The following is a 144,179-nucleotide window of genomic DNA, read 5'->3' as shown; positions in this document are numbered from 1 at the left end:
TTCCGTGTTCCGTACATGTTACATGCATGACGGATTCGACAAACATGCATTCCTGAGTTGAGAGCATGTGGATTACTGATTTTTCATCCTCTATAAAAGGAATAATTTCATATACACTCGTGTACACATTTTCACAAGCTTTCCCTAACACAAGTTTCGAATTCGTTCATTTTTCACAGAAGAATACTTCTGGAGTGTATTCAACCTAATAGATATTTAATTTACATGAATTCCATCAACATGGCATTCCGGGTTCCGTACATGATACATGCATGAAGGATTCGAGAAGCATGCGTTTCTGAGTTGTGAGCATGTGGATTAGTGAACTTTCATCCACCAAAGAAGGCATATATTACACTTTGAAATATTTACTCTGACTTCATAAGTTTTCTGTATCACCAGGTTCTAAAATCGACATTTGGCAGTAGAAAACACTCTTTGAGCGAATTCTCACCAATACACATGTAATTTACATTGTTTACATAACCATGGCATTCCGTATTCCGAACATGTTTCATGCATCACGGATTCCTCAAACATGCATTTCTGAGCTGTGAACATGCGCATGCCAGATGTTTCAACCACCAAACAAGTTACTTAGGAGCTTTGAAATATTTCCTTGGACTTCGTTGCTTCTCCTATCACCAGTTTCAAGAATCACACTTTGATCACAGGAAAACCCTCCTGGACCGAATTCTACCCTAGAGATATGTAATTTGAATAGATACCTTCAACATGATATTCCGTGTTCCGTACATGTTACATGCATGACGGATTCGACAAACATGCATTCCTGAGTTGTGAGCATGTGGTTTACTGATTTTTCATCCTCTATAAAAGGAATAATTTCATATAGACTCGTGTACACATTTTCACAAGCTTTCCCTAACACAAGTTTCGAATTCGTTCATTTTTCACAGAAGAATATTTCTGGAGTGTATTCAACCTAATAGATATATAATTTACATGAATTCCATCAACATGGCATTCCGGGTTCCGTACATGATACATGCATGACGGATTCGAGAAACATGCGTTTCTGAGTTGTGAGCATGTGGATTAGTGAACTTTCATCCACCAAAGAAGGCACATATTACACTTTGAAATATTTACTCTGACTTCATAATTTTTTTGTATCACCAGGTTCTAAAATCGGACATTTGGCAGTAGAAAACACTCTTTGAGCGAATTCTCACCAATACACATGTAATTTACATTGTTTACATAACCATGGCATTCCGTATTCCGAACAAGTTTCATGAATCACGGATTCCTCAAACATGCATTTCTGAGCTGTGAACATGCGCATGACAGATGTTTCAACCACCAAACAAGTTACTTATGCACTTTGAAATAGTTCCTTGGACTTCATTGCTTCTCATGTCACCAGTTTCAAGAATCACACTTTGATCCCAGAAAAACCCTCTTGCAGCGAATTCTACCCTAGAGATATGTAATTTGAATAGATTCCTTCAACATGATATTTCGTGTTCCGTACATGTTACATGCATGACGGATTCGACAAACATGCATTCCTGAGTTGAGAGCATGTGGATTACTGATTTTTCATCCTGTATAAAAGAATAATTTCATATAGACTCGTGTACACATTTTCACAAGCTTTCCCTAACACAAGTTTCGAATTCGTTCATTTTTCACAGAAGAATACTTCTGGAGTGTATCCAACCTAATAGATATTTAATTTACATGAATTCCATCAACATGGCATTCCGGGTTCCGTACATGATACATGCATGAAGGATTCGAGAAACTTGCGTTTCTGAGTTGTGAGCATGTGGATTAGTGAACTTTCATCCACCAAAGAAGGCATATATTACACTTTGAAATATTTACTCTGACTTCATAAGTTTTTTGTATCACCAGGTTCTAAAATCGGACATTTGGCAGTAGAAAACACTCTTTGAGCGAATTCTCACCTATACACATGTAATTTACATTGTTTACATAACCATGGCATTCCGTATTCCGAACATGTTTCATGCATCACGGATTCCTCAAACATGCATTTCTGAGCTGTGAACATGCGCATGACAGATGTTTCAACCACCAAACAAGTTACTTATGCACTTTGAAATAGTTCCTTGGACTTCGTTGCTTCTCCTATCACCAGTTTCAAGAATCACACTTTGATCCCAGAAAAACCCTCTTGGAGCGAATTCTACCCTAGAGATATGTAATTTGAATAGATTCCTTCAACATGATATTCCGTGTTCCGTACATGTTACATGCATGACGGATTCGACAAACATGCATTCCTGAGTTGAGAGCATGTGGATTACTGATTTTTCATCCTCTATAAAAGGAATAATTTCATATAGACTCGTGTACACATTTTCACAAGCTTTCCCTAACACAAGTTTCGAATTCGTTCATTTTTCACAGAAGAATACTTCTGGAGTGTATTCAACCTAATAGATATTTAATTTACATGAATTCTATCAACATGGCATTCCGGGTTCCGTACATGATACATGCATGATGGATTCGAGAAACATGAGTTTCTGACTTGTGAGCATGTGGATTAGTGAACTTTCATCCACCAAAGAAGGCATATATTACACTTTGAAATATTTACTCTGACTTCATAAGTTTTTTGTATCACCAGGTTCTAAAATCGACATTTGGCAGTAGAAAACACTCTTTGAGCGAATTCTCACCAATACACATGTAATTTACATTGTTTACATAACCATGGCATTCCGTATTCCGAACATGTTTCATGCATCACGGATTCCTCAAACATGCATTTCTGAGCTGTGAACATGCGCATGCCAGATGTTTCAACCACCAAACAAGTTACTTAGGAGCTTTGAAATATTTCCTTGGACTTCGTTGCTTCTCCTATCACCAGTTTCAAGAATCACACTTTGATCACAGGAAAACCCTCCTGGACCGAATTCTACCCTAGAGATATGTAATTTGAATAGATACCTTCAACATGATATTCCGTGTTCCGTACATGTTACATGCATGACGGATTCAACAAACATGCATTCCTGAGTTGTGAGCATGTGGTTTACTGATTTTTCATCCTCTATAAAAGGAATAATTTCATATAGACTCGTGTACAGATTTTCACAAGCTTTCCCTAACACAAGTTTCGAATTCGTTCATTTTTCACAGAAGAATATTTCTGGAGTGTATTCAACCTAATAGATATATAATTTACATGAATTCCATCAACATGGCATTCCGGGTTCCGTACATGATACATGCATGACGGATTCGAGAAACATGCGTTTCTGAGTTGTGAGCATGTGGATTAGTGAACTTTCATCCACCAAATTAGGCACATATTACACTTTGAAATATTTACTCTGACTTCATAATTTTTTTGTATCACCAGGTTCTAAAATCGGACATTTGGCAGTAGAAAACACTCTTTGAGCGAATTCTCACCAATACACATGTAATTTACATTGTTTACATAACCATGGCATTCCGTATTCCGAACAAGTTTCATGAATCACGGATTCCTCAAACATGCATTTCTGAGCTGTGAACATGCGCATGACAGATGTTTCAACCACCAAACAAGTTACTTATGCACTTTGAAATAGTTCCTTGGACTTCGTTGCTTCTCCTATCACCAGTTTCAAGAATCACACTTTGATCCCAGAAAAACCCTCTTGGAGCGAATTCTACCCTAGAGATATGTAATTTGAATAGATTCCTTCAACATGATATTCCGTGTTCCGTACATGTTACATGCATGACGGATTCGACAAACATGCATTCCTGAGTTGAGAGCATGTGGATTACTGATTTTTCATCCTCTATAAAAGGAATAATTTCATATAGACTCGTGTACACATTTTCACAAGCTTTCCCTAACACAAGTTTCGAATTCGTTCATTTTTCACAGAAGAATACTTCTGGAGTGTATTCAACCTAATAGATATTTAATTTACATGAATTCCATCAACATGGCATTCCGGGTTCCGTACATGATACATGCATGAAGGATTCGAGAAGCATGCGTTTCTGAGTTGTGAGCATGTGGATTAGTGAACTTTCATCCACCAAAGAAGGCATATATTACACTTTGAAATATTTACTCTGACTTCATAAGTTTTTTGTATCACCAGGTTCTAAAATCGGACATTTGGCAGTAGAAAACACTCTTTGAGCGAATTCTCACCTATACACATGTAATTTACATTGTTTACATAACCATGGCATTCCGTATTCCGAACATGTTTCATGCATCACGGATTCCTCAAACATGCATTTCTGAGCTGTGAACATGCGCATGACAGATGTTTCAACCACCAAACATGTTACTTATGCACTTTGAAATAGTTCCTTGGACTTCGTTGCTTCTCCTATCACCAGTTTCAAGAATCACACCTTGATCCCAGAAAAACCCTCTTGGAGCGAATTCTACCCTAGAGATATGTAATTTGAATAGATTCCTTCAACATGATATTCCGTGTTCCGTACATGTTACATGCATGACGGATTCGACAAACATGCATTCCTGAGTTGAGAGCATGTGGATTACTGATTTTTCATCCTCTATAAAAGGAATAATTTCATATAGACTCGTGTACACATTTTCACAAGCTTTCCCTAACACAAGTTTCGAATTCGTTCATTTTTCACAGAAGAATACTTCTGGAGTGTATTCAACCTAATAGATATTTAATTTACATGAATTCTATCAACATGGCATTCCGGGTTCCGTACATGATACATGCATGATGGATTCGAGAAACATGAGTTTCTGACTTGTGAGCATGTGGATTAGTGAACTTTCATCCACCAAAGAAGGCATATATTACACTTTGAAATATTTACTCTGACTTCATAAGTTTTTTGTATCACCAGGTTCTAAAATCGACATTTGGCAGTAGAAAACACTCTTTGAGCGAATTCTCACCAATACACATGTAATTTACATTGTTTACATAACCATGGCATTCCGTATTCCGAACATGTTTCATGCATCACGGATTCCTCAAACATGCATTTCTGAGCTGTGAACATGCGCATGCCAGATGTTTCAACCACCAAACAAGTTACTTAGGAGCTTTGAAATATTTCCTTGGACTTCGTTGCTTCTCCTATCACCAGTTTCAAGAATCACACTTTGATCACAGGAAAACCCTCCTGGACCGAATTCTACCCTAGAGATATGTAATTTGAATAGATACCTTCAACATGATATTCCGTGTTCCGTACATGTTACATGCATGACGGATTCAACAAACATGCATTCCTGAGTTGTGAGCATGTGGTTTACTGATTTTTCATCCTCTATAAAAGGAATAATTTCATATAGACTCGTGTACAGATTTTCACAAGCTTTCCCTAACACAAGTTTCGAATTCGTTCATTTTTCACAGAAGAATATTTCTGGAGTGTATTCAACCTAATAGATATATAATTTACATGAATTCCATCAACATGGCATTCCGGGTTCCGTACATGATACATGCATGACGGATTCGAGAAACATGCGTTTCTGAGTTGTGAGCATGTGGATTAGTGAACTTTCATCCACCAAATTAGGCACATATTACACTTTGAAATATTTACTCTGACTTCATAATTTTTTTGTATCACCAGGTTCTAAAATCGGACATTTGGCAGTAGAAAACACTCTTTGAGCGAATTCTCACCAATACACATGTAATTTACATTGTTTACATAACCATGGCATTCCGTATTCCGAACAAGTTTCATGAATCACGGATTCCTCAAACATGCATTTCTGAGCTGTGAACATGCGCATGACAGATGTTTCAACCACCAAACAAGTTACTTATGCACTTTGAAATAGTTCCTTGGACTTCGTTGCTTCTCCTATCACCAGTTTCAAGAATCACACTTTGATCCCAGAAAAACCCTCTTGGAGCGAATTCTACCCTAGAGATATGTAATTTGAATAGATTCCTTCAACATGATATTCCGTGTTCCGTACATGTTACATGCATGACGGATTCGACAAACATGCATTCCTGAGTTGAGAGCATGTGGATTACTGATTTTTCATCCTCTATAAAAGGAATAATTTCATATAGACTCGTGTACACATTTTCACAAGCTTTCCCTAACACAAGTTTCGAATTCGTTCATTTTTCACAGAAGAATACTTCTGGAGTGTATTCAACCTAATAGATATTTAATTTACATGAATTCCATCAACATGGCATTCCGGGTTCCGTACATGATACATGCATGAAGGATTCGAGAAGCATGCGTTTCTGAGTTGTGAGCATGTGGATTAGTGAACTTTCATCCACCAAAGAAGGCATATATTACACTTTGAAATATTTACTCTGACTTCATAAGTTTTTTGTATCACCAGGTTCTAAAATCGGACATTTGGCAGTAGAAAACACTCTTTGAGCGAATTCTCACCTATACACATGTAATTTACATTGTTTACATAACCATGGCATTCCGTATTCCGAACATGTTTCATGCATCACGGATTCCTCAAACATGCATTTCTGAGCTGTGAACATGCGCATGACAGATGTTTCAACCACCAAACATGTTACTTATGCACTTTGAAATAGTTCCTTGGACTTTGTTGCTTCTCCTATCACCAGTTTCAAGAATCACACCTTGATCCCAGAAAAACCCTCTTGGAGCGAATTCTACCCTAGAGATATGTAATTTGAATAGATTCCTTCAACATGATATTCCGTGTTCCGTACATGTTACATGCATGACGGATTCGACAAACATGCATTCCTGAGTTGAGAGCATGTGGATTACTGATTTTTCATCCTCTATAAAAGGAATAATTTCATATAGACTCGTGTACACATTTTCACAAGCTTTCCCTAACACAAGTTTCGAATTCGTTCATTTTTCTCAGAAGAATACTTCTGGAGTGTATTCAACCTAATAGATATTTAATTTAAATGAATTCTATCAACATGGCATTCCGGGTTCCGTACATGATACATGCAAGAAGGATTGGAGAATCATGCGTTTCTGAGTTGTGAGCATGTGGATTAGTGAACTTTCATCCACCAAAGAAGGCATATATTACACTTTGAAATATTTACTCTGACTTCATAAGTTTTTTGTATCACCAGGTTCTAAAATCGGACATTTGGCAGTAGAAAACACTCTTTGAGCGAATTCTCACCAATACACATGTAATTTACATTGTTTACATAACCATGGCATTCCGAATTCCGAACATGTTTCATGAATCACGGATTCCTCGAACATGCATTTCTGAGCTGTGAACATGCGCATGACAGATGTTTCAACCACCAAACAAGTTACTTATGCACTTTGAAATAGTTCCTTGGACTTCGTTGCTTCTCCTATCACCAGTTTCAAGAATCACACTTTGATCCCAGAAAAATCCTCTTGGAGGGAATTCTTCCCTAGAGATATGTAATTTGAATAGATTCCTTCAACATGATATTCCGTGTTCCGTACATGTTACATGCATGACGGATTCGACAAACATGCATTCCTGAGTTGTGAGCATGTGGTTTACTGATTTTTCATCCTCTATAAAAGGAATAATTTCATATAGACTCGTGTACACATTTTCACAAGCTTTCCCTAACACAAGTTTCGAATTCGTTCATTTTTCACAGAAGAATACTTCTGGAGTGTATTCAACCTAATAGATATATAATTTACATGAATTCCATCAACATGGCATTCCGGGTTCCGTACATGATACATGCATGACGGATTCGAGAAACATGAGTTTCTGAGTTGTGAGCATGTGGATTAGTGAACTTTCATTCACCAAAGAAGGCATATATTACACTTTGAAATATTTACTCTGACTTCATACGTTTTTTGTATCACCAGGTTCTAAAATCGGACATTTGGCAGTAGAAAACACTCTTTGAGCGAATTCTCACCAATACACATGTAATTTACATTGTTTACATAACCATGGCATTCCGTATTCCGAACAAGTTTCATGAATCACGGATTCCTCAAACATGCATTTCTGAGCTGTGAACATGCGCATGACAGATGTTTCAACCACCAAACAAGTTACTTATGCACTTTGAAATAGTTCCTTGGACTTCGTTGCTTCTCATGTCACCAGTTTCAAGAATCACACTTTGATCCCAGAAAAACCCTCTTGCAGCGAATTCTACCCTAGAGATATGTAATTTGAATAGATTCCTTCAACATGATATTTCGTGTTCCGTACATGTTACATGCATGACGGATTCGACAAACATGCATTCCTGAGTTGAGAGCATGTGGATTACTGATTTTTCATCCTGTATAAAAGGAATAATTTCATATAGACTCGTGTACACATTTTCACAAGCTTTCCCTAACACAAGTTTCGAATTCGTTCATTTTTCACAGAAGAATACTTCTGGAGTGTATCCAACCTAATAGATATTTAATTTACATGAATTCCATCAACATGGCATTCCGGGTTCCGTACATGATACATGCATGAAGGATTCGAGAAACTTGCGTTTCTGAGTTGTGAGCATGTGGATTAGTGAACTTTCATCCACCAAAGAAGGCATATATTACACTTTGAAATATTTACTCTGACTTCATAAGTTTTTTGTATCACCAGGTTCTAAAATCGGACATTTGGCAGTAGAAAACACTCTTTGAGCGAATTCTCACCTATACACATGTAATTTACATTGTTTACATAACCATGGCATTCCGTATTCCGAACATGTTTCATGCATCACGGATTCCTCAAACATGCATTTCTGAGCTGTGAACATGCGCATGACAGATGTTTCAACCACCAAACAAGTTACTTATGCACTTTGAAATAGTTCCTTGGACTTCGTTGCTTCTCCTATCACCAGTTTCAAGAATCACACCTTGATCCCAGAAAAACCCTCTTGGAGCGAATTCTACCCTAGAGATATGTAATTTGAATAGATTCCTTCAACATGATATTCCGTGTTCCGTACATGTTACATGCATGACGGATTCGACAAACATGCATTCCTGAGTTGAGAGCATGTGGATTACTGATTTTTCATCCTCTATAAAAGGAATAATTTCATATAGACTCGTGTACACATTTTCACAAGCTTTCCCTAACACAAGTTTCGAATTCGTTCATTTTTCACAGAAGAATACTTCTGGAGTGTATTCAACCTAATAGATATTTAATTTACATGAATTCTATCAACATGGCATTCCGGGTTCCGTACATGATACATGCATGAAGGATTGGAGAAACATGCGTTTCTGAGTTGTGAGCATGTGGATTAGTGAACTTTCATCCACCAAAGAAGGCATATATTACACTTTGAAATATTTACTCTGACTTCATAAGTTTTTTGTATCACCAGGTTCTAAAATCGGAGATTTGGCAGTAGAAAACCCTCTTTGAGCGAATTCTCACCAATACACGTGTAATTTACATTGTTTACATAACCATGGCATTCCGTATTCCGAACATGTTTCATGCATCACGGATTCCTCAAACATGCATTTCTGAGCTGTGAACATGCGCATACCAGATGTTTCAACCTCCAAACAAGTTACTTAGGAGCTTTGAAATATTTCCTTGGACTTCGTTGCTTCTCCTATCACCAGTTTCAAGAATCACACTTTGATCACAGGAAAACCCTCCTGGACCGAATTCTACCCTAGAGATATGTAATTTGAATAGATTCCTTCAACATGATATTCCGTGTTCCGTACATGTTACATGCATGACGGATTCGACAAACATGCATTCCTGAGTTGTGAGCATGTGGTTTACTGATTTTTCATCCTCTATAAAAGGAATAATTTCATATAGACTCGTGTACACATTTTCACAAGCTTTCCCTAACACAAGTTTCGAATTCGTTCATTTTTCACAGAAGAATACTTCTGGAGTGTATTCAACCTAATAGATATATAATTTACATGAATTCTATCAACATGGCATTCCGGGTTCCGTACATGATACATGCATGAAGGATTCGAGAAACATGCGTTTCTGAGTTGTGAGCATGTGGATTAGTGAACTTTCATCCACCAAAGAAGGCATATATTACACTTTGAAATATTTACTCTGACTTCATAAGTTTTTTGTATCACCAGGTTCTAAAATCGGACATTTGGCAGTAGAAAACACTCTTTAAGCGAATTCTCACCAATACACATGTAATTTACATTGTTTACATAACCATGGCATTCCGTATTCCGAACATGTTTCATGCATGACGGATTCCTCAAACATGCATTTCTGAGCTGTGAACATGCGCATGACAGATGTTTCAACCACCAAACAATTTACTTATGCACTTTGAAATAGTTCCTTGGACTTCGTTGCTTCTCCTATCACCAGTTTCAAGAATCACACTTTGATCCCAGAAAAACCCTCTTGGAGGGAATTCTACCCTAGAGATATGTAATTTGAATAGATTCCTTCAACATGATATTCCGTGTTCCGTACATGTTACATGCATGACGGATTCGACAAACATGCATTCCTGAGTTGAGAGCATGTGGATTACTGATTTTTCATCCTCTATAAAAGGAATAATTTCATATAGACTCGTGTACACATTTTCACAAGCTTTCCCTAACACAAGTTTCGAATTCGTTCATTTTTCACAGAAGAATACTTCTGGAGTGTATTCAACCTAATAGATATTTAATTTACATGAATTCTATCAACATGGCATTCCGGGTTCCGTACATGATACATGCATGATGGATTCGAGAAACATGAGTTTCTGACTTGTGAGCATGTGGATTAGTGAACTTTCATCCACCAAAGAAGGCATATATTACACTTTGAAATATTTACTCTGACTTCATAAGTTTTTTGTATCACCAGGTTCTAAAATCGACATTTTTCAGTAGAAAACACTCTTTGAGCGAATTCTCACCAATACACATGTAATTTACATTGTTTACATAACCATGGCATTCCGTATTCCGAACATGTTTCATGCATCACGGATTCCTCAAACATGCATTTCTGAGCTGTGAACATGCGCATGCCAGATGTTTCAACCACCAAACAAGTTACTTAGGAGCTTTGAAATATTTCCTTGGACTTCGTTGCTTCTCCTATCACCAGTTTCAAGAATCACACTTTGATCACAGGAAAACCCTCCTGGACCGAATTCTACCCTAGAGATATGTAATTTGAATAGATACCTTCAACATGATATTCCGTGTTCCGTACATGTTACATGCATGACGGATTCGACAAACATGCATTCCTGAGTTGAGAGCATGTGGATTACTGATTTTTCATCCTCTATAAAAGGAATAATTTCATATAGACTCGTGTACACATTTTCACAAGCTTTCCCTAACACAAGTTTCGAATTCGTTCATTTTTCTCAGAAGAATACTTCTGGAGTGTATTCAACCTAATAGATATTTAATTTAAATGAATTCTATCAACATGGCATTCCGGGTTCCGTACATGATACATGCATGAAGGATTGGAGAATCATGCGTTTCTGAGTTGTGAGCATGTGGATTAGTGAACTTTCATCCACCAAAGAAGGCATATATTACACTTTGAAATATTTACTCTGACTTCATAAGTTTTTTGTATCACCAGGTTCTAAAATCGGACATTTGGCAGTAGAAAACACTCTTTGAGCGAATTCTCACCAATACACATGTAATTTACATTGTTTACATAACCATGGCATTCCGTATTCCGAACATGTTTCATGCATCACGGATTCCTCAAACATGCATTTCTGAGCTGTGAACATGCGCATACCAGATGTTTCAACCTCCAAACAAGTTGCTTAGGAGCTTTGAAATATTTCCTTGGACTTCGTTGCTTCTCCTATCACCAGTTTCAAGAATCACACTTTGATCACAGGAAAACCCTCCTGGACCGAATTCTACCCTAGAGATATGTAATTTGAATAGATTCCTTCAACATGATATTCCGTGTTCCGTACATGTTACATGCATGACGGATTCGACAAACATGCATTCCTGAGTTGTGAGCATGTGGTTTACTGATTTTTCATCCTCTATAAAAGGAATAATTTCATATAGACTCGTGTACACATTTTCACAAGCTTTCCCTAACACAAGTTTCGAATTCGTTCATTTTTCACAGAAGAATACTTCTGGAGTGTATTCAACCTAATAGATATATAATTTACATGAATTCTATCAACATGGCATTCCGGGTTCCGTACATGATACATGCATGAAGGATTCGAGAAACATGCGTTTCTGAGTTGTGAGCATGTGGATTAGTGAACTTTCATCCACCAAAGAAGGCATATATTACACTTTGAAATATTTACTCTGACTTCATAAGTTTTTTGTATCACCAGGTTCTAAAATCGGACATTTGGCAGTAGAAAACACTCTTTAAGCGAATTCTCACCAATACACATGTAATTTACATTGTTTACATAACCATGGCATTCCGTATTCCGAACATGTTTCATGCATCACGGATTCCTCAAACATGCATTTCTGAGCTGTGAACATGCGCATGACAGATGTTTCAACCACCAAACAAGTTACTTATGCACTTTGAAATAGTTCCTTGGACTTCGTTGCTTCTCCTATCACCAGTTTCAAGAATCACACTTTGATCCCAGAAAAACCCTCTTGGAGCGAATTCTACCCTAGAGATATGTAATTTGTATAGATTCCTTCAACATGATATTCCGTGTTCCGTACATGTTACATGCATGACGGATTCGACAAACATGCATTCCTGAGTTGAGAGCATGTGGATTACTGATTTTTCATCCTGTATAAAAGGAATAATTTCATATAGACTCGTGTACACATTTTCACAAACTTTCCCTAACACAAGTTTCGAATTCGTTCATTTTTCACAGAAGAATACTTCTGGAGTGTATTCAACCTAATAGATATATAATTTACATGAATTCCATCAACATGGCATTCCGGGTTCCGTACATGATACATGCATGACGGATTCGAGAAACATGCGTTTCTGAGTTGTGAGCATGTGGATTAGTGAACTTTCATCCACCAAAGAAGGCATATATTACACTTTGAAATATTTACTCTGACTTCATAAGTTTTTTGTATCACCAGGTTCTAAAATCGGACATTTGGCAGTAGAAAACACTCTTTGAGCGAATTCTCACCAATACACATGTAATTTACATTGTTTACATAACCATGGCATTCCGAATTCCGAACATGTTTCATGAATCATGGATTCCTCGAACATGCATTTCTGAGCTGTGAACATGCGCATGACAGATGTTTCAACCACCAAACAAGTTACTTATGCACTTTGAAATAGTTCCTTGGACTTCGTTGCTTCTCCTATCACCAGTTTCAAGAATCACACTTTGATCCCAGAAAAATCCTCTTGGAGGGAATTCTTCCCTAGAGATATGTAATTTGAATAGATTCCTTCAACATGATATTCCGTGTTCCGTACATGTTACATGCATGACGGATTCGACAAACATGCATTCCTGAGTTGTGAGCATGTGGTTTACTGATTTTTCATCCTCTATAAAAGGAATAATTTCATATAGACTCGTGTACACATTTTCACAAGCTTTCCCTAACACAAGTTTCGAATTCGTTCATTTTTCACAGAAGAATACTTCTGGAGTGTATTCAACCGAATAGATATATAATTTACATGAATTCCATCAACATGGCATTCCGGGTTCCGTACATGATACATGCATGACGGATTCGAGAAACATGAGTTTCTGAGTTGTGAGCATGTGGATTAGTGAACTTTCATTCACCAAAGAAGGCATATATTACACTTTGAAATATTTACTCTGACTTCATAAGTTTTTTGTATCACCAGGTTCTAAAATCGGACATTTGGCAGTAGAAAACAATCTTTGAGCGAATTCTCACCAATACACATGTAATTTACATTGTTTACATAACCATGGCATTCCGTATTCCGAACAAGTTTCATGAATCACGGATTCCTCAAACATGCATTTCTGAGCTGTGAACATGCGCATGACAGATGTTTCAACCACCAAACAAGTTACTTATGCACTTTGAAATAGTTCCTTGGACTTCGTTGCTTCTCCTATCACCAGTTTCAAGAATCACACTTTGATCCCAGAAAAACCCTCTTGGAGCGAATTCTACCCTAGAGATATGTAATTTGAATAGATTCCTTCAACATGATATTCCGTGTTCCGTACATGTTACATGCATGACGGATTCGACAAACATGCATTCCTGAGTTGTGAGCATGTGGTTTACTGATTTTTCATCCTCTATAAAAGGAATAATTTCATATAGACTCGTGTACACATTTTCACAAGCTTTCCCTAACACAAGTTTCGAATTCGTTCATTTTTCACAGAAGAATATTTCTGGAGTGTATTCAACCTAATAGATATATAATTTACATGAATTCCATCAACATGGCATTCCGGGTTCCGTACATGATACATGCATGACGGATTCGAGAAACATGCGTTTCTGAGTTGTGAGCATGTGGATTAGTGAACTTTCATCCACCAAAGAAGGCACATATTACACTTTGAAATATTTACTCTGACTTCATAAGTTTTTTGTATCACCAGGTTCTAAAATCGGACATTTGGCAGTAGAAAACACTCTTTGAGTGAATTCTCACCAATACACATGTAATTTACATTGTTTACATAACCATGGCATTCCGTATTCCGAACATGTTTCATGCATAACGGATTCCTCAAACATGCATTTCTGAGCTGTGAACATGCGCATGACAGATGTTTCAACCACCAAACAAGTTACTTATGCACTTTGAAATAGTTCCTTGGACTTCGTTGCTTCTCCTATCACCAGTTTCAAGAATCACACTTTGATCCCAGAAAAACCCTCTTGGAGCGAATTCTACCCTAGAGATATGTAATTTGAATAGATTCCTTCAACATGATATTCCGTGTTCCGTACATGTTACATGCATGACGGATTCGACAAACATGCATTCCTGAGTTGAGAGCATGTGGATTACTGATTTTTCATCCTCTATAAAAGGAATAATTTCATATAGACTCGTGTACACATTTTCACAAGCTTTCCCTAACACAAGTTTCGAATTCGTTCATTTTTCACAGAAGAATACTTCTGGAGTGTATTCAACCTAATAGATATTTAATTTACATGAATTCCTTCAACATGGCATTCCGGGTTCCGTACATGATACATGCATGAAGGATTCGAGAAACATGCGTTTCTGAGTTGTGAGCATGTGGATTAGTGAACTTTCATCCACCAAAGAAGGCATATATTACACTTTGAAATATTTACTCTGACTTCATAAGTTTTTTGTATCACCAGGTTCTAAAATCGGACATTTGGCAGTAGAAAACACTCTTTGAGCGAATTCTCACCTATACACATGTAATTTACATTGTTTACATAACCATGGCATTCCGTATTCCGAACATGTTTCATGCATCACGGATTCCTCAAACATGCATTTCTGAGCTGTGAACATGCGCATGACAGATGTTTCAACCACCAAACAAGTTACTTATGCACTTTGAAATAGTTCCTTGGACTTCGTTGCTTCTCCTATCACCAGTTTCAAGAATCACACTTTGATCCCAGGAAAACCCTCTTGGAGGGAATTCTACCCTAGAGATATGTAATTTGAATAGATTCCTTCAACATGATATTCCGTGTTCCGTACATGTTACATGCATGACGGATTCGACAAACATGCATTCCTGAGTTGAGAGCATGTGGATTACTGATTTTTCATCCTCTATAAAAGGAATAATTTCATATAGACTCGTGTACACATTTTCATAAGCTTTCCCTAACACAAGTTTCGAATTCGTTCATTTTTCACAGAAGAATACTTCTGGAGTGTATTCAACCTAATAGATATTTAATTTACATGAATTCTATCAACATGGCATTCCGGGTTCCGTACATGATACATGCATGAAGGATTGGAGAAACATGCGTTTCTGAGTTGTGAGCATGTGGATTAGTGAACTTTCATCCACCAAAGAAGGCATATATTACACTTTGAAATATTTACTCTGACTTCATAAGTTTTTTGTATCACCAGGTTCTAAAATCGGAGATTTGGCAGTAGAAAACACTCTTTGAGCGAATTCTCACCAATACACATGTAATTTACATTGTTTACATAACCATGGTATTCCGTATTCCGAACATGTTTCATGCATCATGGATTCCTCAAACATGCATTTCTGAGCTGTGAACATGCGCATACCAGATGTTTCAACCTCCAAACAGGTTACTTAGGAGCTTTGAAATATTTCCTTGGACTTCGTTGCTTCTCCTATCACCAGTTTCAAGAATCACACTTTGATCACAGGAAAACCCTCCTGGACCGAATTCTACCCTAGAGATATGTAATTTGAATAGATACCTTCAACATGATATTCCGTGTTCCGTACATGTTACATGCATGACGGATTCGACAAACATGCATTCCTGAGTTGTGAGCATGTGGTTTACTGATTTTTCATCCTCTATAAAAGGAATAATTTCATATAGACTCGTGTACACATTTTCACAAGCTTTCCCTAACACAAGTTTCGAATTCGTTCATTTTTCACAGAAGAATACTTCTGGAGTGTATTCAACCTAATAGATATATAATTTACATGAATTCTATCAACATGGCATTCCGGGTTCCGTACATGATACATGCATGAAGGATTCGAGAAACATGCGTTTCTGAGTTGTGAGCATGTGGATTAGTGAACTTTCATCCACCAAAGAAGGCATATATTACACTTTGAAATATTTACTCTGACTTCATAAGTTTTTTGTATCACCAGGTTCTAAAATCGGACATTTGGCAGTAGAAAACACTCTTTAAGCGAATTCTCACCAATACACATGTAATTTACATTGTTTACATAACCATGGCATTCCGTATTCCGAACATGTTTCATGCATCACGGATTCCTCAAACATGCATTTCTGAGCTGTGAACATGCGCATGACAGATGTTTCAACCACCAAACAAGTTACTTATGCACTTTGAAATAGTTCCTTGGACTTCGTTGCTTCTCCTATCACCAGTTTCAAGAATCACACTTTGATCCCAGAAAAACCCTCTTGGAGCGAATTCTACCCAAGAGATATGTAATTTGAATAGATTCCTTCAACATGATATTCCGTGTTCCGTACATGTTACATGCATGACGGATTCGACAAACATGCATTCCTGAGTTGTGAGCATGTGGATTACTGATTTTTCATCCTCTATAAAAGGAATAATTTCATATACACTCGTGTACACATTTTCACAAGCTTTCCCTAACACAAGTTTCGAATTCGTTCATTTTTCACAGAAGAATACTTCTGGAGTGTATTCAACCTAATAGATATATAATTTACATGAATTCCATCAACATGGCATTCCGGGTTCCGTACATGATACATGCATGACGGATTCGAGAAACATGCGTTTCTGAGTTGTGAGCATGTGGATTAGTGAACTTTCATCCACCAAAGAAGGCATATATTACACTTTGAAATATTTACTCTGACTTCATAAGTTTTTTGTATCACCAGGTTCTAAAATCGGACATTTGGCAGTAGAAAACACTCTTTGAGCGAATTCTCACCAATACACATGTAATTTACATTGTTTACATAACCATGGCATTCCGTATTCCGAACATGTTTCATGCATCACGGATTCCTCAAACATGCATTTCTGAGCTGTGAACATGCGCATGACAGATGTTTCAACCACCAAACCAGTTACTTATGCACTTTGAAATAGTTCCTTGGACTTCGTTGCTTCTCCTATCACCAGTTTCAAGAATCACACTTTGATCCCAGAAAAACACTCCTGGAGCGAATTCTACCCTAGAGATATGTAATTTGAATAGATTCCTTCAACATGATATTCCGTGTTCCGTACATGTTACATGCATGACGGATTCAACAAACATGCATTCCTGAGTTGAGAGCATGTGGATTACTGATTTTTCATCCTCTATAAAAGGAATAATTTCATATAGACTCGTGTACACATTTTCACAAGCTTTCCCTAACACAAGTTTCCAATTCGTTCATTTTTCACAGAAGAATACTTCTGGAGTGTATTCAACCTAATAGTTATGTAATTTACATGAATTCCATCAACATGGCATTCCGGGTTCCGTACATGATACATGCATGACGGATTCGAGAAACATGCGTTTCTGAGTTGTGAGCATGTGGATTAGTGAACTTTCATCCACCAAAGAAGGCATATATTACACTTTGAAATATTTACTCTGACTTCATAAGTTTTTTGTATCACCAGGTTCTAAAATCGGAGATTTGGCAGTAGAAAGCACTCTTTGAGCGAATTCTCACCAATACACATGTAATTTACATTGTTTACATAACCATGGCATTCCGTATTCCGAACATGTTTCATGCATAACGGATTCCTCAAACATGCATTTCTGAGCTGTGAACATGCGCATGCCAGATGTTTCAACCTCCAAACAAGTTACTTAGGAGCTTTGAAATATTTCCTTGGACTTCGTTGCTTCTCCTATCACCAGTTTCAAGAATCACACTTTGATCACAGGAAAACCCTCCTGGACCGAATCCTACCCTAGAGATATGTAATTTGAATAGATACCTTCAACATGATATTCCATGTTCCGTACATGTTACATGCATGACGGATTCGACAAACATGCATTCCTGAGTTGTGAGCATGTGGTTTACTGATTTTTCATCCTCTATAAAATGAATAATTTCATATAGACTCGTGTACACATTTTCACAAGCTTTTCCTAACACAAGTTTCGAATTCGTTCATTTTTCACAGAAGAATACTTCTGGAGTGTATTCAACCTAATAGATATATAATTTACATGAATTCCATCAACATGGCATTCCGGGTTCCGTACATGATACATGCATGACGGATTCGAGAAACATGCGTTTCTGAGTTGTGAGCATGTGGATTAGTGAACTTTCATCCACCAAAGAAGGCATATATTACACTTTGAAATATTTACTCTGACTTCATAAGTTTTTTGTATCACCAGGTTCTAAAATCGGACATTTGGCAGTAGAAAACACTCTTTGAGCGAATTCTCACCAATACACATGTAATTTACATTGTTTACATAACCATGGCATTCCGTATTCCGAACATGTTTCATGCATCACGGATTCCTCAAACATGCATTTCTGAGCTGTGAACATGCGCATGACAGATGTTTCAACCACCAAAACAGTTACTTATGCAATTTGAAATATTTCCTTGGACTTCGTTGCTTCTCCTATCACCAGTTTCAAGAATCACACTTTGATCCCAGAAAAACCCTCCTGGAGCGAATTCTACCATAGAGATATGTAATTTGAATAGATTACTTCAACATGATATTCCGTGTTCCGTACATGTTACATGCATGACGGATTCAACAAACATGCATTCCTGAGTTGAGAGCATGTGGATTACTGATTTTTCATCCTCTATAAAAGGAATAATTTCATATAGACTCGTGTACACATTTTCACAAGCTTTAGCTAACACAAGTTTCGAATTCGTTCATTTTTCACAGAAGAATACTTCTGGAGTGTATTCAACCTAATAGTTATGTAATTTACATGAATTCCATCAACATGGCATTCCAGGTTCCGTACATGATACATGCATGACGGATTCGAGAAACATGCGTTTCTGAGTTGTGAGCATGTGGATTAGTGAACTTTCATCCACCAAAGAAGGCATATATTACACTTTGAAATATTTACTCTGACTTCATAAGTTTTTTGTATCACCAGGTTCTAAAATCGGACATTTGGCAGTAGAAAACACTCTTTGAGCGAATTCTCACCAATACACATGTAATTTACATTGTTTACATAACCATGGCATTCCGTATTCCGAAGATGTTTCATGCATCACGGATTCCTCAATCATGCATTTCTGAGCTGTGAACATGCGCATGACAGATGTTTCAACCACCAAACAAGTTACTTAGGAGCTTTGAAATATTTCTTTGGACTTCGTTGCTTCTCCTATCACCAGTTTCAAGAATCACACTTTGATCACAGGAAAACCCTCCTGCAGCGAATTCTACCCTAGAGATATGTAATTTGAATAGATACCTTCAACATGATATTCCATGTTCCGTACATGTTACATGCATGACGGATTCGACAAACATGCATTCCTGAGTTGTGAGCATGTGGATTACTGATTTTTCATCCTCTATAGAGGAATAATTTCATATAGACTCGTGTACACATTTTCACAAGCTTTCCCTAACACAAGTTTCGAATTCGTTCATTTTTCACAGAAGAATTCTTCTGGAGTGTATTGAACTTAATAGATATATAATTTACATGAATTCCTTCAACATGGCATTCCGGGTTCCGTACATGATACATGCATGATGGATTCGAGAAACATGCTTTTCTGAGTTGTGAGCATGTGGATTAGTGAACTTTCATCCACCAAAGAAGGCATATATTACACTTTGAAATATTTACTCTGACTTCATAAGTTTTTTGTATCACCAGGTTCTAAAATCGGGCATTTGACAGTAGAAAACGCTCTTTGAGCGAATTCTCACCAATACACATGTAATTTACATTGTTTACATAACCATGGCATTCCGTATTCCGAACATGTTTCATGCATCACGGATTCCTCAAACATGCATTTCTGAGCTGTGAACATGCGCATGACAGATGTTTCAACCACCAAACAAGTTACTTATGCACTTCGAAATAGTTCCTTGGACTTCGTTGCTTCTCCTATCACCAGTTTCAAGAATCACAATTTGATCCCAGAAAAACCCTCTTGGAGCAAATTCTACCCTAGAGATATTTAATTTGAATAGATTCCTTCAACATGATATTCCGTTTTCCGTACATGTTACATGCAAGACGAATTTGACAAACATGCATTCCTGAGTTGAGAGCATGTGGATTACTGATTTTTCATCCTCTATAAAAGGAAAAATTTCACATAGACTCGTGTACACATTTTCACAAGCTTTCCCTAACACAAGTTTCGAATTCGTTCATTTTTCACAGAAGAATACTTCTGGAGTGTATTCAACCTAATAGATATTTAATTTACATGAATTCTATCAACATGGCATTCCGGGTTCCGTACATGATACATGCATGACGGATTCGAGAAACATGCGTTTCTGAGTTGTGAGCATGTGGATTAGTGAACTTTCATCCACCAAAGAAGGCATATATTACACTTTGAAATATTTACTCTGACTTCATAAGTTTTTTGTATCACCAGGTTCTAAAATCGGACATTTGGCAGTAGAAAACACTCTTTGAGCGAATTCTCACCAATACACATGTAATTTACATTGTTTACATAACCATGGCATTCCGTATTCCGAACATGTTTCATGCATCACGGATTCCTCAAACATGCATTTCTGAGCTGTGAACATGCGCATGACAGATGTTTCAACCACCAAAACAGTTACTTATGCAATTTGAAATATTTCCTTGGACTTCGTTGCTTCTCCTATCACCAGTTTCAAGAATCACACTTTGATCCCAGAAAAACCCTCCTGGAGCGAATTCTACCATAGAGATATGTAATTTGAATAGATTACTTCAACATGATATTCCGTGTTCCGTACACGTTACATGCATGACGGATTCGACAAACATGCATTCCTGAGTTGAGAGCATGTGGATTACTGATTTTTCATCCTCTATAAAAGGAATAATTTCATATAGACTCGTGTACACATTTTCACAAGCTTTCCCTTACACAAGTTTCGAATTCGTTCATTTTTCACAGAAGAATACTTCTGGAGTGTATTCAACCTAATAGATATTTAATTTACATGAATTCTATCAACATGGCATTCCGGGTTCCGTACATGATACATGCATGAAGGATTCGAGAAACATGCGTTTCTGAGTTGTGAGCATGTGGATTAGTGAACTTTCATCCACCAAAGAAGGCATATAATACACTTTGAAATATTTACTCTGACTTCATAAGTTTTTTGTATCACCAGGTTCTAAAATCGGACATTTGGCAGTAGAAAACACTCTTTGAGCGAATTCTCACCAATACACATGTAATTTACATTGTTTACATAACCATGGCATGCCGTATTCCGAACATGTTTCATGCATCACGGGTTCCTCAAACATGCATTTCTGAGCTGGGGACTTGCGCATGACAGATGTTTCAACCACCAAACAAGTTACTTATGCACTTTGAAATAGTTCCTTGGACTTCGTTTCTTCTCCTATCACCAGTTTCAAGAATCACACCTTGATCCCAGAAAAACCCTCTTGGAGCGAATACTACCCTAGAGATATGTAATTTGAATAGATTCCTTCAACATGATATTCCGTGTTCCGTACATGTTACATGCATGACGGATTCGACAAACATGCATTCCAGAGTTGTGAGCATGTGGATTACTGATTTTTCATCCTCTATAAAAGGAATAATTTCATATAGACTCGTGTACACATTTTCACAAGCTTACCCTAACACAAGTTTCGAATTCGTTCATTTTTCACAGAAGAATACTTCTGGAGTGTATTCAACCTAATAGATATATAATTTACATGAATTCCATCAACATGGCATTCCGGGTTCCGTACATGATACATGCATGATGGATTCGAGAAACATGCGTTTCTGAGTTGTGAGCATGTGGATTAGTGAACTTTCATCCACCAAAGAAGGCATATATTACACTTTGAAATATTTACTCTGACTTCATAAGTTTTTTGTATCACCAGGTTCTAAAATCGGACATTTGGCAGTAGAAAACACTCTTTGAGCGAATTCTCACCAATACACATGTAATTTTCATTGTTTACATAACCATGGCATTCCGTATTCCGAACATGTTTCATGCATCACGGATTCCTCAAACATGCATTTCTCAGCTGTGAACATGCGCATGACAGATGTTTCAACCACCAAACAAGTTACTTATGCACTTTGAAATTGTTCCTTGGACTTCGTTGCTTCTCCTATCACCAGTTTCAAGAATCACACTTTGATCCCAGAAAAACCCTCTTGGAGCGAATTCTACCCTAGAGATATGTAATTTGAATAGATTCCTTCAACATGATATTCCGTGTTCCGTACATGTTACATGCATGACGGATTCGACAAACATGCATTCCTGAGTTGAGAGCATGTGGATTACTGATTTTTCATCCTCTATAAAAGGAATAATTTCATATAGACTCGTGTACACATTTTCACAAGCTTTCCCTAACACAAGTTTCGAATTCGTTCATTTTTCACAGAAGAATACTTCTGGAGTGTATTCAACCTAATAGATATATAATTTACATGAATTCCATCAACATGGCATTCCGGGTTCCGTACATGATACATGCATGATGGATTCGAGAAACATGCGTTTCTGAGTTGTGAGCATGTGGATTAGTGAACTTTCATCCACCAAAGAAGGCATATATTACACTTTGAAATATTTACTCTGACTTCATAAGTTTTTTGTAACACCAGGTTCTAAAATCGGACATTTGGCAGTAGAAAACACTCTTTGAGCGAATTCTCACCAATACACATGTAATTTACATTGTTTACATAACCATGGCATTCCGTATTCCGAACATGTTTCATGCATCACGGATTCCTCAAACATGCATTTCTGAGCTGTGAACATGCGCATGACAGATGTTTCAACCACCAAACAAGTTACTTATGCACTTTGAAATAGTTCCTTGGACTTCGTTGCTTCTCCTATCACCAGTTTCAAGAATCACACTTTGATCCCAGAAAAACCCTCTTGGAGGGAATTCTACCCTAGAGATATGTAATTTGAATAGATTCCTTCAACATGATATTCCGTGTTCCGTACATGTTACATGCATGACGGATTCGACAAACATGCATTCCTGAGTTGAGAGCATGTGGATTACTGATTTTTCATCCTCTATAAAAGGAATAATTTCATATAGACTCGTGTACACATTTTCACAAGCTTTCCCTAACACAAGTTTCGAATTCGTTCATTTTTCACAGAAGAATACTTCTGGAGTGTATTCAACCTAATAGATATTTAATTTACATGAATTCTATCAACATGGCATTCCGGGTTCCGTACATGATACATGCATGAAGGATTCGAGAAACATGCGTTTCTGAGTTGTGAGCATGTGGATTAGTGAACTTTCATCCACCAAAGAAGGCATATATTACACTTTGAAATATTTACTCTGACTTCATAAGTTTTTGTATCACCAGGTTCTAAAATCGGACATTTGGCAGTAGAAAACACTCTTTGAGCGAATTCTCACCAATACACATGTAATTTACATTGTTTACATAACCATGGCATTCCGTATTCCGAACATGTTTCATGCATCACGGATTCCTCAAACATGCATTTCTGAGCTGTGAACATGCGCATGCCAGATGTTTCAACCAAAAAACAAGTTACTTAGGAGCTTTGAAATATTTCCTTGGACTTCGTTGCTTCTCCTATCACCAGTTTCAAGAATCACACTTTGATCACAGGAAAACCCTCCTGGACCGAATTCTATCCTAGAGATATGTAATTTGAATAGATACCTTCAACATGATATTCCGTGTTCCGTACATGTTACATGCATGACGGATTCGACAAACATGCATTCCTGAGTTGTGAGCATGTGGTTTACTGATTTTTCATCCTCTATAAAAGGAATAATTTCATATAGACTCGTGTACACATTTTCACAAGCTTTCCCTAACACAAGTTTCGAATTCGTTCATTTTTCACAGAAGAATACTTCTGGAGTGTATTCAACCTAATAGATATATAATTTACATGAATTCCATCAACATGGCATTCCGGGTTCCGTACATGATACATGCATGACGGATTCGAGAAACATGCGTTTCTGAGTTGTGAGCATGTGGATTAGTGAACTTTCATCCACCAAAGAAGGCATATATTACACTTTGAAATATTTACTCTGACTTCATAAGTTTTTTGTATCACCAGGTTCTAAAATCGGACATTTGGCAGTAGAAAACACTCTTTGAGCGAATTCTCACCAATACACATGTAATTTACATTGTTTACATAACCATGGCATTCCGTATTCCGAACATGTTTCATGAATCACTGATTCCTCAAACATGCATTTCTGCTGTGAACATGCGCATGACAGATGTTTCAACCACCAAACAAGTTACTTATGCACTTTGAAATAGTTCCTTGTACTTCGTTGCTTCTCCTATCACCAGTTTCAAGAATCACACTTTGATCCCAGAAAAACCCTCTTGGAGGGAATTCTACCCTAGAGATATGTAATTTGAATAGATTCCTTCAACATGATATTCCGTGTTCCGTACATGTTACATGCATGACGGATTCGACAAACATGCATTCCTGAGTTGAGAGCATGTGGATTACTGATTTTTCATCCTCTATAAAAGGAATAATTTCATATAGACTCGTGTACACATTTTCACAAGCTTTCCCTAACACAAGTTTCGAATTCGTTCATTTTTCACAGAAGAATACTTCTGGAGTGTATTCAACCTAATAGATATTTAATTTACATGAATTCTATCAACATGGCATTCCGGGTTCCGTACATGATACATGCATGAAGGATTCGAGAAACATGCGTTTCTGAGTTGTGAGCATGTGGATTAGTGAACTTTCATCCACCAAAGAAGGCATATATTACACTTTGAAATATTTACTCTGACTTCATAAGTTTTTTGTATCACCAGGTTCTAAAATCGGAGATTTGGCAGTAGAAAACACTCTTTGAGCGAATTCTCACCAATACACATGTAATTTACATTGTTTACATAACCATGGCATTCCGTATTCCGAACATGTTTCATGCATCACGGATTCCTCAAACATGCATTTCTGAGCTGTGAACATGCGCATGCCAGATGTTTCAACCACCAAACAAGTTACTTAGGAGCTTTGAAATATTTCCTTGGACTTCGTTGCTTCTCCTATCACCAGTTTCAAGAATCACACTTTGATCACAGGAAAACCCTCCTGGACCGAATTCTATCCTAGAGATATGTAATTTGAATAGATACCTTCAACATGATATTCCGTGTTCCGTACATGTTACATGCATGACGGATTCGACAAACATGCATTCCTGAGTTGTGAGCATGTGGTTTACTGATTTTTCATCCTCTATAAAAGGAATAATTTCATATAGACTCGTGTACACATTTTCACAAGCTTTCCCTAACACAAGTTTCGAATTCGTTCATTTTTCACAGAAGAATACTTCTGGAGTGTATTCAACCTAATAGATATATAATTTACATGAATTCCATCAACATGGCATTCCGGGTTCCGTACATGATACATGCATGACGGATTCGAGAAACATGTTTTCTGAGTTGTGAGCATGTGGATTAGTGAACTTTCATCCACCAAAGAAGGCATATATTACACTTTGAAATATTTACTCTGACTTCATAAGTTTTTTGTATCACCAGGTTCTAAAATCGGACATTTGGCAGTAGAAAACACTCTTTGAGCGAATTCTCACCTATACACATGTAATTTACTTTGTTTACATAACCATGGCATTCCGTATTCCGAACATGTTTCATGCATCACGGATTCCTCAAACATGCATTTCTGAGCTGTGAACATGCGCATGCCAGATGTTTCAACCTCCAAACAAGTTACTTAGGAGCTTTGAAATATTTCCTTGTACTTCGTTGCTTCTCCTATCACCAGTTTCAAGAATCACACTTTGATCACAGGAAAACCCTCCTGGACCGAATTCTACCCTAGAGATATGTAATTTGAATAGATACCTTCAACATGATATTCCGTGTTCCGTACATGTTGCATGCATGACGGATTCGACAAACATGCATTCCTGAGTTGTGAGCATGTGGTTTACTGATTTTTCATCCTCTATAAAAGGAATAATTTCATATAGACTCGTGTACACATTTTCACAAGCTTTCCCTAACACAAGTTTCGAATTCGTTCATTTTTCACAGAAGAATACTTCTGGAGTGTATTCAACCTAATAGATATATAATTTACATGAATTCCATCAACATGGCATTCCGGGTTCCGTACATGATACATGCATGACGGATTCGAGAAACATGCGTTTCTGAGTTGTGAGCATGTGGATTAGTGAACTTTCATCCACCAAAGAAGGCATATATTACACTTTGAAATATTTACTCTGACTTCATAAGTTTTTTGTATCACCAGGTTCTAAAATCGGACATTTGGCAGTAGAAAACACTCTTTGAGCGATTTCTCACCAATACACATGTAATTTACATTGTTTACATAACGATGGCATTCCGTATTCCGAACATGTTTCATGCATCACGGATTCCTCAAACATGCATTTCTGAGCTGTGAACATGCGCATGACAGATGTTTCAACCACCAAACAAGTTACTTATGCACTTTGAAATAGTTCCTTGGACTTCGTTGCTTCTCCTATCACCAGTTTCAAGAATCACACTTTGATCCCAGAAAAACCCTCTTGGAGGGAATTCTACCCTAGAGATATGTAATTTGAATAGATTCCTTCAACATGATATTCCGTGTTCCGTACATGTTACATGCATGACGGATTCGACAAACATGCATTCCTGAGTTGAGAGCATGTGGATTACTGATTTTTCATCCTCTATAAAAGGAATAATTTCATATAGACTCGTGTACACATTTTCACAAGCTTTCCCTTACACAAGTTTCGAATTCGTTCATTTTTCACAGAAGAATACTTCTGGAGTGTATTCAACCTAATAGATATTTAATTTACATGAATTCTATCAACATGGCATTCCGGGTTCCGTACATGATACATGCATGAAGGATTCGAGAAACATGCGTTTCTGAGTTGTGAGCATGTGGATTAGTGAACTTTCATCCACCAAAGAAGGCATATATTACACTTTGAAATATTTACTCTGACTTCATAAGTTTTTTGTATCACCAGGTTCTAAAATCGGACATTTGGCAGTAGAAAACACTCTTTGAGCGAATTCTCACCTATACACATGTAATTTACTTTGTTTACATAACCATGGCATTCCGTATTCCGAACATGTTTCATGCATCACGGATTCCTCAAACATGCATTTCTGAGCTGTGAACATGCGCATGCCAGATGTTTCAACCTCCAAACAAGTTACTTAGGAGCTTTGAAATATTTCCTTGTACTTCGTTGCTTCTCCTATCACCAGTTTCAAGAATCACACTTTGATCACAGGAAAACCCTCCTGGACCGAATTCTACCCTAGAGATATGTAATTTGAATAGATACCTTCAACATGATATTCCGTGTTCCGTACATGTTGCATGCATGACGGATTCGACAAACATGCATTCCTGAGTTGTGAGCATGTGGTTTACTGATTTTTCATCCTCTATAAAAGGAATAATTTCATATAGACTCGTGTACACATTTTCACAAGCTTTCCCTAACACAAGTTTCGAATTCGTTCATTTTTCACAGAAGAATACTTCTGGAGTGTATTCAACCTAATAGATATATAATTTACATGAATTCCATCAACATGGCATTCCGGGTTCCGTACATGATACATGCATGACGGATTCGAGAAACATGCGTTTCTGAGTTGTGAGCATGTGGATTAGTGAACTTTCATCCACCAAAGAAGGCATATATTACACTTTGAAATATTTACTCTGACTTCATAAGTTTTTTGTATCACCAGGTTCTAAAATCGGACATTTGGCAGTAGAAAACACTCTTTGAGCGAATTCTCACCAATACACATGTAATTTACATTGTTTACATAACGATGGCATTCCGTATTCCGAACATGTTTCATGCATCACGGATTCCTCAAACATGCATTTCTGAGCTGTGAACATGCGCATGACAGATGTTTCAACCACCAAACAAGTTACTTATGCACTTTGAAATAGTTCCTTGGACTTCGTTGCTTCTCCTATCACCAGTTTCAAGAATCACACTTTGATCCCAGAAAAACCCTCTTGGAGGGAATTCTACCCTAGAGATATGTAATTTGAATAGATTCCTTCAACATGATATTCCGTGTTCCGTACATGTTACATGCATGACGGATTCGACAAACATGCATTCCTGAGTTGAGAGCATGTGGATTACTGATTTTTCATCCTCTATAAAAGGAATAATTTCATATAGACTCGTGTACACATTTTCACAAGCTTTCCCTAACACAAGTTTCGAATTCGTTCATTTTTCACAGAAGAATACTTCTGGAGTGTATTCAACCTAATAGATATTTAATTTACATGAATTCTATCAACATGGCATTCCGGGTTCCGTACATGATACATGCATGAAGGATTCGAGAAACATGCGTTTCTGAGTTGTGAGCATGTGGATTAGTGAACTTTCATCCACCAAAGAAGGCATATATTACACTTTGAAATATTTACTCTGACTTCATAAGTTTTTTGTATCACCAGGTTCTAAAATCGGACATTTGGCAGTAGAAAACACTCTTTGAGCGAATTCTCACCAATACACATGTAATTTACATTGTTTACATAACCATGGCATTCCGTATTCCGAACATGTTTCATGCATCACGGATTCCTCAAACATGCATTTCTGAGCTGTGAACATGCGCATGCCAGATGTTTCAACCACCAAACAAGTTACTTAGGAGCTTTGAAATATTTCCTTGGACTTCGTTGCTTCTCCTATCACCAGTTTCAAGAATCACACTTTGATCACAGGAAAACCCTCCTGGACCGAATTCTATCCTAGAGATATGTAATTTGAATAGATACCTTCAACATGATATTCCGTGTTCCGTACATGTTACATGCATGACGGATTGGACAAACATGCATTCCTGAGTTGTGAGCATGTGGTTTACTGATTTTTCATCCTCTATAAAAGGAATAATTTCATATAGACTCGTGTACACATTTTCACAAGCTTTCCCTAACACAAGTTTCGAATTCGTTCATTTTTCACAGAAGAATACTTCTGCAGTGTATTCAACCTAATAGATATATAATTTACATGAATTCCATCAACATGGCATTCCGGGTTCCGTACATGATACATGCATGACGGATTCGAGAAACATGCGTTTCTGAGTTGTGAGCATGTGGATTAGTGAACTTTCATCCACCAAAGAAGGCATATATTACACTTTGAAATATTTACTCTGACTTCATAAGTTTTTTGTATCACCAGGTTCTAAAATCGGACATTTGGCAGTAGAAAACACTCTTTGAGCGAATTCTCACCAATACACATGTAATTTACATTGTTTACATAACCATGGCATTCCGTATACCGAACATGTTTCATGCATCACGGATTCCTCAAACATGCATTTCTGAGCTGTGAACATGCGCATGACAGATGTTTCAACCACCAAACAAGTTACTTATGCACTTTGAAATAGTTCCTTGGACTTCGTTGCTTCTCCTATCACCAGTTTCAAGAATCACACTTTGATCCCAGAAAAACCCTCTTGGAGCGAATTCTACCCTAGAGATATGTAATTTGAATAGATTCCTTCAACATGATATTCCGTGTTCCGTACATGTTACATGCATGACGGATTCGACAAACATGCATTCCTGAGTTGAGAGCATGTGGATTACTGATTTTTCATCCTCTATAAAAGGAATAATTTCATATAGACTCGTGTACACATTTTCACAAGCTTTCCCTAACACAAGTTTCGAATTCGTTCATTTTTCACAGAAGAATACTTCTGGAGTGTATTCAACCTAATAGATATATAATTTACATGAATTCCATCAACATGGCATTCCGGGTTCCGTACATGATACATGCATGACAGATTCGAGAAACATGCGTTTCTGAGTTGTGAGCATGTGGATTAGTGAACTTTCATCCACCAAAGAAGGCATATATTACACTTTGAAATATTTACTCTGACTTCATAAGTTTTTTGTATCACCAGGTTCTAAAATCGGACATTTGGCAGTAGAAAACACTCTTTGAGCGAATTCTCACCAATACACATGTAATTTACATTGTTTACATAACCAAGGCATTCCGTATTCCGAACATGTTTCATGAATCACGGATTCCTCAAACATGCATTTCTGAGCTGTGAACATGCACATGCCAGATGTTTCAACCACCAAACAAGTTACTTAGGAGCTTTGAAATATTTCCTTGGACTTCGTTGCTTCTCCTATCACCAGTTTCAAGAATCACACTTTGATCACAGGAAAACCCTCCTGGAACGAATTCTACCCTAGAGATATGTAATTTGAATAGATACCTTCAACATGATATTCCGTGTTCCGTACATGTTACATGCATGACGGATTCGACAAACATGCATTCCTGAGTTGTGAGCATGTGGTTTACTGATTTTTCATCCTCTATAAAAGGAATAATTTCATATAGAGTCGTGTACACATTTTCACAAGCTTTCCCTAACACAAGTTTCGAATTCGTTCATTTTTCACAGAAGAATACTTCTGGAGTGTATTCAACCTAATAGATATATAATTTACATGAATTCCATCAACATGGCATTCCGGGTTCCGTACATGATACATGCATGACAGATTCGAGAAACATGCGTTTCTGAGTTGTGAGCATGTGGATTAGTGAACTTTCATCCACCAAAGAAGGCATATATTACACTTTGAAATATTTACTCTGACTTCATAAGTTTTTTGTATCACCAGGTTTTAAAATCGGACATTTGGCAGTAGAAAACACTCTTTGAGCGAATTCTCACCAATACACATGTAATTTACATTGTTTACATAACCATGGCATTCCGTATTCCGAACATGTTTCATGAATCACGGATTCCTCAAACATGCATTTCTGAGCTGTGAACATGCACATGCCAGATGTTTCAACCACCAAACAAGTTACTTAGGAGCTTTGAAATATTTCCTTGGACTTCGTTGCTTCTCCTATCACCAGTTTCAAGAATCACACTTTGATCACAGGAAAACCCTCCTGGACCGAATTCTACCCTAGAGATATGTAATTTGAATAGATACCTTCAACATGATATTCCGTGTTCCGTACATGTTACATACATGACGGATTCGACAAACATGCATTCCTGAGTTGTGAGCATGTGGTTTACTGATTTTTCATCCTCTATAAAAGGAATAATTTCATATAGACTCGTGTACACATTTTCACAAGCTTTCCCTAACACAAGTTTCGAATTCGTTCATTTTTCACAGAAGAATACTTCTGGAGTGTATTCAACCTAATAGATATTTAATTTACATGAATTCCATCAACATGGCATTCCGGGTTCCGTACATGATACATGCATGAAGGATTCGAGAAACATGCGTTTCTGAGTTGTGAGCATGTGGATTAGTGAACTTTCATCCACCAAAGAAGGCATATATTACACTTTGAAATATTTACTCTGACTTCATAAGTTTTTTGTATCACCAGGTTCTAAAATCGGACATTTGGCAGTAGAAAACACTCTTTGAGCGAATTCTCACCAATACACATGTAATTTACATTGTTTACATAACCATGGCATTCCGTATTCCGAACATGTTTCATGCATCACGGATTCCTCAAACATGCATTTCTGAGCTGTGAACATGCGCATGCCAGATGTTTCAACCACCAAACAAGTTACTTAGGAGCTTTGAAATATTTCCTTGGACTTCGTTGCTTCTCCTATCACCAGTTTCAAGAATCACACTTTGATCCCAGAAAAATCCTCTTGGAGGGAATTCTTCCCTAGAGATATGTAATTTGAATAGATTCCTTCAACATGATATTCCGTGTTCCGTACATGTTACATGCATGACGGATTCGACAAACATGCATTCCTGAGTTGTGAGCATGTGGTTTACTGATTTTTCATCCTCTATAAAAGGAATAATTTCATATAGACTCGTGTACACATTTTCACAAGCTTTCCCTAACACAAGTTTCGAATTCGTTCATTTTTCACAGAAGAATACTTCTGGAGTGTATTCAACCTAATAGATATATAATTTACATGAATTCCATCAACATGGCATTCCGGGTTCCGTACATGATACATGCATGACGGATTCGAGAAACATGAGTTTCTGAGTTGTGAGCATGTGGATTAGTGAACTTTCATTCACCAAAGAAGGCATATATTACACTTTGAAATATTTACTCTGACTTCATAAGTTTTTTGTATCACCAGGTTCTAAAATCGGACATTTGGCAGTAGAAAACACACTTTGAGCGAATTCTCACCAATACACATGTAATTTACATTGTTTACATAACCATGGCATTCCGTATTCCGAACAAGTTTCATGAATCACGGATTCCTCAAACATGCATTTCTGAGCTGTGAACATGCGCATGACAGATGTTTCAACCACCAAACAAGTTACTTATGCACTTTGAAATAGTTCCTTGGACTTCGTTGCTTCTCATGTCACCAGTTTCAAGAATCACACTTTGATCCCAGAAAAACCCTCTTGCAGCGAATTCTACCCTAGAGATATGTAATTTGAATAGATTCCTTCAACATGATATTTCGTGTTCCGTACATGTTACATGCATGACGGATTCGACAAACATGCATTCCTGAGTTGAGAGCATGTGGATTACTGATTTTTCATCCTGTATAAAAGGAATAATTTCATATAGACTCGTGTACACATTTTCACAAGCTTTCCCTAACACAAGTTTCGAATTCGTTCATTTTTCACAGAAGAATACTTCTGGAGTGTATCCAACCTAATAGATATTTAATTTACATGAATTCCATCAACATGGCATTCCGGGTTCCGTACATGATACATGCATGAAGGATTCGAGAAACTTGCGTTTCTGAGTTGTGAGCATGTGGATTAGTGAACTTTCATCCACCAAAGAAGGCATATATTACACTTTGAAATATTTACTCTGACTTCATAAGTTTTTTGTATCACCAGGTTCTAAAATCGGACATTTGGCAGTAGAAAACACTCTTTGAGCGAATTCTCACCTATACACATGTAATTTACATTGTTTACATAACCATGGCATTCCGTATTCCGAACATGTTTCATGCATCACGGATTCCTCAAACATGCATTTCTGAGCTGTGAACATGCGCATGACAGATGTTTCAACCACCAAACAAGTTACTTATGCACTTTGAAATAGTTCCTTGGACTTCGTTGCTTCTCCTATCACCAGTTTCAAGAATCACACCTTGATCCCAGAAAAACCCTCTTGGAGCGAATTCTACCCTAGAGATATGTAATTTGAATAGATTCCTTCAACATGATATTCCGTGTTCCGTACATGTTACATGCATGACGGATTCGACAAACATGCATTCCTGAGTTGAGAGCATGTGGATTACTGATTTTTCATCCTCTATAAAAGGAATAATTTCATATAGACTCGTGTACACATTTTCACAAGCTTTCCCTAACACAAGTTTCGAATTCGTTCATTTTTCACAGAAGAATACTTCTGGAGTGTATTCAACCTAATAGATATTTAATTTACATGAATTCTATCAACATGGCATTCCGGGTTCCGTACATGATACATGCATGAAGGATTGGAGAAACATGCGTTTCTGAGTTGTGAGCATGTGGATTAGTGAACTTTCATCCACCAAAGAAGGCATATATTACACTTTGAAATATTTACTCTGACTTCATAAGTTTTTTGTATCACCAGGTTCTAAAATCGGAGATTTGGCAGTAGAAAACCCTCTTTGAGCGAATTCTCACCAATACACGTGTAAGTTACATTGTTTACATAACCATGGCATTCCGTATTCCGAACATGTTTCATGCATCACGGATTCCTCAAACATGCATTTCTGAGCTGTGAACATGCGCATACCAGATGTTTCAACCTCCAAACAAGTTACTTAGGAGCTTTGAAATATTTCCTTGGACTTCGTTGCTTCTCCTATCACCAGTTTCAAGAATCACACTTTGATCACAGGAAAACCCTCCTGGACCGAATTCTACCCTAGAGATATGTAATTTGAATAGATTCCTTCAACATGATATTCCGTGTTCCGTACATGTTACATGCATGACGGATTCGACAAACATGCATTCCTGAGTTGTGAGCATGTGGTTTACTGATTTTTCATCCTCTATAAAAGGAATAATTTCATATAGACTCGTGTACACATTTTCACAAGCTTTCCCTAACACAAGTTTCGAATTCGTTCATTTTTCACAGAAGAATACTTCTGGAGTGTATTCAACCTAATAGATATATAATTTACATGAATTCTATCAACATGGCATTCCGGGTTCCGTACATGATACATGCATGAAGGATTCGAGAAACATGCGTTTCTGAGTTGTGAGCATGTGGATTAGTGAACTTTCATCCACCAAAGAAGGCATATATTACACTTTGAAATATTTACTCTGACTTCATAAGTTTTTTGTATCACCAGGTTCTAAAATCGGACATTTGGCAGTAGAAAACACTCTTTGAGCGAATTCTCACCTATACACATGTAATTTACATTGTTTACATAACCATGGCATTCCGTATTCCGAACATGTTTCATGCATCACGGATTCCTCAAACATGCATTTCTGAGCTGTGAACATGCGCATGACAGATGTTTCAACCACCAAACAAGTTACTTATGCACTTTGAAATAGTTCCTTGGACTTCGTTGCTTCTCCTATCACCAGTTTCAAGAATCACACTTTGATCCCAGAAAAACCCTCTTGGAGGGAATTCTACCCTAGAGATATGTAATTTGAATAGATTCCTTCAACATGATATTCCGTGTTCCGTACATGTTACATGCATGACGGATTCGACAAACATGCATTCCTGAGTTGAGAGCATGTGGATTACTGATTTTTCATCCTCTATAAAAGGAATAATTTCATATAGACTCGTGTACACATTTTCATAAGCTTTCCCTAACACAAGTTTCGAATTCGTTCATTTTTCACAGAAGAATACTTCTGGAGTGTATTCAACCTAATAGATATTTAATTTACATGAATTCTATCAACATGGCATTCCGGGTTCCGTACATGATACATGCATGAAGGATTGGAGAAACATGCGTTTCTGAGTTGTGAGCATGTGGATTAGTGAACTTTCATCCACCAAAGAAGGCATATATTACACTTTGAAATATTTACTCTGACTTCATAAGTTTTTTGTATCACCAGGTTCTAAAATCGGAGATTTGGCAGTAGAAAACACTCTTTGAGCGAATTCTCACCAATACACATGTAATTTACATTGTTTACATAACCATGGTATTCCGTATTCCGAACATGTTTCATGCATCATGGATTCCTCAAACATGCATTTCTGAGCTGTGAACATGCGCATACCAGATGTTTCAACCTCCAAACAGGTTACTTAGGAGCTTTGAAATATTTCCTTGGACTTCGTTGCTTCTCCTATCACCAGTTTCAAGAATCACACTTTGATCACAGGAAAACCCTCCTGGACCGAATTCTACCCTAGAGATATGTAATTTGAATAGATACCTTCAACATGATATTCCGTGTTCCGTACATGTTACATGCATGACGGATTCGACAAACATGCATTCCTGAGTTGTGAGCATGTGGTTTACTGATTTTTCATCCTCTATAAAAGGAATAATTTCATATAGACTCGTGTACACATTTTCACAAGCTTTCCCTAACACAAGTTTCGAATTCGTTCATTTTTCACAGAAGAATACTTCTGGAGTGTATTCAACCTAATAGATATATAATTTACATGAATTCTATCAACATGGCATTCCGGGTTCCGTACATGATACATGCATGAAGGATTCGAGAAACATGCGTTTCTGAGTTGTGAGCATGTGGATTAGTGAACTTTCATCCACCAAAGAAGGCATATATTACACTTTGAAATATTTACTCTGACTTCATAAGTTTTTTGTATCACCAGGTTCTAAAATCGGACATTTGGCAGTAGAAAACACTCTTTAAGCGAATTCTCACCAATACACATGTAATTTACATTGTTTACATAACCATGGCATTCCGTATTCCGAACATGTTTCATGCATCACGGATTCCTCAAACATGCATTTCTGAGCTGTGAACATGCGCATGACAGATGTTTCAACCACCAAACAAGTTACTTATGCACTTTGAAATAGTTCCTTGGACTTCGTTGCTTCTCCTATCACCAGTTTCAAGAATCACACTTTGATCCCAGAAAAACCCTCTTGGAGCGAATTCTACCCAAGAGATATGTAATTTGAATAGATTCCTTCAACATGATATTCCGTGTTCCGTACATGTTACATGCATGACGGATTCGACAAACATGCATTCCTGAGTTGTGAGCATGTGGATTACTGATTTTTCATCCTCTATAAAAGGAATAATTTCATATACACTCGTGTACACATTTTCACAAGCTTTCCCTAACACAAGTTTCGAATTCGTTCATTTTTCACAGAAGAATACTTCTGGAGTGTATTCAACCTAATAGATATATAATTTACATGAATTCCATCAACATGGCATTCCGGGTTCCGTACATGATACATGCATGACGGATTCGAGAAACATGCGTTTCTGAGTTGTGAGCATGTGGATTAGTGAACTTTCATCCACCAAAGAAGGCATATATTACACTTTGAAATATTTACTCTGACTTCATAAGTTTTTTGTATCACCAGGTTCTAAAATCGGACATTTGGCAGTAGAAAACACTCTTTGAGCGAATTCTCACCAATACACATGTAATTTACATTGTTTACATAACCATGGCATTCCGTATTCCGAACATGTTTCATGCATCACGGATTCCTCAAACATGCATTTCTGAGCTGTGAACATGCGCATGACAGATGTTTCAACCACCAAACCAGTTACTTATGCACTTTGAAATAGTTCCTTGGACTTCGTTGCTTCTCCTATCACCAGTTTCAAGAATCACACTTTGATCCCAGAAAAACACTCCTGGAGCGAATTCTACCCTAGAGATATGTAATTTGAATAGATTCCTTCAACATGATATTCCGTGTTCCGTACATGTTACATGCATGACGGATTCAACAAACATGCATTCCTGAGTTGAGAGCATGTGGATTACTGATTTTTCATCCTCTATAAAAGGAATAATTTCATATAGACTCGTGTACACATTTTCACAAGCTTTCCCTAACACAAGTTTCCAATTCGTTCATTTTTCACAGAAGAATACTTCTGGAGTGTATTCAACCTAATAGTTATGTAATTTACATGAATTCCATCAACATGGCATTCCGGGTTCCGTACATGATACATGCATGACGGATTCGAGAAACATGCGTTTCTGAGTTGTGAGCATGTGGATTAGTGAACTTTCATCCACCAAAGAAGGCATATATTACACTTTGAAATATTTACTCTGACTTCATAAGTTTTTTGTATCACCAGGTTCTAAAATCGGAGATTTGGCAGTAGAAAGCACTCTTTGAGCGAATTCTCACCAATACACATGTAATTTACATTGTTTACATAACCATGGCATTCCGTATTCCGAACATGTTTCATGCATAACGGATTCCTCAAACATGCATTTCTGAGCTGTGAACATGCGCATGCCAGATGTTTCAACCTCCAAACAAGTTACTTAGGAGCTTTGAAATATTTCCTTGGACTTCGTTGCTTCTCCTATCACCAGTTTCAAGAATCACACTTTGATCACAGGAAAACCCTCCTGGACCGAATCCTACCCTAGAGATATGTAATTTGAATAGATACCTTCAACATGATATTCCATGTTCCGTACATGTTACATGCATGACGGATTCGACAAACATGCATTCCTGAGTTGTGAGCATGTGGTTTACTGATTTTTCATCCTCTATAAAAGGAATAATTTCATATAGACTCGTGTACACATTTTCACACGCTTTTCCTAACACAAGTTTCGAATTCGTTCATTTTTCACAGAAGAATACTTCTGGAGTGTATTCAACCTAATAGATATATAATTTACATGAATTCCATCAACATGGCATTCCGGGTTCCGTACATGATACATGCATGACGGATTCGAGAAACATGCGTTTCTGAGTTGTGAGCATGTGGATTAGTGAACTTTCATCCACCAAAGAAGGCATATATTACACTTTGAAATATTTACTCTGACTTCATAAGTTTTTTGTATCACCAGGTTCTAAAATCGGACATTTGGCAGTAGAAAACACTCTTTGAGCGAATTCTCACCAATACACATGTAATTTACATTGTTTACATAACCATGGCATTCTGTATTCCGAACATGTTTCATGCATCACGGATTCCTCAAACATGCATTTCTGAGCTGTGAACATGCGCATGACAGATGTTTCAACCACCAAACCAGTTACTTATGCAATTTGAAATATTTCCTTGGACTTCGTTGCTTCTCCTATCACCAGTTTCAAGAATCACACTTTGATCCCAGAAAAACCCTCCTGGAGCGAATTCTACCATAGAGATATGTAATTTGAATAGATTACTTCAACATGATATTCCGTGTTCCGTACATGTTACATGCATGACGGATTCAACAAACATGCATTCCTGAGTTGAGAGCATGTGGATTACTGATTTTTCATCCTCTATAAAAGGAATAATTTCATATAGACTCGTGTACACATTTTCACAAGCTTTAGCTAACACAAGTTTCGAATTCGTTCATTTTTCACAGAAGAATACTTCTGGAGTGTATTCAACCTAATAGTTATGTAATTTACATGAATTCCATCAACATGGCATTCCGGGTTCCGTACATGATACATGCATGACGGATTCGAGAAACATGCGTTTCTGAGTTGTGAGCATGTGGATTAGTGAACTTTCATCCACCAAAGAAGGCATATATTACACTTTGAAATATTTACTCTGACTTCATAAGTTTTTTGTATCACCAGGTTCTAAAATCGGACATTTGGCAGTAGAAAGCACTCTTTGAGCGAATTCTCACCAATACACATGTAATTTACATTGTTTACATAACCATGGCATTCCGTATTCCGAACATGTTTCATGCATCACGGATTCCTCAAACATGCATTTCTGAGCTGTGAACATGCGCATGACAGATGTTTCAACCACCAAACAAGTTACTTAGGAGCTTTGAAATATTTCTTTGGACTTCGTTGCTTCTCCTATCACCAGTTTCAAGAATCACACTTTGATCACAGGAAAACCCTCCTGCAGCGAATTCTACCCTAGAGATATGTAATTTGAATAGATACCTTCAACATGATATTCCATGTTCCGTACATGTTACATGCATGACGGATTCGACAAACATGCATTCCTGAGTTGTGAGCATGTGGATTACTGATTTTTCATCCTCTATAGAGGAATAATTTCATATAGACTCGTGTACACATTTTCACAAGCTTTCCCTAACACAAGTTTCGAATTCGTTCATTTTTCACAGAAGAATTCTTCTGGAGTGTATTGAACTTAATAGATATATAATTTACATGAATTCCTTCAACATGGCATTCCGGGTTCCGTACATGATACATGCATGATGGATTCGAGAAACATGCTTTTCTGAGTTGTGAGCATGTGGATTAGTGAACTTTCATCCACCAAAGAAGGCATATATTACACTTTGAAATATTTACTCTGACTTCATAAGTTTTTTGTATCACCAGGTTCTAAAATCGGGCATTTGACAGTAGAAAACGCTCTTTGAGCGAATTCTCACCAATACACATGTAATTTACATTGTTTACATAACCATGGCATTCCGTATTCCGAACATGTTTCATGCATCACGGATTACTCAAACATGCATTTCTGAGCTGTGAACATGCGCATGACAGATGTTTCAACCACCAAACCAGTTACTTATGCAATTTGAAATATTTCCTTGGACTTCGTTGCTTCTCCTATCACCAGTTTCAAGAATCACACTTTGATCCCAGAAAAACCCTCCTGGAGCGAATCCTACCATAGAGATATGTAATTTGAATAGATTACTTCAACATGATATTCCGATTTCCGTACATGTTACATGCATGACGGATTCAACAAACATGCATTCCTGAGTTGAGAGCATGTGGATTACTGATTTTTCATCCTCTATAAAAGGAATAATTTCATATAGACTCGTGTACACATTTTCACAAGCTTTAGCTAACACAAGTTTCGAATTCGTTCATTTTTCACAGAAGAATACTTCTGGAGTGTATTCAACCTAATAGTTATGTAATTTACATGAATTCCATCAACATGGCATTCCGGGTTCCGTACATGATACATGCATGACGGATTCGAGAAACATGCGTTTCTGAGTTGTGAGCATGTGGATTAGTGAACTTTCATCCACCAAAGAAGGCATATATTACACTTTGAAATATTTACTCTGACTTCATAAGTTTTTTGTATCACCAGGTTCTAAAATCGGACATTTGGCAGTAGAAAGCACTCTTTGAGCGAATTCTCACCAATACACATGTAATTTACATTGTTTACATAACCATGGCATTCCGTATTCCGAACATGTTTCATGCATCACGGATTCCTCAAACATGCATTTCTGAGCTGTGAACATGCGCATGACAGATGTTTCAACCACCAAACAAGTTACTTAGGAGCTTTGAAATATTTCTTTGGACTTCGTTGCTTCTCCTATCACCAGTTTCAAGAATCACACTTTGATCACAGGAAAACCCTCCTGCAGCGAATTCTACCCTAGAGATATGTAATTTGAATAGATACCTTCAACATGATATTCCATGTTCCGTACATGTTACATGCATGACGGATTCGACAAACATGCATTCCTGAGTTGTGAGCATGTGGATTACTGATTTTTCATCCTCTATAGAGGAATAATTTCATATAGACTCGTGTACACATTTTCACAAGCTTTCCCTAACACAAGTTTCGAATTCGTTCATTTTTCACAGAAGAATTCTTCTGGAGTGTATTGAACTTAATAGATATATAATTTACATGAATTCCTTCAACATGGCATTCCGGGTTCCGTACATGATACATGCACGATGGATTCGAGAAACATGCTTTTCTGAGTTGTGAGCATGTGGATTAGTGAACTTTCATCCACCAAAGAAGGCATATATTACACTTTGAAATATTTACTCTGACTTCATAAGTTTTTTGTATCACCAGGTTCTAAAATCGGGCATTTGACAGTAGAAAACGCTCTTTGAGCGAATTCTCACCAATACACATGTAATTTACATTGTTTACATAACCATGGCATTCCGTATTCCGAACATGTTTCATGCATCACGGATTCCTCAAACATGCATTTCTGAGCTGTGAACATGAGCATGACAGATGTTTCAACCACCAAACAAGTTACTTATGCACTTCGAAATAGTTCCTTGGACTTCGTTGCTTCTCCTATCACCAGTTTCAAGAATCAGAATTTGATCCCAGAAAAACCCTCTTGGAGCAAATTCTACCCTAGAGATATTTAATTTGAATAGATTCCTTCAACATGATATTCCGTGTTCCGTACATGTTACATGCAAGACGAATTTGACAAACATGCATTCCTGAGTTGAGAGCATGTGGATTACTGATTTTTCATCCTCTATAAAAGGAAAAATTTCACATAGACTCGTGTACACATTTTCACAAGCTTTCCCTAACACAAGTTTCGAATTCGTTCATTTTTCACAGAAGAATACTTCTGGAGTGTATTCAACCTAATAGATATTTAATTTACATGAATTCTATCAACATGGCATTCCGGGTTCCGTACATGATACATGCATGACGGATTCGAGAAACATGCGTTTCTGAGTTGTGAGCATGTGGATTAGTGAACTTTCATCCACCAAAGAAGGCATATATTACACTTTGAAATATTTACTCTGACTTCATAAGTTTTTTGTATCACCAGGTTCTAAAATCGGACATTTGGCAGTAGAAAACACTCTTTGAGCGAATTCTCACCAATACACATGTAATTTTCATTGTTTACATAACCATGGCATTCCGTATTCCGAACATGTTTCATGCATCACGGATTCCTCAAACATGCATTTCTGAGCTGTGAACATGCGCATGACAGATGTTTCAACCACCAAACAAGTTAATTATGCACTTTGAAATAGTCCCTTGGACTTTGTTGCTTCTCCTATCACCAGTTTCTAGAATCACACTTTGATTCCAGAAAACCCTCTTGGAGCGAATTCTACCCTAGAGATATGTAATTTGAATAGATTCCTTCAACATGATATTCCGTGTTCCGTACACGTTACATGCATGACGGATTCGACAAACATGCATTCCTGAGTTGAGAGCATGTGGATTACTGATTTTTCATCCTCTATAAAAGGAATAATTTCATATAGACTCGTGTACACATTTTCACAAGCTTTCCCTTACACAAGTTTCGAATTCGTTCATTTTCCACAGAAGAATACTTCTGGAGTGTATTCAACCTAATAGATATTTAATTTACATGAATTCTATCAACATGGCATTCCGGGTTCCGTACATGATACATGCATGAAGGATTCGAGAAACATGCGTTTCTGAGTTGTGAGCATGTGGATTAGTGAACTTTCATCCACCAAAGAAGGCATATAATACACTTTGAAATATTTACTCTGACTTCATAAGTTTTTTGTATCACCAGGTTCTAAAATCGGACATTTGGCAGTAGAAAACACTCTTTGAGCGAATTCTCACCAATACACATGTAATTTACATTGTATACATAACCATGGCATGCCGTATTCCGAACATGTTTCATGCATCACGGGTTCCTCAAACATGCATTTCTGAGCTGGGGACTTGCGCATGACAGATGTTTCAACCACCAAACAAGTTACTTATGCACTTTGAAATAGTTCCTTGGACTTCGTTTCTTCTCCTATCACCAGTTTCAAGAATCACACCTTGATCCCAGAAAAACCCTCTTGGAGCGAATACTACCCTAGAGATATGTAATTTGAATAGATTCCTTCAACATGATATTCCGTGTTCCGTACATGTTACATGCATGACGGATTCGACAAACATGCATTCCAGAGTTGTGAGCATGTGGATTACTGATTTTTCATCCTCTATAAAAGGAATAATTTCATATAGACTCGTGTACACATTTTCACAAGCTTACCCTAACACAAGTTTCGAATTCGTTCATTTTTCACAGAAGAATACTTCTGGAGTGTATTCAACCTAATAGATATATAATTTACATGAATTCCATCAACATGGCATTCCGGGTTCCGTACATGATACATGCATGATGGATTCGAGAAACATGCGTTTCTGAGTTGTGAGCATGTGGATTAGTGAACTTTCATCCACCAAAGAAGGCATATATTACACTTTGAAATATTTACTCTGACTTCATAAGTTTTTTGTATCACCAGGTTCTAAAATCGGACATTTGGCAGTAGAAAACACTCTTTGAGCGAATTCTCACCAATACACATGTAATTTTCATTGTTTACATAACCATGGCATTCCGTATTCCGAACATGTTTCATGCATCACGGATTCCTCAAACATGCATTTCTCAGCTGTGAACATGCGCATGACAGATGTTTCAACCACCAAACAAGTTACTTATGCACTTTGAAATTGTTCCTTGGACTTCGTTGCTTCTCCTATCACCAGTTTCAAGAATCACACTTTGATCCCAGAAAAACCCTCTTGGAGCGAATTCTACCCTAGAGATATGTAATTTGAATAGATTCCTTCAACATGATATTCCGTGTTCCGTACATGTTACATGCATGACGGATTCGACAAACATGCATTCCTGAGTTGAGAGCATGTGGATTACTGATTTTTCATCCTCTATAAAAGGAATAATTTCATATAGACTCGTGTACACATTTTCACAAGCTTTCCCTAACACAAGTTTCGAATTCGTTCATTTTTCACAGAAGAATACTTCTGGAGTGTATTCAACCTAATAGATATTTAATTTACATGAATTCTATCAACATGGCATTCTGCGTTCCGTACATGATACATGCATGAAGGATTCGAGAAACATGCGTTTCTGAGTTGTGAGCATGTGGATTAGTGAACTTTCATCCACCAAAGAAGGCATATATTACACTTTGAAATATTTACTCTGACTTCATAAGTTTTTTGTATCACCAGGTTCTAAAATCGGACATTTGGCAGTAGAAAACACTCTTTGAGCGAATTCTCACCAATACACATGTAATTTACATTGTTTACATAACCATGGCATGCCGTATTCCGAACATGTTTCATGCATCACGGGTTCCTCAAACATGCATTTCTGAGCTGTGGACTTGTGCATGACAGATGTTTCAACCACCAAAAAAGTTACTTATGCACTTTGAAATAGTTCCTTGGACTTCGTTGCTTCTCCTATCACCAGTTTCAAGAATCACACCTTGATCCCAGAAAAACCCTCTTGGAGCGAATTCTACCCTAGAGATATGTAATTTGAATAGATTCCTTCAACATGATATTCCGTGTTCCGTACATGTTACATGCATGACGGATTCGACAAACATGCATTCCAGAGTTGTGAGCTGTGGATTACTGATTTTTCATCCTCTATAAAAGGAATAATTTCATATAGACTCGTGTACACATTTTCACAAGCTTTCCCTAACACAAGTTTCGAATTCGTTCATTTTTCACAGAAGAATACTTCTGGAGTTTATTCAACCTAATAGATATATAATTTACATGAATTCCATCAACATGGCATTCCGGGTTCCGTACATGATACATGCATGATGGATTCGAGAAACATGCGTTTCTGAGTTGTGAGCATGTGGATTAGTGAACTTTCATCCACCAAAGAAGGCATATATTACACTTTGAAATATTTACTCTGACTTCATAAGTTTTTTGTAACACCAGGTTCTAAAATCGGACATTTGGCAGTAGAAAACACTCTTTGAGCGAATTCTCACCAATACACATGTAATTTTCATTGTTTACATAACCATGGCATTCCGTATTCCGAACATGTTTCATGCATCACGGATTCCTCAAACATGCATTTCTGAGCTGTGAACATGCGCATGACAGATGTTTCAACCACCAAACAAGTTACTTATGCACTTTGAAATAGTTCCTTGGACTTCGTTGCTTCTCCTATCACCAGTTTCAAGAATCACACTTTGATCCCAGAAAAACCCTCTTGGAGGGAATTCTACCCTAGAGATATGTAATTTGAATAGATTCCTTCAACATGATATTCCGTGTTCCGTACATGTTACATGCATGACGGATTCGACAAACATGCATTCCTGAGTTGAGAGCATGTGGATTACTGATTTTTCATCCTCTATAAAAGGAATAATTTCATATAGACTCGTGTACACATTTTCACAAGCTTTCCCTAACACAAGTTTCGAATTCGTTCATTTTTCACAGAAGAATACTTCTGGAGTGTATCCAACCTAATAGATATTTAATTTACATGAATTCTATCAACATGGCATTCCGGGTTCCGTACATGATACATGCATGAAGGATTCGAGAAACATGCGTTTCTGAGTTGTGAGCATGTGGATTAGTGAACTTTCATCCACCAAAGAAGGCATATATTACACTTTGAAATATTTACTCTGACTTCATAAGTTTTTGTATCACCAGGTTCTAAAATCGGACATTTGGCAGTAGAAAACACTCTTTGAGCGAATTCTCTCCAATACACATGTAATTTACATTGTTTACATAACCATGGCATTCCGTATTCCGAACATGTTTCATGCATCACGGATTCCTCAAACATGCATTTCTGAGCTGTGAACATGCGCATGCCAGATGTTTCAACCAAAAAACAAGTTACTTAGGAGCTTTGAAATATTTCCTTGGACTTCGTTGCTTCTCCTATCACCAGTTTCAAGAATCACACTTTGATCACAGGAAAACCCTCCTGGACCGAATTCTATCCTAGAGATATGTAATTTGAATAGATACCTTCAACATGATATTCCGTGTTCCGTACATGTTACATGCATGACGGATTCGACAAACATGCATTCCTGAGTTGTGAGCATGTGGTTTACTGATTTTTCATCCTCTATAAAAGGAATAATTTCATATAGACTCGTGTACACATTTTCACAAGCTTTCCCTAACACAAGTTTCGAATTCGTTCATTTTTCACAGAAGAATACTTCTGGAGTGTATTCAACCTAATAGATATATAATTTACATGAATTCCATCAACATGGCATTCCGGGTTCCGTACATGATACATGCATGAAGGATTCGAGAAACATGCGTTTCTGAGTTGTGAGCATGTGGATTAGTGAACTTTCATCCACCAAAGAAGGCATATATTACACTTTGAAATATTTACTCTGACTTCATAAGTTTTTTGTATCACCAGGTTCTAAAATCGGACATTTGGCAGTAGAAAACACTCTTTGAGCGAATTCTCACCAATACACATGTAATTTACATTGTTTACATAACCATGGCATTCCGTAATCCGAACATGTTTCATGAATCACTGATTCCTCAAACATGCATTTCTGCTGTGAACATGCGCATGCCAGATGTTTCAACCACCAAACAAGTTACTTATGCACTTTGAAATTGTTCCTTGGACTTCGTTGCTTCTCCTATCACCAGTTTCAAGAATCACACTTTGATCCCAGAAAAACCCTCTTGGAGCGAATTCTACCCTAGAGATATGTAATTTGAATAGATTCCTTCAACATGATATTCCGTGTTCCGTACATGTTACATGCATGACGGATTCGACAAACATGCATTCCTGAGTTGAGAGCATGTGGATTACTGATTTTTCATCCTCTATAAAAGGAATAATTTCATATAGACTCGTGTACACATTTTCACAAGCTTTCCCTAACACAAGTTTCGAATTCGTTCATTTTTCACAGAAGAATACTTCTGGAGTGTATTCAACCTAATAGATATTTAATTTACATGAATTCTATCAACATGGCATTCCGGGTTCCGTACATGATACATGCATGAAGGATTCGAGAAACATGCGTTTCTGAGTTGTGAGCATGTGGATTAGTGAACTTTCATCCACCAAAGAAGGCATATATTACACTTTGAAATATTTACTCTGAGTTCATAAGTTTTTTGTATCACCAGGTTCTAAAATCGGACATTTGGCAGTAGAAAACACTCTTTGAGCGAATTCTCACCAATACACATGTAATTTACATTGTTTACATAACCATGGCATGCCGTATTCCGAACATGTTTCATGCATCACGGGTTCCTCAAACATGCATTTCTGAGCTGTGGACTTGTGCATGACAGATGTTTCAACCACCAAAAAAGTTACTTATGCACTTTGAAATAGTTCCTTGGACTTCGTTGCTTCTCCTATCACCAGTTTCAAGAATCACACCTTGATCCCAGAAAAACCCTCTTGGAGCGAATTCTACCCTAGAGATATGTAATTTGAATAGATTCCTTCAACATGATATTCCGTGTTCCGTACATGTTACATGCATGACGGATTCGACAAACATGCATTCCAGAGTTGTGAGCTGTGGATTACTGATTTTTCATCCTCTATAAAAGGAATAATTTCATATAGACTCGTGTACACATTTTCACAAGCTTTCCCTAACACAAGTTTCGAATTCGTTCATTTTTCACAGAAGAATACTTCTGGAGTTTATTCAACCTAATAGATATATAATTTACATGAATTCCATCAACATGGCATTCCGGGTTCCGTACATGATACATGCATGATGGATTCGAGAAACATGCGTTTCTGAGTTGTGAGCATGTGGATTAGTGAACTTTCATCCACCAAAGAAGGCATATATTACACTTTGAAATATTTACTCTGACTTCATAAGTTTTTTGTAACACCAGGTTCTAAAATCGGACATTTGGCAGTAGAAAACACTCTTTGAGCGAATTCTCACCAATACACATGTAATTTTCATTGTTTACATAACCATGGCATTCCGTATTCCGAACATGTTTCATGCATCACGGATTCCTCAAACATGCATTTCTGAGCTGTGAACATGCGCATGACAGATGTTTCAACCACCAAACAAGTTACTTATGCACTTTGAAATAGTTCCTTGGACTTCGTTGCTTCTCCTATCACCAGTTTCAAGAATCACACTTTGATCCCAGAAAAACCCTCTTGGAGGGAATTCTACCCTAGAGATATGTAATTTGAATAGATTCCTTCAACATGATATTCCGTGTTCCGTACATGTTACATGCATGACGGATTCGACAAACATGCATTCCTGAGTTGAGAGCATGTGGATTACTGATTTTTCATCCTCTATAAAAGGAATAATTTCATATAGACTCGTGTACACATTTTCACAAGCTTTCCCTAACACAAGTTTCGAATTCGTTCATTTTTCACAGAAGAATACTTCTGGAGTGTATCCAACCTAATAGATATTTAATTTACATGAATTCTATCAACATGGCATTCCGGGTTCCGTACATGATACATGCATGAAGGATTCGAGAAACATGCGTTTCTGAGTTGTGAGCATGTGGATTAGTGAACTTTCATCCACCAAAGAAGGCATATATTACACTTTGAAATATTTACTCTGACTTCATAAGTTTTTGTATCACCAGGTTCTAAAATCGGACATTTGGCAGTAGAAAACACTCTTTGAGCGAATTCTCTCCAATACACATGTAATTTACATTGTTTACATAACCATGGCATTCCGTATTCCGAACATGTTTCATGCATCACGGATTCCTCAAACATGCATTTCTGAGCTGTGAACATGCGCATGCCAGATGTTTCAACCAAAAAACAAGTTACTTAGGAGCTTTGAAATATTTCCTTGGACTTCGTTGCTTCTCCTATCACCAGTTTCAAGAATCACACTTTGATCACAGGAAAACCCTCCTGGACCGAATTCTATCCTAGAGATATGTAATTTGAATAGATACCTTCAACATGATATTCCGTGTTCCGTACATGTTACATGCATGACGGATTCGACAAACATGCATTCCTGAGTTGTGAGCATGTGGTTTACTGATTTTTCATCCTCTATAAAAGGAATAATTTCATATAGACTCGTGTACACATTTTCACAAGCTTTCCCTAACACAAGTTTCGAATTCGTTCATTTTTCACAGAAGAATACTTCTGGAGTGTATTCAACCTAATAGATATATAATTTACATGAATTCCATCAACATGGCATTCCGGGTTCCGTACATGATACATGCATGAAGGATTCGAGAAACATGCGTTTCTGAGTTGTGAGCATGTGGATTAGTGAACTTTCATCCACCAAAGAAGGCATATATTACACTTTGAAATATTTACTCTGACTTCATAAGTTTTTTGTATCACCAGGTTCTAAAATCGGACATTTGGCAGTAGAAAACACTCTTTGAGCGAATTCTCACCAATACACATGTAATTTACATTGTTTACATAACCATGGCATTCCGTATTCCGAACATGTTTCATGAATCACTGATTCCTCAAACATGCATTTCTGCTGTGAACATGCGCATGCCAGATGTTTCAACCACCAAACAAGTTACTTATGCACTTTGAAATAGTTCCTTGTACTTCGTTGCTTCTCCTATCACCAGTTTCAAGAATCACACTTTGATCCCAGAAAAACCCTCTTGGAGGGAATTCTACCCTAGAGATATGTAATTTGAATAGATTCCTTCAACATGATATTCCGTGTTCCGTACATGTTACATGCATGACGGATTCGACAAACATGCATTCCTGAGTTGAGAGCATGTGGATTACTGATTTTTCATCCTCTATAAAAGGAATAATTTCATATAGACTCGTGTACACATTTTCACAAGCTTTCCCTAACACAAGTTTCGAATTCGTTCATTTTTCACAGAAGAATACTTCTGGAGTGTATTCAACCTAATAGATATTTAATTTACATGAATTCTATCAACATGGCATTCCGGGTTCCGTACATGATACATGCATGAAGGATTGGAGAAACATGCGTTTCTGAGTTGTGAGCATGTGGATTAGTGAACTTTCATCCACCAAAGAAGGCATATATTACACTTTGAAATATTTACTCTGACTTCATAAGTTTTTTGTATCACCAGGTTCTAAAATCGGAGATTTGGCAGTAGAAAACACTCTTTGAGCGAATTCTCACCAATACACATGTAATTTACATTGTTTACATAACCATGGCATTCCGTATTCCGAACATGTTTCATGAATCACTGATTCCTCAAACATGCATTTCTGCTGTGAACATGCGCATGCCAGATGTTTCAACCACCAAACAAGTTACTTATGCACTTTGAAATAGTTCCTTGTACTTCGTTGCTTCTCCTATCACCAGTTTCAAGAATCACACTTTGATCACAGGAAAACCCTCCTGGACCGAATTCTATCCTAGAGATATGTAATTTGAATAGATACCTTCAACATGATATTCCGTGTTCCGTACATGTTACATGCATGACGGATTCGACAAACATGCATTCCTGAGTTGTGAGCATGTGGTTTACTGATTTTTCATCCTCTATAAAAGGAATAATTTCATATAGACTCGTGTACACATTTTCACAAGCTTTCCCTAACACAAGTTTCGAATTCGTTCATTTTTCACAGAAGAATACTTCTGGAGTGTATTCAACCTAATAGATATATAATTTACATGAATTCCATCAACATGGCATTCCGGGTTCCGTACATGATACATCCATGACGGATTCGAGAAACATGCGTTTCTGAGTTGTGAGCATGTGGATTAGTGAACTTTCATCCACCAAAGAAGGCATATATTACACTTTGAAATATTTACTCTGACTTCATAAGTTTTTTGTATCACCAGGTTCTAAAATCGGACATTTGGCAGTAGAAAACACTCTTTGAGCGAATTCTCACCAATACACATGTAATTTACATTGTTTACATAACCATGGCATTCCGTATTCCGAACATGTTTCATGAATCACGGATTCCTCAAACATGCATTTCTGAGCTGTGAACATGCGCATGACAGATGTTTCAACCACCAAACAAGTTACTTATGCACTTTGAAATAGTTCCTTGTACTTCGTTGCTTCTCCTATCACCAGTTTCAAGAATCACACTTTGATCCCAGAAAAACCCTCTTGGAGCGAATTCTACCCTAGAGATATGTAATTTGAATAGATTCCTTCAACATGATATTCCGTGTTCCGTACATGTTACATGCATGACGGATTCGACAAACATGCATTCCTGAGTTGAGAGCATGTGGATTACTGATTTTTCATCCTCTATAAAAGGAATAATTTCATATAGACTCGTGTACACATTTTCACAAGCTTTCCCTTACACAAGTTTCGAATTCGTTCATTTTTCACAGAAGAATACTTCTGGAGTGTATTCAACCTAATAGATATTTAATTTACATGAATTCTATCAACATGGCATTCCGGGTTCCGTACATGATACATGCATGAAGGATTCGAGAAACATGCGTTTCTGAGTTGTGAGCATGTGGATTAGTGAACTTTCATCCACCAAAGAAGGCATATATTACACTTTGAAATATTTACTCTGACTTCATAAGTTTTTTGTATCACCAGGTTCTAAAATCGGACATTTGGCAGTAGAAAACACTCTTTGAGCGAATTCTCACCTATACACATGTAATTTACTTTGTTTACATAACCATGGCATTCCGTATTCCGAACATGTTTCATGCATCACGGATTCCTCAAACATGCATTTCTGAGCTGTGAACATGCGCATGCCAGATGTTTCAACCTCCAAACAAGTTACTTAGGAGCTTTGAAATATTTCCTTGTACTTCGTTGCTTCTCCTATCACCAGTTTCAAGAATCACACTTTGATCACAGGAAAACCCTCCTGGACCGAATTCTACCCTAGAGATATGTAATTTGAATAGATACCTTCAACATGATATTCCGTGTTCCGTACATGTTGCATGCATGACGGATTCGACAAACATGCATTCCTAAGTTGTGAGCATGTGGTTTACTGATTTTTCATCCTCTATAAAAGGAATAATTTCATATAGACTCGTGTACACATTTTCACAAGCTTTCCCTAACACAAGTTTCGAATTCGTTCATTTTTCACAGAAGAATACTTCTGGAGTGTATTCAACCTAATAGATATATAATTTACATGAATTCCATCAACATGGCATTCCGGGTTCCGTACATGATACATGCATGACGGATTCGAGAAACATGCGTTTCTGAGTTGTGAGCATGTGGATTAGTGAACTTTCATCCACCAAAGAAGGCATATATTACACTTTGAAATATTTACTCTGACTTCATAAGTTTTTTGTAACACCAGGTTCTAAAATCGGACATTTGGCAGTAGAAAACACTCTTTGAGCGAATTCTCACCAATACACATGTAATTTACATTGTTTACATAACCATGGCATTCCGTATTCCGAACATGTTTCATGCATCACGGATTCCTCAAACATGCATTTCTGAGCTGTGAACATGCGCATGACAGATGTTTCAACCACCAAACAAGTTACTTATGCACTTTGAAATAGTTCCTTGTACTTCGTTGCTTCTCCTATCACCAGTTTCAAGAATCACACTTTGATCCCAGAAAAACCCTCTTGGAGCGAATTCTACCCTAGAGATATGTAATTTGAATAGATTCCTTCAACATGATATTCCGTGTTCCGTACATGTTACATGCATGACGGATTCGACAAACATGCATTCCTGAGTTGAGAGCATGTGGATTACTGATTTTTCATCCTCTATAAAAGGAATAATTTCATATAGACTCGTGTACACATTTTCACAAGCTTTCCCTTACACAAGTTTCGAATTCGTTCATTTTTCACAGAAGAATACTTCTGGAGTGTATTCAACCTAATAGATATTTAATTTACATGAATTCTATCAACATGGCATTCCGGGTTCCGTACATGATACATGCATGAAGGATTCGAGAAACATGCGTTTCTGAGTTGTGAGCATGTGGATTAGTGAACTTTCATCCACCAAAGAAGGCATATATTACACTTTGAAATATTTACTCTGACTTCATAAGTTTTTTGTATCACCAGGTTCTAAAATCGGACATTTGGCAGTAGAAAACACTCTTTGAGCGAATTCTCACCTATACACATGTAATTTACTTTGTATACATAACCATGGCATTCCGTATTCCGAACATGTTTCATGCATCACGGATTCCTCAAACATGCATTTCTGAGCTGTGAACATGCGCATGCCAGATGTTTCAACCTCCAAACAAGTTACTTAGGAGCTTTGAAATATTTCCTTGTACTTCGTTGCTTCTCCTATCACCAGTTTCAAGAATCACACTTTGATCACAGGAAAACCCTCCTGGACCGAATTCTACCCTAGAGATATGTAATTTGAATAGATACCTTCAACATGATATTCCGTGTTCCGTACATGTTGCATGCATGACGGATTCGACAAACATGCATTCCTGAGTTGTGAGCATGTGGTTTACTGATTTTTCATCCTCTATAAAAGGAATAATTTCATATAGACTCGTGTACACATTTTCACAAGCTTTCCCTAACACAAGTTTCGAATTCGTTCATTTTTCACAGAAGAATACTTCTGGAGTGTATTCAACCTAATAGATATATAATTTACATGAATTCCATCAACATGGCATTCCGGGTTCCGTAAATGATACATGCATGACGGATTCGAGAAACATGCGTTTCTGAGTTGTGAGCATGTGGATTAGTGAACTTTCATCCACCAAAGAAGGCATATATTACACTTTGAAATATTTACTCTGACTTCATAAGTTTTTTGTATCACCAGGTTCTAAAATCGGACATTTGGCAGTAGAAAACACTCTTTGAGCGAATTCTCACCAATACACATGTAATTTACATTGTTTACATAACCATGGCATTCCGTATTCCGAACATGTTTCATGCATCACGGATTCCTCAAACATGCATTTCTGAGCTGTGAACATGCGCATGACAGATGTTTCAACCACCAAACAAGTTACTTATGCACTTTGAAATAGTTCCTTGGACTTCGTTGCTTCTCCTATCACCAGTTTCAAGAATCACACTTTGATCCCAGAAAAACCCTCTTGGAGGGAATTCTACCCTAGAGATATGTAATTTGAATAGATTCCTTCAACATGATATTCCGTGTTCCGTACATGTTAAATGCATGACGGATTCGACAAACATGCATTCCTGAGTTGAGAGCATGTGGATTACTGATTTTTCATCCTCTATAAAAGGAATAATTTCATATAGACTCGTGTACACATTTTCACAAGCTTTCCCTAACACAAGTTTCGAATTCATTCATTTTTCACAGAAGAATACTTCTGGAGTGTATTCAACCTAATAGATATTTAATTTACATGAATTCTATCAACATGGCATTCCGGGTTCCGTACATGATACATGCATGAAGGATTCAAGAAACATGCGTTTCTGAGTTGTGAGCATGTTGATTAGTGAACTTTCATCCACCAAAGAAGGCATATATTACACTTTGAAATATTTACTCTGACTTCATAAGTTTTTTGTATCACCAGGTTCTAAAATCGGACATTTGGCAGTAGAAAACACTCTTTGAGCGAATTCTCACCAATACACATGTAATTTACATTGTTTACATAACCATGGCATTCCGTATTCCGAACATGTTTCATGCATCACGGATTCCTCAAACATGCATTTCTGAGCTGTGAACATGCGCATGCCAGATGTTTCAACCACCAAACAAGTTACTTAGGAGCTTTGAAATATTTCCTTGGACTTCGTTGCTTCTCCTATCACCAGTTTCAAGAATCACACTTTGATCACAGGAAAACCCTCCTGGACCGAATTCTATCCTAGAGATATGTAATTTGAATAGATACCTTCAACATGATATTCCGTGTTCCGTACATGTTACATGCATGACGGATTCGACAAACATGCATTCCTGAGTTGTGAGCATGTGGTTTACTGATTTTTCATCCTCTATAAAAGGAATAATTTCATATAGACTCGTGTACACATTTTCACAAGCTTTCCCTAACACAAGTTTCGAATTCGTTCATTTTTCACAGAAGAATACTTCTGCAGTGTATTCAACCTAATAGATATATAATTTACATGAATTCCATCAACATGGCATTCCGGGTTCCGTACATGATACATGCATGACGGATTCGAGAAACATGCGTTTCTGAGTTGTGAGCATGTGGATTAGTGAACTTTCATCCACCAAAGAAGGCATATATTACACTTTGAAATATTTACTCTGACTTCATAAGTTTTTTGTATCACCAGGTTCTAAAATCGGACATTTGGCAGTAGAAAACACTCTTTGAGCGAATTCTCACCAATACACATGTAATTTACATTGTTTACATAACCATGGCATTCCGTATACCGAACATGTTTCATGAATCACGGATTCCTCAAACATGCATTTCTGAGCTGTGAACATGCGCATGACAGATGTTTCAACCACCAAACAAGTTACTTATGCACTTTGAAATAGTTCCTTGGACTTCGTTGCTTCTCCTATCACCAGTTTCAAGAATCACACTTTGATCCCAGAAAAACCCTCTTGGAGCGAATTCTACCCTAGAGATATGTAATTTGAATAGATTCCTTCAACATGATATTCCGTGTTCCGTACATGTTACATGCATGACGGATTCGACAAACATGCATTCCTGAGTTGAGAGCATGTGGATTACTGATTTTTCATCCTCTATAAAAGGAATAATTTCATATAGACTCGTGTACACATTTTCACAAGCTTTCCCTAACACAAGTTTCGAATTCGTTCATTTTTCACAGAAGAATACTTCTGGAGTGTATTCAACCTAATAGATATATAATTTACATGAATTCCATCAACATGGCATTCCGGGTTCCGTACATGATACATGCATGACAGATTCGAGAAACATGCGTTTCTGAGTTGTGAGCATGTGGATTAGTGAACTTTCATCCACCAAAGAAGGCATATATTACACTTTGAAATATTTACTCTGACTTCATAAGTTTTTTGTATCACCAGGTTCTAAAATCGGACATTTGGCAGTAGAAAACACTCTTTGAGCGAATTCTCACCAATACACATGTAATTTACATTGTTTACATAACCAAGGCATTCCGTATTCCGAACATGTTTCATGAATCACGGATTCCTCAAACATGCATTTCTGAGCTGTGAACATGCACATGCCAGATGTTTCAACCACCAAACAAGTTACTTAGGAGCTTTGAAATATTTCCTTGGACTTCGTTGCTTCTCCTATCACCAGTTTCAAGAATCACACTTTGATCACAGGAAAACCCTCCTGGAACGAATTCTACCCTAGAGATATGTAATTTGAATAGATACCTTCAACATGATATTCCGTGTTCCGTACATGTTACATGCATGACGGATTCGACAAACATGCATTCCTGAGTTGTGAGCATGTGGTTTACTGATTTTTCATCCTCTATAAAAGGAATAATTTCATATAGAGTCGTGTACACATTTTCACAAGCTTTCCCTAACACAAGTTTCGAATTCGTTCATTTTTCACAGAAGAATACTTCTGGAGTGTATTCAACCTAATAGATATATAATTTACATGAATTCCATCAACATGGCATTCCGGGTTCCGTACATGATACATGCATGACAGATTCGAGAAACATGCGTTTCTGAGTTGTGAGCATGTGGATTAGTGAACTTTCATCCACCAAAGAAGGCATATATTACACTTTGAAATATTTACTCTGACTTCATAAGTTTTTTGTATCACCAGGTTTTAAAATCGGACATTTGGCAGTAGAAAACACTCTTTGAGCGAATTCTCACCAATACACATGTAATTTACATTGTTTACATAACCATGGCATTCCGTATTCCGAACATGTTTCATGAATCACGGATTCCTCAAACATGCATTTCTGAGCTGTGAACATGCACATGCCAGATGTTTCAACCACCAAACAAGTTACTTAGGAGCTTTGAAATATTTCCTTGGACTTCGTTGCTTCTCCTATCACCAGTTTCAAGAATCACACTTTGATCACAGGAAAACCCTCCTGGACCGAATTCTACCCTAGAGATATGTAATTTGAATAGATACCTTCAACATGATATTCCGTGTTCCGTACATGTTACATGCATGACGGATTCGACAAACATGCATTCCTGAGTTGTGAGCATGTGGTTTACTGATTTTTCATCCTCTATAAAAGGAATAATTTCATATAGACTCGTGTACACATTTTCACAAGCTTTCCCTAACACAAGTTTCGAATTCGTTCATTTTTCACAGAAGAATACTTCTGGAGTGTATTCAACCTAATAGATATTTAATTTACATGAATTCCATCAACATGGCATTCCGGGTTCCGTACATGATACATGCATGAAGGATTCGAGAAACATGCGTTTCTGAGTTGTGAGCATGTGGATTAGTGAACTTTCATCCACCAAAGAAGGCATATATTACACTTTGAAATATTTACTCTGACTTCATAAGTTTTTTGTATCACCAGGTTCTAAAATCGGACATTTGGCAGTAGAAAACACTCTTTGAGCGAATTCTCACCAATACACATGTAATTTACATTGTTTACATAACCATGGCATTCCGTATTCCGAACATGTTTCATGCATCACGGATTCCTCAAACATGCATTTCTGAGCTGTGAACATGCGCATGCCAGATGTTTCAACCACCAAACAAGTTACTTAGGAGCTTTGAAATATTTCCTTGGACTTCGTTGCTTCTCCTATCACCAGTTTCAAGAATCACACTTTGATCACAGGAAAACCCTCCTGGACCGAATTCTACCCTAGAGATATGTAATTTGAATAGATACCTTCAACATGATATTCCGTGTTCCGTACATGTTACATGCATGACGGATTCGACAAACATGCATTCCTGAGTTGTGAGCATGTGGTTTACTGATTTTTCATCCTCTATAAAAGGAATAATTTCATATAGACTCGTGTACACATTTTCACAAGCTTTCCCTAACACAAGTTTCGAATTCGTTCATTTTTCACAGAAGAATACTTCTGCAGTGTATTCAACCTAATAGATATATAATTTACATGAATTCCATCAACATGGCATTCCGGGTTCCGTACATGATACATGCATGACGGATTCGAGAAACATGCGTTTCTGAGTTGTGAGCATGTGGATTAGTGAACTTTCATCCACCAAAGAAGGCATATATTACACTTTGAAATATTTACTCTGACTTCATAAATTTTTTGTATCACCAGGTTCTAAAATCGGACATTTGGCAGTAGAAAACACTCTTTGAGCGATTTCTCACCAATACACATGTAATTTACATTGTTTACATAACCATGGCATTCCGTATACCGAACATGTTTCATGAATCACGGATTCCTCAAACATGCATTTCTGAGCTGTGAACATGCGCATGACAGATGTTTCAACCACCAAACAAGTTACTTAGGAGCTTTGAAATATTTCCTTGGACTTCGTTGCTTCTCCTATCACCAGTTTCAAGAATCACACTTTGATCCCAGAAAAACCCTCTTGGAGCGAATTCTACCCTAGAGATATGTAATTTGAATAGATACCTTCAACATTATATTCCGTGTTCCGTACATGTTACATGCATGACGGATTCGACAAACATGCATTCCTGAGTTGTGAGCATGTGGTTTACTGATTTTTCATCCTCTATAAAAGGAATAATTTCATATAGACTCGTGTACACATTTTCACAAGCTTTCCCTAACACAAGTTTCGAATTCGTTCATTTTTCACAGAAGAATACTTCTGGAGTGTATTCAACCTAATAGATATATAATTTACATGAATTCCATCAACATGGCATTCCGGGTTCCGTACATGATACATGCATGACAGATTCGAGAAACATGCGTTTCTGAGTTGTGAGCATGTTAATGAGTGAACTTTCATCCACCAAAGAAGGCATATATTACACTTTGAAATATTTACTCTGACTTCATAAGTTTTTTGTATCACCAGGTTCTAAAATCGGACATTTGGCAGTAGAAAACACTCTTTGAGCGAATTCTCACCAATACACATGTAATTTACATTGTTTACATAACCAAGGCATTCCGTATTCCGAACATGTTTCATGAATCACGGATTCCTCAAACATGCATTTCTGAGCTGTGAACATGCACATGCCAGATGTTTCAACCACCAAACAAGTTACTTAGGAGCTTTGAAATATTTCCTTGGACTTCGTTGCTTCTCCTATCACCAGTTTCAAGAATCACACTTTGATCACAGGAAAACCCTCCTGGAACGAATTCTACCCTAGAGATATGTAATTTGAATAGATATCTTCAACATGATATTCCGTGTTCCGTACATGTTACATGCATGACGGATTCGACAAACATGCATTCCTGAGTTGTGAGCATGTGGTTTACTGATTTTTCATCCTCTATAAAAGGAATAATTTCATATAGACTCGTGTACACATTTTCACAAGCTTTCCCTAACACAAGTTTCGAATTCGTTCATTTTTCACAGAAGAATACTTCTGGAGTGTATTCAACCTAATAGATATTTAATTTACATGAATTCCATCAACATGGCATTCCGGGTTCCGTACATGATACATGCATGAAGGATTGGAGAAACATGCGTTTCTGAGTTGTGAGCATGTGGATTAGTGAACTTTCATCCACCAAAGAAGGCATATATTACACTTTGAAATATTTACTCTGACTTCATAAGTTTTTTGTATCACCAGGTTCTAAAATCGGACATTTGGCAGTAGAAAACACTCTTTGAGCGAATTCTCACCAATACACATGTAATTTACATTGTTTACATAACCATGGCATTCCGTATTCCGAATATGTTTCATGCATCACGGATTCCTCAAACATGCATTTCTGAGCTGTGAACATGCGCATGCCAGATGTTTCAACCTCCAAACAAGTTACTTAGGAGCTTTGAAATATTTCCTTGGACTTCGTTGCTTCTCCTATCACCAGTTTCAAGAATCACACTTTGATCAAAGGAAAACCCTCCTGGACCGAATTCTACCCTAGAGATATGTAATTTGAATAGATACCTTCAACATGATATTCCGTGTTCCGTACATGTTACATGCATGACGGATTCGACGAACATGCATTCCTGAGTTGTGAGCATGTGGTTTACTGATTTTTCATCCTCTATAAAAGGAATAATTTCATATAGACTCGTGTACATATTTTCACAAGCTTTCTCTAACACAAGTTTCGAATTCGTTCATTTTTCACAGAAGAATACTTCTGGAGTGTATTCAACCTAATAGATATATAATTTACATGAATTCCATCAACATGGCATTCCGGGTTCCGTACATGATACATGCATGACAGATTCGAGAAACATGCGTTTCTGAGTTGTGAGCATGTGGATTAGTGAACTTTCATCCACCAAAAAGGCATATATTACACTTTGAAATATTTACTCTGACTTCATAAGTTTTTTGTATCCCCAGGTTTTAAAATCGGACATTTGGCAGTAGAAAACACTCTTTGAGCGAATTCTCACCAATACACATGTAATTTACATTGTTTACATAACCATGGCATTCCGTATTCCGAACATGTTTCATGAATCACGGATTCCCCAAACATGCATTTCTGAGCTGTGAACATGCACATGCCAGATGTTTCAACCACCAAACAAGTTACTTAGGAGCTTTGAAATATTTCCTTGGACTTCGTTGCTTCTCCTATCACCAGTTTCAAGAATCACACTTTGATCACAGGAAAACCCTCCTGGACCGAATTCTACCCTAGAGATATGTAATTTGAATAGATACCTTCAACATGATATTCCGTGTTCCGTACATGTTACATGCATGACGGATTCGACAAACATGCATTCCTGAGTTGTGAGCATGTGGTTTACTGATTTTTCATCCTCTATAAAAGGAATAATTTCATATAGACTCGTGTACACATTTTCACAAGCTTTCCCTAACACAAGTTTCGAATTCGTTCATTTTTCACAGAAGAATACTTCTGGAGTGTATTCAACCTAATAGATATTTAATTTACATGAATTCCATCAACATGGCATTCCGGGTTCCGTACATGATACATGCATGAAGGATTCGAGAAACATGCGTTTCTGAGTTGTGAGCATGTGGATTAGTGAACTTTCATCCACCAAAGAAGGCATATATTACACTTTGAAATATTTACTCTGACTTCATAAGTTTTTTGTATCACCAGGTTCTAAAATCGGACATTTGGCAGTAGAAAACACTCTTTGAGCGAATTCTCACCAATACACATGTAATTTACATTGTTTACATAACCATGGCATTCCGTATTCCGAACATGTTTCATGCATCACGGATTCCTCAAACATGCATTTCTGAGCTGTGAACATGCGCATGCCAGATGTTTCAACCACCAAAGAAGTTACTTAGGAGCTTTGAAATATTTCCTTGGACTTCGTTGCTTCTCCTATCACCAGTTTCAAGAATCACACTTTGATCACAGGAAAACCCTCCTGGACCGAATTCTACCCTAGAGATATGTAATTTGAATAGATACCTTCAACATGATATTCCGTGTTCCGTACATGTTTCATGCATGACGGATTCGACAAACATGCATTCCTGAGTTGTGAGCATGTGGTTTACTGATTTTTCATCCTCTATAAAAGGAATAATTTCATATAGACTCGTGTACACATTTTCTCAAGCTTTCCCTAACACAAGTTTCGAATTCGTTCATTTTTCACAGAAGAATACTTCTGGAGTGTATTCAACCTAATAGATATATAATTTACATGAATTCCATCAACATGGCATTCCGGGTTCCGTACATGATACATGCATGACAGATTCGAGAAACATGCGTTTCTGAGTTGTGAGCATGTGGATTAGTGAACTTTCATCCACCAAAGAAGGCATATATTACACTTTGAAATATTTACTCTGACTTCATAAGTTTTTTGTATCACCAGGTTTTAAAATCGGACATTTGGCAGTAGAAAACACTCTTTGAGCGAATTCTCACCAATACACATGTAATTTACATTGTTTACATAACCATGGCATTCCGTATTCCGAACATGTTTCATGAATCACGGATTCCTCAAACATGCATTTCTGAGCTGTGAACATGCACATGCCAGATGTTTCAACCACCAAACAAGTTACTTAGGAGCTTTGAAATATTTCCTTGGACTTCGTTGCTTCTCCTATCACCAGTTTCAAGAATCACACTTTGATCACAGGAAAACCCTCCTGGACCGAATTCTACCCTAGAGATATGTAATTTGAATAGATACCTTCAACATGATATTCCGTGTTCCGTACATGTTACATGCATGACGGATTCGACAAACATGCATTCCTGAGTTGTGAGCATGTGGTTTACTGATTTTTCATCCTCTATAAAAGGAATAATTTCATATAGACTCGTGTACACATTTTCACAAGCTTTCCCTAACACAAGTTTCGAATTCGTTCATTTTTCACAGAAGAATACTTCTGGAGTGTATTCAACCTAATAGATATTTAATTTACATGAATTCCATCAACATGGCATTCCGGGTTCCGTACATGATACATGCATGAAGGATTCGAGAAACATGCGTTTCTGAGTTGTGAGCATGTGGATTAGTGAACTTTCATCCACCAAAGAAGGCATATATTACACTTTGAAATATTTACTCTGACTTCATAAGTTTTTTGTATCACCAGGTTCTAAAATCGGACATTTGGCAGTAGAAAACACTCTTTGAGCGAATTCTCACCAATACACATGTAATTTACATTGTTTACATAACCATGGCATTCCGTATTCCGAACATGTTTCATGCATCACGGATTCCTCAAACATGCATTTCTGAGCTGTGAACATGCGCATGCCAGATGTTTCAACCACCAAACAAGTTACTTAGGAGCTTTGAAATATTTCCTTGGACTTCGTTGCTTCTCCTATCACCAGTTTCAAGAATCACACTTTGATCACAGGAAAACCCTCCTGGACCGAATTCTACCCTAGAGATATGTAATTTGAATAGATACCTTCAACATGATATTCCGTGTTCCGTACATGTTACATGCATGACGGATTCGACAAACATGCATTCCTGAGTTGTGAGCATGTGGTTTACTGATTTTTCATCCTCTATAAAAGGAATAATTTCATATAGACTCGTGTACACATTTTCTCAAGCTTTCCCTAACACAAGTTTCGAATTCGTTCATTTTTCACAGAAGAATACTTCTGGAGTGTATTCAACCTAATAGATATATAATTTACATGAATTCCATCAACATGGCATTCCGGGTTCCGTACATGATGCATGCATGACGGATTCGAGAAACATGCGTTTCTGAGTTGTGAGCATGTGGATTAGTGAACTTTCATCCACCAAAGGAGGCATATATTACACTTTGAAATATTTACTCTGACTTCATAAGTTTTTCGTATCACCAGGTTCTAAAATCGGACATTTGGCAGTAGAAAACACTCTTTGAGCGAATTCTCACCAATACACATGTAATTTACATTGTTTACATAACCATGGCATTCCGTATTCCGAACAAGTTTCATGAATCACGGATTCCTCAAACATGCATTTCTGAGCTGTGAACATGCGCATGACAGATGTTTCAACCACCAAACAAGTTACTTATGCACTTTGAAATAGTTCCTTGGACTTCGTTGCTTCTCCTATCACCAGTTTCAAGAATCACACTTTGATCCCAGAAAAACCCTCTTGGAGCGAATTCTACCCTAGAGATATGTAATTTGAATAGATTCCTTCAACATGATATTCCGTGTTCCGTACATGTTACATGCATGACGGATTCGACAAACATGCATTCCTGAGTTGAGAGCATGTGGATTACTGATTTTTCATCCTGTATAAAAGGAATAATTTCATATAGACTTGTGTACACATTTTCACAAACTTTCCCTAACACAAGTTTCGAATTCGTTCATTTTTCACAGAAGAATACTTCTGGAGTGTATTCAACCTAATAGATATATAATTTACATGAATTCCATCAACATGGCATTCCGGGTTCCGTACATGTTACATGCATGATGGATTCGAGAAACATGCGTTTCTGAGTTGTGAGCATGTGGATTAGTGAACTTTCATCCACCAAAGAAGGCATATATTACACTTTGAAATATTTACTCTGACTTCATAAGTTTTTCGTATCACCAGGTTCTAAAATCGGACATTTGGCAGTAGAAAACACTCTTTGAGCGAATTCTCACCAATACACATGTAATTTACATTGTTTACATAACCATGGCATTCCGAATTCCGAACATGTTTCATGAATCACGGATTCCTCAAACATGCATTTCTGAGCTGTGAACATGCACATGCCAGATGTTTCAACCACCAAACCAGTTACTTAGGAGCTTTGAAATATTTCCTTGGACTTCGTTGCTTCTCCTATCACCAGTTTCAAGAATCACACTTTGATCAAAGGAAAACCCTCCTGGACCGAATTCTACCCTAGAGATATGTAATTTGAATAGATACCTTCAACATGATATTCCGTGTTCCGTACATGTTACATGCATGACGGATTCGACAAACATGCATTCCTGAGTTGTGAGCATGTGGTTTACTGATTTTTCATCCTCTATAAAAGGAATAATTTCATATAGACTCGTGTACATATTTTCACAAGCTTTCTCTAACACAAGTTTCGAATTCGTTCATTTTTCACAGAAGAATACTTCTGGAGTGTATTCAACCTAATAGATATATAATTTACATGAATTCCATCAACATGGCATTCCGGGTTCCGTACATGATACATGCATGACAGATTCGAGAAACATGCGTTTCTGAGTTGTGAGCATGTGGATTAGTGAACTTTCATCCACCAAAAAGGCATATATTACACTTTGAAATATTTACTCTGACTTCATAAGTTTTTTGTATCCCCAGGTTTTAAAATCGGACATTTGGCAGTAGAAAACACTCTTTGAGCGAATTCTCACCAATACTCATGTAATTTACATTGTTTACATAACCATGGCATTCCGTATTCCGAACATGTTTCATGAATCACGGATTCCCCAAACATGCATTTCTGAGCTGTGAACATGCACATGCCAGATGTTTCAACCACCAAACAACTTACTTAGGAGCTTTGAAATATTTCCTTGGACTTCGTTGCTTCTCCTATCACCAGTTTCAAGAATCACACTTTGATCACAGGAAAACCCTCCTGGACCGAATTCTACCCTAGAGATATGTAATTTGAATAGATACCTTCAACATGATATTCCGTGTTCCGTACATGTTACATGCATGACGGATTCGACAAACATGCATTCCTGAGTTGTGAGCATGTGGTTTACTGATTTTTCATCCTCTATAAAAGGAATAATTTCATATAGACTCGTGTACACATTTTCACAAGCTTTCCCTAACACAAGTTTCGAATTCGTTCATTTTTCACAGAAGAATACTTCTGGAGTGTATTCAACCTAATAGATATTTAATTTACATGAATTCCATCAACATGGCATTCCGGGTTCCGTACATGATACATGCATGAAGGATTCGAGAAACATGCGTTTCTGAGTTGTGAGCATGTGGATTAGTGAACTTTCATCCACCAAAGAAGGCATATATTACACTTTGAAATATTTACTCTGACTTCATAAGTTTTTTGTATCACCAGGTTCTAAAATCGGACATTTGGCAGTAGAAAACACTCTTTGAGCGAATTCTCACCAATACACATGTAATTTACATTGTTTACATAACCATGGCATTCCGTATTCCGAACATGTTTCATGCATCACGGATTCCTCAAACATGCATTTCTGAGCTGTGAACATGCGCATGACAGATGTTTCAACCACCAAACAAGTTACTTAGGAGCTTTGAAATATTTCCTTGGACTTCGTTGCTTCTCCTATCACCAGTTTCAAGAATCACACTTTGATCACAGGAAAACCCTCCTGGACCGAATTCTACCCTAGAGATATGTAATTTGAATAGATACCTTCAACATGATATTCCGTGTTCCGTACATGTTTCATGCATGACGGATTCGACAAACATGCATTCCTGAGTTGTGAGCATGTGGTTTACTCATTTTTCATCCTCTATAAAAGGAATAATTTCATATAGACTCGTGTACACATTTTCTCAAGCTTTCCCTAACACAAGTTTCGAATTCGTTCATTTTTCACAGAAGAATACTTCTGGAGTGTATTCAACCTAATAGATATATAATTTACATGAATTCCATCAACATGGCATTCCGGGTTCCGTACATGATACATGCATGACGGATTCGAGAAACATGCGTTTCTGAGTTGTGAGCATGTGGATTAGTGAACTTTCATCCACCAAAGGAGGCATATATTACACTTTGAAATATTTACTCTGACTTCATAAGTTTTTCGTATCACCAGGTTCTAAAATCGGACATTTGGCAGTAGAAAACACTCTTTGAGCGAATTCTCACCAATACACATGTAATTTACATTGTTTACATAACCATGGCATTCCGTATTCCGAACAAGTTTCATGAATCACGGATTCCTCAAACATGCATTTCTGAGCTGTGAACATGCGCATGACAGATGTTTCAACCACCAAACAAGTTACTTATGCACTTTGAAATAGTTCCTTGGACTTCGTTGCTTCTCCTATCACCAGTTTCAAGAATCACACTTTGATCCCAGAAAAACCCTCTTGGAGCGAATTCTACCCTAGAGATATGTAATTTGAATAGATTCCTTCAACATGATATTCCGTGTTCCGTACATGTTACATGCATGACGGATTCGACAAACATGCATTCCTGGGTTGAGAGCATGTGGATTACTGATTTTTCATCCTTTATAAAAGGAATAATTTCATATAGAGTCGTGTACACATTTTCACAAGCTTTCCCTAACAGAAGTTTCGAATTCGTTCATTTTTCACAGAAGAATACTTCTGGAGTGTATTCAACCTAATAGATATATAATTTACATGAATTCCATCAACATGGCATTCCGGGTTCCGTACATGATACATGCATGACAGATTCGAGAAACATGCGTTTCTGAGTTGTGAGCATGTGGATTAGTGAACTTTCATCCACCAAAGAAGGCATATATTACACTTTGAAATATTTACTCTGACTTCATAAGTTTTTTGTATCACCAGGTTTTAAAATCGGACATTTGGCAGTAGAAAACACTCTTTGAGCGAATTCTCACCAATACACATGTAATTTACATTGTTTACATAACCATGGCATTCCGTATTCCGAACATGTTTCATGAATCACGGATTCCTCAAACATGCATTTCTGAGCTGTGAACATGCACATGCCAGATGTTTCAACCACCAAACAAGTTACTTAGGAGCTTTGAAATATTTCCTTGGACTTCGTTGCTTCTCCTATCACCAGTTTCAAGAATCACACTTTGATCACAGGAAAACCCTCCTGGACCGAAATCTACCCTAGAGATATGTAATTTGAATAGATACCTTCAACATGATATTCCGTGTTCCGTACATGTTACATGCATGACGGATTCGACAAACATGCATTCCTGAGTTGTGAGCATGTGGTTTACTGATTTTTCATTCTCTATAAAAGGAATAATTTCATATAGACTCGTGTACACATTTTCACAAGCTTTCCCTAACACAAGTTTCGAATTCGTTCATTTTTCACAGAAGAATACTTCTGGAGTGTATTCAACCTAATAGATATTTAATTTACATGAATTCCATCAACATGGCATTCCGGGTTCCGTACATGATACATGCATGAAGGATTCGAGAAACATGCGTTTCTGAGTTGTGAGCATGTGGATTAGTGAACTTTCATCCACCAAAGAAGGCATATATTACACTTTGAAATATTTACTCTGACTTCATAAGTTTTTTGTATCACCAGGTTCTAAAATCGGACATTTGGCAGTAGAAAACACTCTTTGAGCGAATTCTCACCAATACACATGTAATTTACATTGTTTACATAACCATGGCATTCCGTATTCCGAACATGTTTCATGCATCACGGATTCCTCAAACATGCATTTCTGAGCTGTGAACATGCGCATGCCAGATGTTTCAACCACCAAACAAGTTACTTAGGAGCTTTGAAATATTTCCTTGGACTTCGTTGCTTCTCCTATCACCAGTTTCAAGAATCACACTTTGATCACAGGAAAACCCTCCTGGACCGAATTCTACCCTAGAGATATGTAATTTGAATAGATACCTTCAACATGATATTCCGTGTTCCGTACATGTTACATGCATGACGGATTCGACAAACATGCATTCCTGAGTTGTGAGCATGTGGTTTACTGATTTTTCATCCTCTATAAAAGGAATAATTTCATATAGACTCGTGTACACATTTTCTCAAGCTTTCCCTAACACAAGTTTCGAATTCGTTCATTTTTCACAGAAGAATACTTCTGGAGTGTATTCAACCTAATAGATATATAATTTACATGAATTCCATCAACATGGCATTCCGGGTTCCGTACATGATGCATGCATGACGGATTCGAGAAACATGCGTTTCTGAGTTGTGAGCATGTGGATTAGTGAACTTTCATCCACCAAAGGAGGCATATATTACACTTTGAAATATTTACTCTGACTTCATAAGTTTTTCGTATCACCAGGTTCTAAAATCGGACATTTGGCAGTAGAAAACACTCTTTGAGCGAATTCTCACCAATACACATGTAATTTACATTGTTTACATAACCATGGCATTCCGGATTCCGAACAAGTTTCATGAATCACGGATTCCTCAAACATGCATTTCTGAGCTGTGAACATGCGCATGACAGATGTTTCAACCACCAAACAAGTTACTTATGCACTTTGAAATAGTTCCTTGGACTTCGTTGCTTCTCCTATCACCAGTTTCAAGAATCACACTTTGATCCCAGAAAAACCCTCTTGGAGCGAATTCTACCCTAGAGATATGTAATTTGAATAGATTCCTTCAACATGATATTCCGTGTTCCGTACATGTTACATGCATGACGGATTCGACAAACATGCATTCCTGAGTTGAGAGCATGTGGATTACTGATTTTTCATCCTGTATAAAAGGAATAATTTCATATAGACTCGTGTACACATTTTCACAAACTTTCCCTAACACAAGTTTCGAATTCGTTCATTTTTCACAGAAGAATACTTCTGGAGTGTATTCAACCTAATAGATATATAATTTACATGAATTCCATCAACATGGCATTCCGGGTTCCGTACATGATACATGCATGATGGATTCGAGAAACATGCGTTTCTGAGTTGTGAGCATGTGGATTAGTGAACTTTCATCCACCAAAGAAGGCATATATTACACTTTGAAATATTTACTCTGACTTCATAAGTTTTTTGTATCACCAGGTTTTAAAATCGGACATTTGGCAGTAGAAAACACTCTTTGAGCGAATTCTCACCAATACACATGTAATTTACATTGTTTACATAACCATGGCATTCCGAATTCCGAACATGTTTCATGAATCACGGATTCCTCAAACATGCATTTCTGAGCTGTGAACATGCACATGCCAGATGTTTCAACCACCAAACCAGTTACTTAGGAGCTTTGAAATATTTCCTTGGACTTCGTTGCTTCTCCTATCACCAGTTTCAATAATCACACTTTGATCACAGGAAAACCCTCCTGGACCGAATTCTACCCTAGAGATATGTAATTTGAATAGATACCTTCAACATGATATTCCGTGTTCCGTACATGTTACATGCATGACGGATTCGACAAACATGCATTCCTGAGTTGTGAGCATGTGGTTTACTGATTTTTCATCCTCTATAAAAGGAATAATTTCATATAGACTCGTGTACCCATTTTCACAAGCTTTCCCTAACACAAGTTTCGAATTCGTTCATTTTTCACAGAAGAATACTTCTGGAGTGTATTCAACCTAATAGATATTTAATTTACATGAATTCCATCAACATGGCATTCCGGGTTCCGTACATGATACATGCATGAAGGATTCGAGAAACATGCGTTTCTGAGTTGTGAGCATGTGGATTAGTGAACTTTCATCCACCAAAGAAGGCATATATTACACTTTGAAATATTTACTCTGACTTCATAAGTTTTTTGTATCACCAGGTTCTAAAATCGGACATTTGGCAGTAGAAAACACTCTTTGAGCGAATTCTCACCAATACACATGTAATTTACATTGTTTACATAACCATGGCATTCCGTATTCCGAACATGTTTCATGCATCACGGATTCCTCAAACATGCATTTCTGAGCTGTGAACATGCGCATGCCAGATGTTTCAACCACCAAACAAGTTACTTAGGAGCTTTGAAATATTTCCTTGGACTTCGTTGCTTCTCCTATCACCAGTTTCAAGAATCACACTTTGATCACAGGAAAACCCTCCTGGACCGAATTCTACCCTAGAGATATGTAATTTGAATAGATACCTTCAACATGATATTCCGTGTTCCGTACATGTTACATGCATGACGGATTCGACAAACATGCATTCCTGAGTTGTGAGCATGTGGTTTACTGATTTTTCATCCTCTATAAAAGGAATAATTTCATATAGACTCGTGTACACATTTTCTCAAGCTTTCCCTAACACAAGTTTCGAATTCGTTCATTTTTCACAGAAGAATACTTCTGGAGTGTATTCAACCTAATAGATATATAATTTACATGAATTCCATCAACATGGCATTCCGGGTTCCGTACATGATGCATGCATGACGGATTCGAGAAACATGCGTTTCTGAGTTGTGAGCATGTGGATTAGTGAACTTTCATCCACCAAAGGAGGCATATATTACACTTTGAAATATTTACTCTGACTTCATAAGTTTTTCGTATCACCAGGTTCTAAAATCGGACATTTGGCAGTAGAAAACACTCTTTGAGCGAATTCTCACCAATACACATGTAATTTACATTGTTTACATAACCATGGCATTCCGTATTCCGAACAAGTTTCATGAATCACGGATTCCTCAAACATGCATTTCTGAGCTGTGAACATGCGCATGACAGATGTTTCAACCACCAAACAAGTTACTTATGCACTTTGAAATAGTTCCTTGGACTTCGTTGCTTCTCCTATCACCAGTTTCAAGAATCACACTTTGATCCCAGAAAAACCCTCTTGGAGCGAATTCTACCCTAGAGATATGTAATTTGAATAGATTCCTTCAACATGATATTCCGTGTTCCGTACATGTTACATGCATGACGGATTCGACAAACATGCATTCCTGAGTTGAGAGCATGTGGATTACTGATTTTTCATCCTGTATAAAAGGAATAATTTCATATAGACTCGTGTACACATTTTCACAAACTTTCCCTAACACAAGTTTCGAATTCGTTCATTTTTCACAGAAGAATACTTCTGGAGTGTATTCAACCTAATAGATATATAATTTACATGAATTCCATCAACATGGCATTCCGGGTTCCGTACATGATACATGCATGATGGATTCGAGAAACATGCGTTTCTGAGTTGTGAGCATGTGGATTAGTGAACTTTCATCCACCAAAGAAGGCATATATTACACTTTGAAATATTTACTCTGACTTCATAAGTTTTTTGTATCACCAGGTTCTAAAATCGGACATTTGGCAGTAGAAAACACTCTTTGAGCGAATTCTCACCAATACACATGTAATTTACATTGTTTACATAACCATGGCATTCCGAATTCCGAACATGTTTCATGAATCACGGATTCCTCAAACATGCATTTCTGAGCTGTGAACATGCACATGCCAGATGTTTCAACCACCAAACCAGTTACTTAGGAGCTTTGAAATATTTCCTTGGACTTCGTTGCTTCTCCTATCACCAGTTTCAATAATCACACTTTGATCACAGGAAAACCCTCCTGGACCGAATTCTACCCTAGAGATATGTAATTTGAATAGATACCTTCAACATGATATTCCGTGTTCCGTACATGTTACATGCATGACGGATTCGACAAACATGCATTCCTGAGTTGTGAGCATGTGGTTTACTGATTTTTCATCCTCTATAAAAGGAATAATTTCATATAGACTCGTGTACCCATTTTCACAAGCTTCCCTAACACAAGTTTCGAATTCGTTCATTTTTCACAGAAGAATACTTCTGGAGTGTATTCAACCTAATAGATATATAATTTACATGAATTCCATCAACATGGCATTCCGGGTTCCGTACATGATACATGCATGACGGATTCGAGAAACATGAGTTTCTGAGTTGTGAGCATGTGGATTAGTGAACTTTCATTCACCAAAGAAGGCATATATTACACTTTGAAATATTTACTCTGACTTCATAAGTTTTTTGTATCACCAGGTTCTAAAATCGGACATTTGGCAGTAGAAAACACTCTTTGAGCGAATTCTCACCAATACACATATAATTTACATTGTTTACATAACCATGGCATTCCGAATTCCGAACATGTTTCATGAATCACGGATTCCTCAAACATGCATTTCTGAGCTGTGAACATGCACATGCCAGATGTTTCAACCACCAAACCAGTTACTTAGGAGCTTTGAAATATTTCCTTGGACTTCGTTGCTTCTCCTATCACCAGTTTCAAGAATCACACTTTGATCAGAGGAAAACCCTCCTGGACCGAATTCTACCCTAGAGATATGTAATTTGAATAGATACCTTCAACATGATATTCCGTGTTCCGTACATGTTACATGCATGACGGATTCGACAAACATGCATTCCTGAGTTGTGAGCATGTGGTTTACTGATTTTTCATCCTCTATAAAAGGAATAATTTCATATAGACTCGTGTACACATTTTCACAAGCTTTCCCTAACACAGGTTTCGAATTCGTTCATTTTTCACAGAAGAATACTTCTGGAGTGTATTCAACCTAATAGATATATAATTTACATGAATTCCATCAACATGGCATTCCGGGTTCCGTACATGATACATGCATGACGGATTCGAGAAACATGAGTTTCTGAGTTGTGAGCATGTGGATTAGTGAACTTTCATTCACCAAAGAAGGCATATATTACACTTTGAAATATTTACTCTGACTTCATACGTTTTTTGTATCACCAGGTTCTAAAATCGGACATTTGGCAGTAGAAAACACTCTTTGAGCGAATTCTCACCAATACACATGTAATTTACATTGTTTACATAACGATGGCATTCCGTATTCCGAACATGTTTCATGCATCACGGATTCCTCAAACATGCATTTCTGAGCTGTGAACATGCGCATGACAGATGTTTCAACCACCAAACAAGTTACTTATGCACTTTGAAATAGTTCCTTGGACTTCGTTGCTTCTCCTATCACCAGTTTCAAGAATCACACTTTGATCCCAGAAAAACCCTCTTGGAGGGAATTCTACCCTAGAGATATGTAATTTGAATAGATTCCTTCAACATGATATTCCGTGTTCCGTACATGTTACATGCATGAAGGATTCGACAAACATGCATTCCTGAGTTGAGAGCATCTGGATTACTGATTTTTCATCCTCTATAAAAGGAATAATTTCATATAGACTCGTGTACACATTTTCACAAGCTTTCCCTAACACAAGTTTCGAATTCGTTCATTTTTCACAGAAGAATACTTCTGGAGTGTATTCAACCTAATAGATATTTAATTTACATGAATTCTATCAACATGGCATTCCGGGTTCCGTACATGATACATGCATTACAGATTCGAGAAACATGCGTTTCTGAGTTGTGAGCATGTGGATTAGTGAACTTTCATCCACCAAAGAAGGCATATATTACACTTTGAAATATTTACTCTGACTTCATAAGTTTTTTGTATCACCAGGTTTTAAAATCGGACATTTGGCAGTAGAAAACACTCTTTGAGCGAATTCTCACCAATACACATGTAATTTACATTGTTTACATAACCATGGCATTCCGTATTCCGAACATGTTTCATGAATCACGGATTCCTCAAACATGCATTTCTGAGCTGTGAACATGCACATGCCAGATGTTTCAACCACCAAACCAGTTACTTAGGAGCTTTGAAATATTTCCTTGGACTTCGTTGCTTCTCCTATCACCAGTTTCAAGAATCACACTTTGATCAGAGGAAAACCCTCCTGGACCGAATTCTACCCTAGAGATATGTAATTTGAATAGATACCTTCAACATGATATTCCGTGTTCCGTACATGTTACATGCATGACGGATTCGACAAACATGCATTCCTGAGTTGTGAGCATGTGGTTTACTGATTTTTCATCCTCTATAAAAGGAATAATTTCATATAGACTCGTGTACACATTTTCACAAGCTTTCCCTAACACAGGTTTCGAATTCGTTCATTTTTCACAGAAGAATACTTCTGGAGTGTATTCAACCTAATAGATATATAATTTACATGAATTCCATCAACATGGCATTCCGGGTTCCGTACATGATACATGCATGACGGATTCGAGAAACATGAGTTTCTGAGTTGTGAGCATTTGGATTAGTGAACTTTCATTCACCAAAGAAGGCATATATTACACTTTGAAATATTTACTCTGACTTCATACGTTTTTTGTATCACCAGGTTCTAAAATCGGACATTTGGCAGTAGAAAACACTCTTTGAGCGAATTCTCACCAATACACATGTAATTTACATTGTTTACATAACCATGGCATTCCGTATTCCGAACATGTTTCATGCATCACGGATTCCTCAAACATGCATTTCTGAGCTGTGAACATGCGCATGACAGATGTTTCAACCACCAAACAAGTTACTTATGCACTTTGAAATAGTTCCTTGGACTTCGTTGCTTCTCCTATCACCAGTTTCAAGAATCACACTTTGATCCCAGAAAAACCCTCTTGGAGGGAATTCTACCCTAGAGATATGTAATTTGAATAGATTCCTTCAACATGATATTCCGTGTTCCGTACATGTTACATGCATGACGGATTCGACAAACATGCATTCCTGAGTTGAGAGCATCTGGATTACTGATTTTTCATCCTCTATATAAGGAATAATTTCATATAGACTCGTGTACACATTTTCACAAGCTTTCCCTAACACAAGTTTCGAATTCGTTCATTTTTCACAGAAGAATACTTCTGGAGTGTATTCAACCTAATAGATATTTAATTTACATGAATTCTATCAACATGGCATTCCGGGTTCCGTACATGATACATGCATGACAGATTCGAGAAACATGAGTTTCTGAGTTGTGAGCATGTGGATTAGTGAACTTTCATCCACCAAAGAAGGCATATATTACACTTTGAAATATTTACTCTGACTTCATAAGTTTTTTGTATCACCAGGTTTTAAAATCGGACATTTGGCAGTAGAAAACACTCTTTGAGCGAATTCTCACCAATACACATGTAATTTACATTGTTTACATAACCATGGCATTCCGTATTCCGAACATGTTTCATGAATCACGGATTCCTCAAACATGCATTTCTGAGCTGTGAACATGCACATGCCAGATGTTTCAACCACCAAACAAGTTACTTAGGAGCTTTGAAATATTTCCTTGGACTTCGTTGCTTCTCCTATCACCAGTTTCAAGAATCACACTTTGATCACAGGAAAACCCTCCTGGACCGAATTCTACCCTAGAGATATGTAATTTGAATAGATACCTTCAACATGATATTCCGTGTTCCGTACATGTTACATGCATGACGGATTCGACAAACATGCATTCCTGAGTTGTGAGCATGTGGTTTACTGATTTTTCATCCTGTATAAAAGGAATAATTTCATATAGAGTCGTGTACACATTTTCACAAGCTTTCCCTAACACAAGTTTCGAATTCGTTCATTTTTCACAGAAGAATACTTCTGGAGTGTATTCAACCTAATAGATATTTAATTTACATGAATTCCATCAACATGGCATTCCGGGTTCCGTACATGATACATGCATGAAGGATTCGAGAAACATGCGTTTCTGAGTTGTGAGCATGTGGATTAGTGAACTTTCATCCACCAAAGAAGGCATATATTACACTTTGAAATATTTACTCTGACTTCATAAGTTTTTTGTATCACCAGGTTCTAAAATCGGACATTTGGCAGTAGAAAACACTCTTTGAGCGAATTCTCACCAATACACATGTAATTTACATTGTTTACATAACCATGGCATTCCGTATTCCGAACATGTTTCATGCATCACGGATTCCTCAAACATGCATTTCTGAGCTGTGAACATGCGCATGCCAGATGTTTCAACCACCAAACAAGTTACTTAGGAGCTTTGAAATATTTCCTTGGACTTCGTTGCTTCTCCTATCACCAGTTTCAAGAATCACACTTTGATCACAGGAAAACCCTCCTGGACCGAATTCTACCCTAGAGATATGTAATTTGAATAGATACCTTCAACATGATATTCCGTGTTCCGTACATGTTACATGCATGACGGATTCGACAAACATGCATTCCTGAGTTGTGAGCATGTGGTTTACTGATTTTTCATCCTCTATAAAAGGAATAATTTCATATAGACTCGTGTACACATTTTCTCAAGCTTTCCCTAACACAAGTTTCGAATTCGTTCATTTTTCACAGAAGAATACTTCTGGAGTGTATTCAACCTAATAGATATATAATTTACATGAATTCCATCAACATGGCATTCCGGGTTCCGTACATGATGCATGCATGACGGATTCGAGAAACATGCGTTTCTGAGTTGTGAGCATGTGGATTAGTGAACTTTCATCCACCAAAGGAGGCATATATTACACTTTGAAATATTTACTCTGACTTCATAAGTTTTTCGTATCACCAGGTTCTAAAATCGGACATTTGGCAGTAGAAAACACTCTTTGAGCGAATTCTCACCAATACACATGTAATTTACATTGTTTACATAACCATGGCATTCCGTATTCCGAACAAGTTTCATGAATCACGGATTCCTCAAACATGCATTTCTGAGCTGTGAACATGCGCATGACAGAAGTTTCAACCACCAAACAAGTTACTTATGCACTTTGAAATAGTTCCTTGGACTTCGTTGCTTCTCCTATCACCAGTTTCAAGAATCACACTTTGATCCCAGAAAAACCCTCTTGGAGCGAATTCTACCCTAGAGATATGTAATTTGAATAGATTCCTTCAACATGATATTCCGTGTTCCGTACATGTTACATGCATGACGGATTCGACAAACATGCATTCCTGAGTTGAGAGCATGTGGATTACTGATTTTTCATCCTGTATAAAAGGAATAATTTCATATAGACTCGTGTACACATTTTCACAAACTTTCCCTAACACAAGTTTCGAATTCGTTCATTTTTCACAGAAGAATACTTCTGGAGTGTATTCAACCTAATAGATATATAATTAACATGAATTCCATCAACATGGCATTCCGGGTTCCGTACATGATACATGCATGACGGATTCGAGAAACATGCGTTTCTGAGTTGTGAGCATGTGGATTAGTGAACTTTCATCCACCAAAGAAGGCATATATTACACTTTGAAATATTTACTCTGACTTCATAAGTTTTTTGTATCACCAGGTTCTAAAATCGGACATTTGGCAGTAGAAAACACTCTTTGAGCGAATTCTCACCAATACACATGTAATTTACATTGTTTACATAACCATGGCATTCCGAATTCCGAACATGTTTCATGAATCACCGATTCCTCAAACATGCATTTCTGAGCTGTGAACATGCACATGCCAGATGTTTCAACCACCAAACCAGTTACTTAGGAGCTTTGAAATATTTCCTTGGACTTCGTTGCTTCTCCTATCACCAGTTTCAATAATCACACTTTGATCACAGGAAAACCCTCCTGGACCGAATTCTACCCTAGAGATATGTAATTTGAATAGATACCTTCAACATGATATTCCGTGTTCCGTACATGTTTCATGCATGACGGATTCGACAAACATGCATTCCTGAGTTGTGAGCATGTGGTTTACTGATTTTTCATCCTCTATAAAAGGAATAATTTCATATAGACTCGTGTACCCATTTTCACAAGCTTTCCCTAACACAAGTTTCGAATTCGTTCATTTTTCACAGAAGAATACTTCTGGAGTGTATTCAACCTAATAGATATATAATTTACATGAATTCCATCAACATGGCATTCCGGGTTCCGTACATGATACATGCATGACGGATTCGAGAAACATGAGTTTCTGAGTTGTGAGCATGTGGATTAGTGAACTTTCATTCACCAAAGAAGGCATATATTACACTTTGAAATATTTACTCTGACTTCATAAGTTTTTTGTATCACCAGGTTCTAAAATCGGACATTTGGCAGTAGAAAACACTCTTTGAGCGAATTCTCACCAATACACATATAATTTACATTGTTTACATAACCATGGCATTCCGAATTCCGAACATGTTTCATGAATCACGGATTCCTCAAACATGCATTTCTGAGCTGTGAACATGCACATGCCAGATGTTTCAACCACCAAACCAGTTACTTAGGAGCTTTGAAATATTTCCTTGGACTTCGTTGCTTCTCCTATCACCAGTTTCAAGAATCACACTTTGATCACAGGAAAACCCTCCTGGACCGAATTCTACCCTAGAGATATGTAATTTGAATAGATACCTTCAACATGATATTCCGTGTTCCGTACATGTTACATGCATGACGGATTCGACAAACATGCATTCCTGAGTTGTGAGCATGTGGTTTACTGATTTTTCATCCTCTATAAAAGGAATAATTTCATATAGACTCGTGTACACATTTTCACAAGCTTTCCCTAACACAGGTTTCGAATTCGTTCATTTTTCACAGAAGAATACTTCTGGAGTGTATTCAACCTAATAGATATATAATTTACATGAATTCCATCAACATGGCATTCCGGGTTCCGTACATGATACATGCATGACGGATTCGAGAAACATGAGTTTCTGAGTTGTGAGCATGTGGATTAGTGAACTTTCATTCACCAAAGAAGGCATATATTACACTTTGAAATATTTACTCTGACTTCATACGTTTTTTGTATCACCAGGTTCTAAAATCGGACATTTGGCAGTAGAAAACACTCTTTGAGCGAATTCTCACCAATACACATGTAATTTACATTGTTTACATAACCATGGCATTCCGTATTCCGAACATGTTTCATGAATCACGGATTCCTCAAACATGCATTTCTGAGCTGTGAACATGCGCATGACAGATGTTTCAACCACCAAACAAGTTACTTATCCACTTTGAAATAGTTCCTTGGACTTCGTTGCTTCTCCTATCACCAGTTTCAAGAATCACACTTTGATCCCAGAAAAACCCTCTTGGAGGGAATTCTACCCTAGAGATATGTAATTTGAATAGATTCCTTCAACATGATATTCCGTGTTCCGTACATGTTACATGCATGACGGATTCGACAAACATGCATTCCTGAGTTGAGAGCATCTGGATTACTGATTTTTCATCCTCTATAAAAGGAATAATTTCATATAGACTCGTGTACACATTTTCACAAGCTTTCCCTAACACAAGTTTCGAATTCGTTCATTTTTCACAGAAGAATACTTCTGGAGTGTATTCAACCTAATAGATATTTAATTTACATGAATTCTATCAACATGGCATTCCGGGTTCCGTACATGATACATGCATGATGGATTCGAGAAACATGAGTTTCTGAGTTGTGAGCATGTGGATTAGTGAACTTTCATCCACCAAAGAGGGCATATATTACACTTTGAAATATTTACTCTGACTACATAAGTTTTTTGTATCACCAGGTTCTAAAATCGACATTTGGCAGTAGAAAACACTCTTTGAGCGAATTCTCACCAATACACATGTAATTTACATTGTTTACATAACCATGGCATTCCGTATTCCGAACATGTTTCATGCATCACGGATTCCTCAAACATGCATTTCTGAGCTGTGAACATGCGCATGCCAGATGTTTCAACCACCAAACAAGTTACTTAGGAGCTTTGAAATATTTACTTGGACTTCGTTGCTTCTCCTATCACCAGTTTCAAGAATCACACTTTGATCACAGGAAAACCCTCCTGGACCGAATTCTACCCTAGAGATATGTAATTTGAATAGATACCTTCAACATGATATTCCGTGTTCCGTACATGTTACATGCATGACGGATTCGACAAACATGCATTCCTGAGTTGTGAGCATGTGGTTTACTGATTTTTCATCCTCTATAAAAGGAATAATTTCATATAGACTCGTGTACACATTTTCACAAGCTTTCCCTAACACAAGTTTCGAATTCGTTCATTTTTCACAGAAGAATACTTCTGGAGTGTATTCAACCTAAAAGATATATAATTTACATGAATTCCATCAACATGGCATTCCGGGTTCCGTACATGATAAATGCATGACGGATTCGAGAAACATGCGTTTCTGAGTTGTGAGCATGTGGATTAGTGAACTTTCATCCACCAAAGAAGGCACATATTACACTTTGAAATATTTACTCTGACTTCATAAGTTTTTTGTATCACCAGGTTCTAAAATCGGACATTTGGCAGTAGAAAACACTCTTTGAGCGAATTCTCACCAATACACATGTAATTTACATTGTTTACATAACCATGGCATTCCGTATTCCGAACATGTTTCATGCATCACGGATTCCTCAAACATGCATTTCTGAGCTGTGAACATGCGCATGACAGATGTTTCAACCACCAAACAAGTTACTTAGGAGCTTTGAAATATTTCCTTGGACTTCGTTGCTTCTCCTATCACCAGTTTCAAGAATCACACTTTGATCACAGGAAAACCCTCCTGGACCGAATTCTACCCTAGAGATATGTAATTTGAATAGATACCTTCAACATGATATTCCGTGTTCCGTACATGTTACATGCATGACGGATTCGACAAACATGCATTCCTGAGTTGTGAGCATGTGGTTTACTGATTTTTCATCCTCTATAAAAGGAATAATTTCATATAGACTCGTGTACACATTTTCTCAAGCTTTCCCTAACACAAGTTTCGAATTCGTTCATTTTTCACAGAAGAATACTTCTGGAGTGTATTCAACCTAATAGATATATAATTTACATGAATTCCATCAACATGGCATTCCGGGTTCCGTACATGATACATGCATGACGGATTCGAGAAACATGCGTTTCTGAGTTGTGAGCATGTGGATTAGTGAACTTTCATCCACCAAAGGAGGCATATATTACACATTTAAATATTTACTCTGACTTCATAAGTTTTTCGTATCACCAGGTTCTAAAATCGGACATTTGGCAGTAGAAAACACTCTTTGAGCGAATTCTCACCAATACACATGTAATTTACATTGTTTACATAACCATGGCATTCCGTATTCCGAACAAGTTTCATGAATCACGGATTCCTCAAACATGCATTTCTGAGCTGTGAACATGCGCATGACAGATGTTTCAACCACCAAAAAAGTTACTTATGCACTTTGAAATAGTTCCTTGGACTTCGTTGCTTCTCCTATCACCAGTTTCAAGAATCACACTTTGATCCCAGAAAAACACTCTTGGAGCGAATTCTACCCTAGAGATATGTAATTTGAATAGATTCCTTCAACATGATATTCCGTGTTCCGTACATGTTACATGCATGACGGATTCGACAAACATGCATTCCTGAGTTGAGAGCATGTGGATTACTGATTTTTCATCCTCTATAAAAGGAATAATTTCATATAGACTCGTGTACACATTTTCACAAACTTTCCCTAACACAAGTTAGAATTCGTTCATTTTTCACAGAAGAATACTTCTGGAGTGTATTCAACCTAATAGATATATAATTTACATGAATTCCATCAACATGGCATTCCGGGTTCCGTACATGATACATGCATGACGGATTCGAGAAACATGCGTTTCTGAGTTGTGAGCATGTGGATTAGTGAACTTTCATCCACCAAAGAAGGCATATATTACACTTTGAAATATTTACTCTGACTTCATAAGTTTTTTGTATCACCAGGTTCTAAAATCGGACATTTGGCAGTAGAAAACACTCTTTGAGCGAATTCTCACCAATACACATGTAATTTACATTGTTTACATAACCATGGCATTCCGAATTCCGAACATGTTTCATGAATCACGGATTCCTCAAACATGCATTTCTGAGCTGTGAACATGCACATGCCAGATGTTTCAACCACCAAACCAGTTACTTAGGAGCTTTGAAATATTTCCTTGGACTTCGTTGCTTCTCCTATCACCAGTTTCAAGAATCACACTTTGATCACAGGAAAACCCTCCTGGACCAAATTCTACCCTAGAGATATGTAATTTGAATAGATACCTTCAACATGATATTCCGTGTTCCGTACATGTTACATGCATGACGGATTCGACAAACATGCATTCCTGAGTTGTGAGCATGTGGTTTACTGATTTTTCATCCTCTATAAAAGGAATAATTTCATATAGACTCGTGTACACATTTTCACAAGCTTTCCCTAACACAAGTTTCGAATTCGTTCATTTTTCACAGAAGAATACTTCTGGAGTGTATTCAACCTAATAGATATATAATTTACATGAATTCCATCAACATGGCATTCCGGGTTCCGTACATGATACATGCATGACGGATTCGAGAAACATGAGTTTCTGAGTTGTGAGCATGTGGATTAGTGAACTTTCATTCACCAAAGAAGGCATATATTACACTTTGAAATATTTACTCTGACTTCATAAGTTTTTTGTATCACCAGGTTCTAAAATCGGACATTTGGCAGTAGAAAACACTCTTTGAGCGAATTCTCACCAATACACATATAATTTACATTGTTTACATAACCATGGCATTCCGAATTCCGAACATGTTTCATGAATCACGGATTCCTCAAACATGCATTTCTGAGCTGTGAACATGCACATGCCAGATATTTCAACCACCAAACCAGTTACTTAGGAGCTTTGAAATATTTCCTTGGACTTCGTTGCTTCTCCTATCACCAGTTTAAAGAATCACACTTTGATCACAGGAAAACACTCCTGGACCGAATTCTACCCTAGAGATATGTAATTTGAATAGATACCTTCAACATGATATTCCGTGTTCCGTACATGTTACATGCATGATGGATTCGACAAACATGCATTCCTGAGTTGTGAGCATGTGGTTTACTGATTTTTCATCCTCTATAAAAGGAATAATTTCATATAGACTCGTGTACACATTTTCACAAGCTTTCCCTAACACAGGTTTCGAATTCGTTCATTTTTCACAGAAGAATACTTCTGGAGTGTATTCAACCTAATAGATATATAATTTACATGAATTCCATCAACATGGCATTCCGGGTTCCGTACATGATACATGCATGACGGATTCGAGAAACATGAGTTTCTGAGTTGTGAGCATGTGGATTAGTGAACTTTCATTCACCAAAGAAGGCATATATTACACTTTGAAATATTTACTCTGACTTCATACGTTTTTTGTATCACCAGGTTCTAAAATCGGACATTTGGCAGTAGAAAACACTCTTTGAGCGAATTCTCACCAATACACATGTAATTTACATTGTTTACATAACCATGGCATTCCGTATTCCGAACATGTTTCATGAATCACGGATTCCTCAAACATGCATTTCTGAGCTGTGAACATGCGCATGACAGATGTTTCAACCACCAAACAAGTTACTTATCCACTTTGAAATAGTTCCTTGGACTTCGTTGCTTCTCCTATCACCAGTTTCAAGAATCACACTTTGATCCCAGAAAAACCCTCTTGGAGGGAATTCTACCCTAGAGATATGTAATTTGAATAGATTCCTTCAACATGATATTCCGTGTTCCGTACATGTTACATGCATGACGGATTCGACAAACATGCATTCCTGAGTTGAGAGCATCTGGATTACTGATTTTTCATCCTCTATAAAAGGAATAATTTCATATAGACTCGTGTACACATTTTCACAAGCTTTCCCTAACACAAGTTTCGAATTCGTTCATTTTTCACAGAAGAATACTTCTGGAGTGTATTCAACCTAATAGATATTTAATTTACATGAATTCTATCAACATGGCATTCCGGGTTCCGTACATGATACATGCATGATGGATTCGAGAAACATGAGTTTCTGAGTTGTGAGCATGTGGATTAGTGAACTTTCATCCACCAAAGAGGGCATATATTACACTTTGAAATATTTACTCTGACTACATAAGTTTTTTGTATCACCAGGTTCTAAAATCGACATTTGGCAGTAGAAAACACTCTTTGAGCGAATTCTCACCAATACACATGTAATTTACATTGTTTACATAACCATGGCATTCCGTATTCCGAACATGTTTCATGCATCACGGATTCCTCAAACATGCATTTCTGAGCTGTGAACATGCGCATGACAGATGTTTCAACCACCAAACAAGTTACTTAGGAGCTTTGAAATATTTCCTTGGACTTCGTTGCTTCTCCTATCACCAGTTTCAAGAATCACACTTTGATCACAGGAAAACCCTCCTGGACCGAATTCTACCCTAGAGATATGTAATTTGAATAGATACCTTCAACATGATATTCCGTGTTCCGTACATGTTACATGCATGACGGATTCGACAAACATGCATTCCTGAGTTGTGAGCATGTGGTTTACTGATTTTTCATCCTCTATAAAAGGAATAATTTCATATAGACTCGTGTACACATTTTCTCAAGCTTTCCCTAACACAAGTTTCGAATTCGTTCATTTTTCACAGAAGAATACTTCTGGAGTGTATTCAACCTAATAGATATATAATTTACATGAATTCCATCAACATGGCATTCCGGGTTCCGTACATGATACATGCATGACGGATTCGAGAAACATGCGTTTCTGAGTTGTGAGCATGTGGATTAGTGAACTTTCATCCACCAAAGGAGGCATATATTACACTTTGAAATATTTACTCTGACTTCATAAGTTTTTCGTATCACCAGGTTCTAAAATCGGACATTTGGCAGTAGAAAACACTCTTTGAGCGAATTCTCACCAATACACATGTAATTTACATTGTTTACATAACCATGGCATTCCGTATTCCGAACAAGTTTCATGAATCACGGATTCCTCAAACATGCATTTCTGAGCTGTGAACATGCGCATGACAGATGTTTCAACCACCAAACAAGTTACTTATGCACTTTGAAATAGTTCCTTGGACTTCGTTGCTTCTCCTATCACCAGTTTCAAGAATCACACTTTGATCCCAGAAAAACACTCTTGGAGCGAATTCTACCCTAGAGATATTTAATTTGAATAGATTCCTTCAACATGATATTCCGTGTTCCGTACATGTTACATGCATGACGGATTCGACAAACATGCATTCCTGAGTTGAGAGCATGTGGATTACTGATTTTTCATCCTGTATAAAAGGAATAATTTCATATAGACTCGTGTACACATTTTCACAAACTTTCCCTAACACAAGTTTCGAATTCGTTCATTTTTCACAGAAGAATACTTCTGGAGTGTATTCAACCTAATAGATATATAATTTACATGAATTCCATCAACATGGCATTCCGGGTTCCGTACATGATACATGCATGACGGATTCGAGAAACATGAGTTTCTGAGTTGTGAGCATGTGGATGAGTGAACTTTCATCCACCAAAGAAGGCATATATTACACTTTGAAATATTTACTCTGACTTCATAAGTTTTTTGTATCACCAGGTTCTAAAATCGGACATTTGGCAGTAGAAAACACTCTTTGAGCGAATTCTCACCAATACACATGTAATTTACATTGTTTACATAACCATGGCATTCCGTATTCCGAACATGTTTCATGCATCACGGATTCCTCAAACATGCATTTCTGAGCTGTGAACATGCGCATGACAGTTGTTTCAACCACCAAACAAGTTACTTATGCACTTTGAAATAGTTCCTTGGACTTCGTTGCTTCTCCTATCACCAGTTTCAAGAATCACACTTTGATCCCAGAAAAACCCTCTTGGAGCGAATTCTACCCTAGAGATATGTAATTTGAATAGATTCCTTCAACATGATATTCCGTGTTCCGTACATGTTACATGCATGACGGATTCGACAAACATGCATTCCTGAGTTGAGAGCATGTGGATTACTGATTTTTCATCCTCTATAAAAGGAATAATTTCATATAGACTCGTGTACACATTTTCACAAGCTTTCCCTAAAACAAGTTTCGAATTCGTTCATTTTTCACAGAAGAATACTTCTGGAGTGTATTCAACCTAATAGATATTTAATTTACATGAATTCTATCAACATGGCATTCCGGGTTCCGTACATGATACATGCATGAAGGATTCGAGAAACATGCGTTTCTGAGTTGTGAGCATGTGGATTAGTGAACTTTCATCCACCAAAGAAGGCATATATTACACTTTGAAATATTTACTCTGACTTCATAAGTTTTTTGTATCACCAGGTTCTAAAATCGGACATTTGGCAGTAGAAAACACTCTTTGAGCGAATTCTCACCAATACACATGTAATTTACATTGTTTACATAACCATGGCATTCCGTATTCCGAACATGTTTCATGCATCATGGGTTCTTCAAACATGCATTTCTGAGCTGTGAACATGCGCATGCCAGATGTTTCAACCACCAAACAAGTTACTTATGCACTTTGAAATAGTTCCTTGGACTTCGTTGCTTCTCCTATCACCAGTTTCAAGAATCACACTTTGATCACAGGAAAACCCTCCTGGAGCGAATTCTACCCTAGAGATATGTAATTTGAATAGATTCCTTCAACATGATATTCCGTGTTCCGTACATGTTACATGCATGACGGATTCGACAAAGATGCATTCCTGAGTTGTGAGCATGTGGATTACTGATTTTTCATCCTCTATAAAAGGAATAATTTCATATAGACTCGTGTACACATTTTCACAAGCTTTCCCTAACACAAGTTTCGAATTCGTTCATTTTTCACAGAAGAATACTTCTGGAGTGTATTCAACCTAATAGATATTTAATTTACATGAATTCCTTCACCATGGCTTTCCGGGTTCCGTACATGATACATGCATGACGGATTCGAGAAACATGCGTTTCTGATTTGTGAGCATGTGGATTAGTGAACTTTCATCCACCAAAGAATGCATATATTACACTATGAAATATTTACTCTGACTTCATAAGTTTTTTGTATCACCAGGTTCTAAAATCGGACATTTGGCAGTAGAAAGCACTCTTTGAGCGAATTCTCACCAATACACATGTAATTTACATTGTTTACATAACCATGGCATTCCGTATTCCGAACATGTTTCATGCATCACGGATTCCTCAAACATGCATTTCTGAGCTGTGAACATGCGCATGCCAGATGTTTCAACCACCAAAAAAGTTACTTAGGAGCTTTGAAATATTTCCTTGGACTTCGTTGCTTCTCCTATCACCAGTTTCAAGAATCACACTTTGATCACAGGAAAACCCTCCTGGACCGAATTCTACCCTAGAGATATGTAATTTGAATAGATACCTTCAACATGATATTCCGTGTTCTGTACATGTTACATGCATGACGGATTCGACAAACATGCATTCCTGAGTTGTGAGCATGTGGTTTACTGATTTCTCATCCTCTATAAAAGGAATAATTTCATATAGACTCGTGTACACATTTTCACAAGCTTTCCCTAACACAAGTTTCGAATTCGTTCATTTTTCACAGAAGAATACTTCTGGAGTGTATTCAACCTAATAGATATATAATTTACATGAATTCCATCAACATGGCATTCCGGGTTCCGTACATGATACATGCATGACAGATTCGAGAAACATGCGTTTCTGAGTTGTGAGCATGTGGATTAGTGAACTTTCATCCACCAAAGAAGGCATATATTACACTTTGAAATATTTACTCTGACTTCATAAGTTTTTTGTATCACCAGGTTCTAAAATCGGACATTTGGCAGTAGAAAACACTCTCTGAGCGAATTCTCACCAATACACATGTAATTTACATTGTTTACATAACCATGGCATTCCGTATTCCGAACATGATTCATGAATCACGGATTCCTCAAACATGCATTTCTGAGCTGTGAACATGCGCATGACAGATGTTTCAACCACCAAACAAGTTACTTATGCACTTTGAAATAGTTCCTTGGACTTCGTTGCTTCTCCTATCACCAGTTTCAAGAATCACACCTTGATCCCAGAAAAACCCTCTTGGAGCGAATTCTACCCTAGAGATATGTAATTTGAATAGATTCCTTCAACATGATATTCCGTGTTCCGTACATGTTACATGCATGACGGATTCGACAAACATGCATTCCAGAGTTGTGAGCATGTGGATTACTGATTTTTCATCCTCTATAAAAGGAATAATTTCATATAGACTCGTGTACACATTTTCACAAGCTTTCCCTAACACAAGTTTCGAATTCGTTCATTTTTCACAGAAGAATACTTCTGGAGTGTATTCAACCTAATAGATATATAATTTACATGAATTCCATCAACATGGCATTCCGGGTTCCGTACATGATACATGCATGACGGATTCGAGAAACATGCATTTCTGAGTTGTGAGCATGTGGATTAGTGAACTTTCATCCACCAAAGAAGGCATATATTACACTTTGAAATATTTACTCAGACTTCATAAGTTTTTTGTATCACCAGGTTCTAAAATCGGACATTTGGCAGTAGAAAACACTCTTTGAGCGAATTCTCACCAATACACATGTAATTTTCATTGTATACATAACCATGGCATTCCGTATTCCGAACATGTTTCATGCAACACGGATTCCTCAAACATGCATTTCTGAGCTGTGAACATGCGCATGACAGATGTTTCAACCACCAAACAAGTTACTTATGCACTTTGAAATAGTTCCTTGGACTTCGTTGCTTCTCCTATCACCAGTTTCAAGAATCACACTTTGATCCCAGAAAAAGCCTCTTGGGGCGAATTCTACCCTAGAGATATGTAATTTGAATAGATTCCTTCAACATGATATTCCGTGTTCCGTACATGTTACATGCATGACGGATTCGACAAACATGCATTCCTGAGTTAAGAGCATGTGGATTACTGATTTTTCATCCTCTATAAAAGGAATAATTTCATATAGACTCGTGTACACATTTTCACAAGCTTTCCCTAACACAAGTTTCGAATTCGTTCATTTTTCACAGAAGAATACTTCTGGAGTGTATTCAACCTAATAGATATATAATTTACATGAATTCCATCAACATGGCATTCCGGGTTCCGTACATGAAACATGCATGACGGATTCGAGAAACATGCGTTTCTGAGTTGTGAGCATGTGGATTAGTGAACTTTCATCCACCAAAGAAGGCATATATTACACTTTGAAATATTTACTCTGACTTCATAAGTTTTTTGTATCACCAGGTTCTAAAATCGGACATTTGGCAGTAGAAAACACTCTTTGAGCGAATTCTCACCAATACACATGTAATTTACATTGTTTACATAACCATGGCATTCCGTATTCCGAACATGTTTCATGCATCACGGATTCCTCAAACATGCATTTCTGAGCTGTGAACATGCGCATGACAGATGTTTCAACCACCAAACAAGTTACTTATGCACTTTGAAATAGTTCCTTGGACTTCATAGCTTCTCCTATTACCAGTTTCAAGAATCACACTTTGATCCCAGAAAAACCCTCTTGGAGCGAATTCTACCCTAGAGATATGTAATTTGAATAGATTCCTTCAACATGATATTCCGTGTTCCGTACATGTTACATGCATGACGGATTCGACAAACATGCATTCCTGAGTTGAGAGCATGTGGATTACTGATTTTTCATCCTCTATAAAAGGAATAATTTCATATAGACTCGTGTACACATTTTCACAAGCTTTCCCTAACACAAGTTTCGAATTCGTTCATTTTTCACAGAAGAATACTTCTGGAGTGTATTCAACCTAATAGATATTTAATTTACATGAATTCCTTCACCATGGCTTTCCGGGTTCCGTACATGATACATGCATTACGGATTCGAGAAACATGCGTTTCTGAGTTGTGAGCATGTGGATTAGTGAACTTTCATCCACCAAAGAAGGTATATATTACACTATGAAATATTTACTCTGACTTCATAAGTTTTTTGTATCACCAGGTTCTAAAATCGGACATTTGGCAGTAGAAAACACTCTTTGAGCGAATTCTCACCAATACACATGTAATTTACATTGTTTACATAACCATGGCATTCCGTATTCCGAACATGTTTCATGCATCCCAGATTCCTCAAACATGCATTTCTGAGCTGTGAACATGCGCATGCCAGATGTTTCAACCACCAAACAAGTTACTTAGGAGCTTTGAAATATTTCCTTGGACTTCGTTGCTTCTCCTATCACCAGTTTCAAGAATCACACTTTGATCACAGGAAAACCCTCCTGGACCGAATTCTACCCTAGAGATATGTAATTTGAATAGATACCTTCAACATGATATTCCGTGTTCTGTACATGTTACATGCATGACGGATTCGACAAACATGCATTCCTGAGTTGTGAGCATGTGGTTTACTGATTTTTCATCCTCTATAAAAGGAATAATTTCATATAGACTCGTGTACACATTTTCACAAGCTTTCCCTAACACAAGTTTCGAATTCGTTCATTTTTCACAGAAGAATACTTCTGGAGTGTATTCAACCTAATAGATATATAATTTACATGAATTCCATCAACATGGCATTCCGGGTTCCGTACATGATACATGCATGACAGATTCGAGAAACATGCGTTTCTGAGTTGTGATCATGTGAATTAGTGAACTTTCATCCACCAAAGAAGGCATGTATTACACTTTGAAATATTTACTCTGACTTCATAAGTTTTTTGTATCACCAGGTTCTAAAATCGGACATTTGGCAGTAGAAAACACTCTTTGAGCGAATTCTCACCAATACACATGTAATTTACATTGTTTACATAACCATGGCATTCCGTATTCCGAACATGTTTCATGCATCCCAGATTCCTCAAACATGCATTTCTGAGCTGTGAACATGCGCATGCCAGATGTTTCAACCACCAAACAAGTTACTTAGGAGCTTTGAAATATTTCCTTGGACTTCGTTGCTTCTCCTATCACCAGTTTCAAGAATCACACTTTGATCACAGGAAAACCCTCCTGGACCGAATTCTACCCTAGAGATATGTAATTTGAATAGATACCTTCAACATGATATTCCGTGTTCTGTACATGTTACATGCATGACGGATTCGACAAACATGCATTCCTGAGTTGTGAGCATGTGGTTTACTGATTTTTCATCCTCTATAAAAGGAATAATTTCATATAGACTCGTGTACACATTTTCACAAGCTTTCCCTAACACAAGTTTCGAATTCGTTCATTTTTCACAGAAGAATACTTCTGGAGTGTATTCAACCTAATAGATATATAATTTACATGAATTCCATCAACATGGCATTCCGGGTTCCGTACATGATACATGCATGACAGATTCGAGAAACATGCGTTTCTGAGTTGTGATCATGTGAATTAGTGAACTTTCATCCACCAAAGAAGGCATGTATTACACTTTGAAATATTTACTCTGACTTCATAAGTTTTTTGTATCACCAGGTTCTAAAATCGGACATTTGGCAGTAGAAAACACTCTTTGAGCGAATTCTCACCAATACACATTTATTTTACATTGTTTACATAACCATGGCATTCCGTATTCCGAACATGTTTCATGCATCACGGATTCCTCAAACATGCATTTCTGAGCTGTGAACATGCGCATGACAGATGTTTCAACCACCAAACAAGTTACTTATGCACTTTGAAATATTTCCTTGGACTTCGCTGCTTCTCCTGTCACCAGTTTCAAGAATCACACTTTGATCCCAGAAAAACCCTCTTGGAGCGAATTCTACCCTAGAGATATGTAATTTGAATAGATTCCTTCAACATGATATTCCGTGTTCCATACATGTTACATGCATGACAGATTCGACAAACATGCATTCCTGAGTTGAGAGCATGTGGATTACTGATTTTTCATCCTCTATAAAAGGAATAATTTCATATAGACTCGTGTACACATTTTCACAAGCTTTCCCTAAAACAAGTTTCGAATTCGTTCATTTTTCACAGAAGAATACTTCTGGAGTGTATTCAACCTAATAGATATTTAATTTACATGAATTCCATCAACATGGCATTCCGGGTTCCGTACATGATACATGCATGAAGGATTCGAGAAACATGCGTTTCTGAGTTGTGAGCATGTGGATTAGTGAACTTTCATCCACCAAAGAAGGCATATATTACACTTTGAAATATTTACTCTGACTTCATAAGTTTTTTGTATCACCAGGTTCTAAAATCGGACATTTGGCAGTAGAAAACACTCTTTGAGCGAATTCTCACCAATACACATGTAATTTTCATTGTATACATAACCATGGCATTCCGTATTCAAAACATGTTTCATGCAACACGGATTCCTCAAACATGCATTTCTGAGCTGTGAACATGCGCATGACAGATGTTTCAACCACCAAACAAGTTACTTATGCACTTTGAAATAGTTCCTTGGACTTCGTTGCTTCTCCTATCACCAGTTTCAAGAATCACACTTTGATCACAGGAAAACCCTCCTGGAGCGAATTCTACCCTAGAGATATGTAATTTGAATAGATTCCTTCAACATGATATTCCGTGTTCCGTACATGTTACATGCATGACGGATTCGACAAAGATGCATTCCTGAGTTGTGAGCATGTGGATTACTGATTTTTCATCCTGTATAAAAGGAATAATTTCATATAGACTCGTGTACACATTTTCACAAGCTTTCCCTAACACAATTTCGAATTCGTTCATTTTTCACAGAAGAATACTTCTGGAGTGTATTCAACCTAATAGATATTTAATTTACATGAATTCCTTCACCATGGCTTTCCGGGTTCCGTACATGATACATGCATGACGGATTCGAGAAACATGCGTTTCTGAGTTGTGAGCATGTGGATTAGTGAACTTTCATCCACCAAAGAAGGCATATATTACACTATGAAATATTTACTCTGACTTCATAAGTTTTTTGTATCACCAGGTTCTAAAATCGGACATTTGGCAGTAGAAAACACTCTTTGAGCGAATTCTCACCAATACACATGTAATTTACATTGTTTACATAACCATGGCATTCCGTATACCGAACATGTTTCATGAATCACGGATTCCTCAAACATGCATTTCTGAGCTGTGAACATGCGCATGACAGATGTTTCAACCACCAAACAAGTTACTTATGCACTTTGAAATAGTTCCTTGGACTTCGTTGCTTCTCCTATCACCAGTTTCAAGAATCACACTTTGATCCCAGAAAAACCCTCTTGGAGCGAATTCTACCCTAGAGATATGTAATTTGATTAGATTCCTTCAACATGATATTCCGTGTTCCGTACATGTTACATGCATGACGGATTCGACAAACATGCATTCCTGAGTTGAGAGCATGTGGATTACTGATTTTTCATCCTCTATAAAAGGAATAATTTCATATAGACTCGTGTACACATTTTCACAATCTTTCCCTAAAACAAGTTTCGAATTCGTTCATTTTTCACAGAAGAATACTTCTGGAGTGTATTCAACCTAATAGATATTTAATTTACATGAATTCTATCAACATGGCATTCCGGGTTCCGTTCATGATACATGCATGAAGGATTCGAGAAACATGCGTTTCTGAGTTGTGAGCATGTGGATTAGTGAACTTTCATCCACCAAAAAGGCATATATTACACTTTGAAATATTTACTCTGACTTCATAAGTTTTTTGTATCACCAGGTTCTAAAATCGGACATTTGGCAGTAGAAAACACTCTTTGAGCGAATTCTCACCAATACACATGTAATTTACATTGTTTACATAACCATGGCATGCCGTATTCCGAACATGTTTCATGCATCACGGGTTCCTCAAACATGCATTTCTGAGCTGGGGACTTGCGCATGACAGATGTTTCAACCACCAAACAAGTTACTTATGCACTTTGAAATAGTTCCTTGGACTTCGTTGCTTCTCCTATCACCAGTTTCAAGAATCACACCTTGATCCCAGAAAAACCCTCTTGGAGCGAATTCTACCCTAGAGATATGTAATTTGAATAGATTCCTTCAACATGATATTCCGTGTTCCGTACATGTTACATGCATGACGGATTCGACAAACATGCATTCCAGAGTTGTGAGCATGTGGATTACTGATTTTTCATCCTCTATAAAAGGAATAATTTCATATAGACTCGTGTACACATTTTCACAAGCTTACCCTAACACAAGTTTCGAATTCGTTCATTTTTCACAGAAGAATACTTCTGGAGTGTATTCAACCTAATAGATATATAATTTACATGAATTCCATCAACATGGCATTCCGGGTTCCGTACATGATACATGCATGATGGATTCGAGAAACATGCGTTTCTGAGTTGTGAGCATGTGGATTAGTGAACTTTCATCCACCAAAGAAGGCATATATTACACTTTGAAATATTTACTCTGACTTCATAAGTTTTTTGTATCACCAGGTTCTAAAATCGGACATTTGGCAGTAGAAAACACTCTTTGAGCGAATTCTCACCAATACACATGTAATTTTCATTGTATACATAACCATGGCATTCCGTATTCAAAACATGTTTCATGCAACACGGATTCCTCAAACATGCATTTCTGAGCTGTGAACATGCGCATGACAGATGTTTCAACCACCAAACAAGTTACTTATGCACTTTGAAATAGTTCCTTGGACTTCGTTGCTTCTCCTATCACCAGTTTCAAGAATCACACTTTGATCACAGGAAAACCCTCCTGGAGCGAATTCTACCCTAGAGATATGTAATTTGAATAGATTCCTTCAACATGATATTCCGTGTTCCGTACATGTTACATGCATGACGGATTCGACAAAGATGCATTCCTGAGTTGTGAGCATGTGGATTACTGATTTTTCATCCTGTATAAAAGGAATAATTTCATATAGACTCGTGTACACATTTTCACAAGCTTTCCCTAACACAATTTCGAATTCGTTCATTTTTCACAGAAGAATACTTCTGGAGTGTATTCTACCTAATAGATATTTAATTTACATGAATTCCTTCACCATGGCTTTCCGGGTTCCGTACATGATACATGCATGACGGATTCGAGAAACATGCGTTTCTGAGTTGTGAGCATGTGGATTAGTGAACTTTCATCCACCAAAGAAGGCATATATTACACTATGAAATATTTACTCTGACTTCATAAGTTTTTTGTATCACCAGGTTCTAAAATCGGACATTTGGCAGTAGAAAACACTCTTTGAGCGAATTCTCACCAATACACATGTAATTTACATTGTTTACATAACCATGGCATTCCGTATACCGAACATGTTTCATGAATCACGGATTCCTCAAACATGCATTTCTGAGCTGTGAACATGCGCATGACAGATGTTTCAACCACCAAACAAGTTACTTATGCACTTTGAAATAGTTCCTTGGACTTCGTTGCTTCTCCTATCACCAGTTTCAAGAATCACACTTTGATCCCAGAAAAACCCTCTTGGAGCGAATTCTACCCTAGAGATATGTAATTTGAATAGATTCCTTCAACATGATATTCCGTGTTCCGTACATGTTACATGCATGACGGATTCGACAAACATGCATTCCTGAGTTGAGAGCATGTGGATTACTGATTTTTCATCCTCTATAAAAGGAATAATTTCATATAGACTCGTGTACACATTTTCACAATCTTTCCCTAAAACAAGTTTCGAATTCGTTCATTTTTCACAGAAGAATACTTCTGGAGTGTATTCAACCTAATAGATATTTAATTTACATGAATTCTATCAACATGGCATTCCGGGTTCCGTTCATGATACATGCATGAAGGATTCGAGAAACATGCGTTTCTGAGTTGTGAGCATGTGGATTAGTGAACTTTCATCCACCAAAAAGGCATATATTACACTTTGAAATATTTACTCTGACTTCATAAGTTTTTTGTATCACCAGGTTCTAAAATCGGACATTTGGCAGTAGAAAACACTCTTTGAGCGAATTCTCACCAATACACATGTAATTTACATTGTTTACATAACCATGGCATGCCGTATTCCGAACATGTTTCATGCATCACGGGTTCCTCAAACATGCATTTCTGAGCTGGGGACTTGCGCATGACAGATGTTTCAACCACCAAACAAGTTACTTATGCACTTTGAAATAGTTCCTTGGACTTCGTTGCTTCTCCTATCACCAGTTTCAAGAATCACACCTTGATCCCAGAAAAACCCTCTTGGAGCGAATTCTACCCTAGAGATATGTAATTTGAATAGATTCCTTCAACATGATATTCCGTGTTCCGTACATGTTACATGCATGACGGATTCGACAAACATGCATTCCAGAGTTGTGAGCATGTGGATTACTGATTTTTCATCCTCTATAAAAGGAATAATTTCATATAGACTCGTGTACACATTTTCACAAGCTTACCCTAACACAAGTTTCGAATTCGTTCATTTTTCACAGAAGAATACTTCTGGAGTGTATTCAACCTAATAGATATATAATTTACATGAATTCCATCAACATGGCATTCCGGGTTCCGTACATGATACATGCATGATGGATTCGAGAAACATGCGTTTCTGAGTTGTGAGCATGTGGATTAGTGAAGTTTCATCCACCAAAGAAGGCATATATTACACTTTGAAATATTTACTCTGACTTCATAAGTTTTTTGTATCACCAGGTTCTAAAATCGGACATTTGGCAGTAGAAAACACTCTTTGAGCGAATTCTCACCAATACACATGTAATTTACATTGTTTACATAACCATGGCATTCCGTATACCGAACATGTTTCATGCATCACGGATTCCTCAAACATGCATTTCTGAGCTGTGAACATGCGCATGACAGATGTTTCAACCACCAAACAAGTTACTTATGCACTTTGAAATAGTTCCTTGGACTTCGTTGCTTCTCCTATCACCAGTTTCAAGAATCACACTTTGATCCCAGAAAAACCCTCTTGGAGCGAATTCTACCCTAGAGATATGTAATTTGAATAGATTCCTTCAACATGATATTCCGTGTTCCGTACATGTTACATGCATGACGGATTCGACAAACATGCATTCCTGAGTTGTGAACATGTGGTTTACTGATTTTTCATCCTCTATAAAAGGAATAATTTCATATAGACTCGTGTACACATTTTCACAAGCTTTCCCTAACACAAGTTTTGAATTCGTTCATTTTTCACAGAAGAATACTTCTGGAGTGTATTCAACCTAATAGATATTTAATTTACATGAATTCTATCAACATGGCATTCCGGGTTCCGTACATGATACATGCATGACGGATTCGAGAAACATGCGTTTCTGAGTTGTGAGCATGTGGATTAGTGAACTTTCATCCACCAAAGAAGGCATATATTACACTTTGAAATATTTACTCTGACTTCATAAGTTTTTTGTATCACCAGGTTCTAAAATCGGACATTTGGCAGTAGAAAACACTCTTTGAGCGAATTCTCACCAATACACATGTAATTTACATTGTTTACATAACCATGGCATTCCGTATTCCGAACATGTTTCATGCATCACGGATTCCTCAAACATGCATTTCTGAGCTGTGAACATGCGCATGACAGATGTTTCAACCACCAAACAAGTTACTTATGCACTTTGAAATAGTTCCTTGGACTTCGTTGCTTCTCCTATCACCAGTTTCAAGAATCACACTTTGATCCCAGAAAAACCCTCTTGGAGCGAATTCTACCCTAGAGATATGTAATTTGAATAGATTCCTTCAACATGATATTCCGTGTTCCGTACATGTTACATGCATGACGGATTCGACAAACATGCATTCCTGAGTTGAGAGCATGTGGATTACTGATTTTTCATCCTCTATAAAAGGAATAATTTCATATAGACTCGTGTACACATTTTCACAAGCTTTCCCTAACACAAGTTTTGAATTCGTTCATTTTTCACAGAAGAATACTTCTGGAGTGTATTCAACCTAATAGATATTTAATTTACATGAATTCTATCAACATGGCATTCCGGGTTCCGTACATGATACATGCATGACGGATTCGAGAAACATGCGTTTCTGAGTTGTGAGCATGTGGATTAGTGAACTTTCATCCACCAAAGAAGGCATATATTACACTTTGAAATATTTACTCTGACTTCATAAGTTTTTTGTATCACCAGGTTCTAAAATCGGACATTTGGCAGTAGAAAACACTCTTTGAGCGAATTCTCACCAATACACATGTAATTTACATTGTTTACATAACCATGGCATTCCGTATTCCGAACATGTTTCATGAATCACGGATTCCTCAAACATGCATTTCTGAGCTGTGAACATGCACATGCCAGATGTTTCAACCACCAAACAAGTTACTTATGCAATTTGAAATATTTCCTTGGACTTCGTTGCTTCTCCTATCACCAGTTTCAAGAATCACACTTTGATCACAGGAAAACCCTCCTGGACCGAATTCTACCCTAGAGATATGTAATTTGAATAGATACCTTCAACATGATATTCCGTGTTCCGTACATGTTACATGCATGACGGATTCGACAAACATGCATTCCTGAGTTGAGAGCATGTGGATTACTGATTTTTCATCCTCTATAAAAGGAATAATTTCATATAGACTCGTGTACACATTTTCACAAGCTTTCCCTAACACAAGTTTCGAATTCGTTCATTTTTCACAGAAGAATACTTCTGGAGTGTATTCAACCTAATAGATATTTAATTTACATGAATTCCATCAACATGGCATTCCAGGTTCCGTACATGATACATGCATGAAGGATTCGAGAAACATGCGTTTCTGAGTTGTGAGCATGTGGATTAGTGAACTTTCATCCACCAAAGAAGGCATATATTACACTTTGAAATATTTACTCTGACTTCATAAGTTTTTTGTATCACCAGGTTCTAAAATCGGACATTTGGCAGTAGAAAACACTCTTTGAGCGAATTCTCACCTATACACGTGTAATTTACATTGTTTACATAACCATGGCATTCCGTATTCCGAACATGTTTCATGCATCACGGATTCCTCAAACATGCATTTCTGAGCTGTGAACATGCGCATGACAGATGTTTCAACCACCAAACAAGTTACTTATGCACTTTGAAATAGTTCCTTGGACTTCGTTGCTTCTCCTATCACCAGTTTCAAGAATCACACTTTGATCCCAGAAAAACCCTCTTGGAGCGAATTCTACCCTAGAGATATGTAATTTGAATAGATTCCTTCAACATGATATTCCGTGTTCCGTACATGTTACATGCATGACGGATTCGACAAACATGCATTCCTGAGTTGAGAGCATGTGGATTACTGATTTTTCATCCTCTATAAAAGGAATAATTTCATATAGACTCGTGTACACATTTTCACAAGCTTTCCCTAACACAAGTTTCGAATTCGTTCATTTTTCACAGAAGAATACTTCTGGAGTGTATACAACCTAATAGATATTTAATTTAAATGAATTCTATCAACATGGCATTCCGGGTTCCGTACATCATACATGCATGAAGGATTCGAGAAACATGCGTTTCTGAGTTGTGAGCATGTGGATTAGTGAAGTTTCATCCACCAAAGAAGGCATATATTACACTTTGAAATATTTACTCTGACTTCATAAGTTTTTTGTATCACCAGGTTCTAAAATCGGAGATTTGGCAGTAGAAAACACTCTTTGAGCGAATTCTCACCAATACACATGTAATTTACATTGTTTACATAACCATGGCATTCCGTATTCCGAACATGTTTCATGCATCACGGATTCCTCAAACATGCATTTCTGAGCTGTGAACATGCGCATGACAGATGTTTCAACCACCAAACAAGTTACTTATGCACTTTGAAATAGTTCCTTGGACTTCGTTGGTTCTCCTATCACCAGTTTCAAGAATCACACTTTGATCCCAGAAAAACCCTCTTGGAGCGAATTCTACCCTATAGATATGTAATTTGAAAAGATTCCTTCAACATGATATTCCGTGTTCCGTACATGTTACATGCATGACGGATTCGACAAACATGCATTCCTGAGTTGAGAGCATGTGGATTACTGATTTTTCATCCTCTATAAAAGGAATAATTTCATATAGACTCGTGTACACATTTTCACAAGCTTTCCCTAACACAAGTTTCGAATTCGTTCATTTTTCACAGAAGAATACTTCTGGAGTGTATTCAACCTAATAGATATTTAATTTACATGAATTCCATCAACATGGCATTCCGGGTTCCGTACATGATACATGCATGAAGGATTCGAGAAACATGCGTTTCTGAGTTGTGAGCATGTGGATTAGTGAACTTTCATCCACCAAAGAAGGCATATATTACACTTTGAAATATTTACTCTGACTTCATAAGTTTTTTGTATCACCAGGTTCTAAAATCGGACATTTGGCAGTAGAAAACACTCTTTGAGCGAATTCTCACCTATACACATGTAATTTACATTGTTTACATAACCATGGCATTCCGTATTCCGAACATGTTTCATGCATCACGGATTCCTCAAACATGCATTTCTGAGCTGTGAACATGCGCATGACAGATGTTTCAACCACCAAACAAGTTACTTATGCACTTTGAAATAGTTCCTTGGACTTCGTTGCTTCTCCTATCACCAGTTTCAAGAATCACACTTTGATCCCAGAAAAACCCTCTTGGAGCGAATTCTACCCTAGAGATATGTAATTTGAATAGATTCCTTCAACATGATATTCCGTGTTCCGTACATGTTACATGCATGACGGATTCGACAAACATGCATTCCTGAGTTGAGAGCATGTGGATTACTGATTTTTCATCCTCTATAAAAGGAATAATTTCATATAGACTCGTGTACACATTTTCACAAGCTTTCCCTAACACAAGTTTCGAATTCGTTCATTTTTCACAGAAGAATACTTCTGGAGTGTATACAACCTAATAGATATTTAATTTAAATGAATTCTATCAACATGGCATTCCGGGTTCCGTACATCATACATGCATGAAGGATTCGAGAAACATGCGTTTCTGAGTTGTGAGCATGTGGATTAGTGAAGTTTCATCCACCAAAGAAGGCATATATTACACTTTGAAATATTTACTCTGACTTCATAAGTTTTTTGTATCACCAGGTTCTAAAATCGGACATTTGGCAGTAGAAAACACTCTTTGAGCGAATTCTCACCAATACACATGTAATTTACATTGTTTACATAACCATGGCATTCCGTATACCGAACATGTTTCATGCATCACGGATTCCTCAAACATGCATTTCTGAGCTGTGAACATGCGCATGACAGATGTTTCAACCACCAAACAAGTTACTTATGCACTTTGAAATAGTTCCTTGGACTTCGTTGCTTCTCCTATCACCAGTTTCAAGAATCACACTTTGATCCCAGAAAAACCCTCTTGGAGCGAATTCTACCCTAGAGATATGTAATTTGAATAGATTCCTTCAACATGATATTCCGTGTTCCGTACATGTTACATGCATGACGGATTCGACAAACATGCATTCCTGAGTTGAGAGCATGTGGATTACTGATTTTTCATCCTCTATAAAAGGAATAATTTCATATAGACTCGTGTACACATTTTCACAAGCTTTCCCTAACACAAGTTTCGAATTCGTTCATTTTTCACAGAAGAATACTTCTGGAGTGTATTCAACCTAATAGATATTTAATTTACATGAATTCTATCAACATGGCATTCCGGGTTCCGTACATGATACATGCATGACGGATTCGAGAAACATGCGTTTCTGAGTTGTGAGCATGTGGATTAGTGAACTTTCATCCACCAAAGAAGGCATATATTACACTTTGAAATATTTACTCTGACTTCATAAGTTTTTTGTATCACCAGGTTCTAAAATCGGACATTTGGCAGTAGAAAACACTCTTTGAGCGAATTCTCACCAATACACATGTAATTTACATTGTTTACATAACCATGGCATTCCGTATTCCGAACATGTTTCATGAATCACGGATTCCTCAAACATGCATTTCTGAGCTGTGAACATGCACATGCCAGATGTTTCAACCACCAAACAAGTTACTTATGCAATTTGAAATATTTCCTTGGACTTCGTTGCTTCTCCTATCACCAGTTTCAAGAATCACACTTTGATCACAGGAAAACCCTCCTGGACCGAATTCTACCCTAGAGATATGTAATTTGAATAGATACCTTCAACATGATATTCCGTGTTCCGTACATGTTACATGCATGACGGATTCGACAAACATGCATTCCTGAGTTGAGAGCATGTGGATTACTGATTTTTCATCCTCTATAAAAGGAATAATTTCATATAGACTCGTGTACACATTTTCACAAGCTTTCCCTAACACAAGTTTCGAATTCGTTCATTTTTCACAGAAGAATACTTCTGGAGTGTATTCAACCTAATAGATATTTAATTTACATGAATTCCATCAACATGGCATTCCGGGTTCCGTACATGATACATGCATGAAGGATTCGAGAAACATGCGTTTCTGAGTTGTGAGCATGTGGATTAGTGAACTTTCATCCACCAAAGAAGGCATATATTACACTTTGAAATATTTACTCTGACTTCATAAGTTTTTTGTATCACCAGGTTCTAAAATCGGACATTTGGCAGTAGAAAACACTCTTTGAGCGAATTCTCACCTATACACGTGTAATTTACATTGTTTACATAACCATGGCATTCCGTATTCCGAACATGTTTCATGCATCACGGATTCCTCAAACATGCATTTCTGAGCTGTGAACATGCGCATGACAGATGTTTCAACCACCAAACAAGTTACTTATGCACTTTGAAATAGTTCCTTGGACTTCGTTGCTTCTCCTATCACCAGTTTCAAGAATCACACTTTGATCCCAGAAAAACCCTCTTGGAGCGAATTCTACCCTAGAGATATGTAATTTGAATAGATTCCTTCAACATGATATTCCGTGTTCCGTACATGTTACATGCATGACGGATTCGACAAACATGCATTCCTGAGTTGAGAGCATGTGGATTACTGATTTTTCATCCTCTATAAAAGGAATAATTTCATATAGACTCGTGTACACATTTTCACAAGCTTTCCCTAACACAAGTTTCGAATTCGTTCATTTTTCACAGAAGAATACTTCTGGAGTGTATACAACCTAATAGATATTTAATTTAAATGAATTCTATCAACATGGCATTCCGGGTTCCGTACATCATACATGCATGAAGGATTCGAGAAACATGCGTTTCTGAGTTGTGAGCATGTGGATTAGTGAACTTTCATCCACCAAAGAAGGCATATATTACACTTTGAAATATTTACTCTGACTTCATAAGTTTTTTGTATCACCAGGTTCTAAAATCGGAGATTTGGCAGTAGAAAACACTCTTTGAGCGAATTCTCACCAATACACATGTAATTTACATTGTTTACATAACCATGGCATTCCGTATTCCGAACATGTTTCATGCATCACGGATTCCTCAAACATGCATTTCTGAGCTGTGAACATGCGCATGACAGATGTTTCAACCACCAAACAAGTTACTTATGCACTTTGAAATAGTTCCTTGGACTTCGTTGGTTCTCCTATCACCAGTTTCAAGAATCACAATTTGATCCCAGAAAAACCCTCTTGGAGCGAATTCTACCCTATAGATATGTAATTTGAAAAGATTCCTTCAACATGATATTCCGTGTTCCGTACATGTTACATGCATGACGGATTCGACAAACATGCATTCCTGAGTTGAGAGCATGTGGATTACTGATTTTTCATCCTCTATAAAAGGAATAATTTCATATAGACTCGTGTACACATTTTCACAAGCTTTCCCTAACACAAGTTTCGAATTCGTTCATTTTTCACAGAAGAATACTTCTGGAGTGTATTCAACCTAATAGATATTTAATTTACATGAATTCCATCAACATGGCATTCCGGGTTCCGTACATGATACATGCATGAAGGATTCGAGAAACATGCGTTTCTGAGTTGTGAGCATGTGGATTAGTGAACTTTCATCCACCAAAGAAGGCATATATTACACTTTGAAATATTTACTCTGACTTCATAAGTTTTTTGTATCACCAGGTTCTAAAATCGGACATTTGGCAGTAGAAAACACTCTTTGAGCGAATTCTCACCTATACACATGTAATTTACATTGTTTACATAACCATGGCATTCCGTATTCCGAACATGTTTCATGCATCACGGATTCCTCAAACATGCATTTCTGAGCTGTGAACATGCGCATGACAGATGTTTCAACCACCAAACAAGTTACTTATGCACTTTGAAATAGTTCCTTGGACTTCGTTGCTTCTCCTATCACCAGTTTCAAGAATCACACTTTGATCCCAGAAAAACCCTCTTGGAGCGAATTCTACCCTAGAGATATGTAATTTGAATAGATTCCTTCAACATGATATTCCGTGTTCCGTACATGTTACATGCATGACGGATTCGACAAACATGCATTCCTGAGTTGAGAGCATGTGGATTACTGATTTTTCATCCTCTATAAAAGGAATAATTTCATATAGACTCGTGTACACATTTTCACAAGCTTTCCCTAACACAAGTTTCGAATTCGTTCATTTTTCACAGAAGAATACTTCTGGAGTGTATACAACCTAATAGATATTTAATTTAAATGAATTCTATCAACATGGCATTCCGGGTTCCGTACATCATACATGCATGAAGGATTCGAGAAACATGCGTTTCTGAGTTGTGAGCATGTGGATTAGTGAACTTTCATCCACCAAAGAAGGCATATATTACACTTTGAAATATTTACTCTGACTTCATAAGTTTTTTGTATCACCAGGTTCTAAAATCGGAGATTTGGCAGTAGAAAACACTCTTTGAGCGAATTCTCACCAATACACATGTAATTTACATTGTTTACATAACCATGGCATTCCGTATTCCGAACATGTTTCATGCATCACGGATTCCTCAAACATGCATTTCTGAGCTGTGAACATGCGCATTACAGATGTTTCAACCACCAAACAAGTTACTTATGCACTTTGAAATAGTTCCTTGGACTTCGTTGGTTCTCCTATCACCAGTTTCAAGAATCACACTTTGATCCCAGAAAAACCCTCTTGGAGCGAATTCTACCCTATAGATATGTAATTTGAAAAGATTCCTTCAACATGATATTCCGTGTTCCGTACATGTTACATGCATGACGGATTCGATAAACATGCATTCCTGAGTTGTTAGCATTTGGATTACTGATTTTTCATCCTCTTTAAAAGGAATAATTTCATATAGACTCGTGTACACATTTTCACAAGCTTTCCCTTACACAAGTTTCGAATTCGTTCATTTTTCACCGAAGAATACTTCTGGAGTGTATTCAACCTAATAGATATTTAATTTACATGAATTCTATCAACATGGCATTCCGGGTTCCGTACATGATACATGCAAGAAGGATTCGAGAAACATGCGTTTCTGAGTTGTGAGCATGTGGATTAGTGAACTTTCATCCACCAAAGATGGCATATATTACACTTTGAAATATTTACTCTGACTTCATAAGTTTTTTGTATCACCAGGTTCTAAAATCGGACATTTGGCAGTAGAAAACACTCTTTGAGCGAATTCTCACCAATACACATGTAATTTACATTGTTTACATAACCATGGCATTCCGTATTCCGAACATGTTTCATGCATCACGGATTCCTCAAACATGCATTTCTGAGCTGTGAACATGCGCATGACAGATGTTTCAACCACCAAACATGTTACTTATGCACTTTGAAATAGTTCCTTGGACTTCGTTGCTTCTCCTATCACCAGTTTCAAGAATCACACTTTGATCCCAGAAAATCCCACTTGGAGCGAATTCTACCCTAGAGATATGTAATTTGAATAGATTTCTTCAACATGATATTCCGTGTTCCGTACATGTGACATGCATGGCGGATTCGATAAACATGCATTCCTGAGTTGTGAGCATGTGGATTACTGATTTTTCATCCTCTATAAAAGGAATAATTTCATATAGACTCATCTACACATTTTCACAATCTTTCCCTAACACAAGTTTCGAATTCGTTCATTTTTCACAGAAGAATACTTCTGGAGTTTATTCAACCTAATAGATATATAATATACATGAATTCCATCAACATGGCATTCCGGGTTCCATACATGATACATGCATGACGGATTCGAGAAACATGCGTTTCTGAGTTGTGAGCATGTGGATTAGTGAACTTTCATCCACCAAAGAAGGCATGTATTACACTTTGAAATATTTACTCTGACTTCATAAGTTTTTTGTATCACCAGGTTCTAAAATCGGACATTTGGCAGTAGAAAACGCTCTTTGAGCGAATTCTCACCAATACACATGTAATTTACATTGTTTACATAACCATGGCATTCCGTATTCCCAACATGTTTCATGCATCACGGATTCCTCAAACATGCATTTCTGAGCTGTGAACATGCGCATGACAGATGTTTCAACCACCAAACAAGTTACTTATGCACTTTGAAATAGTTCCTTGGACTTCGTTGCTTCTCCTATCACCAGTTTCAAGAATCACACTTTGATCCCAGAAAAACCCTCTTGGAGCGAATTCTACCCTAGAGATATGTAATTTGAATAGATTCCTTCAACATGATATTCCGTGTTCCGTACATGTTACATGCATGACGGATTCGACAAACATGCATTCCTGAGTTAAGAGCATTTTGATTACTGATTTTTCATCCTCTATAAAAGGAAGAATTTCATATAGAATCGTGTACACATTTTCACAAGCTTTCCCTAACACAAGTTTCGAATTCGTTCATTTTTCACAGAAGAATACTTCTGAAATATATTCAACCTAATAGATATATAATTTACATGAATTCCATCAACATGGCATTCCGGGTTCCGTACATGATACATGCATGACGGATTCGAGAAACATGAGTTTCTGAGTTGTGAGCATGTTAATGAGTGAACTTTCATCCACCAAAGAAGGCATATATTACACTTTGAAATATTTACTCTGACTTCATAATTTTTTTGTATCACCAGGTTCTAAAATCGGACATTTGGCAGTAGAAAACACTCTTTGAGCGAATTCTCACCAATACACATGTAATTTACATTGTTTACATAACCATGGCATTCCGTATTCCGAACATGTTTCATGCATCACGGATTCCTCAAACATGCATTTCTGAGCTGTGAACATGCGCATGACAGATGTTTCAACCACCTAACAAGTTACTTATGCACTTTGAAATAGTTCCTTGGACTTCGTTGCTTCTCCTATCACCAGTTTCAAGAATCACACTTAGATCCCAGAAAAACCCTCTTGGAGCGAATTCTACCCTAGAGATATGTAATTTGAATAGATTCCTTCAACATGATATTCCGTGTTCCGTACATGTTACATGCATGACGGATTCGACAAACATGCATTCCTGAGTTGTGAGCATGTGGATTAATGATTTTTCATCCTCTATAAAAGGAATAATTTCATATAGACTCGTGTACACATTTTCGCAAGCTTTCCCTAACACAAGTTTCGAATTCGTTCATTTTTCACAGAAGAATACTTCTGGAGTGTATTCAACCTAATAGATATATAATTTACATGAATTCCATCCACATGGCATTCCGGGTTCCGTACATGATACATGCATGACGGATTCGAGAAACATGCGTTTCTGAGTTGTGAGCATGTGGATTAGTGAACTTTCATCCACCAAAGAAGGCATATATTACACTTTGAAATATTTACTCTGACTTCATAAGTTTTTTGTATCACCAGGTTCTAAAATCGGACATTTGGCAGTAGAAAACACTCTTTGAGCGAATTCTCACCAATACACATGTAATTTTCATTGTATACATAACCATGGCATTCCGTATTCAAAACATGTTTCATGCAACACGGATTCCTCAAACATGCATTTCTGAGCTGTGAACATGCGCATGACAGATGTTTCAACCACCAAACAAGTTACTTATGCACTTTGAAATAGTTCCTTGGACTTCGTTGCTTCTCCTATCACCAGTTTCAAGAATCACACTTTGATCACAGGAAAACCCTCCTGGAGCGAATTCTACCCTAGAGATATGTAATTTGAATAGATTCCTTCAACATGATATTCCGTGTTCCGTACATGTTACATGCATGACGGATTCGACAAAGATGCATTCCTGAGTTGTGAGCATGTGGATTACTGATTTTTCATCCTGTATAAAAGGAATAATTTCATATAGACTCGTGTACACATTTTCACAAGCTTTCCCTAACACAATTTCGAATTCGTTCATTTTTCACAGAAGAATACTTCTGGAGTGTATTCTACCTAATAGATATTTAATTTACATGAATTCCTTCACCATGGCTTTCCGGGTTCCGTACATGATACATGCATGACGGATTCGAGAAACATGCGTTTCTGAGTTGTGAGCATGTGGATTAGTGAACTTTCATCCACCAAAGAAGGCATATATTACACTATGAAATATTTACTCTGACTTCATAAGTTTTTTGTATCACCAGGTTCTAAAATCGGACATTTGGCAGTAGAAAACACTCTTTGAGCGAATTCTCACCAATACACATGTAATTTACATTGTTTACATAACCATGGCATTCCGTATACCGAACATGTTTCATGAATCACGGATTCCTCAAACATGCATTTCTGAGCTGTGAACATGCGCATGACAGATGTTTCAACCACCAAACAAGTTACTTATGCACTTTGAAATAGTTCCTTGGACTTCGTTGCTTCTCCTATCACCAGTTTCAAGAATCACACTTTGATCCCAGAAAAACCCTCTTGGAGCGAATTCTACCCTAGAGATATGTAATTTGAATAGATTCCTTCAACATGATATTCCGTGTTCCGTACATGTTACATGCATGACGGATTCGACAAACATGCATTCCTGAGTTGAGAGCATGTGGATTACTGATTTTTCATCCTCTATAAAAGGAATAATTTCATATAGACTCGTGTACACATTTTCACAATCTTTCCCTAAAACAAGTTTCGAATTCGTTCATTTTTCACAGAAGAATACTTCTGGAGTGTATTCAACCTAATAGATATTTAATTTACATGAATTCTATCAACATGGCATTCCGGGTTCCGTTCATGATACATGCATGAAGGATTCGAGAAACATGCGTTTCTGAGTTGTGAGCATGTGGATTAGTGAACTTTCATCCACCAAAAAGGCATATATTACACTTTGAAATATTTACTCTGACTTCATAAGTTTTTTGTATCACCAGGTTCTAAAATCGGACATTTGGCAGTAGAAAACACTCTTTGAGCGAATTCTCACCAATACACATGTAATTTACATTGTTTACATAACCATGGCATGCCGTATTCCGAACATGTTTCATGCATCACGGGTTCCTCAAACATGCATTTCTGAGCTGGGGACTTGCGCATGACAGATGTTTCAACCACCAAACAAGTTACTTATGCACTTTGAAATAGTTCCTTGGACTTCGTTGCTTCTCCTATCACCAGTTTCAAGAATCACACCTTGATCCCAGAAAAACCCTCTTGGAGCGAATTCTACCCTAGAGATATGTAATTTGAATAGATTCCTTCAACATGATATTCCGTGTTCCGTACATGTTACATGCATGACGGATTCGACAAACATGCATTCCAGAGTTGTGAGCATGTGGATTACTGATTTTTCATCCTCTATAAAAGGAATAATTTCATATAGACTCGTGTACACATTTTCACAAGCTTACCCTAACACAAGTTTCGAATTCGTTCATTTTTCACAGAAGAATACTTCTGGAGTGTATTCAACCTAATAGATATATAATTTACATGAATTCCATCAACATGGCATTCCGGGTTCCGTACATGATACATGCATGATGGATTCGAGAAACATGCGTTTCTGAGTTGTGAGCATGTGGATTAGTGAAGTTTCATCCACCAAAGAAGGCATATATTACACTTTGAAATATTTACTCTGACTTCATAAGTTTTTTGTATCACCAGGTTCTAAAATCGGACATTTGGCAGTAGAAAACACTCTTTGAGCGAATTCTCACCAATACACATGTAATTTACATTGTTTACATAACCATGGCATTCCGTATACCGAACATGTTTCATGCATCACGGATTCCTCAAACATGCATTTCTGAGCTGTGAACATGCGCATGACAGATGTTTCAACCACCAAACAAGTTACTTATGCACTTTGAAATAGTTCCTTGGACTTCGTTGCTTCTCCTATCACCAGTTTCAAGAATCACACTTTGATCCCAGAAAAACCCTCTTGGAGCGAATTCTACCCTAGAGATATGTAATTTGAATAGATTCCTTCAACATGATATTCCGTGTTCCGTACATGTTACATGCATGACGGATTCGACAAACATGCATTCCTGAGTTGTGAACATGTGGTTTACTGATTTTTCATCCTCTATAAAAGGAATAATTTCATATAGACTCGTGTACACATTTTCACAAGCTTTCCCTAACACAAGTTTTGAATTCGTTCATTTTTCACAGAAGAATACTTCTGGAGTGTATTCAACCTAATAGATATTTAATTTACATGAATTCTATCAACATGGCATTCCGGGTTCCGTACATGATACATGCATGACGGATTCGAGAAACATGCGTTTCTGAGTTGTGAGCATGTGGATTAGTGAACTTTCATCCACCAAAGAAGGCATATATTACACTTTGAAATATTTACTCTGACTTCATAAGTTTTTTGTATCACCAGGTTCTAAAATCGGACATTTGGCAGTAGAAAACACTCTTTGAGCGAATTCTCACCAATACACATGTAATTTACATTGTTTACATAACCATGGCATTCCGTATTCCGAACATGTTTCATGCATCACGGATTCCTCAAACATGCATTTCTGAGCTGTGAACATGCGCATGACAGATGTTTCAACCACCAAACAAGTTACTTATGCACTTTGAAATAGTTCCTTGGACTTCGTTGCTTCTCCTATCACCAGTTTCAAGAATCACACTTTGATCCCAGAAAAACCCTCTTGGAGCGAATTCTACCCTAGAGATATGTAATTTGAATAGATTCCTTCAACATGATATTCCGTGTTCCGTACATGTTACATGCATGACGGATTCGACAAACATGCATTCCTGAGTTGAGAGCATGTGGATTACTGATTTTTCATCCTCTATAAAAGGAATAATTTCATATAGACTCGTGTACACATTTTCACAAGCTTTCCCTAACACAAGTTTTGAATTCGTTCATTTTTCACAGAAGAATACTTCTGGAGTGTATTCAACCTAATAGATATTTAATTTACATGAATTCTATCAACATGGCATTCCGGGTTCCGTACATGATACATGCATGACGGATTCGAGAAACATGCGTTTCTGAGTTGTGAGCATGTGGATTAGTGAACTTTCATCCACCAAAGAAGGCATATATTACACTTTGAAATATTTACTCTGACTTCATAAGTTTTTTGTATCACCAGGTTCTAAAATCGGACATTTGGCAGTAGAAAACACTCTTTGAGCGAATTCTCACCAATACACATGTAATTTACATTGTTTACATAACCATGGCATTCCGTATTCCGAACATGTTTCATGAATCACGGATTCCTCAAACATGCATTTCTGAGCTGTGAACATGCACATGCCAGATGTTTCAACCACCAAACAAGTTACTTATGCAATTTGAAATATTTCCTTGGACTTCGTTGCTTCTCCTATCACCAGTTTCAAGAATCACACTTTGATCACAGGAAAACCCTCCTGGACCGAATTCTACCCTAGAGATATGTAATTTGAATAGATACCTTCAACATGATATTCCGTGTTCCGTACATGTTACATGCATGACGGATTCGACAAACATGCATTCCTGAGTTGAGAGCATGTGGATTACTGATTTTTCATCCTCTATAAAAGGAATAATTTCATATAGACTCGTGTACACATTTTCACAAGCTTTCCCTAACACAAGTTTCGAATTCGTTCATTTTTCACAGAAGAATACTTCTGGAGTGTATTCAACCTAATAGATATTTAATTTACATGAATTCCATCAACATGGCATTCCAGGTTCCGTACATGATACATGCATGAAGGATTCGAGAAACATGCGTTTCTGAGTTGTGAGCATGTGGATTAGTGAACTTTCATCCACCAAAGAAGGCATATATTACACTTTGAAATATTTACTCTGACTTCATAAGTTTTTTGTATCACCAGGTTCTAAAATCGGACATTTGGCAGTAGAAAACACTCTTTGAGCGAATTCTCACCTATACACGTGTAATTTACATTGTTTACATAACCATGGCATTCCGTATTCCGAACATGTTTCATGCATCACGGATTCCTCAAACATGCATTTCTGAGCTGTGAACATGCGCATGACAGATGTTTCAACCACCAAACAAGTTACTTATGCACTTTGAAATAGTTCCTTGGACTTCGTTGCTTCTCCTATCACCAGTTTCAAGAATCACACTTTGATCCCAGAAAAACCCTCTTGGAGCGAATTCTACCCTAGAGATATGTAATTTGAATAGATTCCTTCAACATGATATTCCGTGTTCCGTACATGTTACATGCATGACGGATTCGACAAACATGCATTCCTGAGTTGAGAGCATGTGGATTACTGATTTTTCATCCTCTATAAAAGGAATAATTTCATATAGACTCGTGTACACATTTTCACAAGCTTTCCCTAACACAAGTTTCGAATTCGTTCATTTTTCACAGAAGAATACTTCTGGAGTGTATACAACCTAATAGATATTTAATTTAAATGAATTCTATCAACATGGCATTCCGGGTTCCGTACATCATACATGCATGAAGGATTCGAGAAACATGCGTTTCTGAGTTGTGAGCATGTGGATTAGTGAAGTTTCATCCACCAAAGAAGGCATATATTACACTTTGAAATATTTACTCTGACTTCATAAGTTTTTTGTATCACCAGGTTCTAAAATCGGAGATTTGGCAGTAGAAAACACTCTTTGAGCGAATTCTCACCAATACACATGTAATTTACATTGTTTACATAACCATGGCATTCCGTATTCCGAACATGTTTCATGCATCACGGATTCCTCAAACATGCATTTCTGAGCTGTGAACATGCGCATGACAGATGTTTCAACCACCAAACAAGTTACTTATGCACTTTGAAATAGTTCCTTGGACTTCGTTGGTTCTCCTATCACCAGTTTCAAGAATCACACTTTGATCCCAGAAAAACCCTCTTGGAGCGAATTCTACCCTATAGATATGTAATTTGAAAAGATTCCTTCAACATGATATTCCGTGTTCCGTACATGTTACATGCATGACGGATTCGACAAACATGCATTCCTGAGTTGAGAGCATGTGGATTACTGATTTTTCATCCTCTATAAAAGGAATAATTTCATATAGACTCGTGTACACATTTTCACAAGCTTTCCCTAACACAAGTTTCGAATTCGTTCATTTTTCACAGAAGAATACTTCTGGAGTGTATTCAACCTAATAGATATTTAATTTACATGAATTCCATCAACATGGCATTCCGGGTTCCGTACATGATACATGCATGAAGGATTCGAGAAACATGCGTTTCTGAGTTGTGAGCATGTGGATTAGTGAACTTTCATCCACCAAAGAAGGCATATATTACACTTTGAAATATTTACTCTGACTTCATAAGTTTTTTGTATCACCAGGTTCTAAAATCGGACATTTGGCAGTAGAAAACACTCTTTGAGCGAATTCTCACCTATACACATGTAATTTACATTGTTTACATAACCATGGCATTCCGTATTCCGAACATGTTTCATGCATCACGGATTCCTCAAACATGCATTTCTGAGCTGTGAACATGCGCATGACAGATGTTTCAACCACCAAACAAGTTACTTATGCACTTTGAAATAGTTCCTTGGACTTCGTTGCTTCTCCTATCACCAGTTTCAAGAATCACACTTTGATCCCAGAAAAACCCTCTTGGAGCGAATTCTACCCTAGAGATATGTAATTTGAATAGATTCCTTCAACATGATATTCCGTGTTCCGTACATGTTACATGCATGACGGATTCGACAAACATGCATTCCTGAGTTGAGAGCATGTGGATTACTGATTTTTCATCCTCTATAAAAGGAATAATTTCATATAGACTCGTGTACACATTTTCACAAGCTTTCCCTAACACAAGTTTCGAATTCGTTCATTTTTCACAGAAGAATACTTCTGGAGTGTATACAACCTAATAGATATTTAATTTAAATGAATTCTATCAACATGGCATTCCGGGTTCCGTACATCATACATGCATGAAGGATTCGAGAAACATGCGTTTCTGAGTTGTGAGCATGTGGATTAGTGAAGTTTCATCCACCAAAGAAGGCATATATTACACTTTGAAATATTTACTCTGACTTCATAAGTTTTTTGTATCACCAGGTTCTAAAATCGGACATTTGGCAGTAGAAAACACTCTTTGAGCGAATTCTCACCAATACACATGTAATTTACATTGTTTACATAACCATGGCATTCCGTATACCGAACATGTTTCATGCATCACGGATTCCTCAAACATGCATTTCTGAGCTGTGAACATGCGCATGACAGATGTTTCAACCACCAAACAAGTTACTTATGCACTTTGAAATAGTTCCTTGGACTTCGTTGCTTCTCCTATCACCAGTTTCAAGAATCACACTTTGATCCCAGAAAAACCCTCTTGGAGCGAATTCTACCCTAGAGATATGTAATTTGAATAGATTCCTTCAACATGATATTCCGTGTTCCGTACATGTTACATGCATGACGGATTCGACAAACATGCATTCCTGAGTTGAGAGCATGTGGATTACTGATTTTTCATCCTCTATAAAAGGAATAATTTCATATAGACTCGTGTACACATTTTCACAAGCTTTCCCTAACACAAGTTTCGAATTCGTTCATTTTTCACAGAAGAATACTTCTGGAGTGTATTCAACCTAATAGATATTTAATTTACATGAATTCTATCAACATGGCATTCCGGGTTCCGTACATGATACATGCATGACGGATTCGAGAAACATGCGTTTCTGAGTTGTGAGCATGTGGATTAGTGAACTTTCATCCACCAAAGAAGGCATATATTACACTTTGAAATATTTACTCTGACTTCATAAGTTTTTTGTATCACCAGGTTCTAAAATCGGACATTTGGCAGTAGAAAACACTCTTTGAGCGAATTCTCACCAATACACATGTAATTTACATTGTTTACATAACCATGGCATTCCGTATTCCGAACATGTTTCATGAATCACGGATTCCTCAAACATGCATTTCTGAGCTGTGAACATGCACATGCCAGATGTTTCAACCACCAAACAAGTTACTTATGCAATTTGAAATATTTCCTTGGACTTCGTTGCTTCTCCTATCACCAGTTTCAAGAATCACACTTTGATCACAGGAAAACCCTCCTGGACCGAATTCTACCCTAGAGATATGTAATTTGAATAGATACCTTCAACATGATATTCCGTGTTCCGTACATGTTACATGCATGACGGATTCGACAAACATGCATTCCTGAGTTGAGAGCATGTGGATTACTGATTTTTCATCCTCTATAAAAGGAATAATTTCATATAGACTCGTGTACACATTTTCACAAGCTTTCCCTAACACAAGTTTCGAATTCGTTCATTTTTCACAGAAGAATACTTCTGGAGTGTATTCAACCTAATAGATATTTAATTTACATGAATTCCATCAACATGGCATTCCGGGTTCCGTACATGATACATGCATGAAGGATTCGAGAAACATGCGTTTCTGAGTTGTGAGCATGTGGATTAGTGAACTTTCATCCACCAAAGAAGGCATATATTACACTTTGAAATATTTACTCTGACTTCATAAGTTTTTTGTATCACCAGGTTCTAAAATCGGACATTTGGCAGTAGAAAACACTCTTTGAGCGAATTCTCACCTATACACGTGTAATTTACATTGTTTACATAACCATGGCATTCCGTATTCCGAACATGTTTCATGCATCACGGATTCCTCAAACATGCATTTCTGAGCTGTGAACATGCGCATGACAGATGTTTCAACCACCAAACAAGTTACTTATGCACTTTGAAATAGTTCCTTGGACTTCGTTGCTTCTCCTATCACCAGTTTCAAGAATCACACTTTGATCCCAGAAAAACCCTCTTGGAGCGAATTCTACCCTAGAGATATGTAATTTGAATAGATTCCTTCAACATGATATTCCGTGTTCCGTACATGTTACATGCATGACGGATTCGACAAACATGCATTCCTGAGTTGAGAGCATGTGGATTACTGATTTTTCATCCTCTATAAAAGGAATAATTTCATATAGACTCGTGTACACATTTTCACAAGCTTTCCCTAACACAAGTTTCGAATTCGTTCATTTTTCACAGAAGAATACTTCTGGAGTGTATACAACCTAATAGATATTTAATTTAAATGAATTCTATCAACATGGCATTCCGGGTTCCGTACATCATACATGCATGAAGGATTCGAGAAACATGCGTTTCTGAGTTGTGAGCATGTGGATTAGTGAACTTTCATCCACCAAAGAAGGCATATATTACACTTTGAAATATTTACTCTGACTTCATAAGTTTTTTGTATCACCAGGTTCTAAAATCGGAGATTTGGCAGTAGAAAACACTCTTTGAGCGAATTCTCACCAATACACATGTAATTTACATTGTTTACATAACCATGGCATTCCGTATTCCGAACATGTTTCATGCATCACGGATTCCTCAAACATGCATTTCTGAGCTGTGAACATGCGCATGACAGATGTTTCAACCACCAAACAAGTTACTTATGCACTTTGAAATAGTTCCTTGGACTTCGTTGGTTCTCCTATCACCAGTTTCAAGAATCACAATTTGATCCCAGAAAAACCCTCTTGGAGCGAATTCTACCCTATAGATATGTAATTTGAAAAGATTCCTTCAACATGATATTCCGTGTTCCGTACATGTTACATGCATGACGGATTCGACAAACATGCATTCCTGAGTTGAGAGCATGTGGATTACTGATTTTTCATCCTCTATAAAAGGAATAATTTCATATAGACTCGTGTACACATTTTCACAAGCTTTCCCTAACACAAGTTTCGAATTCGTTCATTTTTCACAGAAGAATACTTCTGGAGTGTATTCAACCTAATAGATATTTAATTTACATGAATTCCATCAACATGGCATTCCGGGTTCCGTACATGATACATGCATGAAGGATTCGAGAAACATGCGTTTCTGAGTTGTGAGCATGTGGATTAGTGAACTTTCATCCACCAAAGAAGGCATATATTACACTTTGAAATATTTACTCTGACTTCATAAGTTTTTTGTATCACCAGGTTCTAAAATCGGACATTTGGCAGTAGAAAACACTCTTTGAGCGAATTCTCACCTATACACATGTAATTTACATTGTTTACATAACCATGGCATTCCGTATTCCGAACATGTTTCATGCATCACGGATTCCTCAAACATGCATTTCTGAGCTGTGAACATGCGCATGACAGATGTTTCAACCACCAAACAAGTTACTTATGCACTTTGAAATAGTTCCTTGGACTTCGTTGCTTCTCCTATCACCAGTTTCAAGAATCACACTTTGATCCCAGAAAAACCCTCTTGGAGCGAATTCTACCCTAGAGATATGTAATTTGAATAGATTCCTTCAACATGATATTCCGTGTTCCGTACATGTTACATGCATGACGGATTCGACAAACATGCATTCCTGAGTTGAGAGCATGTGGATTACTGATTTTTCATCCTCTATAAAAGGAATAATTTCATATAGACTCGTGTACACATTTTCACAAGCTTTCCCTAACACAAGTTTCGAATTCGTTCATTTTTCACAGAAGAATACTTCTGGAGTGTATACAACCTAATAGATATTTAATTTAAATGAATTCTATCAACATGGCATTCCGGGTTCCGTACATCATACATGCATGAAGGATTCGAGAAACATGCGTTTCTGAGTTGTGAGCATGTGGATTAGTGAACTTTCATCCACCAAAGAAGGCATATATTACACTTTGAAATATTTACTCTGACTTCATAAGTTTTTTGTATCACCAGGTTCTAAAATCGGAGATTTGGCAGTAGAAAACACTCTTTGAGCGAATTCTCACCAATACACATGTAATTTACATTGTTTACATAACCATGGCATTCCGTATTCCGAACATGTTTCATGCATCACGGATTCCTCAAACATGCATTTCTGAGCTGTGAACATGCGCATTACAGATGTTTCAACCACCAAACAAGTTACTTATGCACTTTGAAATAGTTCCTTGGACTTCGTTGGTTCTCCTATCACCAGTTTCAAGAATCACACTTTGATCCCAGAAAAACCCTCTTGGAGCGAATTCTACCCTATAGATATGTAATTTGAAAAGATTCCTTCAACATGATATTCCGTGTTCCGTACATGTTACATGCATGACGGATTCGATAAACATGCATTCCTGAGTTGTTAGCATTTGGATTACTGATTTTTCATCCTCTTTAAAAGGAATAATTTCATATAGACTCGTGTACACATTTTCACAAGCTTTCCCTTACACAAGTTTCGAATTCGTTCATTTTTCACCGAAGAATACTTCTGGAGTGTATTCAACCTAATAGATATTTAATTTACATGAATTCTATCAACATGGCATTCCGGGTTCCGTACATGATACATGCAAGAAGGATTCGAGAAACATGCGTTTCTGAGTTGTGAGCATGTGGATTAGTGAACTTTCATCCACCAAAGATGGCATATATTACACTTTGAAATATTTACTCTGACTTCATAAGTTTTTTGTATCACCAGGTTCTAAAATCGGACATTTGGCAGTAGAAAACACTCTTTGAGCGAATTCTCACCAATACACATGTAATTTACATTGTTTACATAACCATGGCATTCCGTATTCCGAACATGTTTCATGCATCACGGATTCCTCAAACATGCATTTCTGAGCTGTGAACATGCGCATGACAGATGTTTCAACCACCAAACATGTTACTTATGCACTTTGAAATAGTTCCTTGGACTTCGTTGCTTCTCCTATCACCAGTTTCAAGAATCACACTTTGATCCCAGAAAATCCCACTTGGAGCGAATTCTACCCTAGAGATATGTAATTTGAATAGATTTCTTCAACATGATATTCCGTGTTCCGTACATGTGACATGCATGGCGGATTCGATAAACATGCATTCCTGAGTTGTGAGCATGTGGATTACTGATTTTTCATCCTCTATAAAAGGAATAATTTCATATAGACTCATCTACACATTTTCACAATCTTTCCCTAACACAAGTTTCGAATTCGTTCATTTTTCACAGAAGAATACTTCTGGAGTTTATTCAACCTAATAGATATATAATATACATGAATTCCATCAACATGGCATTCCGGGTTCCATACATGATACATGCATGACGGATTCGAGAAACATGCGTTTCTGAGTTGTGAGCATGTGGATTAGTGAACTTTCATCCACCAAAGAAGGCATGTATTACACTTTGAAATATTTACTCTGACTTCATAAGTTTTTTGTATCACCAGGTTCTAAAATCGGACATTTGGCAGTAGAAAACGCTCTTTGAGCGAATTCTCACCAATACACATGTAATTTACATTGTTTACATAACCATGGCATTCCGTATTCCCAACATGTTTCATGCATCACGGATTCCTCAAACATGCATTTCTGAGCTGTGAACATGCGCATGACAGATGTTTCAACCACCAAACAAGTTACTTATGCACTTTGAAATAGTTCCTTGGACTTCGTTGCTTCTCCTATCACCAGTTTCAAGAATCACACTTTGATCCCAGAAAAACCCTCTTGGAGCGAATTCTACCCTAGAGATATGTAATTTGAATAGATTCCTTCAACATGATATTCCGTGTTCCGTACATGTTACATGCATGACGGATTCGACAAACATGCATTCCTGAGTTAAGAGCATTTTGATTACTGATTTTTCATCCTCTATAAAAGGAAGAATTTCATATAGAATCGTGTACACATTTTCACAAGCTTTCCCTAACACAAGTTTCGAATTCGTTCATTTTTCACAGAAGAATACTTCTGAAATATATTCAACCTAATAGATATATAATTTACATGAATTCCATCAACATGGCATTCCGGGTTCCGTACATGATACATGCATGACGGATTCGAGAAACATGAGTTTCTGAGTTGTGAGCATGTTAATGAGTGAACTTTCATCCACCAAAGAAGGCATATATTACACTTTGAAATATTTACTCTGACTTCATAATTTTTTTGTATCACCAGGTTCTAAAATCGGACATTTGGCAGTAGAAAACACTCTTTGAGCGAATTCTCACCAATACACATGTAATTTACATTGTTTACATAACCATGGCATTCCGTATTCCGAACATGTTTCATGCATCACGGATTCCTCAAACATGCATTTCTGAGCTGTGAACATGCGCATGACAGATGTTTCAACCACCTAACAAGTTACTTATGCACTTTGAAATAGTTCCTTGGACTTCGTTGCTTCTCCTATCACCAGTTTCAAGAATCACACTTAGATCCCAGAAAAACCCTCTTGGAGCGAATTCTACCCTAGAGATATGTAATTTGAATAGATTCCTTCAACATGATATTCCGTGTTCCGTACATGTTACATGCATGACGGATTCGACAAACATGCATTCCTGAGTTGTGAGCATGTGGATTAATGATTTTTCATCCTCTATAAAAGGAATAATTTCATATAGACTCGTGTACACATTTTCGCAAGCTTTCCCTAACACAAGTTTCGAATTCGTTCATTTTTCACAGAAGAATACTTCTGGAGTGTATTCAACCTAATAGATATATAATTTACATGAATTCCATCCACATGGCATTCCGGGTTCCGTACATGATACATGCATGACGGATTCGAGAAACATGCGTTTCTGAGTTGTGAGCATGTGGATTAGTGAACTTTCATCCACCAAAGAAGGCATATATTACACTTTGAAATATTTACTCTGACTTCATAAGTTTTTTGTATCACCAGGTTCTAAAATCGGACATTTGGCAGTAGAAAACACTCTTTGAGCGAATTCTCACCAATACACATGTAATTTACATTGTTTACATAACCATGGCATTCCGTATTCCGAACATGTTTCATGCATCACGGGTTCTTCAAACATGCATTTCTGAGCTGTGAACATGCGCATGCCAGATGTTTCAACCACCAAACAAGTTACTTATGCACTTTGAAATAGTTCCTTGGACTTCGTTGCTTCTCCTATCATCAGTTTCAAGAATCACACTTTGATCACAGGAAAACCCTCCTGGAGCGAATTCTACCCTAGAGATATGTAATTTGAATAGATTCCTTCAACATGATATTCCGTGTTCCGTACATGTTACATGCATGACGGATTCGACAAAGATGCATTCCTGAGTTGTGAGCATGTGGATTACTGATTTTTCATCCTCTATAAAAGGAATAATTTCATATAGACTCGTGTACACATTTTCACAAGCTTTCCCTAACACAAGTTTCGAATTCGTTCATTTTTCACAGAAGAATACTTCTGGAGTGTATTCAACCTAATAGATATTTAATTTACATGAATTCCTTCACCATGGCTTTCCGGGTTCCGTACATGATACATGCATGACGGATTCGAGAAACATGCGTTTCTGATTTGTGAGCATGTGGATTAGTGAACTTTCATCCACCAAAGAAGGCATATATTACACTATGAAATATTTACTCTGACTTCATAAGTTTTTTGTATCACCAGGTTCTAAAATCGGACATTTGGCAGTAGAAAACACTCTCTGAGCGAATTCTCACCAATAAACATGTAATTTACATTGTTTACATAACCATGGCATTCCGTATTCCGAACATGTTTCATGCATCCCGGATTCCTCAAACATGCATTTCTGAGCTGTGAACATGCGCATGCCAGATGTTTCAACCACCAAAAAAGTTACTTAGGAGCTTTGAAATATTTCCTTGGACTTCGTTGCTTCTCCTATCACCAGTTTCAAGAATCACACTTTGATCACAGGAAAACCCTCCTGGACCGAATTCTACCCTAGAGATATGTAATTTGAATAGATACCTTCAACATGATATTCCGTGTTCTGTACATGTTACATGCATGACGGATTCGACAAACATGCATTCCTGAGTTGTGAGCATGTGGTTTACTGATTTTTCATCCTCTATAAAAGGAATAATTTCATATAGACTCGTGTACACATTTTCACAAGCTTTCCCTAACACAAGTTTCGAATTCGTTCATTTTTCACAGAAGAATACTTCTGGAGTGTATTCAACCTAATAGATATATAATTTACATGAATTCCATCAACATGGCATTCCGGGTTCCGTACATGATACATGCATGACAGATTCGAGAACCATGCGTTTCTGAGTTGTGAGCATGTGAATTAGTGAACTTTCATCCACCAAAGAAGGCATATATTACACTTTGAAATATTTACTCTGACTTCATAAGTTTTTTGTATCACCAGGTTCTAAAATCGGACATTTGGCAGTAGAAAACACTCTTTGAGCGAATTCTCACCAATACACATGTAATTTACATTGTTTACATAACCATGGCATTCCGTATTCCGAACATGATTCATGAATCACGGATTCCTCAAACATGCATTTCTGAGCTGTGAACATGCGCATGACAGATGTTTCAACCACCAAACAAGTTACTTATGCACTTTGAAATAGTTCCTTGGACTTCGTTGCTTCTCCTATCACCAGTTTCAAGAATCACACCTTGATCCCAGAAAAACCCTCTTGGAGCGAATTCTACCCTAGAGATATGTAATTTTAATAGATTCCTTCAACATGATATTCCGTGTTCCGTACATGTTACATGCATGACGGATACGACAAACAAGCATTCCAGAGTTGTGAGCATGTCGATTACTGATTTTTCATCCTCTATAAAAGGAATAATTTCATATAGACTCGTGTACACATTTTCACAAGCTTTCCCTAACACAAGTTTCGAATTCGTTCATTTTTCACAGAAGAATACTTCTGGAGTGTATTCAACCTAATAGATATATAATTTACATGAATTCCATCAACATGGCATTCCGGGTTCCGTACATGATACATGCATGACGGATTCGAGAAACATGCGTTTCTGAGTTGTGAGCATGTGGATTAGTGAACTTTCATCCACCAAAGAAGGCATATATTACACTTTGAAATATTTACTCTGACTTCATAAGTTTTTTGTATCACCAGGTTCTAAAATCGGACATTTGGCAGTAGAAAACACTCTTTGAGCGAATTCTCACCAATACACATGTAATTTACATTGTTTACATAACCATGGCATTCCGTATTCCGAACATGTTTCATGCATCACGGGTTCTTCAAACATGCATTTCTGAGCTGTGAACATGCGCATGCCAGATGTTTCAACCACCAAACAAGTTACTTATGCACTTTGAAATAGTTCCTTGGACTTCGTTGCTTCTCCTATCATCAGTTTCAAGAATCACACTTTGATCACAGGAAAACCCTCCTGGAGCGAATTCTACCCTAGAGATATGTAATTTGAATAGATTCCTTCAACATGATATTCCGTGTTCCGTACATGTTACATGCATGACGGATTCGACAAAGATGCATTCCTGAGTTGTGAGCATGTGGATTACTGATTTTTCATCCTCTATAAAAGGAATAATTTCATATAGACTCGTGTACACATTTTCACAAGCTTTCCCTAACACAAGTTTCGAATTCGTTCATTTTTCACAGAAGAATACTTCTGGAGTGTATTCAACCTAATAGATATTTAATTTACATGAATTCCTTCACCATGGCTTTCCGGGTTCCGTACATGATACATGCATGACGGATTCGAGAAACATGCGTTTCTGATTTGTGAGCATGTGGATTAGTGAACTTTCATCCACCAAAGAAGGCATATATTACACTATGAAATATTTACTCTGACTTCATAAGTTTTTTGTATCACCAGGTTCTAAAATCGGACATTTGGCAGTAGAAAACACTCTCTGAGCGAATTCTCACCAATAAACATGTAATTTACATTGTTTACATAACCATGGCATTCCGTATTCCGAACATGTTTCATGCATCCCGGATTCCTCAAACATGCATTTCTGAGCTGTGAACATGCGCATGCCAGATGTTTCAACCACCAAAAAAGTTACTTAGGAGCTTTGAAATATTTCCTTGGACTTCGTTGCTTCTCCTATCACCAGTTTCAAGAATCACACTTTGATCACAGGAAAACCCTCCTGGACCGAATTCTACCCTAGAGATATGTAATTTGAATAGATACCTTCAACATGATATTCCGTGTTCTGTACATGTTACATGCATGACGGATTCGACAAACATGCATTCCTGAGTTGTGAGCATGTGGTTTACTGATTTTTCATCCTCTATAAAAGGAATAATTTCATATAGACTCGTGTACACATTTTCACAAGCTTTCCCTAACACAAGTTTCGAATTCGTTCATTTTTCACAGAAGAATACTTCTGGAGTGTATTCAACCTAATAGATATATAATTTACATGAATTCCATCAACATGGCATTCCGGGTTCCGTACATGATACATGCATGACAGATTCGAGAACCATGCGTTTCTGAGTTGTGAGCATGTGAATTAGTGAACTTTCATCCACCAAAGAAGGCATATATTACACTTTGAAATATTTACTCTGACTTCATAAGTTTTTTGTATCACCAGGTTCTAAAATCGGACATTTGGCAGTAGAAAACACTCTTTGAGCGAATTCTCACCAATACACATGTAATTTACATTGTTTACATAACCATGGCATTCCGTATTCCGAACATGATTCATGAATCACGGATTCCTCAAACATGCATTTCTGAGCTGTGAACATGCGCATGACAGATGTTTCAACCACCAAACAAGTTACTTATGCACTTTGAAATAGTTCCTTGGACTTCGTTGCTTCTCCTATCACCAGTTTCAAGAATCACACCTTGATCCCAGAAAAACCCTCTTGGAGCGAATTCTACCCTAGAGATATGTAATTTTAATAGATTCCTTCAACATGATATTCCGTGTTCCGTACATGTTACATGCATGACGGATACGACAAACAAGCATTCCAGAGTTGTGAGCATGTCGATTACTGATTTTTCATCCTCTATAAAAGGAATAATTTCATATAGACTCGTGTACACATTTTCACAAGCTTTCCCTAACACAAGTTTCGAATTCGTTCATTTTTCACAGAAGAATACTTCTGGAGTGTATTCAACCTAATAGATATATAATTTACATGAATTCCATCAACATGGCATTCCGGGTTCCGTACATGATACATGCATGACGGATTCGAGAAACATGCGTTTCTGAGTTGTGAGCATGTGGATTAGTGAACTTTCATCCACCAAAGAAGGCATATATTACACTTTGAAATATTTACTCTGACTTCATAAGTTTTTTGTATCACCAGGTTCTAAAATCGGACATTTGGCAGTAGAAAACACTCTTTGAGCGAATTCTCACCAATACACATGTAATTTTCATTGTATACATACCCATGGCATTCCGTATTCCGAACATGTTTCATGCAACACGGATTCCTCAAACATGCATTTCTGAGCTGTGAACATGCGCATGACAGATGTTTCAACCACCAAACAAGTTACTTATGCACTTTGAAATAGTTCCTTGGACTTCGTTGCTTCTCCTATCACCAGTTTCAAGAATCACACTTTGATCCCAGAAAAAGCCTCTTGGAGCGAATTCTACCCTAGAGATATGTAATTTGAATAGATTCCTTCAACATGATATTCCGTGTTCCGTACATGTTACATGCATGACGGATTCGACAAACATGCATTCCTGAGTTAAGAGCATGTGGATTACTGATTTTTCATCCTCTATAAAAGGAATAATTTCATATAGACGCGTGTACACATTTTCACAAGCTTTCCCTAACACAAGTTTCGAATTCGTTCATTTTTCACAGAAGAATACTTCTGGAGTGTATTCAACCTAATAGATATATAATTTACATGAATTCCATCAACATGGCATTCCGGGTTCCGTACATGAAACATGCATGACGGATTCGAGAAACATGCGTTTCTGAGTTGTGAGCATGTGGATTAGTGAACTTTCATCCTCCAAAGAAGGCATATATTACACTTTGAAATATTTACTCTGACTTCATAAGTTTTTTGTATCACCAGGTTCTAAAATCGGACATTTGGCAGTAGAAAACACTCTTTGAGCGAATTCTCACCAATACACATGTAATTTACATTGTTTACATAACCATGGCATTCCGTATTCCGAACATGTTTCATGCATCACGGATTCCTCAAACATGCATTTCTGAGCTGTGAACATGCGCATGACAGATGTTTCAACCACCAAACAAGTTACTTATGCACTTTGAAATAGTTCCTTTGACTTCATTGCTTCTCCTATTACCAGTTTCAAGAATCACACTTTGATCCCAGAAAAACCCTCTTGGAGCGAATTCTACCCTAGAGATATGTAATTTGAATAGATTCCTTCAACATGATATTCCGTGTTCCGTACATGTTACATGCATGACGGATTCGACAAACATGCATTCCTGAGTTGAGAGCATGTGGATTACTGATTTTTCATCCTCTATAAAAGGAATAATTTCATATAGACTCGTGTACACATTTTCACAAGCTTTCCCTAACACAAGTTTCGAATTCGTTCATTTTTCACAGAAGAATACTTCTGGAGTGTATTCAACCTAATAGATATTTAATTTACATGAATTCCTTCACCATGGCTTTCCGGGTTCCGTACATGATACATGCATTACGGATTCGAGAAACATGCGTTTCTGAGTTGTGAGCATGTGGATTAGTGAACTTTCATCCACCAAAGAAGGTATATATTACACTATGAAATATTTACTCTGACTTCATAAGTTTTTTGTATCACCAGGTTCTAAAATCGGACATTTGGCAGTAGAAAACACTCTTTGAGCGAATTCTCACCAATACACATGTAATTTACATTGTTTACATAACCATGGCATTCCGTATTCCGAACATGTTTCATGCATCCCAGATTCCTCAAACATGCATTTCTGAGCTGTGAACATGCGCATGCCAGATGTTTCAACCACCAAACAAGTTACTTAGGAGCTTTGAAATAGTTCCTTGGACTTCGTTGCTTCTCCTATCACCAGTTTCAAGAATCACACTTTGATCACAGGAAAACCCTCCTGGACCGAATTCTACCCTAGAGATATGTAATTTGAATAGATACCTTCAATATGATATTCCGTGTTCTGTACATGTTACATGCATGACGGATTCGACAAACATGCATTCCTGAGTTGTGAGCATGTGGTTTACTGATTTTTCATCCTCTATAAAAGGAATAATTTCATATAGACTCGTGTACACATTTTCACAAGCTTTCCCTAACACAAGTTTCGAATTCGTTCATTTTTCACAGAAGAATACTTCTGGAGTGTATTCAACCTAATAGATATATAATTTACATGAATTCCATCAACATGGTATTCCGGGTTCCGTACATGATACATGCATGACAGATTCGAGAACCATGCGTTTCTGAGTTGTGAGCATGTGAATTAGTGAACTTTCATCCACCAAAGAAGGCATGTATTACACTTTGAAATATTTACTCTGACTTCATAAGTTTTTTGTATCACCAGGTTCTAAAATCGGACATTTGGCAGTAGAAAACACTCTTTGAGCGAATTCTCACCAATACACATGTATTTTACATTGTTTACATAACCATGGCATTCCGTATTCCGAACATGTTTCATGCATCACGGATTCCTCAAACATGCATTTCTGAGCTGTGAACATGCGCATGACAGATGTTTCAACCACCAAACAAGTTACTTATGCACTTTGAAATATTTCCTTGGACTTCGCTGCTTCTCCTGTCACCAGTTTCAAGAATCACACTTTGATCCCAGAAAAACCCTCTTGGAGCGAATTCTACCCTAGAGATATGTAATTTGAATAGATTCCTTCAACATGATATTCCGTGTTCCATACATGTTACATGCATGACAGATTCGACAAACATGCATTCCTGAGTTGAGAGCATGTGGATTACTGATTTTTCATCCTCTATAAAAGGAATAATTTCATATAGACTCGTGTACACATTTTCACAAGCTTTCCCTAAAACAAGTTTCGAATTCGTTCATTTTTCACAGAAGAATACTTCTGGAGTGTATTCAACCTAATAGATATTTAATTTACATGAATTCCATCAACATGGCATTCCGGGTTCCGTACATGATACATGCATGAAGGATTCGAGAAACATGCGTTTCTGAGTTGTGAGCATGTGGATTAGTGAACTTTCATCCACCAAAGAAGGCATATATTACACTTTGAAATATTTACTCTGACTTCATAAGTTTTTTGTATCACCAGGTTCTAAAATCGGACATTTGGCAGTAGAAAACACTCTTTGAGCGAATTCTCACCAATACACATGTAATTTTCATTGTATACATAACCATGGCATTCCGTATTCAAAACATGTTTCATGCAACACGGATTCCTCAAACATGCATTTCTGAGCTGTGAACATGCGCATGACAGATGTTTCAACCACCAAACAAGTTACTTATGCACTTTGAAATAGTTCCTTGGACTTCGTTGCTTCTCCTATCACCAGTTTCAAGAATCACACTTTGATCACAGGAAAACCCTCCTGGAGCGAATTCTACCCTAGAGATATGTAATTTGAATAGATTCCTTCAACATGATATTCCGTGTTCCGTACATGTTACATGCATGACGGATTCGACAAACATGCATTCCTGAGTCGTGAGCATGTGGATTACTGATTTTTCATCCTCTATAAAAGGAATAATTTCATATAGACTCGTGTACACATTTTCACAAGCTTTCCCTAACACAAGTTTCGAATTCGTTCATTTTTCACAGAAGAATACTTCTGGAGTGTATTCAACCTAATAGATATATAATTTACATGAATTCCATCAACATGGCATTCCGGGTTCCGTACATGATACATGCATGACGGATTCGAGAAACATGCGTTTCTGAGTTGTGAGCATGTGGATTAGTGAACTTTCATCCACCAAAGAAGGCATATATTACACTTTGAAATATTTACTCTGACTTCATAAGTTTTTTGTATCACCAGGTTCTAAAATCGGACATTTGGCAGTAGAAAACACTCTTTGAGCGAATTCTCACCAATACACATGTAATTTACATTGTTTACATAACGATGGCATTCCGTATTCCGAACAAGTTTCATGCATCACGGATTCCTCAAACATGCATTTCTGAGCTGTGAACATGCGCATGACAGATGTTTCAACCACCAAACAAGTTACTTATGCACTTTGAAATAGTTCCTTGGACTTCGTTGCTTCTCCTATCACCAGTTTCAAGAATCACACTTTGATCCCAGAAAAACCCTCTTGGAGCGAATTCTACCCTAGAGATATGTAATTTGAATAGATTCCTTCAACATGATATTCCGTGTTCCGTACATGTTACATGCATGACGGATTCGACAAACATGCATTCCTGAGTTGAGAGCATGTGGATTACTGATTTTTCATCCTCTATAAAAGGAATAATTTCATATAGACTCGTGTACACATTTTCACAAGCTTTCCCTAAAACAAGTTTCGAATTCGTTCATTTTTCACAGAAGAATACTTCTGGAGTGTATTCAACCTAATAGATATTTAATTTACATGAATTCTATCAACATGGCATTCCGGGTTCCGTACATGATACATGCATGAAGGATTCGAGAAACATGCGTTTCTGAGTTGTGAGTATGTGGATTAGTGAACTTTCATCCACCAAAAAGGCATATATTACACTTTGAAATATTTACTCTGACTTCATAAGTTTTTTGTATCACCAGGTTCTAAAATCGGACATTTGGCAGTAGAAAACACTCTTTGAGCGAATTCTCACCAATACACATGTAATTTACATTGTTTACATAACCATGGCATGCCGTATTCCGAACATGTTTCATGCATCACGGGTTCCTCAAACATGCATTTCTGAGCTGGGGACTTGCGCATGACAGATGTTTCAACCACCAAACAAGTTACTTATGCACTTTGAAATAGTTCCTTGGACTTCGTTGCTTCTCCTATCACCAGTTTCAAGAATCACACTTTGATCACAGGAAAACCCTCCTGGAGCGAATTCTACCCTAGAGATATGTAATTTGAATAGATACCTTCAACATGATATTCCGTGTTCTGTACATGTTACATGCATGACGGATTCGACAAACATGCATTCCTGAGTTGTGAGCATGTGGATTACTGATTTTTCATCCTCTATAAAAGGAATAATTTCATATAGACTCGTGTACACATTTTCACAAGCTTTCCCAAACACAAGTTTCGAATTCGTTCATTTTTCACAGAAGAATACTTCTGGAGTGTATTCAACCTAATAGAAATATAATTTACATGAATTCCATCAACATGGCATTCCGGGTTCCGTACATGATACATGCATGACAGATTCGAGAAACATGCGTTTCTGAGTTGTGAGCATGTGAATTAGTGAACTTTCATCCAACAAAGAAGGCATGTATTACACTTTGGAATATTTACTCTGACTTCATAAGTTTTTTGTATCACCAGGTTCTAAAATCGGACATTTGGCAGTAGAAAACACTCTCTGAGCGAATTCTCACCAATAAACATGTAATTTACATTGTTTACATAACCATGGCATTCCGTATTCCGAACATGTTTCATGCATCCCGGATTCCTCAAACATGCATTTCTGAGCTGTGAACATGCGCATGACAGATGTTTCAACCACCAAAAAAGTTACTTAGGAGCTTTGAAATATTTCCTTGGACTTCGTTGCTTCTCCTATCACCAGTTTCAAGAATCACACTTTGATCACAGGAAAACCCTCCTGGACCGAATTCTACCCTAGAGATATGTAATTTGAATAGATACCTTCAACATGATATTCCGTGTTCTGTACATGTTACATGCATGACGGATTCGACAAACATGCATTCCTGAGTTGTGAGCATGTGGTTTACTGATTTCTCATCCTCTATAAAAGGAATAATTTCATATAGACTCGTGTACACATTTTCACAAGCTTTCCCTAACACAAGTTTCGAATTCGTTCATTTTTCACAGAAGAATACTTCTGGAGTGTATTCAACCTAATAGATATATAATTTACATGAATTCCATCAACATGGCATTCCGGGTTCCGTACATGATACATGCATGACAGATTCGAGAACCATGCGTTTCTGAGTTGTGAGCATGTGAATTAGTGAACTTTCATCCACCAAAGAAGGCATATATTACACTTTGAAATATTTACTCTGACTTCATAAGTTTTTTGTATCACCAGGTTCTAAAATCGGACATTTGGCAGTAGAAAACACTCTTTGAGCGAATTCTCACCAATACACATGTAATTTACATTGTTTACATAACCATGGCATTCCGTATTCCGAACATGATTCATGAATCACGGATTCCTCAAACATGCATTTCTGAGCTGTGAACATGCGCATGACAGATGTTTCAACCACCAAACAAGTTATTATGCACTTTGAAATAGTTCCTTGGACTTTGTTGCTTCTCCTATCACCAGTTTCAAGAATCACACTTTGATCCCAGAAAAACCCTCTTGGAGCGAATTCTACCCTAGAGATATGTAATTTGAATAGATTCCTTCCACATGATATTCCGTGTTCCGTACATGTTACATGCATGACGGATTCGACAAACATGCATTCCAGAGTTGTGAGCATGTCGATTACTGATTTTTCATCCTCTATAAAAGGAATAATTTCATATAGACTCGTGTACACATTTTCACAAGCTTTCCCTAACACAAGTTTCGAATTCGTTCATTTTTCACAGAAGAATACTTCTGGAGTGTATTCAACCTAATAGATATATAATTTACATGAATTCCATCAACATGGCATTCCGGGTTCCGTACATGATACATGCATGACGGATTCGAGAAACATGCGTTTCTGAGTTGTGAGCATGTGGATTAGTGAACTTTCATCCACCAAAGAAGGCATATATTACACTTTGAAATATTTACTCTGACTTCATAAGTTTTTTGTATCACCAGGTTCTAAAATCGGACATTTGGCAGTAGAAAACACTCTTTGAGCGAATTCTCACCAATACACATGTAATTTTCATTGTATACATAACCATGGCATTCCGTATTCCGAACATGTTTCATGCAACACGGATTCCTCAAACATGCATTTCTGAGCTGTGAACATGCGCATGACAGATGTTTCAACCACCAAACAAGTTACTTATGCACTTTGAAATAGTTCCTTGGACTTCGTTGCTTCTCCTATCACCAGTTTCAAGAATCACACTTTGATCCCAGAAAAAGCCTCTTGGAGCGAATTCTACCCTAGAGATATGTAATTTGAATAGATTCCTTCAACATGATATTCCGTGTTCCGTACATGTTACATGCATGACGGATTCGACAAACATGCATTCCTGAGTTAAGAGCATGTGGATTACTGATTTTTCATCCTCTATAAAAGGAATAATTTCATATAGACTCGTGTACACATTTTCACAAGCTTTCCCTAACACAAGTTTCGAATTCGTTCATTTTTCACAGAAGAATACTTCTGGAGTGTATTCAACCTAATAGATATATAATTTACATGAATTCCATCAACATGGCATTCCGGGTTCCGTACATGAAACATGCATGACGGATTCGAGAAACATGCGTTTCTGAGTTGTGAGCATGTGGATTAGTGAACTTTCATCCACCAAAGAAGGCATATATTACACGTTGAAATATTTACTCTGACTTCATAAGTTTTTTGTATCACCAGGTTCTAAAATCGGACATTTGGCAGTAGAAAACACTCTTTGAGCGAATTCTCACCAATACACATGTAATTTACATTGTTTACATAACCATGGCATTCCGTATTCCGAACATGTTTCATGCATCACGGATTCCTCAAACATGCATTTCTGAGCTGTGAACATGCGCATGACAGATGTTTCAACCACCAAACAAGTTACTTATGCACTTTGAAATAGTTCCTTGGACTTCATTGCTTCTCCTATTACCAGTTTCAAGAATCACACTTTGATCCCAGAAAAACCCTCTTGGAGCGAATTCTACCCTAGAGATATGTAATTTGAATAGATTCCTTCAACATGATATTCCGTGTTCCGTACATGTTACATGCATGACGGATTCGACAAACATGCATTCCTGAGTTGAGAGCATGTGGATTACTGATTTTTCATCCTCTATAAAAGGAATAATTTCATATAGACTCGTATACACATTTTCACAAGCTTTCCCTAACACAAGTTTCGAATTCGTTCATTTTTCACAGAAGAATACTTCTGGAGTGTATTCAACCTAATAGATATTTAATTTACATGAATTCCTTCACCATGGCTTTCCGGGTTCCGTACATGATACATGCATTACGGATTCGAGAAACATGCGTTTCTGAGTTGTGAGCATGTGGATTAGTGAACTTTCATCCACCAAAGAAGGTATATATTACACTATGAAATATTTACTCTGACTTCATAAGTTTTTTGTATCACCAGGTTCTAAAATCGGACATTTGGCAGTAGAAAACACTCTTTGAGCGAATTCTCACCAATACACATGTAATTTACATTGTTTACATAACCATGGCATTCCGTATTCCGAACATGTTTCATGCATCCCAGATTCCTCAAACATGCATTTCTGAGCTGTGAACATGCGCATGCCAGATGTTTCAACCACCAAACAAGTTACTTAGGAGCTTTGAAATAGTTCCTTGGACTTCGTTGCTTCTCCTATCACCAGTTTCAAGAATCACACTTTGATCACAGGAAAACCCTCCTGGACCGAATTCTACCCTAGAGATATGTAATTTGAATAGATACCTTCAACATGATATTCCGTGTTCTGTACATGTTACATGCATGACGGATTCGACAAACATGCATTCCTGAGTTGTGAGCATGTGGTTTACTGATTTTTCATCCTCTATAAAAGGAATAATTTCATATAGACTCGTGTACACATTTTCACAAGCTTTCCCTAACACAAGTTTCGAATTCGTTCATTTTTCACAGAAGAATACTTCTGGAGTGTATTCAACCTAATAGATATATAATTTACATGAATTCCATCAACATGGCATTCCGGGTTCCGTACATGATACATGCATGAAGGATTCGAGAAACATGCGTTTCTGAGTTGTGAGCATGTGGATTAGTGAACTTTCATCCACCAAAGAAGGCATATATTACACTTTGAAATATTTACTCTGACTTCATAAGTTTTTTGTATCACCAGGTTCTAAAATCGGACATTTGGCAGTAGAAAACACTCTTTGAGCGAATTCTCACCAATACACATGTAATTTTCATTGTATACATAACCATGGCATTCCGTATTCAAAACATGTTTCATGCAACACGGATTCCTCAAACATGCATTTCTGAGCTGTGAACATGCGCATGACAGATGTTTCAACCACCAAACAAGTTACTTATGCACTTTGAAATAGTTCCTTGGACTTCGTTGCTTCTCCTATCACCAGTTTCAAGAATCACACTTTGATCACAGGAAAACCCTCCTGGAGCGAATTCTTCCCTAGAGATATGTAATTTGAATAGATTCCTTCAACATGATATTCCGTGTTCCGTACATGTTACATGCATGACGGATTCGACAAACATGCATTCCTGAGTTGTGAGCATGTGGATTACTGATTTTTCATCCTCTATAAAAGGAATAATTTCATATAGACTCGTGTACACATTTTCACAAGCTTTCCCTAACACAAGTTTCGAATTCGTTCATTTTTCACAGAAGAATACTTCTGGAGTGTATTCAACCTAATAGATATATAATTTACATGAATTCCATCAACATGGCATTCCGGGTTCCGTACATGATACATGCATGACGGATTCGAGAAACATGCGTTTCTGAGTTGTGAGCATGTGGATTAGTGAACTTTCATCCACCAAAGAAGGCATATATTACACTTTGAAATATTTACTCTGACTTCATAAGTTTTTTGTATCACCAGGTTCTAAAATCGGACATTTGGCAGTAGAAAACACTCTTTGAGCGAATTCTCACCAATACACATGTAATTTTCATTGTATACATAACCATGGCATTCCGTATTCCGAACATGTTTCATGCAACACGGATTCCTCAAACATGCATTTCTGAGCTGTGAACATGCGCATGACAGATGTTTCAACCACCAAACAAGTTACTTATGCACTTTGAAATAGTTCCTTGGACTTCGTTGCTTCTCCTATCACCAGTTTCAAGAATCACACTTTGATCCCAGAAAAAGCCTCTTGGAGCGAATTCTACCCTAGAGATATGTAATTTGAATAGATTCCTTCAACATGATATTCCGTGTTCCGTACATGTTACATGCATGACGGATTCGACAAACATGCATTCCTGAGTTAAGAGCATGTGGATTACTGATTTTTCATCCTCTATAAAAGGAATAATTTCATATAGACTCGTGTACACATTTTCACAAGCTTTCCCTAACACAAGTTTCGAATTCGTTCATTTTTCACAGAAGAATACTTCTGGAGTGTATTCAACCTAATAGATATATAATTTACATGAATTCCATCAACATGGCATTCCGGGTTCCGTTCATGAAACATGCATGACGGATTCGAGAAACATGCGTTTCTGAGTTGTGAGCATGTGGATTAGTGAACTTTCATCCACCAAAGAAGGCATATATTACACTTTGAAATATTTACTCTGACTTCATAAGTTTTTTGTATCACCAGGTTCTAAAATCGGACATTTGGCAGTAGAAAACACTCTTTGAGCGAATTCTCACCAATACACATGTAATTTACATTGTTTACATAACCATGGCATTCCGTATTCCGAACATGTTTCATGCATCACGGATTCCTCAAACATGCATTTCTGAGCTGTGAACATGCGCATGACAGATGTTTCAACCACCAAACAAGTTACTTATGCACTTTGAAATAGTTCCTTGGACTTCATTGCTTCTCCTATTACCAGTTTCAAGAATCACACTTTGATCCCAGAAAAACCCTCTTGGAGCGAATTCTACCCTAGAGATATGTAATTTGAATAGATTCCTTCAACATGATATTCCGTGTTCCGTACATGTTACATGCATGACGGATTCGACAAACATGCATTCCTGAGTTGAGAGCATGTGGATTACTGATTTTTCATCCTCTATAAAAGGAATAATTTCATATAGACTCGTATACACATTTTCACAAGCTTTCCCTAACACAAGTTTCAAATTCGTTCATTTTTCACAGAAGAATACTTCTGGAGTGTATTCAACCTAATAGATATTTAATTTACATGAATTCCTTCACCATGGCTTTCCGGGTTCCGTACATGATACATGCATTACGGATTCGAGAAACATGCGTTTCTGAGTTGTGAGCATGTGGATTAGTGAACTTTCATCCACCAAAGAAGGTATATATTACACTATGAAATATTTACTCTGACTTCATAAGTTTTTTGTATCACCAGGTTCTAAAATCGGACATTTGGCAGTAGAAAACACTCTTTGAGCGAATTCTCACCGATACACATGTAATTTACATTGTTTACATAACCATGGCATTCCGTATTCCGAACATGTTTCATGCATCCCAGATTCCTCAAACATGCATTTCTGAGCTGTGAACATGCGCATGCCAGATGTTTCAACCACCAAACAAGTTACTTAGGAGCTTTGAAATAGTTCCTTGGACTTCGTTGCTTCTCCTATCACCAGTTTCAAGAATCACACTTTGATCACAGGAAAACCCTCCTGGACCGAATTCTACCCTAGAGATATGTAATTTGAATAGATACCTTCAACATGATATTCCGTGTTCTGTACATGTTACATGCATGACGGATTCGACAAACATGCATTCCTGAGTTGTGAGCATGTGGTTTACTGATTTTTCATCCTCTATAAAAGGAATAATTTCATATAGACTCGTGTACACATTTTCACAAGCTTTCCCTAACACAAGTTTCGAATTCGTTCATTTTTCACAGAAGAATACTTCTGGAGTGTATTCAACCTAATAGATATATAATTTACATGAATTCCATCAACATGGCATTCCGGGTTCCGTACATGATACATGCATGACAGATTCGAGAAACATGCGTTTCTGAGTTGTGAGCATGTGAATTAGTGAACTTTCATCCACCAAAGAAGGCATGTATTACACTTTGAAATATTTACTCTGACTTCATAAGTTTTTTGTATCACCAGGTTCTAAAATCGGACATTTGGCAGTAGAAAACACTCTTTGAGCGAATTCTCACCAATACACATGTATTTTACATTGTTTACATAACCATGGCATTCCGTATTCCGAACATGTTTCATGCATCACGGATTCCTCAAACATGCATTTCTGAGCTGTGAACATGCGCATGACAGATGTTTCAACCACCAAACAAGTTACTTATGCACTTTGAAATAGTTCCTTGGACTTCGCTGCTTCTCCTGTCACCAGTTTCAAGAATCACACTTTGATCCCAGAAAAACCCTCTTGGAGCGAATTCTACCCTAGAGATATGTAATTTGAATAGATTCCTTCAACATGATATTCCGTGTTCCATACATGTTACATGCATGACAGATTCGACAAACATGCATTCCTGAGTTGAGAGCATGTGGATTACTGATTTTTCATCCTCTATAAAAGGAATAATTTCATATAGACTCGTGTACACATTTTCACAAGCTTTCCCTAACACAACTTTCGAATTCGTTCATTTTTCACAGAAGAATACTTCTGGAGTGTATTCAACCTAATAGATATTTAATTTACATGAATTCCATCAACATGGCATTCCGGGTTCCGTACATGATACATGCATGAAGGATTCGAGAAACATGCGTTTCTGAGTTGTGAGCATGTGGATTAGTGAACTTTCATCCACCAAAGAAGGCATATATTACACTTTGAAATATTTACTCTGACTTCATAAGTTTTTTGTATCACCAGGTTCTAAAATCGGACATTTGGCAGTAGAAAACACTCTTTGAGCGAATTCTCACCAATACACATGTAATTTTCATTGTATACATAACCATGGCATTCCGTATTCAAAACATGTTTCATGCAACACGGATTCCTCAAACATGCATTTCTGAGCTGTGAACATGCGCATGACAGATGTTTCAACCACCAAACAAGTTACTTATGCACTTTGAAATAGTTCCTTGGACTTCGTTGCTTCTCCTATCACCAGTTTCAAGAATCACACTTTGATCACAGGAAAACCCTCCTGGAGCGAATTCTACCCTAGAGATATGTAATTTGAATAGATTCCTTCAACATGATATTCCGTGTTCCGTACATGTTACATGCATGACGGATTCGACAAACATGCATTCCTGAGTTGTGAGCATGTGGATTACTGATTTTTCATCCTCTATAAAAGGAATAATTTCATATAGACTCGTGTACACATTTTCACAAGCTTTCCCTAACACAAGTTTCGAATTCGTTCATTTTTCACAGAAGAATACTTCTGGAGTGTATTCAACCTAATAGATATTTAATTTACATGAATTCCTTCACCATGGCTTTCCGGGTTCCGTACATGATACATGCATGACGGATTCGAGAAACATGCGTTTCTGAGTTGTGAGCATGTGGATTAGTGAACTTTCATCCACCAAAGAAGGCATATATTACACTATGAAATATTTACTCTGACTTCATAAGTTTTTTGTATCACCAGGTTCTAAAATCGGACATTTGGCAGTAGAAAACACTCTTTGAGCGAATTCTCACCAATACACATGTAATTTACATTGTTTACATAACCATGGCATTCCGTATTCCGAACATGTTTCATGCATCCCGGATTCCTCAAACATGCATTTCTGAGCTGTGAACATGCGCATGCCAGATGTTTCAACCACCAAACAATTTACTTATGCACTTTGAAATAGTTCCTTGGACTTCGTTGCTTCTCCTATCACCAGTTTCAAGAATCACACTTTGATCCCAGAAAAACCCTCTTGGAGCGAATTCTACCCTAGAGATGTGTAATTTGAATAGATTCCTTCAACATGATATTCCGTGTTCCGTACATGTTACATGCATGACGGATTCGACAAACATGCATTCCTGAGTCGTGAGCATGTGGATTACTGATTTTTCATCCTCTATAAAAGGAATAATTTCATATAGACTCGTGTACACATTTTCACAAGCTTTCCCTAACACAAGTTTCGAATTCGTTCATTTTTCACAGAAGAATACTTCTGGAGTGTATTCAACCTAATAGATATATAATTTACATGAATTCCATCAACATGGCATTCCGGGTTCCGTACATGATACATGCATGACGGATTCGAGAAACATGCGTTTCTGAGTTGTGAGCATGTGGATTAGTGAACTTTCATCCACCAAAGAAGGCATATATTACACTTTGAAATATTTACTCTGACTTCATAAGTTTTTTGTATCACCAGGTTCTAAAATCGGACATTTGGCAGTAGAAAACACTCTTTGAGCGAATTCTCACCAATACACATGTAATTTACATTGTTTACATAACGATGGCATTCCGTATTCCGAACATGTTTCATGCATCACGGATTCCTCAAACATGCATTTCTGAGCTGTGAACATGCCCATGACAGATATTTCAACCACCAAACAAGTTACTTATGCACTTTGAAATAGTTCCTTGGACTTCGTTGCTTCTCCTATCACCAGTTTCAAGAATCACACTTTGATCCCAGAAAAACCCTCTTGGAGCGAATTCTACCCTAGAGATATGTAATTTGAATAGATACCTTCAACATGATATTCCGTGTTCCGTACATGTTACATGCATGACGGATTCGACAAACATGCATTCCTGAGTTGAGAGCATGTGGATTACTGATTTTTCATCCTCTATAAAAGGAATAATTTCATATAGACTCGTGTACACATTTTCACAAGCTTTCCCTAAAACAAGTTTCGAATTCGTTCATTTTTCACAGAAGAATACTTCTGGAGTGTATTCAACCTAATAGATATTTAATTTACATGAATTCTATCAACATGGCATTCCGGGTTCCGTACATGATACATGCATGAAGGATTCGAGAAACATGCGTTTCTGAGTTGTGAGCATGTGGATTAGTGAACTTTCATCCACCAAAAAGGCATATATTACACTTTGAAATATTTACTCTGACTTCATAAGTTTTTTGTATCACCAGGTTCTAAAATCGGACATTTGGCAGTAGAAAACACTCTTTGAGCGAATTCTCACCAATACACATGTAATTTACATTGTTTACATAACCATGGCATGCCGTATTCCGAACATGTTTCATGCATCACGGGTTCCTCAAACATGCATTTCTGAGCTGGGGACTTGCGCATGACAGATGTTTCAACCACCAAACAAGTTACTTATGCACTTTGAAATAGTTCCTTGGACTTCGTTGCTTCTCCTATCACCAGTTTCAAGAATCACACTTTGATCACAGGAAAAACCTCTTGGAGCGAATTCTACCCTAGAGATATGTAATTTGAATTGATTCCTTCAACATGATATTCCGTGTTCCGTACATGTTACATGCATAACGGATTCGACAAAGATGCATTCCTGAGTTGTGAGCATGTGGATTACTGATTTTTCATCCTGTATAAAAGGAATAATTTCATATAGACTCGTGTACACATTTTCACAAGCTTTCCCTAACACAATTTCGAATTCGTTCATTTTTCACAGAAGAATACTTCTGGAGTGTATTCAACCTAATAGATATTTAATTTACATGAATTCCTTCACCATGGCTTTCCGGGTTCCGTACATGATACATGCATGACGGATTCGAGAAACATGCGTTTCTGAGTTGTGAGCATGTGGATTAGTGAACTTTCATCCACCAAAGAAGGCATATATTACACTTTGAAATATTTACTCTGACTTCATAAGTTTTTTGTATCACCAGGTTCTAAAATCGGACATTTGGCAGTAGAAAACACTCTTTGAGCGAATTCTCACCAATACACATGTAATTTACATTGTTTACATAACCATGGCATTCCGTATTCCCAACATGTTTCATGCATCACGGATTCCTCAAACATGCATTTCTGAGCTGTGAACATGCGCATGACAGATGTTTCAACCACCAAACAAGTTACTTATGCACTTTGAAATAGTTCCTTGGACTTCGTTGCTTCTCCTATCACCAGTTTCAAGAATCACACTTTGATCCCAGAAAAACCCTCCTGGAGCGAATTCTACCCTAGAGATATGTAATTTGAATTGATTCCTTCAACATGATATTCCGTGTTCCGTACATGTTACATGCATGACGGATTCGACAAAGATGCATTCCTGAGTTGTGAGCATGTGGATTACTGATTTTTCATCCTGTATAAAAGGAATAATTTCATATAGACTCGTGTACACATTTTCACAAGCTTTCCCTAACACAATTTCGAATTCGTTCATTTTTCACAGAAGAATACTTCTGGAGTGTATTCAACCTAATAGATATTTAATTTACATGAATTCCTTCACCATGGCTTTCCGGGTTCCGTACATGATACATGCATGACGGATTCGAGAAACATGTGTTTCTGAGTTGTGAGCATGTGGATTAGTGAACTTTCATCCACCAAAGAAGGCATATATTACACTATGAAATATTTACTCTGACTTCATAAGTTTTTTGTATCACCAGGTTCTAAAATCGGACATTTGGCAGTAGAAAACACTCTTTGAGCGAATTCTCACCAATACACATGTAATTTACATTGTTTACATAACCATGGCATTCCGTATTCCGAACATGTTTCATGCATCCCGGATTCCTCAAACATGCATTTCTGAGCTGTGAACATGCGCATGCCAGATGTTTCAACCACCAAACAATTTACTTATGCACTTTGAAATAGTTCCTTGGACTTCGTTGCTTCTCCTATCACCAGTTTCAAGAATCACACTTTGATCCCAGAAAAACCCTCTTGGAGCGAATTCTACCCTAGAGATGTGTAATTTGAATAGATTCCTTCAACATGATATTCCGTGTTCCGTACATGTTACATGCATGACGGATTCGACAAACATGCATTCCTGAGTCGTGAGCATGTGGATTACTGATTTTTCATCCTCTATAAAAGGAATAATTTCATATAGACTCGTGTACACATTTTCACAAGCTTTCCCTAACACAAGTTTCGAATTCGTTCATTTTTCACAGAAGAATACTTCTGGAGTGTATTCAACCTAATAGATATATAATTTACATGAATTCCATCAACATGGCATTCCGGGTTCCGTACATGATACATGCATGACGGATTCGAGAAACATGCGTTTCTGAGTTGTGAGCATGTGGATTAGTGAACTTTCATCCACCAAAGAAGGCATATATTACACTTTGAACTATTTACTCTGACTTCATAAGTTTTTTGTATCACCAGGTTCTAAAATCGGACATTTGGCAGTAGAAAACACTCTTTGAGCGAATTCTCACCAATACACATGTAATTTACATTGTTTACATAACGATGGCATTCCGTATTCCGAACATGTTTCATGCATCACGGATTCCTCAAACATGCATTTCTGAGCTGTGAACATGCGCATGACAGATGTTTCAACCACCAAACAAGTTACTTATGCACTTTGAAATAGTTCCTTGGACTTCGTTGCTTCTCCTATCACCAGTTTCAAGAATCACACTTTGATCCCAGAAAAACCCTCTTGGAGCGAATTCTACCCTAGAGATATGTAATTTGAATAGATTCCTTCAACATGATATTCCGTGTTCCGTACATGTTACATGCATGACGGATTCGACAAACATGCATTCCTGAGTTGAGAGCATGTGGATTACTGATTTTTCATCCTCTATAAAAGGAATAATTTCATATAGACTCGTGTACACATTTTCACAAGCTTTCCCTAACACAAGTTTCGAATTCGTTCATTTTACACAGAAGAATACTTCTGGAGTGTATTCAACCTAATAGATATTTAATTTACATGAATTCTATCAACATGGCATTCCGGGTTCCGTACATGATACATG

Source organism: Vicugna pacos, unplaced genomic scaffold (genome assembly GCF_048564905.1).
Source record: "Vicugna pacos unplaced genomic scaffold, VicPac4 scaffold_19, whole genome shotgun sequence".
Taxonomy (NCBI): domain Eukaryota; kingdom Metazoa; phylum Chordata; class Mammalia; order Artiodactyla; family Camelidae; genus Vicugna; species Vicugna pacos.
Note: the sequence above shows the minus strand (reverse complement) of the source record.